This window comes from Lolium rigidum, chromosome 6 (genome assembly GCF_022539505.1).
Source record: "Lolium rigidum isolate FL_2022 chromosome 6, APGP_CSIRO_Lrig_0.1, whole genome shotgun sequence".
Lineage (NCBI taxonomy): Eukaryota > Viridiplantae > Streptophyta > Magnoliopsida > Poales > Poaceae > Lolium > Lolium rigidum.
In genome coordinates, this window is record NC_061513.1 from 73756104 (window position 1) to 73898374 (window position 142271).

The 142271-nt window shown below is 46.3% G+C and overlaps 8 protein-coding genes, 1 long non-coding RNA gene and 1 pseudogene across 18 annotated transcripts; 6 read left to right on the forward strand and 4 right to left on the reverse strand.

Moving 5' to 3' along the window:
- The first annotated feature begins 5455 nt into the window (after positions 1-5455).
- On the forward strand, positions 5456-11591 carry LOC124659714 (fructokinase-like 1, chloroplastic). The gene is made up of 3 exons (XM_047197536.1): positions 5456-6394; positions 7541-8370; positions 11291-11591. Exons 1-2 carry the CDS (start codon positions 5495-5497, stop codon positions 8231-8233), a joined length of 1593 nt encoding a protein of 530 aa, XP_047053492.1. The 5' UTR covers positions 5456-5494; the 3' UTR covers positions 8234-8370; positions 11291-11591.
- On the reverse strand, positions 8775-11101 carry LOC124659715 (O-fucosyltransferase 19-like). Of its 2 annotated transcripts, none has more exons than XM_047197537.1 (7): positions 10985-11099; positions 10785-10855; positions 10608-10696; positions 10400-10532; positions 10052-10281; positions 9478-9954; positions 8775-9403 (listed from the first exon to the last, which is right to left on the reverse strand). In XM_047197537.1, exons 1-7 carry the CDS (start codon positions 11055-11057, stop codon positions 9199-9201), a joined length of 1278 nt encoding a protein of 425 aa, XP_047053493.1. In that variant the 5' UTR covers positions 11058-11099; the 3' UTR covers positions 8775-9198. The 2 variants fall into 2 exon arrangements, with proteins under 2 accessions (XP_047053493.1, XP_047053494.1); XM_047197538.1 differs by having other exon boundaries at positions 9163-9399; positions 10985-11101.
- Positions 11592-33245: 21654 nt separating the features above from the next.
- LOC124667885 (putative ataxin-3 homolog) lies at positions 33246-40318 on the reverse strand. Its single transcript, XM_047205120.1, has 2 exons — positions 39905-40318; positions 33246-34239 (listed from the first exon to the last, which is right to left on the reverse strand). The coding sequence occupies exons 1-2, from the start codon at positions 40172-40174 to the stop codon at positions 33514-33516; spliced, it is 996 nt and encodes a 331-aa protein (XP_047061076.1). The 5' UTR covers positions 40175-40318; the 3' UTR covers positions 33246-33513.
- A 9767-nt stretch (positions 40319-50085) lies between these two features.
- Positions 50086-50991, forward strand: LOC124659263 (steroid 5-alpha-reductase DET2-like). Its single transcript, XM_047197186.1, has one exon. It carries the CDS (start codon positions 50086-50088, stop codon positions 50893-50895), a length of 810 nt encoding a protein of 269 aa, XP_047053142.1. The 3' UTR covers positions 50896-50991.
- A 925-nt stretch (positions 50992-51916) lies between these two features.
- On the reverse strand, positions 51917-57519 carry LOC124658806 (alpha-glucan phosphorylase, H isozyme). Its single transcript, XM_047196825.1, has 15 exons — positions 57328-57519; positions 57054-57233; positions 56273-56449; positions 56103-56188; positions 55824-56013; positions 55631-55723; positions 55063-55247; positions 54818-54935; positions 54609-54737; positions 53773-53991; positions 53490-53693; positions 53224-53382; positions 52775-53038; positions 52428-52618; positions 51917-52328 (listed from the first exon to the last, which is right to left on the reverse strand). Exons 1-15 carry the CDS (start codon positions 57502-57504, stop codon positions 52202-52204), a joined length of 2499 nt encoding a protein of 832 aa, XP_047052781.1. The 5' UTR covers positions 57505-57519; the 3' UTR covers positions 51917-52201.
- A 14887-nt stretch (positions 57520-72406) lies between these two features.
- On the reverse strand, positions 72407-75648 carry LOC124665319 (calmodulin-binding receptor-like cytoplasmic kinase 2). Its single transcript, XM_047202736.1, has 6 exons — positions 75285-75648; positions 74544-74743; positions 74268-74436; positions 73899-73988; positions 73165-73463; positions 72407-73084 (listed from the first exon to the last, which is right to left on the reverse strand). Exons 1-6 carry the CDS (start codon positions 75541-75543, stop codon positions 72770-72772), a joined length of 1332 nt encoding a protein of 443 aa, XP_047058692.1. The 5' UTR covers positions 75544-75648; the 3' UTR covers positions 72407-72769.
- On the forward strand, positions 73010-76027 carry LOC124665320. The gene is made up of 2 exons (XR_006990544.1): positions 73010-73097; positions 75238-76027. It is a non-coding gene; the product is annotated as an uncharacterized LOC124665320 (long non-coding RNA).
- An 11238-nt stretch (positions 76028-87265) lies between these two features.
- LOC124658915 lies at positions 87266-90470 on the forward strand (annotated as a pseudogene).
- A 22386-nt stretch (positions 90471-112856) lies between these two features.
- On the forward strand, positions 112857-116705 carry LOC124666540. 8 transcript variants are annotated; one of them, XR_006990923.1, is made up of 7 exons: positions 112857-113033; positions 113210-113373; positions 113475-113745; positions 115160-115206; positions 115340-115448; positions 115539-115933; positions 116052-116705. XR_006990923.1 is itself a non-coding variant. In XM_047203882.1 (4 exons), the coding sequence occupies exons 1-4, from the start codon at positions 113240-113242 to the stop codon at positions 115764-115766; spliced, it is 489 nt and encodes a 162-aa protein (XP_047059838.1). In that variant the 5' UTR covers positions 113044-113239; the 3' UTR covers positions 115767-116705. The 8 variants fall into 8 exon arrangements, 1 of the variants encoding a protein (XP_047059838.1); XR_006990921.1 differs by having other exon boundaries at positions 112858-113033; positions 113239-113373; XR_006990925.1 differs by lacking the exon at positions 112857-113033 and adding an exon at positions 113070-113105.
- A 1680-nt stretch (positions 116706-118385) lies between these two features.
- LOC124666771 lies at positions 118386-122487 on the forward strand. Of its 2 annotated transcripts, XM_047204098.1 has the most exons (5): positions 118386-118906; positions 118998-119129; positions 119376-119777; positions 120248-120375; positions 122192-122303. In XM_047204098.1, exons 1-4 carry the CDS (start codon positions 118515-118517, stop codon positions 120363-120365), a joined length of 1044 nt encoding a protein of 347 aa, XP_047060054.1. In that variant the 5' UTR covers positions 118386-118514; the 3' UTR covers positions 120366-120375; positions 122192-122303. The 2 variants fall into 2 exon arrangements, with proteins under 2 accessions (XP_047060054.1, XP_047060053.1); XM_047204097.1 differs by lacking the exon at positions 120248-120375 and having other exon boundaries at positions 118388-118906; positions 122192-122487.
- Positions 122488-142271: the final 19784 nt, after the last annotated feature.

The window sequence follows — 142271 nt, forward strand, 5'->3', positions numbered from 1 at the left end:
GCAGTGATGGCCCGTAGATTAGGATCTACTAGCATAGGCCTTGTAGTAGTAGATTGGTCAATAGACCCTTCTTTTGTTCTTCCTTCCTTGAGCAATCGGCTCTCCATTGTAAAAAATCCCAATATTAATGAAGAATTTCCCTTAACTTGATTTTCGCCGATTCCTTTCATGCTGAGTTTGTCGACTGCTGGCCTAATCCATGCTTAGTGACCGATGGTAATGCATCAGTTTTACGATAATCTGCGAGACAGGCCAATTTAGCCATCCCCCCAAACTAGCCCGTTCTGCCGATGACGATGGCACAGCCGATCTCAGTAAGCTGACGACTTGATCTTGAGCAGGCGCCTTTTAAAAGAACCCTGGAACTGTCTTGGATGCTAAAGCTGATGACTCCGTAACAGAACACCATTCTCCAGACCAGTTGTGCCGTAGGGATAGCCGATTCCAACCAAATCGGCTCCTCAGAGCAAAGACCTTCAGAGCGAGTTGCCCCCCGAGCCTTAATCAAGGCGAATCAGCCACGTGTGCCATCATTAGCCTCAAATCCTGACGTAGCCCCAAAGCAGAGAACCTTCAGGGTGAGCTGCCCCCCGAGCTTCTTCAATCTACTCCTTGCGCCTTGCACGTCCAGGTTGTTCTTTGGCATTGTTCTTGAAGAGAGGATCCGAGCCCTTAAACTACTCTACTGAGGAGTTCTTCCATTAAAATCTTCCTTCGTGCTCCATTGACCCTCTGATCGAAACAGTTATTCCCCTTGAGTCGATGGCCATGCGTCGGCTTTCATATCCTTAAGTCGATGTCTGCTGCATCGGCTGTGCTCAAATTTTTTCGATTTTTTGGATTTTTTACGGCCGATTTATACATCGGCCCCCATGCTTCAATACTCATCACCAAAGGATGAGACACTGCTATTGCATATCCTCGTGTTTTATCCACCTGGGTGCCCCCCCGAGCCGATTCTGTCAAGAGAATTGATGGTATCGGCTCTGTTGGATAACATGTTGAACCCAGGCAGAACGGATGGTGAGGATAATTTTGGCCGATTGCTGGAATCGGCCTCCACATTGCTTGCTCGGTGAAGGTTTCGTAATGTCCCTTCATAGATCCTTTGGGGCCGATCAACAGCCTCGCCGCGTTCGTTTATTGATTCGCTCCAACTACCTGGTTGGGTCGGTGGATAAAACCAGCCCAATCTCTGACTTTATCATGTTGGAACGCTTGCTGTCGTCCACCTTGAGTGCATCGTGTAAACGTGGAGCGCTAAGCTTCGTCGGAAGGACGAGTACCATGTTTGTGCCAGCCGATGTTTCATCATCGGCTTTCCTTTGCTTGGGGCGCCACTCCTTTCTCTGTGGACGACCCTATTCATCCAGGGTTCGCTGAACCTTCGCAACCAGATCAGGCCTTGCCTTCCTCAATGTATGCAAGTATAACCTCTCGGCTTCCTCCAGGCCGCGCAATCGCTGAACCCTGCGTTTACGGGAACGGCTGAGTCCGTCGGGGCACCACCTTGGCCGGTGGTACCTGTCTTCTTCTTCTTCTTGTCCCTCGTTTTCTGAATCCTCGAGATCTTCCCATCGAGGGGACTCAGCGCGTTTGCTTTGTGGTGGGAGAGCCCCTAAGCGCTCGAACACGGACTCATTGGCTGCCCCCTTCTTCTTCCGGTTGCATTCTGGGCAATTGCCGATTGTTGGCAATCGGCTCATTCCTGAATCCCAGCAGTGTCTGAAGAAGGGACAATCCCAGTGCCTGTCCTCGTCGTCTCGCTCCTTTGCTTTTCCGTTGGCACAACGTTCGTGCTCCTCCTCATCGCGATTATGCCGACGATGTCTCCTGGCTTCTCTAGCCAGACGATCTCTTTCATCATCATTGCTGGTCCGTCGGCGTTGGTCATACTGACTCACATACTTGTTGAGGAGGTGATCGGAGAGAGGTCGCCGATATCTTATGTTCTTCACTTCTCCCTCCGTCACGTAGCGCTTGCCATCTTGGCGGAGCCGATCGCACGGAGCGGCTTCCTTCGTATCTTTGCTATGAGAGCAGCTGCCCTCATCTCCATCCTTGCCGGCGTGGTGTCCAGATCCTACCATGTTGATGCCGAACGAAGACCACTGGTCGGCAACCTTCGTGGTAAGTATACTCCACCATGTTAACGGCGGGGAAAGGGTGTGTGTCGACCTTCATGGCGTGCTGGTTAAAAATCAACCGCCCATTTTCTATCGCCATCCGGATCTGCTGCCGCCACACCCTGCGATCGTTGGTGTTGTGGGAGAACGTGTTATGCCATTTGCGGTATGGCTTTCCATTCAGCTCCTGCACCGTGGGGATCTTGTGGCCTTCGGGTACCTTTATATGCTTCTCCGTGAGCAAGAGATCGAAAATCCGCTCGGTTTTGGTCACGTCGAAGTCGAACCCTTTTGGAGGCACTTGTGGCTTTACCCACTTACGGGACACGGGGTTTGTCACCCGAGTCCATTCAGCTTCACTGCTACCTCCTGATCTCCCATAGCGCCTTCATCTTCGTCTGCCTCAACCAGGACCACCGCACGCTTGAATTTGTCCTGGTAAACATCTGGGTGGCGCTGTTCATATGCTGACAGCTTCCGCACCATGTGCGCCAACGAAGGGTAGTCTGCTTGGGAGGCCACGTCCTTAATAGATGATAAGAGACCCACCACCGCCAACTCGACTGCTTCTTTTTCGCTTACGTGAACCGAAAAGCATCGGTTCCTAATGGTCCTGAAGCGCTGGATGTATTCTGCCACGGTTTCCCCGCGCTTCTGTCGTACTTGTGCAAGATCGGCAATACCAGCCTCGGAAGCTTCTGAGTGATACTGAAGGTGGAATTGCTCTTCCAACTGCTTCCAAGTCCGGGCTGAGTTCGGTGGTAGCGATGTGTACCACCCGAAAGCCGATCCTGTGAGGGACTGTGAGAAGAACCTCACACGCAGCTCGTCTGACACTGAGATAGTGCCCAGCTGTGCCAGATATCGGCTCACATGCTCGATGGAGCTGGAACCATCTGATCCACTAAACTTTGTGAAGTCCGGGAGCCGATATTTGGGTGGTAGCGGGATCAGTTCGTAGTCGTTGGGGTACGGCTTGGTGTAGCCGAACGTCTTCCTTTTCGGCATCATGCCAAACCGATCTTTCGGGATTGCACAAATCTGATCCGCTGTGATGGCCGAAGGTGTCGAACCCTGAAGATTCGCCGGGGTGGCATACTTAACCAGCCATGCTTGCTTTTCCGGTTCTGAGCCAACTGCAGGAGCTGGGCTCTGGAGGTTTGTCGGAGTGGCGTACTTAGCTAGCCACGATTGTTTCTCAGGATCGGCTCCTGACGTTCCTCCTGTTGTTCCAGAGGCCCCTGCTGTCGCAGCCTGGTTCGAGAGTGCCCAGGTGCTGCCGTCTGGTATGTATGCGCACGCGTATCCGTGCGGGATCTCCTTGGGTGCCTCGGGTAGGAATTGGTAGTCACTAGGATCACCACCAATCTTGTAGACGACGTATGCCGAGGAGTTCGGCAGTTCCGGCGCTGCCCATGCGAACGGCTGGGGCTGGAGTGGCATCTCTCCTTTGAAAGTCCCCAGAGCCGGTCCCGACGGAGAATACCGGTGGCTCATGATCTCCTGGACGACGCGCAGAGCGACACGCTCCAAAGTGTTCACCGAGGCTCTCGGAGTGGCGGTGCGGCGAATGAGCCACCATGTAGTTGATCTCCTGCCGCGGTGACTGGTGCGTTCTTCTGACGGTGCGGACAGGTCCACTCCATCGAGTGCGCCTTCAGGTGTGAAACCCTTTCACCTGACGCCATGGGAGCGGGTTCGGTGGAAGGAGCCGATGAGTTCGGCTTCGAGGACTGTCTTGATTTCGTCATGCTTCTTCTTGAGCTCATCAGGCAGATCCTCGTACTTGACCGGAGCGTCTTCCGCCATCTCGGATGTAGACGGCGATGTGATGGATGTCGAAGATTGTCCCACCGGGCGTGGCAGAATGTGTTGACGTCAGAAACCCCCTGGCGGGCAGAGACGGTCAGCACAGTAGAGCCGGGAACAACTAGGGCTGCGGCTGGCCCCGGTCCTCCGAGCGACGGCCCGCAAAGCCTCCGGTCGCACGTCCGATGTTTATCACAAGGGCGTGCCACCCGACCTATACCCGGTCGGGGAAGGTGTGGATGATGCCTCGCTTAGTTTCTCGCAGGGCACACACGTAAACGTTAAATGCGAGCCTCGATCGGCTCTCAGGTTATCCTGTGAATCGGCTCAAAGAGCCGTTCCACCCATGATTCGGACGGGGTGTCCGAATATATGGTGGTCTCGCTGATCAAGATAAAGCTAATGAGATCTACGACGATTTAGGGTTTTCACCGCATAATCGGATCATCCTACTCACGATTGGGCCTCGCGCTCGCGCACGGTGACCGTAAGCCGATCCTAGACAGGGCCTAAAAACCAACACGAGGTTGATCCTCGGAACATCCTTTCTAGGGCTAGCAAACGCCACCCTACACGCCGCCGGATCCTCCAACCCTTTGTAAGGCCTAACTATTGCGGATGTTAAACTAATCCTTGATGAAACAAGGAGCAATCGTAACGGATCAGATCTACTAAACTATGATCAAGCGGGGTGCCGCCCCTACACCTAAAATAGGTGTAAGGGCGGCTAGACATGCAAGGGTTGCACTACGAAAGCATGTAATTCGAAGAACAATGCTAACCCTAACATGCCTAAGATAACTACGTTGCTCGCCATCAAAAAGGCTTCAGTACGAGCAACGCATGAACAACGTGGGCAGGCTTGTCTTGTCTAGATCGCAAGATGCGATCTAGGCAGCATGGTGCTTACCGGTAGAAACCCTCGAGACGAAGGAGTTGGCGATGCGCCGAGATTTGTTTGTGGTTGAACGTTGGTTGTTGTTTATTACATAAACCCTAGGTACATATTTATAGTCCAGGGGACTTTCTAATGTGGGTGTGCACTAAACCGTGCACGGGTAAAACTCTAACTTCTAAACTAAGATGCGATCTAATATGTTACAGATACACGGGCGGTTTAACCCAACTTGGTATAAAAGGCCGATTCACGTATTCCTTCTATGTATATTCTTCAAGTCCATCTTGGTCGCGGCCCACCTCTGACTCGGTCAAATTCTGGTGATAACAGGACCTCAGAGAAGAAGCAACAGAGTACTGTATTATTTTTGTCTACTCTGCTTCTTTTGTTTGAACAAACAGAATACGCTGCTGGGCTGAACCAGGTCTAGATCGAAATATCCAATCAATTGAGGAGGGTTTTGAGCAGAAGGCGGCGTAAAGGCCCGACCTGTTGGCTCTTTTCAGCCCAGCCCGCGAAATGCTCAGATCCACTTCGCCCGTTAAGGGACGTTGTTAACGGTCGCTAAACCCTTACCGGGTCTCACCGGATAGAGTCCCCCGAGCACTCACTTCTCCCCCGCCCCTCCTGCTACCGCTCGCCACCGGCGAGTTCCCGGGCAATGGCCATGGCCGCCGCCTCCCCGTTCCTCCTCCTCCAACCGCTAGCCCCCAAGCCCTATCTCCCATTCGGGCCTCTACACCCCAGCCTCTTCCGGACCCGCCATCTCCGTTGCTCCCCCAACGGCGCCGCCGCGCCGGAGCCCCCTCCCAAACCCACCCCACGCCGCGGCCGGAAGAAGGCCTCGGAGTCAGCCTCTTCGCCGCCAAAGGCGAAGGTTACGCGCCGTAAAACCAAGAAGGCGGGCCAGGCGTCGGACTCGGACAGCGACGGTGAGCCAGCTAAGCCGAAAAGCCACCGGACCAAGAAGTCCCCGAAGCAGGAAGCCAAGCAGCAGCAGGAGGAGGCGGTCCAGGCGGAGGAGCCCAAGAAAGATGCCAGCAGCAAGGAGGACGACTCGGGGAGCGACTCCGACTCCGACGCAGCGCCGGCGGCGGACCTCCCGCACGAGTGGCCGCCGCTGGTGTGCTGCTTCGGGGCGCCGCGGTGGGAGTTCGTGCCGACGGTGCGGGTGTCGGACCACCAGATGCACCCCGACCAGTACTCCACCTGGATCCACCTGCAGTGGGAGCCGCCCGAGTTCGCGCGCGCGCCCGGGAGCGCCGCCAGCAACGTGGCCATCGCGCTCGCCCGGCTCGGCGGCCGCGCCGCGGCGCTCGGCAAGGTCGGCGACGACGAGTTCGGCCACGAGCTCGTGTACCGCATGAACCGCGAGCGGGTGCAGACGCGCGCCGTCAGGTTCGACGGCGCCGCGTCCACGGCCACCGCCCGGATGAAGGTGGGGTTCCGGAGCGGGGAGGACGGACAGGGCGGGACGACAAGTCTTGTGGCCGAGACGGTGAAGAGCTCTGCTGAGGACTCGCTCGGTGAGGACGAGATCAATGCCGATGTGTTGCAAGAGGTGAGTCCGTGCTCTTGTTTACTAGATTTGATGCAGGCTCCATGAGCAAGCTGGCATTTCTCGGCAACCTAGGCTTCTATATGGATAACTACCAACGTGCATTGTTGTGTTGCATTGAACCAACTCTTGATTAAACACAACACTATAATAATCCATTATCTGACCGTGAAGCCTGGATTACTAATTGCCGTTTTGGTGATATCTTAGATTGATTCCAGTCGAATATCCAACTGGCATTCCATTTGATGTTACAGTGCAGCTTAACTGAGATAAGTGAGAGAACATCCGGATAAGACTGAAACCCCATTAAATACCCTATCTCGTGTGTATTTGGCTTGCTGCTACTAATTTAAATCTATTTTGGAAGATTTGTTTATAACTCCTGAATCAAAGGTAGGTTGTGGGAAATTTTCGCTTAGTCATTGTTTGTGTGAACAATTATTCCTTTCGAACTAAGCAAGCAAATAAATGTCTGAAGTCTATAAGCACTCTAGACATCTTGACCCATGGACTACAATTTTTAGGGAATATAGTCTTCATTGGGTAGCAATCAAATGGCAAGGAAAAAATGAAATGAAGTGGTGCTTTTTTTTCCCTATTGCCCTCAGCTTTTGGAAAGAAAAAATTAGTCATTCTGAATCCTCTCTTCTGATTTGTATCAGATAAGTTAACAATAAATGACGATGTGATAGATTTCAGGGATTGCCTATTTTCGAGTTACAGTTGAATAAATGTTAGAGCAGTCCATGAAAGTCAAGTTACATTGCATAACTGAACTGTTTGTACTGTATATATGCTTTTCCTTAAGGTCTTTTTGCTCCGACCACTATTTTCTTTTCTTGATATATAGTTATTATCATCTTAACAGAAACATCTTCCATGACTAATATAACTATTAAACTGAACATACACTAGTGCCTTTATGTTAAAAAATAGCAACTGTGCAACGTTGAATCACAGGAGCTTTACGTAGAAGTACATTGCTCAGATTCACATGGATAAAATGTAAAAAACAGTGTGTAATCTCTTGTTGTTAACTTCTCTCCTTAAAATTGACTTTTATGTGCGGTCCAGAAAGTTCACCGTAAGCCATATTTCTTATAAACACAAACTGGTGTTCAGATCTAATCGGTGGTAATTGCACAGGCCAGAATGTTGCATTTCAATTCAGAAGTCCTGTTGACTCCGTCAATGCACAACACACTCTTCAGAACCATTGAGCTGTCCAAGAAATTTGGGAGCAAGATATTCTTTGATCTCAATTTGCCCTTGCCTTTGTGGAAGTCAAGGGACGAGACAAAACAGTTCATAAACAGGGCATGGAACGAGGCTGATATCATAGAGGTGTCAAGAGATGAGCTAGAATTCCTCCTCGATCACGAGTATTACGAACATAAGCGAGCCACCCCACCTCAGTATTATTTGGAAGGGTTCCATCTAACAAGGAACTGGCCAGAGTACTACCACTATACCCCTGAAGAAATTGCTCCAATTTGGCATGATGGGATAAAACTCTTGCTAGTGACCTATGGAACACTTCGTATCCACTACTACACGTCCAAGTTTCATGGCTGTGTGGTTGGAACAGAGGACGCACTGATAACTCCAACCACAACTGACCGGACTGGTTCTGGGGATGCTGTTGTTGCTGCTGTTATTAGGAAGTTGACAACTTGTCCTGAGATGTACGAGGACCAGGATACATTGGAGAGGGAGCTAAGATTTTCTGTTGCTGCTGGAATCATTTCACAATGGACTATTGGGGCTGTGCGAGGATTCCCCACTGAGAGTGCTGTCCAGAACTTGAAGGAACAAGTATACGTGCCTTCTATGTGGTGATTGCTGAACTAGTTAAGTCAATTCTGATAATTGGAATTTATGGTCCAAGTGTGATTCTTGAGTGGTACAAAAAAAGTGAACAAGGATACTATTTTACCACGAGAGTTGACAGGTGCCCGTGCCTACCATTTTATCAGGTATTTTTATCATCCAATTCCTATCGTAACAAATTTAAACTTCATTTGAAATTTTTATCTGCCGCTGAAGGGCTTATTTGGCTTGACAAATGATTAAAATTGATTACTCTTGACTTTAACCTGTGTATAGATTCCATATTTGATTTATACAAGTGATGCCATATTTGATATGCTAGTGTTAGTCACCTCTTGATTCTTTTTTAAGTGTGATGCATATCCTAATCATAACCGATATGCCACCAGAGGAAATGGTATCGAATGCACAGTAGCTGAGGAAAAATGCTACAAAAAGTCAATCATTTTAATAGCAGCTAAGGCATATTAAATCAAATGAACTAGGCTAAAAAAGAAAACTCATTCAGCACATGCCGGTACACATCCAGAGCAAAGTTGGACTTCTTGAAAAAATCAAAATTTCCAAAGAGGAAAGGCTGTACATTCATAGTATAAATGAAGTACAAACATGTATCGGAAGTTTTCTGTCTCGCTAATCATATCCTCTATTGTACATTTGTCCTCTAATACTACTTGAAATCTCTGTGACTTTCCCATGGGTCTCTCGACTTGATTAAACAATTCATTGTAAATGTACATCTTTGGAAGACAATGAGTGAACCTCCCTATCCCACCTCTATATGTAAGAACGAGTATTACATACATTGTCAGACTAGGAAAATAATCTGTGGTATGTTGGTGTCAGTTTACTAGGACTTGCACTATTTGGTGTACCTCAATCATTCTAATGGATGTCTACCTATTTCACTGTCACATGTAGTTAAGAGGGCAGTTATCTTTGAAGTATTCCCACCTCTTAAGAGTACATCCATGTCACTTAATCATTTTTGTTCTTTTGCACAAGCACCCCGGGAGAGGATTTGCATAAAAATACTCCTCTTGCCTTGGACTTTGACCAGGCAACCTCTGATATGGACCTCCAAGTCTGTTTTCATGATGCATCTTCACTTTGCTTTGGAAGTCGTTCCAAGTTATTGTACCTTCGTCAAGCTTGTCAATGAGCTCCACAAGCTTCTGTCTATAAACAATGAAATAATTAGCACTTAGAATTGAGATGTACTAATACTTAAACCGGCATTCCCAGAAATGTACCTGTCCGGGTTAAGGGTTGTCCGGAATCCTTCAAATTTTCTGTGACCTTGTACTGCTTTGGCCATATTTCCATCATATGTATATACAAAAACATCACTCTGAAGGGCTACATTGTAATCCACTGCAGCTAACCTGTTTTGGTACAGCTTGAGGGGCTCTAATTCATCTGCTGTTGCCAGACTATAATGTGTGTAGATATTTGGATATTCATCCTTCAATTCATCCATACTATGTCCACCATATATTTCACCTGCTACAATGTAGATATTGGTTCTGGAAGGATAACCCATAGCTTTGAGAAAAAGTGCTGCTTCACGAGGAGTCATAGGACAGCCTCCTTGAAGTCGCCTCTCCTTGCTATTAATTTCCTTTTCTTTCCAGTGCCGCACGTTTAGTCTCATTTCTCTTAGCTCCTCTGCCTCCTGGTGTGTTAGATTATGGCTACAGCCAGTAAATGAGAGCATGTCCTTCTCATATCTGTCAATTGATAAGGAAAACACGTATTTTACTGATCTACAAATTCCTCTGCTGCAAAAAGCTATCAGCTGTATTGAACATTTGTAGTTGCAGTTACCTTAAGTGAAGTGCGATATAATGGTTGGACCCATTCCTCAGTCTATCAACTAGAGTATTACCTAGATCTTCAATCTCTTTCTTGTATTTGAGTGCCTCGTAATTTGTCCGGCAACGGAGTCGTTGGATATGAGGAGCGAGACCATTGTTGACGATTCGTGAATCTGTATGTGTAAATTTAACAACTTTGGCCTTCTTTAGTGTTCGTGCGAAAGCTCTATAGTAGGAAGCCTGCAAAAAGGAACTAGAAACCCATCATCGTTCAGCCGTACTGAGAATTGTTCTGAATTCTAAGCAACTGTGGTGACTGATGTCTATTTGAGTAGTTCTTGGAGTAGTTTGTTCATACCCTGGACCAGGAAGATGGTGCCCTACTATAGGGTTTCAATTTTTTGTAAGCTGGCGGTAAGGAATCCACAATCAAGATATCATCCTCTAAAGTTTTCTTGAAGTGCTCCACATCAAATATATCTTTGAAATCACTACACGCCAAGAACAAAACATTAGTCACCCGAATAGTTTGAAAGGATCCTCATTATTGTCATGAAGAGAAGAACCTTGGATCAGTCCAGAATGATCGGTGATCCAGTGTAGGGATTACCAGTATTGCATTCATGAGCTTAGCAACTGCAACCATATCACTTATCTGCAAGGATGATTTCAAAAGAAAGTAAGTGAACAGAAAGGAATCTTCAGATTCTAATGCTAAAAGGAAACAATAAATGTACACGCACTCCCATTCTCATCTGGTTCAATCCACCATTGGCATCAACCATTATATAGCCAGCTGTTGCATTGCTTGTTCCTGGAAAGAAATGTAGTAGCAATTTGGGTCAAGTTTACGCACTCAATTCAGGCTAATATTAACTTGAGTGGTGGAAGGGTCTTAGTTCAAACTAGTGTTTACTCAAGAGATGGGGAAGTGGGGGCTTACTGTAGTGGTTTTTCGGGCGGTCGATGCATTTGCTGTGACCCTCACTGTCCGGCATCATCCATATCTGGGGCATATAGTTGTGTCGTAACTTGTAAGTGAACTTCAGTAGTACAAAGCTAACTGTGAACCAGTATTTGCATTCGTGTATGAATAAAAGCTAACTGAACAAAGTTAGAAGAATCTAGATTGTGATTAGGAATATCGGTATCTTCTTTTCTACAGAATGAACATCGGTGCAACAGCAAAGCCTTTCTAGAGAATGAACATCAGTATCTGACCGAATTCATTGTGCTACATCGTTTGCAGGTTTGTGGATGCTTTCATCTGCGTGTAACACAGACAAGGAGCCACGCTTCATACTGTCCAATCAACAGGGAACTCTTTTTTGGCAGTGATTCGAGTCATAGAAGCACTATTGTAGCACTACGTGGGGGGTAGGATTGATTGATGTGAAACTCTCCCTTTTTTTCTCTCCTTTTCTTTTCTTTTTGTAGGCCAGAGAATGCAGCACTTGAATTCTCTTTCCTAGAGGCTTATGTAGAAATTTTGTAGACTAAGCAACACTAGGAACCTCCAGTAAGATGTTCATTTGCGCAATTCGATCAGCGTCTCTGCTGGTAATTTCTATCTTGAATTGATCTCCGTGGCAATTATATTGTCTGCGCTGGTTTTCTTTTTAACTGTTTGTGCCAAGGGAGGGAGTGTTTATGGTAGATTCTGGCCCATGCTTATTTGACTAGAGCTTCCACAGTTGTACTATAGTTCTGGTGGCCGTGGACATGACCATGGGTTTCTACAGTTTTTATTGCGAATCCAGGCTCTGTCAAACCTCAACTTCAGAATCAACATCATCCATTGTCTTAACCACGGGAGCCACTGTCCCGACTTGAATTTTCCACAAATCATAATAACTACAGGAAAAAGAAGAAACAGCGACGTGCCGGAGAATACCGGCATACGGCGACACCACGGACGAAAAGAACGGGCACTTGTTATTCACCGACAGAGACGCGGACGGGAATGCTGCCTCTGCAACTTCTGATAAGTAGGAGTATTATTTTTCAAGGGGATTTTGAAAAGTATTCTGTGCTTTTTTTAAAACAAGTATTCTGTACTTGGTTTGATTCCACGGCAAGAATACAAACTGGGCAACTACGACCTGAAACCTGTCAACGCCCGCCAAGAAACTTCTCAAATACTCCTGCGTACACACAGACAGATACGGAGACGCGATGTTCCAGCACGTCTCTGCATCTGCAGCGATTTCGTGCCCATATTTGGTCCCATGCATGCATTGACATTTGACAAGTTCAAAAGGAAACTGTCTCTAAGAGTTTTCCCGTTTAAACAGTCGAGATTAGTGCATGTTCAGACATGCAGGTTTTAGCTTTGCACGGACTAAAATAACTTGGCAAGTACCGGCAGTTTGGTTGGTGTATGCATGATCGGAGGAATAAACCGCGCGAGCAGTCAGCGGCGAGGCGCACTTACCGGCGAGTCGGGAGACGAGCGGCGAGCGAGGGCCGTGAGATTCTCCTCCCTCCATCCCAGCGCGTCCTGCTCGTCGCGGACGTCCACCCTCCGCAGGAGCCTCCCGCCGCTGCCGCCGCCGGCCCGGTGCGAGCTCACGAGCCCGACGACGACGGCGAGGCCGAGCAGGGACGCCACCACGTTGCGCACCCACGCCTGGTCGACCACCGACGACGCCCTCTTGCTGCTGTAGCTCCTCCTGGCCGAGAACAGCGCCCTGACCCCGCGGTGCCTCCCGCCGCCGGCGGCGTCGAGGTCGTCGTCGCGCTCGACGTCCGCGAGGCGCCGGCGGTGCGCCACGGACGACAGGTCGTGGCAGCAGGAGGACGTCGACGGCGCCGCCGCCGCCGCTGCCATGGCCGGTTGGTTCTGTCGGCCCAAGAATATATAGAACCTGATTGATCGACGCGCGATCGGCCACGAGGAGGAAAGCGCGCCAAGGAATCAAACGGGGGACCGGCGGGCCGGCGCTTTGCCCGGTTGCCCTCGCCGCAAGCTTCTGGCCGTCAGACGAGACGATGCGAGGTGGCCGGCGTGCAACTGCGCTGGCGCGCGCGTGGGTGGGGTTTGCGCGAGCGAGAGAGCGAGGAGTCGTGCGTTTCGTGGCGATCGATCGATCGAGTTCGTGCTGGTGGCAGGGAAGAAGGCTGGGAAATTAAAAAAAAGTTGGGCGCTGGCTTAGAGTTCGAGCCTCGCACGTTCGTTGGCGTCCCGGCCGTCGCTTATATGGGTCGCTTTTGCCGGTGCGACGCGTGGGCAGATGCTAGCTGTAGCTGGATCGTCCACGGAGGAAGGAAAACATAATCCTGGTCGCTAGTTAGGTTCGTTCCAAGATTGAGTGACCCAACCCGAAACGTGAGTGCGGCAGCTAATTTTCAAAAAAATACTGCACTCCTCAACAACAAATTTATAACCTATCACTTAAAAAATGAATTGCTAGTTGTTAGACGATGCTTAGTAGACTCTGATTCGCGTTGCGTGTGATTCGTGCACTTGAGTTGTAAATTTAGGTGCAACTGATTTTTTTCAATTACAAGTGGAAATGCAGCTGGCTTTCTTTTAGTTGCAACTCTACGAAAAATGATTCCAAACTTTCAGATTTGCTTCATGAAAGGTTGTAACTGAAATTCGATGATATTATTCCACTCAGAGCAAACCCTAGAGAGACCATTAAGAAAAGGAGTTTTACGACACAATAGGTGATCACTATTTGTCGATCAATGGTTACCAAGACACACAAAGTTATTACAAAGAGCTAGTATATGGCACTATACTTAAACGACTGTAGGTCCAACCAATAAGGATAGGAAGCCTGAATGATTATGATTTCATGTCTACTTGAATCATATAGGAAGACCAATTTTTATTATTGTGAAAGAATTTTTCACGAGATCGGATCTTTTTTTCCAATAAAATTACACTAAACGAATTTTATGAGATTGTTTCTTATGAGATATGATCTTTTGAATCAAATGGGTTTTATTGGAAACTTTCGCAGGATCTTAATTCTACACAAACCTTCTAAGAATCCCAAGGAGCCGTGAGAACTAGACCATGAACGCCATTAAAAGAAAGAACATAAGGCCGGAACGAATGCACAATGTATAAACCAACCGCACTGAGATGCACTGTGCGTTCAATTATATCCATTAGGATGCATCAAATTGTTGTCACAACCATCTACGCCACACAAACAACTTAGGAACACCACACGAACGCGCACACACATCGGACATTACCAAAGAGGAAGGGCGAGGTTCGCCGAAACACCTTGTCTAGAGTGCGCCCAACGAAGATCATACATGCATCAACCTTAAAGACAACACGTTCGACAAGGACGACATACGCACCTCATCATTTTTGAAAGAAACTAGTGAATCACTGATTGTTCACCATGGAACCCCGTGTCAGTATTTAAAAATAAAATTGATGTCAACTCCAACCGATTAATATTAGGTTGGACTACCCATACATCATCCTAAACCACCATGAAATACCCTTGGGCTAGTCATCTGACGGTCCAAGAGTGTCATGGCAGTTCCACCTCGGCGGTTATACCTCTGCTTGATGCGGTTGTACAACCCACTGCGTCACTAGTAGAAGCATCACTCTCATCGATAACAAATCGACCGAGTAGAAGCATATATGTCATCGATAACAAATCAGGGATGGCCATTGATGGCAGGAGAAACCCTAGGTTGATGGCCATTGGGAAGAGGAAGAACGTCTAAGACCCTGCCCAAAGCGACCGAGTAGAAGCATCACTGTCATCGATAACAAATCAGGGATGGCCATTGATGGCAGGAGAAACCCTAGGTTGCTTCGATCACACACGATTTAAGATTACCAAATCCTAATAGAGACTAACTCGGATAAAAGGTTGAAGGAGAAAATTTCATATATCTAGGTGTGGTACTTGTCTACATGCTACATGCCTTTCCTTGGCTGTACTTATAAGGGCATGTACAATGAGGTGACATCAGCCTTCTATTAAAGTTGTTACGTTAGATTTTTACTGAGTTAGAGCAGAGAGAATGAAGAAAGAGAATGTTGGTTTCTCTTTTTTTAAATAAAAGGTGATTTATTATTAAAAGGTTTAAACATTACACCCGGCTTCTGCATAACTAAGATGCACACATCTGTCTAAAACTAGTCGATCCAAATAAAAAATAAAAATATACCTATTGACAGTAATCATCATAGATACTACGAATGTGTCTATGGTGATGGAAGTCCAATCGGAGATTACGATGTCATCCATGTAGGATATAAATATTCCTCGCCGCGTTTTCCAACCGTGTAGACACCTCCATAAACATGTCACGATTCACCACACGTTGTATATACGACCATGAACGGAGCAAGGATGTGCACGGGTAGATAACCTGCATTAGAGAAGAATTTTATCATTAAATTTTTTGTCATTTCTAAATATACAAATAATGACAAGCGCTCTCATCCTAATAAGTATTTTAAACCTATGATCCGCCCCATTAAGCCAATTTCCAAAAACATATTAGCAACACTACATGGGGTATATGAGCGAATTTACACTGGAATAACAAGTGTTTGATTGTCTCATCATGATGACAGAATACACACTTTGTATTTCCGTGCCAATCGTATTTCACAAGGTTGTCTTTGGTTAGGATCACTCTTTTACGAAGGTACCATGCAAAAACCTTGGTCTTTCATAGGATCTTCATTTTCCAAATCTTTTAATTATTATCAGCTAGCACCTCTTGCTGGATTAGTCCTCTATACATGTAATCCACCGAGAATCTACCACTCTCATGTAGGCTCCATCGAAATTCATCAGCCTCTTGCGTTAACTGAACTGAATCCAGACGCAGCAGCAAAGCATTCCATGCATGATGCAGGCCTAGGACCAACTAGATCACTTATGAACGACACATTTGGTGGTGAAGTCTCCAACACCTTAGTGATTGTATCGCTTTTGTGTCATACAATATTGTATAGAGTTGGATATTGTTCTCAGAGTGTAGCATTACCCAGCCACTTATTCTCTTAGAACCTATTTTCTGAGCCATCCTTAATTGTGAAGAACGATATGGGAAGAAGTATTTTTTTTGTCACCATTATGCAGAGCCCAAAAAATGCGAGTCTCCAAAATTTCAATACACATAAGAGAGTGCAGATGAGCCAATGTACTTCCTTTTTAGAAGAGTTTGCCATACCTCATATTTGATATGAATCTTAAAAAGCTATTTACTTAGGAGAGCACTATTCTTGATGTCAAGGTCATGAATTCCAAATCCCCCTTGCTCTTTAGAGCGGCATTCCATTTGGTTAGTCGTTACTTCTTATTCTCATTATCTACTTCCCAAAAGAATTTTGATTAGAAGTAATCAAATCTTGTAAAACTTCTTTGGGTATCTGGAAGAAAGAAATTATATATAACATAGTATTGCTTAGTATGGAGTTTGCTTAATTTTGTTTGTAGTATTTTCCCAACGTGGCCTTCTAGCTAAGAGACGATCTCTTAAAAAATAAAAGATCATTTTCTTCATTGTACTATATGTCTTCAGGTATTAACACAATTTTCTACTGTATATTAATTGATTCTCATTATAATAAGTGGCAATAACGGGTGATGCATTGTACAACTTTTAATATCTTTTGCTTTCTCTACATAATATGAAGGTCTAAGAAAAAATGTGCCTTCTCTACCATTGTGGATGTGCTGATGGCATCGATCTCTCTTAGTTTCGCCGGTCCGAGGAGTGGACAAAAGAAACGCCGTGGAGGCCGGGGGAGTCTGAGAACGACGGGCTAAGCCGGCTATCATCTCATATAGTTGCAGGCTTGCGGCGTCCTATAGTCATATTTCCCAACAGGATTGGCTGATCGGCTGTCGTTGCTAAAGACGATTGCGCCGATCTGATCATCAATTACCTACAAAGTACTGAAGCTGTAGTACGTACACGTCCGACCCGTCCGACGGGCGCATGCACACGCCAAAAGCCTGGGTGATCGATATCAAGTGCGAATCGGCCAAACGAACGGGGATGATGGCCGCCGGTAGACGTCGCTCTCGCCATCCGTCTCCGGCCGGTTCATTAATCGTGGCAGATTGAATATACTTAGCTCGACGACGGGGTCGAGCCCACACATGCGCCATCTCGTCTCCCACTACGTACGAGCTGACTAGGCATCGAGTTTCTTAGTCATTGTGGCGCTGAATTTCTTAGTTCTTACACTCGCATGAGTGAGCACTAGTGCACTACCCATTTCCCTCCTTTCTCCGAGTGGAATAGCAATGTTCTACCACGAGCCACGACACAACGGATCGAGGATGCCGTGTTTACGGAATTTCATGGAGATGATACTGCTTTCAAGAGAGATATGATGAATCTCCTGCTCATAATAAGAAGAAAAAGAAAAAAAACGCGATGGGAGGTCTGTCGACTTACGACAGTGATTTGGTGAAGAAGAAATGTTCTAGTCACTCTACAACGTACCCAATAAGAGCTCAACCACACCTTGAGGATTTGCGATACGGTTGGATGCTGGCCAGTAGTAGACTAGCAGTAGTGCGATTTATTTTCTATCTAATCCATGCAGAAGAAGTCGCACCGCACAATTAGGCAGTCACATGAACGAAGTGGATACGGCCGGACCATGTTGTAGCCACGGAATGGAGAAAGGGATCACACGTATAATGGTGGATTCCTTTTCTCCGCGTCAACGTTGCCCTCGATTGAGTCCATTTTGTGCGACAAGGACGGAACACGATCGTATATTGTGACCGTGAGTAAAGCAAGCACCACATGGGCGCATGTTAATGCTCCGTCTGCCGACTTGTCAATGAAACAATCTCTCATCTCGAAAAAAAATGAAACAATATGTACTCCATCGCGAACATGAGAAATGAGCTTATCCCATGCATGGGACATGTGGTGCATTCATCGACCCTTGATTTTCTCTTTTCAGTTTTGAGTTTTGGAGAGAGGGGAGAGGGATCTTCTGCATGCATATTCTCACACCTCACACTCTCTCCCCCATATATCCATTAGCCAACTCTTTTTTTTTATTACCAAGCTTAATAAATTTAAATAGTTCATATACGTTGGAATAATTGTTAAGATAATAATCCATCTGAATCTGTATTTTTATTTTGATCATATCTTTTAAACAAGCCCAAAATTAATGATTTAAAAAAACTAAATTCCAAAACACAATGAAAATTCATGATTCGCAACAAAACAAACTGTTTCAGAATAAAATTTTAACTGCTCATGGGACAATCGCTGCTCTCACCCCCAACATGGATTTCTTTGATCCAAATGGTTCTTTGGCAAACTTTTAACTGCAGGGAAAGTTTTAAACTCCTATAGCTCTTTGTAGTCACGTCATGTTGGATGGGTTGTTTGAGTCACTAGCTAGACTTGGCCCATTTTTAGTCCTGTATAGGCAAAAATACACCCGTTCGTTTGGCTACTTCAGTCATCCAAGATGGCTGAACTCAACGATGGCAGATCACTCGAAAATAAATCTCGAACCGTCTAAGCCGAGAAGAAAACAGCTAGGTCACACCGTCTTAGATGGCCAGACTTAAGTAAACTTGCCAAACCAACTGGCCAGACTCAAAGAAACCAGGGAAGCCATCGCAACATGGCGTGAGTGCGTGACTAAGAGGGGCCATGAATTTTTCAAAGCTTTTTTAAAAGATCGAAAATGGTTAAAAGTCTTCATATCAAAGAAGTCCCTAACATGCCATATTCTTCCCAGGCCCTACCCCCTCAGCTACGCTCCAATCCGAGCGACGGCGCTGTTAAACTACCGTGTATACGTGTATAGGTGGTAGAGGTATATGTGTTTGTATACGTGTTGTAACCGGTATGTACTCTCTACCCTATATATATAAGGATACTAGCCGCCCATGAGAGGCACGGCTCTACCCTACCAAATACTCTACCCTAGTTTCTTTCATGGTATCAGAGCGCGGCGGCTAAGACCTAGATTGATCTTCTCGTCGCCGTTTCTTCCGCTGCATCGCCATGTCGATCACCTCGCCGTCCTCCGTAACCTCCGTGGGCTCCAAGTCCTCCAACGACTCTGCGCCAAAGCTCTCCGATCCGCTGCTGAACTTTGGCGGCGGAGGAGGATCATCATCGGGCAGCTCTTCCGGCCCGTTCAACTTCGCCCCCTACATCACCAACCGCCTCAATGGCGGGAACTACCTCTACTGGCGCGCGCAGGTCCTTAATGTCCTCCGCAGCCATCTCCTCACCGGATTTGTCGACGGCACGTTCCCCTGTCCGTCGGAATCAGTGGAGAACCCCGCCCTGGCCACTGACGCCAAGGCTCCTCCGGTGATACACAACCCGGCGTTTACCGCCTGGCACCAGCAGGATGCTGCCATACTCTCTGCGATCATGTCTACATCGCATGAGGATGTTCAAGGGATTATCTTGTTCTCCACCTCCGCAGCCGATGCATGGGGAATACTTGAATCTAGCTTCACGGCGCAGACAATATCTCGCTCTATGCAGATCCGTGGAGCCCTTCAGAAGTGCAAAAAGGAGGACAAGAAAATCTCTGTCTACTATAATGAGGTCAAGGCTCTCGCAGATTCACTGATGTCCATTGGGCAGCCTCTCAGCACTGCGGAGTTTACCGGCTATCTCATGCACGGACTTGATCAGGACTACGATTCGCTAGTGCAACTCGTGTCAGCCCGTGCACTCACCAATCCTATGCCTCTTCGTGACGTCTATGCTCAGATGCTCGCTACTGAACAGCGCATGGATGAACGGAAGTCTGATCTTCAGGCCGATCTGCAGATGTCGGCAAATTTTGCTGGTCCCAAGACGTCTTCTGGCGGAAAAGGCAACCAGCAGCAGTACCATCCTCCCTCCAAGGGAAATTACTCCTCACCTCCGCCAAATCCTATGTCTAATCAGTACCGTGGAGCTTCTAGTGGCGGTGCAAGCAACCGCCCAACATGCCAAATCTGTTCAAAGGCGGGACACGTCGCATCGTGCTGCTTCAAGAGATTTGATAAAAAAATTCTTGGCGCGGGTAATGATGGCCGATACATGGAGAAGCAGATTTCAGCATTCTCCGTCTCCAAGCAGGATCATCATCATGGGTCTACCTCGTCCTTCCCTGTGGATCCAAGCTGGTATGCTGATACTGGTGCGACTGATCATCTCACCAATGAACTTGACAAGCTCCATGTGAAGGAACAATATCATGGCAAGGATCATGTTCACACGGCCAATGGGCAAGGTATGCGCATTACTCACATTGGTCACTCTACTCTCCGTACATCATCACATCCCTTACACTTAAAAAATATCCTCCACGTTCCATCTGTCACTCGCAATCTTTTATCTGTCAAAAAATTCTCCCTTGATAATAATGTGTTCTTTGAATTTCACCCTTGGTATTTCTTTGTTAAGGATCGAAGAACGAGGGAGGTTCTTCTTAGAGGGGGATGCCGTGGAGGACTCTATAATCTAGATATTTCTGCGGTCAAGCATGTCTTCAGCAGTGTCAAGGTGTCCCGTTCTCGGTGGCACTCTCGTTTAGGTCATCCAGCTAGTCAGATTGTTCAGCATGTCTTACATCATAGTGAACTTCCTTCAGAGTCGAATAATAAAGATGTAATAATATGTGATGCTTGCCAACAAGGCAAAAGTCACCAGCTACCGTTTTCTCTTTCTACTCGTGTTTTCACATCACCACTTGAGTTTATATTTTCTGATGTTTGGGGTCCTGCCCAGAAATCTGCTAGTGGTCATGAGTATTATGTTAGTTTTGTGGATGGTTATAGTCGCTTCACATGGCTTTATCTCCTCAAACGAAAATCTGATGTGTTTCAAATATTTCTTCAGTTTCAACAACATGTTGAACGTCTCTTGGGTAGAAAGATTATTCATGTTCAATCTGACTGGGGGGGTGAATATCATCGCCTTGATAAATTTTTCCATGATATTGGCATCTCTCATCGTGTTTCATGCCCACACACACATCAACAAAATGGTACTGCTGAACGCAAACATAGGCACATTGTTGAAACAGGGCTAACCTTACTTGCACATGCCTCCGTTCCTTTCCGCTTTTGGAGTGATGCCTTCTCCACGGCGTGTTTTCTCATTAATCGTTTGCCTAGCAGGGTGATTGATATGCAGACTCCTCTCCACCGATTATTAGGAGAAACACCTGATTATACATTTCTTAAGGTTTTTGGCTGTGCATGTTGGCCCCATCTCCGTCCATACAATAAACACAAACTTGAGTTTCGGTCTAAAAAATGTGTCTTCCTCGGTTATAGTTCCATACACAAAGGTTACAAGTGTCTCCATGTTCCTACAAACCGCATGTATATTTCTCGTGATGTTATCTTTGACGAGAATGTTTTCCCTTTTTCTCAACTACCATCCATCTCCACCTCGCCTACTTCATCTCCACAAATTTCTACACGTGACCAATTTGATGATGTCGCATATACTCCTCTGTTGGCTAACCATGATGCAGGCAAACACCGTGGCGCTCGACTTGAACTTCTCGATGAAACTGTCGAAGACGTACCTGCAGCGGACGTCGCTCCGTCGACGCCTCACGTCGATCTGCCTGGGATGCTACACCCCCATGCAGACGCATCAGCCGCTGCAGCGCGTGATGACTTTGTTACTGTAGGATAACGTAGCATAGAAAACAAAAATTTTCCTACCGCGAACACGCAATCCAAGCCAAGATGCAATCTAGAAGACGGTAGCAACGAGGGGGTATCGAGTCTCACCCTTGAAGAGATTCCAAAGCCTACAAGATGAGGCTCTTGTTGCTGCGGTAGACGTTCACTTGCCGCTTGCAAAAGCGCGTAGAAGATCTTGATCACGATCGGTTCCGGCGCCACGAACGGGCAGCACCTCCGTACTCGGTCACACGTTCGGTTGTTGATGAAGACGACGTCCACCTCCCCGTTCCGGCGGGCAGCGGAAGTAGTAGCTCCTCTTGAATCCGACGAGCACGACGGCGTGGTGTCGGTGGTGGTGGAGAAGTCCGGCGGAGCTTCGCTAAGCGTGCGGGAAGTGGAGGAGCGAGGCGGCTAGGGTTTGGGGAGAGGGGGCGCCGGCCACTATAGGGGTGCGGCCACCTTGGTGGTGTTTGAGGTGGCCGGCCCCTCCCCCTTGTCCCTCATTATATAGGTGGAACCCCAAGAGGTGGTGTCCAAGTCTTCGAATAAGACCCGAACCAAATCCTTCCATAGGAGGGGGCAATCCTAGCCCAACTAGGACTCCCACCCAAAGGTGGGATTCCCACCTCCCATGTGGGGGGTGGCCGGCCCCTAAGGGGAGTCCACTTGGGACTCCTCCCCCACTAGGGTTGGCCGGCCATGGGGGTGGAGTCCCTTGTGGACTCCACCTTCCTTGGTGGTTTCTTCCGGACTTTTCTAGAACCTTCTAGAACCTTCCATAGAACCTTCCGCGACATTTTATTCACATAAAATGACATCCTATATATGAATCTTATTCTCCGGACCATTCCGGGACTTCTCGTGATGTCCGGGATCACATCCGGGACTCCGAACAAATATTCCAACTTCATTCCATATTCAAGAACTACCATTTCAACATCCAACTTTAAGTGTGTCACCCTACGGTTCGAGAACTATGCGGACATGGTTGAGTACTCACTCCGACCAATAACCAATAGCGGGATCCGGAGATCCATAATGGCTCCCACATATTCAACGATGACTTTAGTGATCGAATGAACCATTCACATACATTACCAATTCCCTTTGTCTCGCGATATTTTACTTGTCCGAGGTTTGATCTTCGGTATCACTCTATACCTTGTTCAACCTCGTCTCTCGACAAGTACTCTTTTACTCGTACCGTGGTATGTGGTCTCTTATGAACTCATTCATATGCTTGCAAGACATTAGACGACATTCCACCGAGAGGGCCCAGAGTATATCTATCCGTCATCGGGATGGACAAATCCCACTATTGATCCATATGCCTCAACTCATACTTTCCGGATACTTAATCCCACCTTTATAGCCACCCATTTACGCAGTGGTGTTTGGTGTAATCAAAGTACCTTTCCGGTATAAGTGATTTACATGATCTCATGGTCATAAGGACTAGGTAACTATGTATCGAAAGCTTATAGCAAATAACTTAATGACGAGATCTTATGCTACGCTTAATTGGGTGTGTCCATTACATCATTCATATAATGATATAACCTTGTTATTAATAACATCCAATGTTCATGATTATGAAACTAATCATCCATTAATCAACAAGCTAGTTTAAGAGGCATACTAGGGACTTCTTGTTGTCTACATATCACACATGTACTAATGTTTCGGTTAATACAATTCTAGCATGATATATAAACATTTATCATAAACATAAAGATATAAATAATAACCACTTTATTATTGCCTCTAGGGCATATCTCCTTCGATCTCCCACTTGCACTAGAGTCAATAATCTAGATTACATAGTAATATACCTAACACCCATGGCATTACGGTGTTGGTCATGCTTTGCCCTAGGGAGAGCTTTAGTCAACGGATCCGCTACATTCGGATCGGTGTGTACTTTGCAAATCTTTACTTCTCCATCTTCGATGTACTCGCGAATCGAGTGGTAACGCAGCTTGATATGCTTCAGCCTCTTGTGTGACCTTGGTTCTTGTGCATTGGCGATGGCACCCATGTTATCACGATAAATGATTAATGGGTCCAATGCACTAGGAACCACACCGAGCTCTACAATGAACCTCTTCATCCATACCGCTTCGATGAAGCCTCCGAAGCCGCTATGTACTCGATTCCGTTGAAGACTTCGCCACCGTGCACTCGCTTCGAGCTTGCCCGACTTCTATCGCAGCACCATTCAATATAAACACGTACCCAGATTGTGACTTAGAGTCATCAGGATCAGTGTTCCAACTTGCATCGGTGTAACCGTTTACAACGAGCTCTTGGTCACCTCCATAACAAAGAAACATATCCTTAGTTCTTTTCAAGTACTTCAGGATATTCTTGACCGCTGTCCAGTGTTCCATTCCTGGATCACTTTGATATCTCGCTAGTCAAACTAACAGACATGTGCTATATCTCGGTCTAGTACATAGCATGGCATACATGATAGATCCTATCGCCGAGGCATAGGGGATATTATTCATCCTTTCTCTTTCTTCCGCCGTAGCCGGTCCTTGAGTCTTACTCAATACCTTGCCCGGTAACATAGGTAAGAACCCTTTCTTACTTTCGTCCATTCTAAATTTCTTTAGAATCTTGTCCGGATATGTACTCTGTGATAGCCCTATTAGGCGTCTTGATCTATCTCTATAAATCTTGATGCCTAATATATATGATGCTTCACCAAGGTCTTTCATTGAAAAACTATTATTCAAATAACCCTTAACATCGCTTAATAGTTCTATATCATTCCCGATCAATAATATGTCATCTACATATAATATCGGGAATGCTACGAGCTCCCACTCACTTTCTTGTAAATACGAGGCCTCTCCATGACACTCGTATAAACCCGAAGTCTTTGATCACCTTATCAAAGCGTCGGTTCCAACTTCTTGATGCTTGCTTCAGTCCATAGATTGAACGCCGAAGTTTGCATACTTTGTCAGCATTTTTAGGATCGACAAAACCTTTGGGTTGTACCATATACAACTCTTCCTCAATGTCTCCATTAAGGAACGCCGTTTTGACATCCATCCGCCAAATCTCATAATCGAAAAATGCAGCTATTGCTAACAAAATCCTCACAGATTTTAGCTTCGCTACCGGTGAGAAAGTCTCATCGTAGTCAACTCCTTGAATTTGTCGGAAACCCTTTGCGACAAGTCGAGCTTTATAGACAAGTAATATTACCATCAGCATCCGTTTTTCTCTTGAAGATCCATTTATTCTCGACAGCCTTTCGGCTCTCGTGTAAGTCTACCAAAGTCCATACTTTGTTATCATACATGGATCCCATTTCGGATTTCATGGCTTCTTGCCATTTGTTGGAATCTGGGCTCATCATCGCTTCTTCATACGTCGCAGGGTCCTCATCATTGTTATCCACAATCATGACATTTAGACAAGGATCAAACCAATCGGGAGTGGTACGTTCCCTTGTCGATCTGCGAGGTTCGATAGTTTCCTCGTTCGAAGTTTCATGATCATTATCATTTGCTTCCTCTCGTTGCCGGTGTAGGCGGTACAGGTACAACTTCCGGTATCTGCGCTACTCCGATCAACGAGTATAGATTCATCAATCTCATCGAGTTCTACTTTTCTTCCAGATCACTTCTTTAGTGAGAAATTCTTTCTCAAGAAAGGTTCCGTTCTTAGCAACAAAGATTTTGCCTTCGGATCCGTGATAGAAAGTGTACCCTATAGTTTCCTTAGGGTATCCTATGAAGACGCATTTCTCCGCTTTGGGTTCTAGCTTGTCCGGTTGTAACCTTTTACATAGGCTTCGCAACCCCAAACTTTCGAGAACGACAGACTTAGGTTTCTTATTAAACCATAATTCATACGGTGTCGTTTCTACGGATTTTGATGGTGCTCTATTTAAAGTGAATGCGGCTGTCTCTAATGCATAACTCCAAAAAGATAACGGCAAATCAGTAAGAGACATCATAGAACGAACCATATCTAAGAGAGTTCGATTACGACGTTCGGACACACCGTTTCGTTGTGGTGTTCCCGGCGGTGTCAATTGTGAAAGTATTCCGCATTTCTTTAAATGCATGCCAAACTCATAACTCAGATATTCACCTCCACGATCAGATCGTAGAAATTTAATCTTCTTGTTACGTTGATTTTCTACTTCACTTTGGAACTCCTTAAACTTCTCGAAAGTTTCGGATTTATGTTTCATGAAATAGATATACCCATATCTACTCGGATCATCTGTGAAGGTTAGAACATAACGATAACCACCGCGCGATGCTACGCTCATTGGTCCGCACACATCGGTATGTATGATTTCCAATAAGTCAGTAGCTCGCTCCATCATACCTGAAAATGGAGTCTTAGTCATTTTTCCCATCAGACATGCTTCGCATCTATCAAGTGACTCAAAGTCAAGTGATTCTAGTAATCCATCAGTATGGAGTTTCTTCATGCGTTTCACTCCAATATGACCAAGACGACGGTGCCACATATAAGTAGAATTATCATTCAATTTAATTCGCTTAGCATCAATGTTATGTATATGCGTATCACTACTATCGAGATCTAACGAAATAAGCCATTCTTTTGTGGTGCTCGACCATAAAAGATATTATTCATAAAAATAGAACAACCATTATTCTCAGACTTGAATGAATAACCGTCTTGCATTAAACAAGATCCAGATATAATGTTCATGCTCAACGCAGGTACATAATAACAATTATTTAGGCTTAAAACTAATCCCGAAGGTAGATGTAGAGGAAGTGTGCCGATCGCGATCACATTGACCTTGGATCCGTTTCCAACGCGCATCGTCACTTCATCCTTCAGCAGTTGTCGTTTATTCTTTAGTTCCTGTTTCGAGTTACAAATATGAGCAACCGAACCGAGTATCAAATACCCAGGTACTAGAACGAGAACCGATGAAATGAACATCTATAACATGTATATCATATATACCTTCTTTCTTCTTCTTGACAAGGCCGCTCTTCGGATCAGCCGGATACTTGGAGCAATTACGCTTCCAGTGTCCCTTCTCCTTGCGATAATAGCACTCAAGCATCGGGCTTAGGGCCGTTCTTAGGTTTCACGGGAGGCGTGGCAGCTTTCTTGCCACCCTTCTTGAATTTTCCCTTAGACTTGCCCTGTTTCTTGAAACCGGTGGTCTTGTTGACCATCAACACTTGGTGCTCTTTCTTGATCTCAATCTCGAGCAGCTTTTAGCATGCCAAAGAGTTCAGGTAACTCCTTGTTCATGTTCCGCATATTGTAGTTCATCACAAAGTTCTTGTAACTTGGTGGCAGTGATTGAAGGACACGATTAATCCCCGATCTGTTAGGAATCACTATTCCCAAGTCACCGAGTTTCTTCGCATGCCCGGTCATGGCGAGCATGTGCTCACTAACGGAGCTGCCTTCTTCCATCATACAGCTGAAAAATTGTTTCGATGCTTCATAGCATTCCACGGCCGCATGAGTCTCAAAAATAGTCTTCAACTCTTTCATCAACTCATGAGGATCGTGGTGCTCAAAACGTTTTTGAAGATCGGATTCCGGATCGCATAAGATGGCACACCGAACTTGAGAGTACCGAGTTTTCCGAGTCGCGTAAACAGCTTTTACTTCATCGGTTTCAGTTTCGCAGGAGGGTCACCTAGCGGTGCATCAAGCACATATTGCAGATTTCCGCCAGAGAGGAAGATCCTCACATGACGGAACCGATCGGTGAAGTTGCTACCGTTGCTCTTAAGCTTTTCTTTCTCTAGGAACTGGTTAAAATTGATTGGGGACGCCATCTCTACAACATATATTTGCAATAGTTTAGACTAAGTTTATGACAAATTGAGTTCAAATTTTAATTCTACATAATTAAAAATCTAGATGAACTCCCACTCAAAACAATATCCCTCGCATTGTCTTAGTGATCACACGAACCAAATCCACCGCACCAAAACCCGATCATCACGAGAAAAGGTGTGATTTCTTTGGCGAACACTCAAAGTGTTCATCATATCAACCATATGATTCATGCTCTACCTTTCGGTATCATGTGTTCCGAGACCATGTCCGTACATGCTAGGCTCGTCAAGGCCACCTTAGTATCTCGCATGTGCAAAACTGTCTTGCACCCGTTTGTATGTACTTATTGAATCTATCACACCCGATCATCACGAGATGCTTCGAAACGACAAGACTTGATAACGGTGCTACTAAGGATGAACACTTTATTATCTTGAGATTTTAGTGAGGGATCATCTTATAATGCTACCGTCGCGATCTAAGCAAAATAAGATGCATAAAAGGATTAACATCACATGCAGTTCATATGTGATATGATATGGCCCTTTTGTCTTTGCGCCTTTGATCTTCATCTCCAAAGCACGGACATGATCTCCATCATCTTCGGGCATGATCTCCATCATCGTCGGCGAAGCACCAAGGTCAATGGCGCCGTCTTCATGATTGTCCTCCATGTAGCAACTATTACAACTACTTTGAAATACTACTCAACATGAAATTTAAAGACAACCATAAGGCTCCTGCCGGTTGCCACAATACAATAATGATCATCTCATACATATTCATCATCACATTATGGCCATATCACATCACCAAACCCTGCAAAAACAAGTTAGACGCTCTCTAATTTGGTTTGCATATTTTACGTGGTTTAGGGTTTTTCGATATAGATCTAATCTACCTACGAACATGAACCACAACGTTGATACTAATGTTGTCAATAGAAGAGTAAATTGAATCTTTACTATAGTAGGAGAGACAGACACCCGCAAAGCCTCTTATGCAATACAAGTTGCATGTCGAACGAGGAACAAGTCTCATGAACGCGGTCATGTAAAGTTAGTCCGAGCCGCTTCATCCCACTATGCCATAAAGATGCAAAGTACTCAACTAAAGATAACAAGAGCATCAACGCCCACAAACCATTGTGTTCTACTCGTGCAACCATCTATGCATAGACACGGCTCGATACCACCGTAGGATAACGTAGCATAGAAAACAAAAATTTTCCTACCGCGAACACGCAATCCAAGCCAAGATGCAATCTAGAAGACGGTAGCAACGAGGGGTATCGAGTCTCACCCTTGAAGAGATTCCAAAGCCTACAAGATGAGGCTCTTGTTGCTGCGGTAGACGTTCACTTGCCGCTTGCAAAAGCGCGTAGAAGATCTTGATCACGATCGGTTCCGGCGCCACGAACGGGCAGCACCTCCGTACTCGGTCACACGTTCGGTTGTTGATGAAGACGACGTCCACCTCCCCGTTCCAGCGGGCAGCGGAAGTAGTAGCTCCTCTTGAATCCGACAGCACGACGGCGTGGTGTCGGTGGTGGTGGAGAAGTCCGGCGGAGCTTCGCTAAGCGTGCGGGAAGTGGAGGAGCGAGGCGGCTAGGGTTTGGGGAGAGGGGCGCCGGCCACTATAGGGGTGCGGCCACCTTGGTGGTGTTTGAGGTGGCCGGCCCCCTCCCCTTGTCCCTCATTATATAGGTGGAACCCCAAGAGGTGGTGTCCAAGTCTTCGAATAAGACCCGAACCAAATCCTTCCATAGGAGGGGCAATCCTAGCCCAACTAGGACTCCCACCCAAAGGTGGGATTCCCACCTCCCATGTGGGGGGTGGCCGGCCCCTAAGGGGAGTCCACTTGGGACTCCTCCCCCACTAGGGTTGGCCGGCCATGGGGGTGGAGTCCCTTGTGGACTCCACCTTCCTTGGTGGTTTCTTCCGGACTTTTCTAGAACCTTCTAGAACCTTCCATAGAACCTTCCGCGACATTTTATTCACATAAAATGACATCCTATATATGAATCTTATTCTCCGGACCATTCCGGGACTCCTCGTGATGTCCGGGATCACATCCGGGACTCCGAAAAAATATTCCAACTTCATTCCATATTCAAGAACTACCATTTCAACATCCAACTTTAAGTGTGTCACCCTACGGTTCGAGAACTATGCGGACATGGTTGAGTACTCACTCCGACCAATAACCAATAGCGGGATCTGGAGATCCATAATGGCTCCCACATATTCAACGATGACTTTAGTGATCGAATGAACCATTCACATACATTACCAATTCCCTTTGTCTCGCGATATTTTACTTGTCCGAGGTTTGATCTTCGGTATCACTCTATACCTTGTTCAACCTCGTCTCTCGACAAGTACTCTTTTACTCGTACCGTGGTATGTGGTCTCTTATGAACTCATTCATATGCTTGCAAGACATTAGACGACATTCCACCGAGAGGGCCCAGAGTATATCTATCCGTCATCGGGATGGACAAATCCCACTATTGATCCATATGCCTCAACTCATACTTTCCGGATACTTAATCCCACCTTTATAGCCACCCATTTACGCAGTGGTGTTTGGTGTAATCAAAGTACCTTTCCGGTATAAGTGATTTACATGATCTCATGGTCATAAGGACTAGGTAACTATGTATCGAAAGCTTATAGCAAATAACTTAATGACGAGATCTTATGCTACGCTTAATTGGGTGTGTCCATTACATCATTCATATAATGATATAACCTTGTTATTAATAACATCCAATGTTCATGATTATGAAACTAATCATCCATTAATCAACAAGCTAGTTTAAGAGGCATACTAGGGACTTCTTGTTGTCTACATATCACACATGTACTAATGTTTCGGTTAATACAATTCTAGCATGATATATAAACATTTATCATAAACATAAAGATATAAATAATAACCACTTTATTATTGCCTCTAGGGCATATCTCCTTCAGTTACGCCTCCCCGGCCACGCATTCGTGGACCATCACCTGGCGGCCCAGAATCTGGTGGCTCGATGTCGTTGCTTGACTCGCCTGCAATGCATTCATCTACACCTCACGTCGATCAAGTGCCATCTACCTCGCTGAACAAAGCTGACTTGCCGATCGTTTCTGTTCCTGCACCTGGAGTTACTACTCGTTTGCAGCGAGGTATTCGTCAACCAAAACAAAGAACAGATGGAACTATTGCCTGGTCTGCTGTTCGGTTAGCTCACGCAGTTGATCTTACTCTTCATGAACCCCGTGATCATCGGGAGGCTATGTCATGTCCTCACCGGCGTGCTTGCAATGGAATTGGAATTCTCTGCTCTTCAAGAAAATAAAACATGGCGCCTTGTTCCTCCGGTTCCAGGGGTCAATATTATTGACTCTAAGTGGGTTTTCAAAGTAAAGCAGAAATCCGATGGGTCCATAGAGCGGTATAAAGCTCGGTTGGTGGCTAAGGGGTTCAAACAGCGATATGGTCTTGACTACGAAGATACCTTCAGTCCAGTTGTCAAGCCCACTACTATTCGCTTATTGTTGTCTATGGCACTTACACATGGTTGGTATCTCGAGCAGTTGGATATTCAAAATGCATTCTTACATGGGATCCTTGAAGAGGAAGTTTATATGCGTCAACCACCCGGCTTTGAAGACACTAGTCAGCCTATGCATTTGTGTCGACTTGACAAGGCCCTATATGGTCTTAAGCAAGCGCCCAGTGGCATGGCACGCACGTCTTTGCTCTGTTCTTGGTGGTCTTGGTTTTCGATCCTCTACAGCTGATACTTCACTATTTATTCTACGTCGACCCGATATTACCCTATATTTACTGGTTTATGTGGACGACATTATTGTGGTCAGCTCATCTACCGGAGCTATTGATCGGCTTATTCAGCAATTGCGTGGTTCCTTTGCACTTAAGGATCTTGGACAGCTCAGTTACTTCCTTGGCATTGAGGTTCAGTTTTTACATGGTGGTCTTCTTCTGAGTCAGCGCAAGTATGCCTCAGAGTTACTTCGGCGCGCTGGTCTTCTGAAGTGTGGCCCTTCCTCTACGCCAATGGTGTCCTCTGAAAAGTTGTCTTCCTTGGATGGTGTACCACTTTCAGCTGATGAGTCTACACGCTACCGCAGCATTGTTGGTGGCTTGCAGTATCTTACCATGACTCGTCCTGATCTCTCTTTCTCGGTAAACAAGGTTTGTCAGTATCTACATGCCCCTCGGAGTTCACACTGGTCAGCAGTGAAACGTATTTTGCGATATGTTCAGTCTACTTTATCTGATGGTTTGTTGTTGAGACGACCTACTCGTTCTCCTGATCTCCTGTCAGCCTTTTCCGATGCGGACTGGGCAGGAAATGCTGATGATCGTCGATCAACCGGGGGTTATGCTGTATTTTATGGAGGCAATCTTGTTGCTTGGAGTGCTAGGAAACAAGCTACTGTTTCACGCTCCAGTACCGAGTCAGAGTATAAGGCTGTTGCCAATGCAACAGCTGAAATCATCTGGATCCAGGCGTTACTTGGAGAGCTTGGTGTTTCCCAGAGTCAGCCGCCTATTCTTTGGTGTGATAATATTGGAGCAACCTATCTTTCGACGAACCCTGTGTTTCATGCTCGAACTAAACATATAGAGGTGGACTTTCATTTTGTTCGAGAAAGAGTGGCCCAAAAGTTGCTCCGTATCAGGTTCATATCCTCCAAAGACCAGTTAGCTGACATATTCACAAAACCTCTACCATTACCGCTGTTTCAGCGTTGTAGACGCAATCTCAACCTTCATAGTGGCTGAGATTGTGGGAGGGTGTTAAACTACCGTGTATACGTGTATAGGTGGTAGAGGTATATGTGTTTGTATACATGTTGTAACCGGTATGTACTCTCTACCCTATATATATATAAGGATACTAGCCGCCCATGAGAGGCACGGCTCTACCCTACCAAATACTCTACCCTAGTTTCTTTCAGGCGCGTCATTGCAAAGCACCCAACACCACGTCGTCATCCCGTGAGGCATCACTGGATTCGCACGCGCCGCTGTCTCTTCCTTCCCTGCCCAACACTCCAAGCCCCAGCTGCTGCTGCCTAGCTCCTGACCGGCTAGGGAAAGCATCCGATCGAGCAAGCGGCACGCCTGGCTCCCGTGACCGGCCGACCTGGGTACGTCGTACCTGACTCCTGACGGACGGTTAGGAGGCCACATCACACTGCTGCTCAGCGGCACGGGCGCGTGCACTGCAGCCTGGCGTGCGTATGCCGACTCCATAGGTGGCGTTCGTCGTTCACAGCTATGCACGCACGCCCAAGCTGGTGGTGCCAGCTGATGTGCCCTACAGGTTGGAATATCGTCACGCGGCCAAACGTCGGCTGTGCTGTGTCCTGGCCATACTGGTAGCTTTGTCAAGACGGTGTTCTCCAAGCTCTGACCGGATGTATCACCCTGCAGCCTTCTCCAAGCTACTGCACGTCCCCCTTGCCTCACCATCTTTGCCACCGTGATGTTGGATTGAGACGTCCCTTTCACTGGAGGGAAAACGAACCTGTTCCTGGTGTACACATAAGAACATATTTCCACTATATTTGGCGAGGAAAAAGAATCAAAACTATGAACCAACCTGGTCGGAGATCAGCATTTTCGCTTACCTCTAGCCCAAAAATGTGACCCTTAATCAACCCTTAATCATACAATCATCATCGTACATTCAAATGAGAAGCTGCCAGATATGTAAAAGAAGAAAACATATATGAAAACGAAGCAAAATCTCCATTTCTAGTTCTCTATGCAGGGTTCCACATAAACGACACACACATGTCATCAAGGTTTTAACATCCAGACAAGGTTCAGACACTGTTGTATACGGTGCTCCCAGACCAGGAGTTCGGAACAGCATCGCCCCCCTCATGGCGAGGGCACAAGTTTAAACCGCTTTTCACTTTCTGTCTCTATAGTTTCGACAACACAAGTTCCAGCCCCAAGGGAACATGTCATCCTAAGCATCTTTTTATCATCATTATTGTTGCCTTCTCTCTGAAGGGGGAGACCTCTCCCTTGGATAGCTGACTGGAGCAGGCTCCTCAATGCTACCGCTGCCGCTTGCTTCCGCTTGGTTAGCTCCTTGCTCCTCCAGATTGCTATCTTTGCTCGCGACGTCAGATGCAGCTTCACTTGGGAGAAGAGCCTCAGACCTGCTTTCTTCTTCAGCTGCGCTGCGGCTGGCAAATGCACCCACGCTGTCCATCAGGCTAGCGGCTATAGCTGCATTCAGGTCAGCTTCTTCCTGCTGGGCTGCAAACAGCTCCATTTCGTTCATGCCTTCTGATTGACCACGAAGAGGAGACACCACTTGCTGCCGAGTGGGCGTTTGCACCTGGTTACAAGAGGCTGTAATCCTCTGGGCATCGTCGGGAGTCAGCCACTGCCCGAAACCATTGGAGCCTTCTGTTGACATCGGGCACTCTTTAGGGAAATTGCCCCTGACCGCAAAGATGCTCCAGCCTGACCCCTTCAGGGTGTCAATGTAAGCTGAGAGGTAAAACTTTGACAGATGCTCCGGAGCAGGGTACAGACTGTTGAAGTTATACCACTCTCCATTCACCTTCCTAATGCAGAACCAGTGGTCCTGGAGGTGGCAAATGAAAGCAATTTCTAGCTCCGGGTCAAATAGGGATGACCCAGCTGCTGGGGAATCAAGGGGGACAACTTGGAGGTCCCAGACTTCCAGTGCCTTCTGCAGCACCTGTTGATTAAATTATTCAGGTCAGAAATATCAACATGGGAGTGCAATTGCAGCAAATAATAATAGATTTAAAATCCACATTACATACGACTCTGGTGCTAGAAAACCTAATTTCCTTACTACTCCAAGCACCAAAACCATTTCATCTTAGATCTAACTTGTTATAAAGCTAAACTATAGTCAATGAAGCACATAAGCCGTACACATGGGAATACATATAGATGATTTTCACCATGTAATATTTTTCCTGAATAGGCGCCCATACGGGAAATCTAAATTCAACACAAAGGTAGAGGAGGACTAGTACACGAGGGAAAACTTATTCAGATTAAACATGATCACAAAGCCATAGAGAAAAATCAATACGAAGAAATAGAAAACCTAACTTAGGTTACAAGACAATGCTAGTTCAATACGATATACTTATGGAAACAAACATGTAAATAATTCACAAAAAAAGATGCAAATCTATCGACTGTAGATGGCATAATGGCATATGAGGTTCTTAAGATTCAATCAGTACACCACAAGTGCAAGATAACATGTAACTTAGGCCTATCGTAGACAATAACAAAGAAATTGATCACTAGAATGGGAACCAAATATCCATGTAGGATGAACTAATGCATAATGGTAAATCTTTAAAAAAGGGTATATACTTCTTGCAAAACTTTAACTGTGCCAACCACTGAGAATGCAAGTCCCACATGTATGCAAGTGAAAAAAAAAACTGTGCAAAATCAAACAATGTCCATGAATTGTTCAGCATTTTGTGCTATTCTTTCATTCCTTCATAGAAAGACAGAATATTCGTCTAAGATAAATATTATGTCAGCCAGATGAGGAAACAAAAGGATTTAAAACTTAGCGCGGTTAACATAGTCGTACATTTTCAAACCATAACAACTTCAATGAAATGCATGGAGGATAAATAAGAGCTGATAAAAAAAAACAGTATCATGTTGAGTCACTAAATCCTTGGTGCTGTGTAATGTAAAAAAAAATGTTCCTTCAATAAAACAAGTGGTAAAAACATTCACCACTATTTGTACATGCATTTGAGATCATATCATGTTCCAGTAACAGGATATAAAGATATATAGGGCAGCATTTCTCTTCCTTCCATGCTTTTATCTTTACTTTTTGCATAAAATGGTGTGGTTCCTAGTAATGGGCACTTAGTCAAAACAGTCATCTGCTTCTGTTCTTGACTATAAAATTCCTTCCCACTTGGTATGATTCATATCACGCTAGCTACATGATATAACTGGCAAGGCTTAATCAAAAAATATAGATTAATTGACTTGGCAAATTACTAGCCTTTTTTCTTGTGTCATCGCATAATTGTCATTGTATATTCTTTAGCTGAATTATAAAAAATCGTGGTTATTGATAGAATTTGATATATAACAGAATACAAATGTAATCGCATCGCATGTCACATATGTGATGCCTGCATACTTTTATGATATATTAACAACCCTTAGAAATTCATATGATAAGTTTTTCCTTTCAGAATTGATTCTAGACAAGTTACATTTAGAAAACCTTAATGTTACCTCAAGCTTGCTCATTATTTTTCTTGTACCAACTCAATTTTCCATGGAGAAAATCATTAGACTAACAGTTAAAGAACTGGTCATCGAAGGTCAAACCATTTACCAACTTCAATACTAACCAACACACTTGATTTGAGGACTCTTTACGGATAAAGTGAAACCTAGACAGCTATAAGCTTGAATTTCTTAACGTAAGCAATTCAGTACACAACAGAACTCAAATAGCAAGTACATAAATGTGGACAAGTGTAATCATAGCAGAATTAATAACTAGAAATCTGCTTGAGTTTATTCTCAACATAAGAAATTCAGTACACGACAAAATTCAAATAATAAAAATGGCTAAAAGCGCGGTGTACGGAAAGTACATAAATGTGGAAAGTGCAATCACAGCAGATAAATAGAAATCTGCTTGAGCTTATTCTGAACGTAAGCAATTCGTTACACGGCAAAATCTAAGATAACACAAACGACTAAAAGCGTGGCGTACGGAAAGCACATAAATGCAGAAAGTGCAATCACGGCAGAATCAGTATAATGCAGACACATGCATTCACGTATGCCAAGTACGTAAGTACAAACCATTATGAAATCTCTTGCCATCGCTAATAGAAATACCTAAAAAACAACTATAGAAAGCCTTCTCTAGCAATGCTGAAAAGAGCAAGCCTATAGGCTATAGGAGATATCTTGCTCACAAATACAGGGTACTCCAAGCCTAACATCTGCATGTAAATTGGCCAAGTAGCCGATCTGTGCCATAAAAGGGATATCATGCAAATGCCTATGGCTAGGATGGCTATATGTTTGGGCTTCGCTAAGTATGGTATGGGTTCGCTTACATTCATGGACAAAGGTTCCAACTATAGTGCATCTACCATCTATGTGTGCAAGCTTTAAAAAAAAAAACTCACTTATCCTTTTCCTAGAATTCTAACTGGTATTACATATGAATAAATACCTCTTCACCATGGCTAGGATCAAGCCTGTCAAGATTTCCCATCATTAAGAAGAATACACATTTTAGATTCAAAACTATATGCTGCCCACTTTTCTAGACTCAAAAAACATCAGGTGTCTATCTACAATGATATATTACTGAGCACTTAACAATTTGTATGACCATAAAGATTTTGCTATCAGAATTGATTCTAGACAAGTTTAATTTGCAAAACCTTAATGTTGCCTCAAGCTTTCTCATATATATTTTTCTTGAGAAAATCATCAGACAAAGAGCTACAGAACTGATCATCGTAAGGTCAAACCATTTACCAACTTCAATACTAGCCCTCTTTATTGGTAAGGTGAAACCTAGACAGCTATAAGCTTGAAGTTCCCAGCGTAAAAAATTCAGTACAAGACAGAGCTCAAATAACAAGGCATATTTATAGTAAATAAATGTAGACAAAGTGTAGTCAGCACAGAATTAATAACTTGAAATCTGCTTGAATTTATTCTTAACGTAAGCAACACGACAAAACTCAAATAACAGAAATGACTAAAAGCGGGCTTACGGAAAGTGCATAAATGCGGAAAAGTACAATCGCAGCAGAATCAATAACTACAAATTAATAATTGCATGCAAACACATGCATTTACGTACGCCAAGTACGTAACACCACACCGTTACGAGACCTCTTGCCATCGCTAATACAAATACCTAAAAAGAACTATATGCAGCCTTGTCTAGTAATGCTAGAAGGATAGCAAGGCTACAGGAAATATCTTGCTCGCAAAAAAACAGGGTGCTCCAAGCCTAAGATCTGCACGCAACTTCACCAAGTTGCCGATCTGTGCCATAAAGAGAATCATGAAAATGTGAATGGCTAGAATGGCTATGAATCCATATGGTGTATTGTTGGGGCTTCCGTGAGGATGATATGGCTTCGCTTACGTTCATGGACAAAGGGTTCCAACTATATTGCATCTATGTGCGCAAGCTTGCAGTAGAAACTCAGGGATCCTTTTCCTAGAATTCAAAAACTAGTATTACATGTGAATAAACATCTCGTCACAATGGATAGGATCGTGCATATGAAAACGCCTGATGAAAAAGAAAATACACATTCCTAATTCGAAACTATAGGTTGCCCCCTTTTCCAGACTCAAAGCAATCTTCCACATCAGGCAGGTGTCTATCTCCAACGAAATATCTTGCTGACAAATACAGGGTACTCCTAACATCTGCACATAACTGGCCAAGTAGCCAATCTGTACCATAAAAGGGATATCATGCAAATGCCAATGACTAAGATGTCTACATGTTTGGGCTTGGCTAAGGATTCCAACTACAGTGCATCTACCATCTATGTGTGCAAGCTTTCAAAAAAAAAAAAAAACTCGCTGAACCTTTTCCTAGAATTCTAACTGGTATTACATATGAATAAATAGCTCTTCTCCATGGCTAGGATAACCATGTCAAGATTTCCGATCAAAAAGAAGAATACACATTTTAGATTCAAAACTATATGCTGCCCCCTTTTTCTAGACTCAAAAAAAATCAGGCGTCTATCTCCAATGATGTACTACTGAGGGTTTTTGCTATCAGAATTGATCCTAGACAAGTTTAATTTGCAAAACCTTAGTGTTGCCTCAAGCTTGCTCATAGGTACTTTACAAATTCAATTTTCCACATAGAAAATCATCAGATAAAGAGCTACAAAACAGATCATCGTAAGGTTTACCAACTTCAATACTAGCCAACACAGAGACCGGAAGCTCCTTATGGGTAAGGTGAAACCTAGACAGCTATAAGCTTAAAGTTCCTAGCGTAAAAAATTCAGTACACGACAGAGCTCAAACAACAAGGCATACATATGGTACATAAATGTAGACAAAGTGTATCAGCACAGAATTAATAACTAAAAATCTGCTTGAATTTATTGTTAACGTAAGCAACACGACAAAACTCAAATAACAGAAACGACTAAAAGCGTGCGTACGGAAAGTGCATAAATGCGGAGAAGTGCAATCGCAGCAGAATCAATAAAACTAGGAATTAATAATTGCATGCAGAGACATGCATTTACGTACGCCAGGTACGTAAGTAACACACAGAAGTGCAAACCGTTACAAGACCTCTTGCCACCGCTAGTACAAATACCTAAAAATCAACTATAGGCAGCCTTCTCTACTAATGCTACAAGGATAGCAAGGCTACAGGAAATATCTTACTCACAAAAAAACAGGGTGCTCCAAGCCTAAGATCTGCACGCAACTTCACCAAGTTGCCGATCTGTGCCATAAGGGGAATCATGAAAATGCCAATGGCTAAAATGGCTATGCATCCATATGGTGCCCTAAGTATTGTTGGGGCTTCCGTGAGCTCATGGACAAAGGTTCCAACTGTAGTGCATCTATGTATATGTGTGCAAGTTTGCAGCATAAACTCAAGGATCCTTTCCCTAGAATTCAAAAACTAGTACAACATCTGAATAAACATCTCTTCACAATGGATAGGATGATGCATATGAAGACGCCCCATGAAAAGAAAATACAACATTCCAGATTCAAAACTATAGGTTGCCCCCTTTTCCAGACTCAAAGCAACCTTCCACACATCAGGCAGGCGTCTATCTCCAATGAAATATCTTGCTCACAAATACACAGGGTAACTCCAAGCCTAACATCTGGACATAACTGGCCAAGTAGCCGATCTGTGTCATGAAGGGGATATCATGCAAATGCCAATGGCTGGGATGGCTATATGTTTGGGCTTCGCTAAGGATTCCATCCAACTATAGCGCATCTACCATTAGTGTGTGCAAGCTTTCAGAAAAAACTCAGTGGTCCTTTTCCTAGAATTCTAACTGGTATTACATATGAATAAATAGCTCTTCACCATGGCTAGGATGAACCATGTCAAGATTTCCGATCGAAAAGAAGAATACACATTTTAGATTCAAACCTATATGCTGCCCCCTTTTTTAGACTCAAAGCAGCGCTCCACATCAGGCAGGCATCTGAAAAACATGAGGCAGGCGTCCATCTCCAACGGAATCCCTAAGTAGGAGTGTGGAGCCATCTGGGGCCTGGGCAGGGAATCTAACCTAGTAGTATGAGAAACGGGCGCGGAGGGAGGGAGGGGGGCCGGGAAATCTAGGTACCTGGATGCTGAAGTCTCCGCCGAGGGACACGTTGTGGGAGCCCTCGCCCTCGGCGAGGAAGTCCCCTGCGGCGGTGGCGGCGGCGGCGGCGGCCTCGACGCCGTGGAGCATGACCTGGCGCTCGCGGCGGTCGAGGTCGGCGGCGAGCGCGGCGAGGTCGAACTCGGAGAAGAAGGGCCCCTGCAGGGCGGTGTTGACGCAGTGCACGGCGCAGAGCTTGCCCTCCTGCACCTCGTGGTACAGCAGGCCGCCGTTGCTCGCCGCGTCCATCCCTCCCCTCCGGCGGTTCCTCCTCGCCTCGTCGGTCTCTCCTCCCGACAGATTCGAGCGATTCTTGTGAGGGAAGGAGAAAGGGAAACCGAACCGGAGCGGTGGGGGAAAGGGGCGGAGAGCGAGTTTTGAGTGGCGATGCAGATCGATTTCCGCCGCGGACAGACGCACAAAAAGGCCGACGACAAGGCTGCAGCCCGGCTACCGGCTAGGCTACCACGTGGATTTTCTCCCAAAGTTTTGCGTCACGCGGCTTTCGGTTTCGGTCTACAGCTACAGCACCACCGTAGCTGTACCTGTACTGCTCTGCTGTGTTTGTTTCAGCGAAATTAATACAGTACCTAAAACAAGCGAAGTTAATACGTTTTGATCCTGAAAAGATCGTATTCATAATTGAAGGACTACCCACGTAAAACGGTGCTCTGATCAAGTTAACAGATGGTGCGCCTTCTTCATCAGTCATCACCTGTCGAAAAAAAAAATGGTGTACTGCTCCTTCAAGTTGTTTTGTCGGGTCTGGCCCATGTATTCTTCTCTAACCAATGGGCTTTTCAGTTAGGTATTTCTTCAGAGTGGCCATCTTACACTTCTTTTGCTTGCAAAAAATGGGATTGCAAATTCTCAACAAAAAAGAAGGTCAGCATATAGGTGAAGTAAGAAACAGTCGGCATTCGCATATTACCATCATAGAACCGCAACAAAGCATAAACTTACATAAACTTTACCAAATACTCATAGATACTATATAGAAATCACGACCAATTCATCGGATGCCACTAGGAACATGGGTAACTACTAACAACTGAGAGAAATTACAAATATCAGTAGCTTGAGGGAGATGTTGATGGAGAGGTGCAACTTGGTGAAGAGGTGGCGATGATGGAGATGGCCATGATGGCATCCCGCCACGGGTAGTGGTGCGCCCCTTGAGAGGGCGGCGGCCTCTTAGCCCACCTTATTCCTTGGAATTGGTGCTAGTGTGGAGGAGCTTCTCCCCCTCCTTAGTGTCTTTCAAGAAGAGGAATTTTAGCCACAATGGCTTGGAGCTTCCAAAAGTAGGGTTTCCTCTCAATATATAGAGGTGGGCCTGCAATCTATAGGCCATGGGATGAATGCCCCTTTGATCCAAATTTCTAGAAGCTTCCTAGGACTTTCTTATGTCCCAAGGAGTCCAATAAGCCTGCCATGGGTCGAATTCATCGAGTATGGTAAGGGTTATGGTCAAACCCGTTACAAACTTCCGGAATCTCAAAATTGCTTCAGTACCCTCCGGAAAAATCGAATTATATAGAGCATCCGAACTTGGAATTTCATGTGCAGAACTATGCTGAGAAAATTTTCTGCAGCTTTGTCAATTGTTTCATTTCCATTTGATTTCATCTTCAAGAGTCCACGTCATGATTTTTAAAAACTGTTCTCCGGAGACAGATTTTAGGAAACCATAATGAGAGATGTTATTTCATATTTGTGCAATTTGTACACGACAAAGTGTAAAACAAGAATTTGTGCACTTTCTCAAATATTAGTAAATAGTCCAAATAAATATAATAAATTTTATAATTATTAAAAGTTTAGCACAATAAACTACAAACAACATGTATGCATTTTACATGCACCACCATGGCCTACGGCGATGGCGTGGTCGTACATGGCGGGTATCGTAGACGAGTATATCATAAAGGGTACCTCATGGAGTAGAGGGAGACGGGGCATGCAACCTAGTGTACAGGTAATCGCAACAACTCTATGTGTACTAACTTGTTGGCACTCCAAGTGCGGAATATTGTATCAAACGTCATTTTCAGACAGGGTGACTCGAGGGTTTATATCGAACTCTCTGGGCATTGGATTAGAGTTACCTTTTGGTTCTCCTCTTCAAGCAACTTACAAAACAAAGCAATTGCCTTGTGTTGTCCCCATCTCCACCATGCAGTTGCCAAACACAAAGTTTTTCGTATTAGTAAAACTGAAATAACTTGTAAATAAATAAAGTAAAACAATCTATGACTAACTAGGAAGGTCTTTTTGGGTTTTGGTTTGTGTTTGCTAATAGTAGAAGTATTTTTTGTATTTTCAGATTTAATTAATATAGTTAATATTAATGGTAGCAATGGTGTTGGAAAAGTGTTTCTTATGATTGGTTCATATATTACTACTGCCTTTGAGTTCTATGTTTTCCTCTCCATATCATGTGCATTCACATATAATTGGGCCATGTCCTAAGTTGTTGCCTCATATTTTGATAAAACCTGTGATTCAAAGGAATGGATTCTAGGAGTTCTTCCTAGAATTTTTCCTAGCTTAAAACATCAAATTGCCTCACCATTTGCAAAGGTAAACATTTAAACCCTAGCACACGTATCCTTTCTTGTTTGTGTGGTTTTGCAAGGCACGAGATGATGAAGAAGAAGATCAAGATGTAGATAGGGCATTTCCTTTCTTCTTCTTCTTCTTCTTCTTCTTCTTCTTTTTCTTCTTCTTCTTATTTATCTAGTAATTGTAATTTTATTTTTATTTGTGTCTTTTAAAAGAATAATGTAATATTGTGATATAATCAATAAAGAAATAATTTCCTTTATTGCACTTTGTCTTTTATTTTTAATATATGCCTTGTCTTGTATTTCAAATTCCAAATTCAAATATAGTTTGAATTTCATGAGTTCTATTCGAAATTTGAATTCAAATTCACCCCCCCCCCCCCCCCAAAGAATATCAACAAAGTTCATGTCGAAACTTATCGCACTCATTGGATGGTTAAACCTTAACTCATCAATATAAGAGAAGTCTTGATCTCTTTGTATTTTAGTTGTAAGCGTAGAAATTCCCCATATTTTCAAATACAAATGCAAAATTATAAATCCACCCCATGTTTGGTCTTAAACGTTGGGATGTTACATCCTCTATCATCATTGCAAGGCTCAAAGCTCTCCACGATTCTTGTGTTGTTGGGATCTGAAACAAGAAATGGGCTGATATGTTCAGGTCCTTGAGTGCACATGGGGCACTAGCCACTCAAGCCTATATGTTGGCTCACCGAGATGAATTTTAGAGGTATTATTCCATCTAGGGAATGACAAATTATTTTTAAACCATGCTTGAAATTTTTAGATGCCACAAACTCTTCTACACCGGGAGATATAACTCACCAACTGTTAGTCCAAACTTGTGCTTCCATTGCAGGTAGTAACCTGACCTATCTCCCATGCTTAGTAAAATTCCAAGCAACAAAAATCATCAAACCCCTGAGTGTTTTGTGTGGTCTCAAGGATCTAATTGACATCTATAGTAAAGAAGAGAGAATAGAGTAGCACCTCATCCCACTGGTAGGATTAATCAATGCTGCTATTTTTGTGTAAACTACCACTACAAGGAAATAGCATACTACGGGCGCATCTATTTTAGCTACCGCCGGCGCACATGGATACACCATCGCTAACAGATCGGTGATACCAGTATACCGCTGGTGCTCCATACCGTTCGCCGGTGATATATGTACCCAGCACCGCCGCACTAGCTAGGTTCGTCGGCGGTAGGTTGTTTAGGAGACAAAAAATATCCACGCAGCGCCACACGCACTGCATCCCAGCTCCACACACACGGTTCTTATGTGCCCATCCCCACAAGCAGCGCGCCGCCTTGGCCACCTCTCGCCACAGATCTCGGCCTCGGGCTCACATCGCAGGGCAGCCTCACCACCGCGCCTCCTCTGGCGGGCCACCAGCGACGAGGATGACGATGGTGGGGATCGACTGGTCGACTAAGAGGCGCAGTGGAATAGAGCCATGCAGCCGCTCCCCTTCGACCTCGGCGCCCCCGACCGCAGCTCCCCCTTCGACCTCGGATCCGCCCGCGACCTCAGCGTCGTCCGCGACGCGGCTCTCCCTCCGATATCAGCTCCGATGCGGGGAACTTGAGCTTGATACGGTCGAACTCGAGATGGAGCCACGTCCTCCTTGGCCTGGGGGGCCTCCGCTTCCAGATCAAGTCGTGAGGTTGGCGAGGGCGCGAGGCCGGTGGCGGTAGGTGCGGCAGTGAGAGGAGGAGAGGAAGAACTTCCTGTGGCTGTGAGAGAAGGAGAGGGTTAGGTGCGGCTGTTAGAGAAGGAGAGGGTTAGACTAGTCACAATGGAAAGTATCATAGACTAGTATCATATATATATGATACTAGTTTATGATACAACACCTACAATGCATAGTATCATGAATTAGTATCATAGTTCCATACTATTTAATGTTTTGTAGAATCTCAATGCAAATATGTGTACATGATGTGTTTGCCACTAAAATTTCTAGTTTCACGTGCTATAATACGGTATCTACATATGATACTACTCTCACCTCTCTCCTCGTTAATTGATGTGCCACATAAGATTTTTGCTTACATGGCATGCATGATACTACCTATGATACTTCCATTGTGGCTAGTCTTCGGTGCGGTGGGTGGGTGGGTGGTGTGTGTGGGTTGTGCCATGCGGAGGACTGGGTCGACAGGAGACTTGGTCCAGGGAGGTCCATGTCGCTGGCGCACGTTTTCTTTAGTCGCCAGCAGTAAATACCACGCTTATCGCTGGCCTCAAATATAGCTGGCGCACATGTTTTTTAGGCCGCCAGCACTGCAACATGGCGTATCAACCTGGGCAGTCACGGGCAGAACCTCCAATATCATTGTCGCATGAAATTGTATGCCCGTCGGCGGTGTTAGGATACCACCAACGCGCCACTTATTTCGTGCGCTGGCGGTAAATACCAGCAACGTACAAAATATTTCGTGCGCTGGCGGTAACCCTACCAGCTATAGATCTTTTCCTAGTAGTGTACTTCTCCTATTGTTACTTGAAGGAATCCAAGGATAGCCATATATATTAATACTTTCTCCATTACCTACTCTCCATATGTATCCCCTCTTGAAAGTTGGTAGATCAGCTAGGATATGTGAGAAGCAATCACTCCCATCAGCTCCAACATTTGTCGGGAGGCCCAAGTTATTATGTGAGAATGCTTCTATATCAATATGAAGTGTCTCACAAACCTCCCCTCTTAAGAGAGCATTTGTATTAGGAGAGAAATAAATACTTGATCTCGCCAAACTCACCAACTGGCTAGAATTAGCACAATAGGTATCCATTGTAAGGAAGTTGTATTATTCATACTAGCCTTCATGAGTGTTAAGCTTCATGCACTAGCCAACGCAACCAAAAGTCCGAACTGATGGAAAGGGCTAGGCAATTCACATATATATCTCAACACCCCTCCTCACGTGTGACCGGAAGAAGAGAAGAGGAGGTCAACACGTGGAAAGCAGAATAACACACGTATGAATGATCGTATACGCGGCGGACATAGGGGTGGGTAAATATTGCGAGAACCAGGACTCGAACTCGAGACCCTGGCTCTGATACCATGTTAAGCTTCATGCACTAGCCAACGCAACCAAAAGTCCGAACTGATGGAAAGGGCTAGGCAATTCACATATATATCTCAACAATATATATCTCAACACCCCTCCTCACGTGTGACCGGAAGAAGAGAAGAGGAGGTCAACACGTGGAAAGCAGAATAACACACGTATGAATGATCGTATACGCGGCGGACATAGGGGTGGGTAAATATTGCGAGAACCAGGACTCGAACCGAGACCCTGGCTCTGATACCATGTTAAGCTTCATGCACTAGCCAACGCAACCAAAAGTCCGAACTGATGGAAAGGGCTAGGCAATTCACATATATATCTCAACAATATATATCTCAACACCCCTCCTCACGTGTGACCGGAAGAAGAGAAGAGGAGGTCAACACGTGGAAAGCGGAATAACACACGTATGAATGATCGTATACGCGGCGGACATAGGGGTGGGTAAATATTGCGAGAACCGGGACTCGAACCGAGACCCCGGCTCCGATACCATGTTAAGCTTCATGCACTAGCCAACGCAACCAAAAGTCCGAACCGATGGAAAGGGCTAGGCAATTCACATATATATCTCAACAATATATATCTCAACACCCCTCCTCACGTGTGACCGGAAGAAGAGAAGAGGAGGTCAACACGTGGAAAGCGAGAATAACACACGTATGAATGATCGTATACGCGGTGGACATAGGGGTGGGTAAATATTGCGAGAACCGGGACTCGAACTCGAGACCCCGGCTACGATACCATGTTAAGCTTCATGCACTAGCCAACGCAACCAAAAGTCCGAACCGATGGAAAGGGCTAGGCAATTCACATATATATCTCAACAATATATATCTCAACACCCCTCCTCACGTGTGACCGGAAGAAGAGAAGAGGAGGTCAACACGTGGAAAGCGAGAATAACACACGTATGAATGATCGTATACGCGGCGGACATAGGGGTGGGTAAATATTGCGAGAACCAGGACTCGAACTCGAGACCCTGGCTCTGATACCATGTTAAGCTTCATGCACTAGCCAACGCAACCAAAAGTCCGAACTGATGGAAAGGGCTAGGCAATTCACATATATATCTCAACAATATATATCTCAACACCCCTCCTCACGTGTGACCGGAAGAAGAGAAGAGGAGGTCAACACGTGGAAAGCAGAATAACACACGTATGAATGATCGTATACGCGGTGGACATAGGGGTGGGTAAATATTGCGAGAACCAGGACTCGAACTCGAGACCCTGGCTCTGATACCATGTTAAGCTTCATGCACTAGCCAACGCAACCAAAAGTCCGAACTGATGGAAAGGGCTAGGCAATTCACATATATATCTCAACAATATATATCTCAACACCCCTCCTCACGTGTGACCGGAAGAAGAGAAGAGGAGGTCAACACGTGGAAAGCAGAATAACACACGTATGAATGATCGTATACGCGACGGACATAGGGGTGGGTAAATATTGCGAGAACCGGGACTCGAACTCGAGACCCCGGCTCGATACCATGTTAAGCTTCATGCACTAGCCAACGCAACCAAAAGTCCGAACCGATGGAAAGGGCTAGGCAATTCACATATATATCTCAACAATATATATCTCAACACCCCTCCTCACGTGTGACCGGAAGAAGAGAAGAGGAGGTCAACACGTGGAAAGCGGAATAACACACGTATGAATGATCGTATACGCGGCGGACATAGGGGTGGGTAAATATTGCGAGAACCGGGACTCGAACTCGAGACCCCGGCTCGATACCATGTTAAGCTTCATGCACTAGCCAACGCAACCAAAAGTCCGAACCGATGGAAAGGGCTAGGCAATTCACATATATATCTCAACAATATATATCTCAACACCCCTCCTCACGTGTGACCGGAAGAAGAGAAGAGGAGGTCAACACGTGGAAAGCGAGAATAACACACGTATGAATGATCGTATACGCGGCGGACATAGGGGTGGGTAAATATTGCGAGAACCAGGACTCGAACTTGAGACCCTGGCTCTGATACCATGTTAAGCTTCATGCACTAGCCAACGCAACCAAAAGTCCGAACTGATGGAAAGGGCTAGGCAATTCACATATATGTCTCAACAATATATATCTCAACACCCCTCCTCACGTGTGACCGGAAGAAGAGAAGAGGAGGTCAACACGTGGAAAGCAGAATAACACACGTATGAATGATCGTATACGCGGCGGACATAGGGGTGGGTAAATATTGCGAGAACCAGGACTCGAACTCGAGACCCTGGCTCTGATACCATGTTAAGCTTCATGCACTAGCCAACGCAACCAAAAGTCCGAACTGATGGAAAGGGCTAGGCAATTCACATATATGTCTCAACAATATATATCTCAACACCCCTCCTCACGTGTGACCGGAAGAAGAGAAGAGGAGGTCAACACGTGGAAAGCAGAATAACACACGTATGAATGATCGTATACGCGGCGGACATAGGGGTGGGTAAATATTGCGAGAACCAGGACTCGAACTCGAGACCCTGGCTCTGATACCATGTTAAGCTTCATGCACTAGCCAACGCAACCAAAAGTCCGAACCGATGGAAAGGGCTAGGCAATTCACATATATGTCTCAACAATATATATCTCAACACCCCTCCTCACGTGTGACCGGAAGAAGAGAAGAGGAGGTCAACACGTGGAAAGCAGAATAACACACGTATGAATGATCGTATACGCGGCGGACATAGGGGTGGGTAAATATTGCGAGAACCAGGACTCGAACTCGAGACCCTGGCTCTGATACCATGTTAAGCTTCATGCACTAGCCAACGCAACCAAAAGTCCGAACCGATGGAAAGGGCTAGGCAATTCACATATATGTCTCAACAATATATATCTCAACACCTCTCCTCACGTGTGACCGGAAGAAGAGAAGAGGAGGTCAACACGTGGAAAGCGGAATAACACACGTATGAATGATCGTATACGCGGCGGACATAGGGGTGGGTAAATATTGCGAGAACCAGGACTCGAACTTGAGACCCCGGCTCGATACCATGTTAAGCTTCATGCACTAGCCAACGCAACCAAAAGTCCGAACCGATGGAAAGGGCTAGGCAATTCACATATATGTCTCAACAATATATATCTCAACACCCTCCTCACGTGTGACCGGAAGAAGAGAAGAGGAGGTCAACACGTGGAAAGCAGAATAACACACGTATGAATGATCGTATACGCGGCGGACATAGGGGTGGGTAAATATTGCGAGAACCAGGACTCGAACTTGAGACCCTGGCTCTGATACCATGTTAAGCTTCATGCACTAGCCAACGCAACCAAAAGTCCGAACTGATGGAAAGGGCTAGGCAATTCACATATATGTCTCAACAATATATATCTCAACAATGAGAATCAATGAATCATCAGTGGAAAAAAGATGTGAAACTGACTTCCCATTGATGCCACTAACTTCTTCCACGGCAAAAGATCGGATAAACCCTACACGCATAAGAGGAACAAATAAGTGGGGAGGGATCCTCCTGTCGTAGACCTCGTGTTGGAATGAGCACATTGGTCTCCTCCGAATCAAACCTCGCTTGGTATCTAACTGAGCTAACACAAGCATCACCAAAGAGATCCATCTTTGAGTGAATCCCAGTCTCGTCATCGTATTTTCCAAGCACACCCGCTCAACTTTGTCGTATCCCTTGTGCATAGTTTCACCACAGAAGCTCCAGTTGAACGAGGTCTCTTATTTTTAATGGTATATGCACACATTCGCATGCCACCAAGACATTATTTGTGACCAATCGTCGTGAAACAAATCCACTTTGAATATGAGATATACTAGTAGAATTTCTCTTAATCGAAGAGACAACATCTTCGGTATGATCTTGTCCACATGAACTTGATTCAGCTTGTGGGACTGATTGTGATGCTCCGATTGATTACAACAAAATCGTGTGTGTTACAGCTGCTAAATTGTCGACGCTCACGTACCCGATGAATCGACTGTAAAGGGTGAAAATTCAGATATAAATTTGCTTTCACTGAGTTACAGGTGGAGCAATTGACAAAATCAGCCGGCCGGCCTTGAAAAACCTATAACAAAAGCGGCGGGCGGCGTCGAAAGGTACCGTAACACCACGTTGGTGGATCATGTATTCATGTGCCGCCCCCCTTTCCGCAGTTTTTCCATTGAACGAATCGGATCACAGCGGTACAACCATCTTTTCGGTGCGGGGCCGCCGGGCCGGCGCGCCATCATTGAGCCCACGACCCAAGCCGTCCGTCCTACTATACATCAGCGCCGCCGGTCTCGTACAAACAATCGCGCTACACTACGGCGGTCGCCGATGAGTTCATCGATACCTTCTCGTCCCCTCCGCCGCCCCTTGATGTTAACGCCCCAGCTAACCTCAAATTCCCAATAACCCTGTGCACTTCAGCTTTCCTCCGTCCCCTCGGGCGGCCGCCGCACTCGTCCCAAAATCACCAAACCCGAGAGAAAACACCCTCGACCCAACCAAAAATGTCCGACCAAGCCGCCGCCGCCGCCGCGGGCGACGACGCGATCTTCACCCGGTGCCTGGTGGCGCTCTACATCCTGAGCCCGGTCACGGTCTTCCTGCTCCGCTTCCTCTCCGCGCCCTACGGCAAGCTCTCGCGCCCGGGGTGGGGGCCATCCATGCCGGCGCCCACCGCCTGGTGCCTCATGGAGAGCCCCACCCTCTGGCTCCCGCCCCTCATCACCCCGCTCCCCCTCCTCCTCGCCGCCGCCGCCCCGCTCGCCGCACTACCACCCGCCCTCTTCGCGCTCCACTACCTCCAGCGCACCTTCCTCCACCCTCTCCGCCTCCTCCAGCTCCGCCGCCCCCCGGCGCCCTTCCCCTTCTTCATCGCCCTCTGCGGCTTCGGGTTCAACATCCTCAACGCCTACATCCAGGCCCGCTCCTGGACCCTCCACTCCACCACCCACTCCACCCCGGCCTCCCCGTTCGCGCTCGCCCGCTGCCTCGCCGGCGTCGCCCTCTTCGCGTGGGGCATGCGGGTCAACGTCGCCGCCGACAGGCACCTGCTGCGGCTCAAGGAGGCCGGCGGCGGGTACAGGATCCCCAGGGGTGGATGGTTCGACAAGGTCACCTGCCCCAACTACTTCGGCGAGATCGTCGAGTGGCTCGGATACTGCCTCGTCGCCTGGTCGCCCGCGGCGTGGGGCTTCTTCCTCTACACCTGCGCCAACCTCATGCCCAGGGCCAGGGATCACCGCCAGTGGTATCTGAACAAGTTCGGCGAAGAGTACCCGGCGGAGCGCAAGGCCGTCATCCCCTACATCTACTAGACGAGCCCTCTGTAAACTTCTCTTGGCCCTGGCCCGTGGGGAAAAATGTTGTGGCTGAGGAGAGCTGTCATCCTTTTCTTCATGATGATAACTAGTGCCTGCTTGTAATGATGGTCTGGAGCAGGCTGCCTGATTCCTTTCCTTTCCAGAATTTGAATATGATGATTTGGAGCACAAACACAAGTGTCAACAAGATTCCAGGTGCATGTGCAACAGCCGTTCCCTTTTCTATTCACGACTCTTCTGATTTTATTTTATTCTTAAAACCTGACACATTCTAGGAGTAGTCTTTAGTTAACATCCAACAATTCTCCTCATTCCGAGTCACCTCCACCAGTCCATCAGCATTTTCACTAAATTCGCACAAGTTGATCTTAGCAATGTGTAAGTTTGGGCGACCAGGCTGTTCCATATGCTGTATATGAAATGAGCTCGGAATAAGGATGGCTGATTTTTAATCTAAAGGCTTAAATACACGAATCAGATTCAAGACAATTTTAAGCAAAGACAATTCCAGATACTACTTTGGAAAGCAAATCTTATAATTTCTTTTCAGAACAAGTATTAGGATGTTCATCAAACAAACAGAACTTGAGAAAGCTAACCAAAAGTGTGACAGGTTATGCTTATCCTTGCGAAGTTGGACCTGATGAGTTCTGGAAGACAGAATAAATGATAACATGATAGCAAACATGATGCTGTATATGAAATGAGGTTGGAATCAGGATGGCTGATTGTTAATCTGAAGGCTTAAATACACGAATCAGATTCAAAGACAATTTTAAGCAAAGACAATTCCAGATACTACTTTGGAATGCAAATCTTCTAATTTCTTTTCAGAACAAATCAGAGTATGAGAGTAGTAACAAGACAAGTACTTATTATGATGTTCATCTAACAAAATGAACTTGAGAAAGCTAACCAAAAGTGTGACGGGTTTATGTGCATCCTTGAGAAGTTGGACCTGATGAGTTCTGGGAAGACAGAAAGTATGACAACAAACTACATTTGACACCCAAGATGACCAAAACTCGAATTGTTTTATTGATAACCAGAAGATCCCGGTACAGATCATAAGATAGTATTGTTACAGACCAAAAACATAACAGAACAAAACAACAGTTGCATCCTCTGTGCACTTCAAAAGTGTAGGGATACGCAACACAACAAGCTTCGTACGTTGCTTCTCTCTTCTCAGCTACAACGGAAGCAGGGGGAGGTTATTCGGGCACTGTGGATCGTAATAAATCCTTATTATTGCCGAGCATTAGCATCCAGCGAACTCCATCGCCATTGCATCTTCTCTTCATGGAACAGGGCTAGCAGTGATGCCCCAGATCTCCTTTGCGTACTGGGCAATGGTACGGTCGCTGCTGAACTTGCCACTTCCAGCTGTGTTCAGGATAGACATCTTGATCCATCTCTTCTTGTCCCTGTCAATTGCCATGGAAACATGAGTTAACAATCAACACGATGCATCTCAAATTCAAAGTATCGACTCAAACGTAAAGATATTTTGTTGGTATCCTTACTTGTAGGCTTCATCGACACGGGCCTGTGCATCAATGTAGCTTGGGAAGTCATAGCCAACAAGGAAGTAATCACCACGCCCAAATCCAGAGTTCCCTTCGAGGGAATCCAAGAGAGGAGTATAGTCATAGGTACCAAAAGCACCACTCCTGACGAACTGCTTGGCTTCTTCAAAGCGTGGGTCTGGTTTGAACTGTTTATAGTGTTGACAAAGAAGTTAATAATAGGCCATCTGACAGTGAGAATAATATCAATGAAACAACAATGCTACAAATTTGATTTAGCTTTTTACAGGCCAGCCAACTCAATATTGTCTGCATGACTCATTATCTATGGGAGAAGATCTTACCAGGCCATTTTCTCTTTCCTTCCTCAGACCAGCAACCTGATCTGCTTTGGCACCGAAAAGGAAGAAGTTGTCTTGTCCAACTTCTTCTCTGATTTCAACATTGGCTCCATCAAGAGTTCCAATGATAACGCAGCCATTCAGTGAGAACTTCATGTTACTTGTTCCACTTGCTTCCATGCCTGCAGTACTAATATGCTGCGACAGTTCACTGCCAGGAATGAGCACTTCAGCCACCGAGACATTGTAATTTGGAATGAACACCACCTGGAAGGAACAAGAACCTCGTTTTAAATTTACAAAAATTACAAGTGCATGTATATTTAGTATTTTGCTAATGTGTACTACACAAGAATTATATATATTTTTTACGAATGACAACATAGAATGGTGTCTGAGAATGAATTGCCAAATAAGCTGTGGATGTGATAGCATGCTGAAAAAATTGATACCTTCAGATATTTGTTAACGTCAGGATCATTGTTCACCACAGCGCCAACATCGGTTACCAATTTCACTATTCTTTTAGCGTTGGTGTATGTTGCAAATGCCTTCCCTCCTACCATGACAGTGCGTGGTGTAACCTTCTGCTTCTCTTCTGCGCTCATTTCCTAACATGATAGATAGGCCTATTTCAGATCCGTAATACAGAGTATTTTCCATGTAATGAAAATAGCGAAGCTGTAAGAATAGGGGCAGTCCGAGAAAGAAGTCAAACCTTTAATTTCTTGTATCTGTACACAGCTCCCAAGATGTTCATCAGCTGTCTTTTGTATTCATGGATGCGCTTAATTTGTATATCGAAAAGGCTGTTTGGGTCAATTGTAACACCTGTCACATCCAACACATGCTTGGCTAGGCGCTTCTTGCTGGCCAACTTGGCTGCTGCCCACTCAGCGTGAAGTTTTTCATCATCTGCGAACTGTTAAAAATTCTCAGTTATATTGTGATTGTGTGATTGGTAATAACATAAATGCAAGATTAGAAGCATGCACACATACTTTCCGAAGTCCGGTAAGAAGATCAAGGTTGCTAGTCCACTGGTCTGTTTTTAGCCATTTCGTGACTATTTCACTCAACTCAGGGTTGCAGAAACGGAGCCATCTACGGGGTGTAATTCCGTTGGTTTTGTTCTGGAATTTGTTGGGCCAAATAGACAGATAATCTGCGAACAGCTCTTCCTTCAAAATGTTGCTGTGTAACTCGGCCACTCCATTCACCTGTCAGAATAATTTAGTGCACTGCATTACGGTCTACCTCATATGATATGGGAAGACAAATAGAAGCTGTGACTCACAGAAGGTACAGAGTAGAGAACTAAAGCACACATAAATACATTTCAATGAAAATTCTTAGCAAGTTATCATAGAGAAACAAGTCCAAAAATGGGATTCAAAATGATTAAGATATCGTGATTTGCAGAATAGATAAATATACGCAATCATGGTCCAGTAGGAGGATACTCTGTTAAATAGATAACAATACTGTTTATGTGCTTACTGTGTCTTTATTATCTTTAATGAGGCAATGGAAATCAACAATAGAACATAATAACCAAAGACGGTGTGAATATCAACTTAAAAAGTTTATGCCATTGATAAATATGAATTTGCACAAACTTAAAAGCTATCTTATGTACTCCCTCCGATAAAAAATAAGCGTCAGGCCTTTACTTCAATGTTCCGACAATTATTATGGATCGTAGGGAGTAGTAAAGATGATCAAGCTAGTACTCGTTAAGCTTGTGAAGCTGTGAGGTAACAGGTTGTAGAACATGATAATGAAATAACAAGCTGTAGAACATGACAAAGAACAAAGGTAAATAAATTGCATGTACCGTGTGTGCAGCCACTACACACAAATTCGCCATCCGCACCACTGGCTTCTGGGGAGAGTTATCTAACACACTCATCGAATCGAGCTTTCCCTCCATATCCTTCCGGGTGGAGATCACCAGTTCTCTGAACTGAAAGCCAATGCCACAACTTTGTCATTTTGTGCCCTAACTGTGGTGTCCCCAAATAGTAAGTGTGGCATGACACTTACCCGCTTGTCAATTTCCTCAATAATTTCCATTTGTCGTGGAAGCAATTTCCTCATTACAGCTTGTGACCATTTCTCAAGAGCTTCAGGAAGAACTGTATGATTGGTGTAAGCAACCGTTCTGGACCGTGAGAAAGATTTGTTAATAAGTACACTTGTAAAAGTAATAAAGGAAAGCTAAATACTGATGGAAAATATCAGGAAAGATATCAAACTAATATGAATCACTTGTACAAAATGAATCTCACTTGTTTGTGACATCCCAAGCTTCATCCCAACCAAGTCCCTCCTCATCCATAAGAATCCTCATTAGCTCAGGGATGGCTAGAGTTGGGTGAGTGTCATTCATTTGAACAGCAACTTTGGAGGGGAACTCACTCCACTTCCCTGAAGCTCTGTCAGGTTTCCTTTCTTTAAATCTGAAAATAATATCCTGGGAAAAAATCGTAGTCAGTATTGCCTGTCAACATTCATCGCGGAGATTAATCAAGATACTGAGAAAAGACGAAATAAAACCACGTTGTAACTGCATGAAAGATGGAAATGGTAATTAAATGTGCAGTGACTGAAATATTGGTCATGATTATGATAGTAACCATAATACATCCCTTAATAAAACTCAATCGAGCACTTTTGTTATGCAAGATGGTGAAATTTCATACAGCACGCAACAATACAAGAGAATGCAACATACTGTTTTGGAAGTATCTCAAACATCATTTCTCAAACAAACAAAAGCACAAGCTGGCGAGAGAAGCAGCTTCCTTTTGCAATAACCATTCCTCCAAGTGAAACCAACTACTACTAATTAAGTACCTGAAGTGATGCGCTGCACAGGAAAAACTGCTGCTTTAATCTCAGAAGCTTTCCCTCTTCTGTAGCATCACCAGGATAGAGAACAGCACAGATCTACAAGATGTACAATATATTTTTAAGTCAAATTAGCTAGTTCATGAAGGACGGAATTGAAAAGAAAGATATAATAACTCAGTTTAGGATTTCATATAACCTGTTGTGCCCTCGAATGAAGTTGAGCAGCTGACTCATACTGGCCATCATTGAATTGAAATAAGTTGAAGTCCTCAGCACTAGCTTTTGCATCCCAAAGACGAAGACTGATGGCATTTTTAGTCTTGTACCCAGGAATTGGCACATCATAGGCTAAAGCATTCAGAACTTCTCCTCCAACCGCTTTCCGCCTATCGGATGATAAAGAAAACAAATATAGTGATTAAAGAGATACAACCAATATTTTCTCTACAATAGAACTTGATCTTTATATGCTTACTTTCCATCTGGTGAAATCTCAACGTGGCCAAAGAATCTGACTGGGTATACAATGTCATGCCTGACAATCTCCCATGGGCTGAACTTCTGAAAATATTAAGGAGCAAAGCTATTATCGAGATCTAAATAAAAAAGATCATGGCGAATGTTGTGCACATTTAGAAATGGTACCTCAAGCCAATCTTCAGCGACTTCTTCCTGGCCTTCCTTGGTAATGCGCTGCTTGAACAGGCCATAGCGGTAACGGAGGCCATAGCCCCAAGCAGGCAAATTCAATGTTGCCATTGAATCCAAAAAGCAGGCTGCAAGCCTACCCAAGCCACCATTTCCGAGAGCCATATCTCTCTCCTGAGATCAACAATAATTCACACCATCAATTTCTGGTAAAAAAAAATTACTGTAAAACATTCTGGTAAAAGAGGCTCCAGACATTTCAACCAAAGGTCTATTCAGGTGCCATGAACCCCTAATTCAGCTTCTTGGTGACAGATCTAGGTTCCTATAGAGTGGAGGTGTCTAAAGGAGGAGAAAATATGCCCAACATTGTAGATCCTGAAGATCTGCTCGTGATAGTATAGTAAACGACTGATTTCAGTTCTTGTTTACCAACGCCTCTAGATTATGGGGTATAGTACAGCATTAAACAAGATGAAGTTAAGGTTTCAGATCTAATATAGTGCAGTGGCTTCGTGGTGGTATAGTGCACCTTCTAATCATTTTTTGTTCCATTTAATAGTGGATCAAATCAAGGCCACCCAACCAGATACCTGAACCGGTTCTACAGACGCCAAACAAACTTACTTCGATTAGACAATATTATAAAAAATGTCCCAGTCAAACAAAGCACTAATTAAATAATGTCACTACCAAGAGTAGGAAGTACTCCTGCGTATAATTAAACAAAGGACACTCCAATTTAGGATGAGAGGCACTTGGGTAGGAGGAGGCTCACCTGTCCGGCGAGCGCCTCGAGCTCGTAGCCGAACTTCTTGACGGCCTCGGCGTATGCGCCGGTGATGTTGAGGTTGCCGACGGCGTTGGTGAGCGCGCGGCCCTGCAGGTACTCCATGGACAGGTAGTAGGTCTGCTTGGGATCCGTCTTGTGGAAATGCAGGTACGTGTCGTTCCATCTCTGCAACGCGCCAAGGAAATAAATTAGAGCATAGATCACACCACGGCAGGAGACGCGAGAAGCAGGTGATCTTATGGGTCGGCTCGAGACGGACCTGGAGGAGGTGGTCGCGGACGCTCTCGGCGGTGGCGAAGTATGCCGGCTCCGGGCCGAAGGTGAGCGGCGAGAAGTGGGGGCTGTACTGCGCGTGGAAGGAGATGTTGCCGGCGATGGCGGCGGGGTCCTCCGCCGCGGGGCTGGCCGCCGGCTTGACCTTGTCCGCCGCGCTCATGGCGGTGTGGTGGGGAATTCGCTGGGCGAGAGCGTGTGGGGGAGGTGGTGATAAGGCTTCTTCGGAGTTCGCGCACCGAATGAGGACGGTGAGAACTCTGGGAACCGCGGGCGCCTTTTGTAATGGACGCGAGCGGACAGCGAGGGATCCGATAAATTGGGTGAGACCAACGATTTTTGGAAAAACTCGGAGAAGTTTAGTGGTAGAGGACCAAAAGCAGGAGAAAATGAAAGGCGCGTCCGTTATTTTCTGAGCTCCCCTCTGATTGTTTCTTCTCCTCCTTGTTTTACAAAATTGTTTTTTGTCGAATGATCTTTTTTTTTACAACTCATACCTAAAGATACATAAGTTGTCTACAATGATTATTATGAAATAAAGTCTAAAAACACAGAAACTTTTCGAGATTAAAGTTATTTTTTCTTCTAAAACGTAATCTTATATTTTTCTGAAAGTAACTGTAAAAATATGACAAAGATGTTAACTATAAATGCTGTAATTTATAAATGCTACTATAATTTTCTGAAATACAGCTAGCTTCTTCTATTCCTAGTTTTATTTCCATTAAAAGCTTAATATACCAACCACTTTGGTCTAGCGTTTCACTCGGGTTATATGTAGCCCCTTTTTTGAAAAAAAAATGGAAAATGAAATTTCAAAGTTAAAAAATAGAAAAATCTTTACCAACATACAAAGTATCAGACTGAAATTTCTTATGTTTTAGGCTATAACAAATGACAAAAGTATGGATCTGAAGTTGTGAAGAGTGAAAAATTTGAGACATTCAAAATCTGTGAGATTTTGTCATTTTCGTGTGTACAAGGTGTTTCGGCTTGAGATTTAACACATCGATAGAATAAATCATTATGAACATCTAGAATTTTTGTCAGAATTTTTTGAAACTTTAAGCTACATTTGTTCCGCTAGGTCAACAGAAAACTGAAGTCCACACTATGCGGCGGTACGTGCATGATGTGGAGCTGGTACATCGGGTCGGAGGAGGGAGCCGGAGACGGGAGGAAGCAGGGCCTGGAGGGTACACGTGTCACGTGGGCCTTTTCTGCCACCGTCACTGGGTGCTACCCTGGTAAATCAGGAAAGATGGATCGGTCCAGCCATTTCCAGATTGGGCAGGAGTGCCACTGGCTCTTTCTTGTCAGCTTTTCTGTTAAAGTATGATATCCTGTGCTATCCTCCACCGTGCCGAACTCAGGCGGCTGTCTCCTGTAGCAATGCCGCCAGATCTGATGAGCATCCATCTCCCGTTTTCGTTAATTACCTGCGGCGGCCGCTTGGCACATCATGTTCTCGTCGTGTGAATGAGACGATGCACGAAGTAATTCTGTGGACGTGGCTTTGGTAGATCCGAAGCAAAGATCCCGTGAAATATCCCGTGAACTTTTTGGGAGAGAGTTCGACCGAGACCGAGAGAGCGCGACGTTACTGGCCTGGCTCGTTTCGTTAAGCTCGTGCGGGTCTGCGGGAGGAGGTGGGGAAGACGACGGGGACCTGAAAATGCGTGCCTTGCGGGGTGTCACGTCTCGTTTTGTAGCGAGCTACGTGCTGGTCGTTCACTGAGCTGTCACGGACACAGGAGGCGGTACGAGTTTGGTGACGCACGCACGACAAAAGTGGCTTAGGATCATGTGCGTTCCGTTCATTCACCCTGCCATCACCAAAATGAATGGCCATGCGTCTCTCATGGAGTGTCTAGTTCTTGTGTTCATCGAGAGAGATGGTACAAAGATTTCTCATCTAGTTTTTCTCTCAGTAGCCGTTAACACCGCCGCCGCCGGCCACGTTGGTGGCGCCCATCTCGGCGACGGCAGAGGGCAAAGGAGGCGTGCAACTGCTATGCGTCGGTGCAGAGATGCACGGCAACGGGTGCGCGCCACTGGCGGAGCTTAGTTGGGGCCGAACCGGGCCACGGCCCGCCCAGGTTTTTTGCCAAAAAACATTTTACTAGTACCATCACAGGCCCAGCCCACCAGAAATCTCTCATGTACTATGTACGTTATGTTACCAGGTCGCAGGGAACCTGCTGGAGGTCCCATCAGCCGTGGCCGTGGTATCTAAAAAAATTGATCCCGCATCTAATTTTCCTATCTAGGTTCTTCTCTCTCTTTCCCCAAAATTTCTGGTTAGCAATTTATCAATTTTGTACTGGCATGGATCGCATATTGAATTGTTCGAAAAAAACGTGTTTTCAGTTTCGCAAATTGCAACAGTCATGGAAAAGTCACTCAGAGAAAAATAAATTTTGTCTTCAAAAGAAAAAGAAACGAAAGAAGTGAAACTGTAACCACAAAATGATCATTATCCTTGCCTGAAGTAGAACAGTAGTAACATGTAATTCTATCTCGACATTTCTAAAGGGGCGACGCAAATGAACGTTTTGGTCCGTTTGCGTTTCCGTGGACAAAAAACCATCTCCAGCGGCTTGACTAAAATGATTACACCGTCCTTTCGGACACAAACGCGGCCCAAATTTGCTCCATGTCTTCGTGTCCGTTTTAACCTGCTTAGCCCCTCTCTCTTATTTAGTGAATGTAGGCACATATGATGGCCACTCCTGGACACACACAAAATATCTTTTCTCTCTACTACCTAATTAATGCATGGCAGGGCCATTACGGAGTAAAAAATATGTCTCACAACATGTGACCAATTTTCGTGTCTGTGCCCGACGTAAATAGATACAAATCATGTCCAAAATACGTCGAGCCGCTAAAGATGCACTTAGCAATTTGATAGCACGAAGGATTTTGTTTTGTTAGCCCGCTCTCCTGTTTTGCAAATTTCAACAGCCATGGGTACAACTATATTTTTAGTAATAGTTAATGTCTGAGGTATGGTTTGGAACCCAAAAAAAATCTCTTTTAGCCTGGCCCGCCCATAAATTTCTTTCAAGCTCCGCCACTGGTGCGCGCATGGTGGTTTGTGGAGGTGAAGAACACAGGTGGCGGCTTCGGGCGATGGCAGAGAGGACAGAGTGATGCCCTCGGCGATGCAAGAGCGTTGTTGCCGTGGGCGGCGGGCGGGGGCGACAACAGACCCATCCTAGGACCGATCTACGCTAGCTGGTCGCGAACATTGCGTGCACTGTTGGCTCAGCCTGAATAAAGGTGGTTTGGCCCTGCTGGTCTTCTTAGACTAAGTTGATGATATGCTAGATGTCAACCTCCCCGATTTGCCCACTGATGAGTCCGGGCTTCATGTATTGCACATGGTACCACTGGATATTAAAATTGGAATCGATCCGGTCGTGCGTGATGTGTGTGCCCTTATCTTTAGCCAATGAGGATTTTTGAGGGCGTGGCATGAAGCTTCACTTTATTGTTGGTACCATGGGACATGTTTAAGTATAGATTCACGTGATATCAACTGGGATGGAGAAAGTTATAGTTGCTATGATTGGAGGATTTGAAGTTATGGTCGAGAGGTGTATTGGTTGCGATGATGACTATGCTACACCATCTCTTCCTGAGTGTCGGGTGTTTCGTTACTTGCAGCATCGGCCTTTTGGAAAGAGGGGGTGGCAACACAGGAGGATTACATTCTTGGTGGTGCTCCTCGAGTACCGTACCGGATCAATATTTCAAGGGAATATCGAGTCACGATTTTCAGGGTGAAAATCCAAGGTCTGGCCTTCATTGTTAATGGCGCCGTCGAAGGCATTGTTTTGTGAACTCGAACTATCTCCCATGTGAAAACCCAAAAGGTCTTCGATCGGACGACGACAAAGGAGGGAGGCCGAGGAAAGAAGGGCGGCGGCCGAGGAGAAGAAGGCCAAGATTGAGGAGAGGAGGATGGCGTCCAAGGAGATGGCCAAGAGTATTGAGAAAGAGCAAAGGATCTGTTGCGGTCAGAAACCCACCGGCGAGCAGCGACGGGCAACACAGCAGAGCCGGGAGGCTCCCAGGACTGCGGCTGGCCCTGGTCCCTCGAGCGACGGCCCGCAAAGCCTCGGCACGCACGTCCGATGCTGGTGCAAGGGCGTGCCACCCGACCTATACCCGGTCGGGAAGGTGATGGATTTGCTTCGCTTAGTTTCCTCGCATGGCATACACATAAACATTAAATACGAGCCTCGATCGGCTCTCGAGTTGTCTCCGTGAATCGGCTCAAGGAGCCGATCCACCCATGATTCGTATGAGGTATACGATCACATGGTGGTCCTGCTTGATCAATATAAAGCTAAAACGACCTACGATGATTTAGGGTTTTCACCACATAATCGGAACATCCTACGCGTGATTGAGCCTCGGCGGCCACGCACGGTGATAATAAACCGACCCTAGACAAGGCCTAAAAACCAACATGAAGTTGATCCCGGAACATCTCATCTAGGGCTAGCAAACTACACCCTACGTGCTACCTGGATCCTTCAACCCGTTTGCAAGGCCTAACTATGCAGATATTAAACTAATCCTTGAAGAACAAGGAGCAATCATAACGGATCGGATCTACTAAATAATGATCAAGCGAGGTGCCGCCCTTACACCTAAGATAGGTGTAAGGGCGGCTAGACGTCTAAGGGTTGCATGGGCGAAAGCATGTGATACGATAAAACAATGCTAACCCTAACACATCTATGATAACTACGTTGCTCGCCATCAACAAGGCTTCAGCACGAGCAACGCATGAACAACGAAAAAACGTGTACTGCCTAGATCGCAAGATGCGATCTAGGCAGCATGATGCTTACCCGGAAGAAACCCTCGAAACAAGGGGTTGGCGATGCGCCTAGATTGGTTTGTGATGAACGTGATTGTTGTTTTTCTCAATAACCCTAGATACATATTTATAGTCCGTAGACTTTCCAACGTGGGAATAATCCCAACCGTGCACGAGCCAAATTCTAACTAACCGACACGTATCCTACTATATTTACAGATACACGGGCAAACTAGCCCAAACTTTGTATACAAGGCCGATTCATGTATTTCTTCCGCGTATATCCTTCAAGCCCATCTTAATCGCGGCCCACCTCTGATCCGGTCAAATTCTGGTGATAACACATGCCCCCCCTGGTTTTGGAAATGATAATTCCAAAATCACTCTGTTTTTTCTTCGTAGGGTCACGTCGTGGCAGAGTAGAACTGCTGCAGTATCCCTCATCATGATGCCTTGCCTTCTCAACTTCTCCGCGTGACCTGGCAAATTTTTTTTTTCTTTGGGCACCACTTCCTCAGAAACTGCTGTGGCATTGAATCTCCACCATATCCCTTTTATTTAACCGCATCGAGCAGTTTGCTTCTTCATCCCCTCCTCATCCTCTGTTCCTCTGTAGTACTCGAAAAACCCTTCTTCCACCATGGACTCCTCCTCCTCTTCCTCCTCCGGTCTTTCCTACCGGTCTTCTTCCTCCCGCGAGCCGACGCCGGAGGACATACGCGCCCCGGAGCGATGGGACGAGGCGGACTGGGACTTCTCCGTCTGGTCAGAGGATGACGAATCCCTGACCGATGGGGAGGACAACCTTCATTTCCTCATTGATGGGGATTCGGAGGAGGAGGACGACGACAATGTTCTCTGGGGCGAAGACATCTCTTCCGATGAGGAGGATGAGGAAGTGGAGGAGGACACCTCCTCCGACGAGTACCCGCTGATGAAACGCTTCCGCGCCGGGTCGGATGATGATGACGACGATGATGATGATGAGGAGGAGTACGGGGCCCCTGCCGAAGGTTACGGCAGCAGTGACGAGGAGCCCGCCGGCAGCAGCGCCGACGGCAGCCACGACAGCACCGACGAGGGCAACAACGGCCCTTAGACCAGGACTAGTAGCACAGGACTAGTATGATCGTAGTAGTAGTGCATTAGGCATCGGATGATCCTTTTGAGAGCCATCGGCTCTTTCTTGTAAAGCCGTTCCTTTGAATCAATAAGAACTGTTCTTCCAATTTGACTCTCCATTTATCCAATTTCAAGTCTTCCATTTGCCGCACCAAGAACCGATAGCAACGTATCGGACTTTTCGCCTCAAACGCCCATGAAGCCAGACTCAAATACCAATTTAGACAGATCATCCAAGCACTCCTCAAATTCGGACCGTAATATCTCGACCATAATACTTTGCAACCCTAAAGCCGATGGTCGTTCATCGGCTGTTTTGAAAATCCGGTCTCCTTCATCTCCTTGCAGACAACGGGACGGTCCGGACCACCGTAGATGATGACGGCTCCCCTTTCGATTCCTCCCAACAGCTCCGGTGGTCCTCTTTTGCAAAATCCCACCACCTTTGAAGAAGGTTGTGATGCAGAGCCAGCCGATGACACCTAAATCGGCTTCAAAAAGCAGAGTGTCTACTAGGTCAGCTGCCCCCCGAGCCTCAGTCAAGGCGAGAACAGTGGTGAGGAAAGTAGCTGCCAAGAAGACTCTGAAGCGCCAAAGCCCTACTCCATCTCAAGAAGGCTCGCACGTAAGCTTCACCCATGCTTTGACTGATTTCATCCATCCTTCTAGACTTTTGCAACATACTTGTATTTCTTCTACAGACCCCCCTTAAGGAAACTCTAGTGAAGACACACAGTCCAGTTGAAGGGACTCGAGCTCGGGCAATTCTGAGACAACCACCACGCAGAGCCAGCCAGACTTGCCACCGTCGGCTTCCAAGAAAAGGTCAGCCCCCGAACATGCCGTTTCCCAAACTCTCATCAAAGCGGGGCAGGGCAGCCTACGCACGGAGAGCCGATGTATCAAGAGAGCTCGCAAGGAACCGCAAGCCTCTCCATTAAACCAGGAGATATCAAATGTAACTCCGTCCTCTCCTCGGCTCATTTTGCATGTTGACCCCTTGTCGTTCTCATCGGCTAACCTCTCCCTTTGCAGACTGATGACACCTCCAATGGGGAAGTCGAGAAGGTACCCATGCCATCCGCCACTCTGGCCCTAGCAACTTCTACGAGTGTAGTTGAGAAGGTGGCCAACTTGGCCAAACCAACAGCAGAAACACCAGAGCCGATCACCTCTTTTTCCGTTGAAAGCCGATATTGCAGACAAAATGCCAACGACTTAATGAGCAAAAGGCTGCCTTGTACGCCAAAACTGACACATCTGACAGCACTGCTGAACTGGCGACCTTGCGCAAAGGGTTGGAGGTCCTCGCGAGAGAAAGTTCGGGCACCAAAACAGTTCATTGAAGCTAAGGAAGCTCTCATCGTTCACTCCCTCGAGGAAGCGAAGGCCTCAAAGCTGAACCGAAGACCGACTTGGCCGAAATCCGCGCCTTGAACACGCAGCTGGTAGATCCCGTAATTTGTACTAGAGTCGATGGTCGTGCATCGGCTTTACTTGTATGTTGTTGTCTTCGCATATTTTCTCAAGTCGATGTCTGTGCATCGGCTGTGACTTGCGTGTACATTTTTTTTACTGGCCGATTTTTCTATCGGCCCCCAATATTTCACTGCACATGTATCGCACATGTTCATCTGATTAGGTGCCCCCCGAGCCGAATCTGTCAGGTAACTGCAGATATCGGCTCTGTAGTTAGCCAAGGCACTGTACTTGAACGTCGGCTCCGTCAGGACCAATGTTGACTTCTTCCAGCTCATTAGCCGACGTAAACCCGTTGCCCGTTAGATCGACGTTGAACACAGGTGAACGTATGGTGAGGATAATTTTGGCCGATTGCTCGGAATCGGCCTCCATGTTGATTGAATCGCTCAATGAAGGTTTACATCTTGGTCTTGCTTTACTATAACCACGTGACATGCTTGAGACAAGATTATCCCTTTCTATTTTTTGGGGCCGATCACAAGGATCGGCCTTGCCACGTACGTCCATAGATTTTGCTCTTGTTACTCGGTCAGGCCGGTGGATAAGACCAGCCTCACCCCGTCCTTCGTCACATCGATGCGCTCGCAGTCGTCCAAAGTGATGCCTGAGAGTGGCTCTTGGCCTGTCGTCTCCCAAACGTTCATGCCAGCCGTTGAAATCTCGGCTGAGTCATCTGCTTGGACGACCTCTACTTCATCTCCATCCCACTGTATTAAACATTGGTGCATCGTGGATGGAATGCAACGGCTTGGCGTGGATCCAATCTCTCCCTAGCGAGGACGAGCATAGGTGCTCTTGCTATCGACAATAAAGAACGTCATAGGGATGGTTTTTCTTCCTATGGTCGGATCCACGTTCGGAACACCTTGTGCTTCGGATGCTTGGCCGTTGAAATCGCTCGGTGTAACGTTGGTCTTGATCGGATCCGAGCTAGAGCGTCCCAACCGACGTAGCATGGAGTATGGCATAATGTTGATCTGCCGCTCCGGTATCCACCGGCATCTTGTTGACAGGCTGCCCATTGATATAACCTCGCAAGTACGGGGCCTTCGAGTGTCCGTAGCTTCTTTCTCGTGGCTTCTCAAAGATAATCGGCCGCGGGCCGCAGTCAAGTTGTGCCACAGGTGCTTCGTCTAATCCTGGAGCACTAAACTCCGCCGGCAGGATGAACACCATGTTTGTGCCAGCCGATGTCTCATCATCGGCTTTCCTTTGTCTGGGGCGCCACTCTTTCTTTTGTGGCCGACCTTCTTCGTCCAGAGTTCGCTGAATTTTCGCGGCCAGATCAGGCCGCGCCTTCCTTAACGTGTGCAGGTATAACCTTTCGGCTTCCTCCAAACCACGTAGTCGCTGAATCCTACGCTTTTGGGAACGGTTGAGTCCATCAGGGCACCACCTTGGCCGGTGGTACTTATCTTCTTCTTCTTCATCATCGTCTTCTAACTCCTCGAGATCTTCCACCCGAGAGGACTCAGCGTGCTTGTTCCGAGGCGGGAGAGGCCCTAGACGTTTGAACACGGACACGTCACTCGCATCCTTCTTCTTCCGTCTACATTCACGGCGGTTGCCGATTGTAGGCAATCGGCTCATTCCTGAATCCCAGCAGTGTCTGAAGAAGGGACAGTCCCAGTGCTTATCCACGTCGTCTTGCTCTCTTGACTTTTCCTTGGCGTGGCGCTCATATCTCTCCTCGTCGCGATCATGCCGACGATGTCTCCTGGCGTCCTCGCTAGCCGGACGATCTCTTTCATCATCGTTGTCGTATCGTCGGCGTTTGTCGTATTGACTCACGTATTTGTTGAGGAGGTGATCAGAGAGAGGTCGCTGATATCTCACATTCTTCACTTCTCCCTCCGTGATGTAGCGCTTGCCATCGTGCCGGAGCCGATCGCGTGGAACGGCTTCCTCTTTGTCCTTGTTATGAGAGCAGCTGCCCTCGTCTCTGTCCTTACCAGGGTGGTGCACCGGTCCTACCATGTTGATGTTGAACGAGAAACCCGGTCGGCACCTCCCGGGGTAAGTGCACTCCACCATGTGAACGGCGGGGAAAGGGTGTGTGTCGACTTTCATGGCGTGCTCGGCTGAAAATTAGACGCCCTTGTTCTATCGCCATTTGGATCTGCCGACGCCACACCCTGCAGTCGTTGGTGATATGGGTGAACGTGTTATGCCACTTGCAGTATGGCTTTCCGTTCAGCTCCTGCGCCGTGGGGATTTTGTGGCCTTCGGGTACCTTTAGCTGCTTCTCCTTAAGTAGGAGGTCGAAAATTTGCTCAGCCTTGGTCACGTCGAAGTCAAACCCTCTTGGAGGACCTTGTGGCTTAACCCATTTGCAGGACACGGGGCTTGCCCTTCGAGTCCATTCAGCCACTGCTACCACTTGATCTCCCGCAGAGCCTTCATCTTCATCTGCCTCAACCAGGACCACCGCACGCTTGAATTTATCCTGGTACACCTCTGGGTGGCGCTGTTCGTATAACGACAGCTTCTGCACCATATGCGCCAGTGAAGGGTAGTCTGCTTGGGAGGCCACATCCTTGATCGGTGATGCGAGACCCACCACCGCCAACTCGACTGCTTCTTTTTCAGTCACACGATCCGAATAGCATCGGTTCCTAACGGTCTCGAAGCGCTAGATGTATTCGACACCTGTTTCTCCGCGCTTCGTCGTACTTGTGCTAGATCGGCAATGCCAGCCTCGGAAGCCTCCGAGTGATACTCGCATGTGGAACCGTTCTTCCAACTGCTTCCAAGTCCGGATTGAGTCCGGTGGCAGCGATGTGTACCACCCGAAAGCCGATCCGGTGAGGGATCGTGCGAAGAACCTCACACGTAGCTCATCCGATGCCGAGATCGTGCCCAGCTGTGCCAAATATCGGCTCACATGCTCGATTGAGCTGGAGCCATATGATCCACTAAACTTGGAGAATTCAGGGAGCCGATATTTGGGTGGTAGTGGGATCAAATCGTACTCGTTGGGGTACGGCTTGGAATAGCCGATTGCCCTCCTTTTCGGCACCATGCCGAACTGGTCTCCAAGATTGTACTCGATCCGATCCGCGGTGCTGGCTGCAGGAGTCGAACTACGAAGATTCGGCCGGAGTGGCATACTTAGCCAGCCACGCTTGCTTCTCAAGCTCGAGCCAACTGCAGGAGTTGAGCTCGGAGGTTCGTCGGAGTGGCATACTTAGCTAGCCACGTACGCTTCTCAAGATCCGTTCCCGAAGTTCCTCCTCGCTGTTCCGGAAGTCCCTGCTGTTGCGGTCCGGTTCGTGAGTGCCCGATTCATTGCGGTCCGGCACGTATGTGCACGTGTACCCGTGAGGGATCTCCTTAGGCGCCTCATACAAGAACTGGTAATCACTAGGGTCACCACCGATCTTGTAGACGACGAATGCCGGTGAACTCGGCACTTCTGGTGCTGCCAACGCGAACGGCAGCGGTGGTCGGGACTGGAGTGGTATCTCACCTTGGTGAGTCCCTAGAGCAGGTCCTGACGGAGAGTGCTGATGCCTCATGATTTCTTGGATCACCCGAAGGGCGACACGCTCCAAAGTGTTCACCAGGCTCTCGGAATGGCGGTGCAGCGAATGAGCCACCATGAAATTAATCTCCCGACGCGGAGACTCGGTGCGTTCTTCTTAAGGGGCGGACAGGTCCACTCCATCGAGCGCGCCTTCAGGTGAGAACCCTTTCCACCTGATGCCGTGTGAGCGGGTTCTCTGGAAAGAGCCGATGAGGTCGGCTTCGAGGATAGCTTTGACCTCGTCATACTTCTTCTTGAGCTCCTCAGTCAGGTCTTCGTACGTGAATGGAGTACCTTCCGCCATCTCAGATGTAGATGGCGATGCAGTTGATGTCGAAGACTGTCCCACCGGGCGTGCCAGAATGTGTTGCGGTCAGAAACCCACCGGCGAGCAGCGACGGGCAACACGATAGAGCCGGGAGGCTCCCAGGACTGCGGCTGGCCCTGGTCCCTCGAGCGACGGCCCGCAAAGCCTCGGCACGCACGTCCGATGCTCGGTGCAAGGGCGTGCCACCTGACCTATACCGGTCGGGAAGGTGATGGATTTGCTTCGCTTAGTTTCCTGCATGGCATACACGTAAACATTAAATACGAGCCTCGATCGGCTCTCGGAGTTGTCTCGTGAATCGGCTCAAGGAGCCGATCCACCCATGATTCGTATGAGGTATACGATCACATGGTGGTCCTGCTTGATCAATATAAAGCTAAAACAACCTACGACGATTTAGGGTTTTCACCACATAATCGGAACATCCTACGCGTGATTGAGCCTGGCAGCCACGCACGGTGATAATAAACCGACCCTAGACAAGGCCTAAAAACCAACATGAAGTTGATCCTCGGAACATCTCATCTAGGGCTAGCAAACTACACCCTACGTGCTACTGGATCTTTCAACCCGTTTGCAAGGCCTAACTATGCAGATATTAAACTAATCCTTGAAGAACAAGGAGCAATCATAACGGATCGGATCTACTAAATAATGATCAAGCGAGGTGCCGCCCTTACACCTAAGATAGGTGTAAGGGCGGCTAGACGTCTAAGGGTTGCATGGGCGAAAGCATGTGATACGATAAAACAATGCTAACCCTAACACATCTATGATAACTACGTTGCTCGCTATCAACAAGGCTTCAGCACGAGCAACGCATGAACAGCGAATAAACGTGTACTGCCTAGATCGCAAGATGCGATCTAGGCAGCATGATGCTTACCCGGAAGAAACCCTCGAAACAAGGGGTTGGCGATGCGCCTAGATTGGTTTGTGATGAACGTGATTGTTGTTTTTCTCAATAACCCTAGATACATATTTATAGTCCGTAGACTTTCCAACGTGGGAATAATCCCAACCGTGCACGAGCCAAATTCTAACTAACCGACACGTATCCTACTATATTTACAGATACACGGGAAAACTAGCCCAAACTTTGTATACAAGGCCGATTCATGTATTTCTTCCGCGTATATCCTTCAAGCCCATCTTAATCGCGGCCCACCTCTGATCCGGTCAAATTCTGGTGATAACAGGATCATGTTCATAGATCCAAGTGTTCTAGATGAGAAGGGTCGAGCTTATCTAGAGCTTTGGCGTGATCAAATCTTGGCGTCGAGAGGCTACATCCCAAACAATGGTGGCAATGGTGGCATTTGCGAGATAACATTGATGCTCTTTTGATTCTGGTGGTGTTCTAGTGTTCATGCACCGATGGTGAACGTGTACTTTGTCCTTACACTAAAGCTCAACTTGGTTTGGATTGCTAAATCTTTTCTCTCCACTTGGTATAGCCAGTTTTTAGCAATCCATTATACGAAGACTATTGGAGATGCTCTTAGAGGCATCTCTTTTGGAAAACCTCTTTTGTACTTTTGGTGTTGTCTTCGGTGGTGGTTTGAGTGTTGTTGTTGCGAGTGTTTCATCATCCCGACGGGGTCTTTGTTTTTTCTTCTCTTTTTTAGTGTTGCTTCCCACATGTGCGTTCTTAATGTCTTTGAACATCTTGTTGGTGCATAAGCAAGATGTAGTTGGTATCTTTGCGATATTAATATACTCCTTTTTATCGGAAAATGTCACATAATGCATAATGCATGTAAATTTTTAAATAGAAATAATTTTACACTTATACTGGACAGTTTGTATCCAAACAAGTCATCATGCCACCAGTCTCTTTCCTACTGAATGTAGAAATAATTTCACAAACTAACTACACTTGGCGAACAAAGAAATTAGCCAAAGACCCACACAACACCACCAAAGCTTTACCTCTTACTCTAGTTCCACCTCCACCAGCTCCTACATTCTAGGTGCCAAACTCATCTACGACAGGCCTAGCTAGTGGAAAATTTGGGCAATGTGGACATGGGTGGAATTGATACCTTTTTTTTTGGAGGAAGAAGTGCGAAATGAAATAAACCTAATTCCATTCGACAAAGCCCCAACCCGATGGATTCACCGAGATGTTCTTTAAGAAACGTTTGGAGACCATAATAGTTGACGTCATGAGTGCCATCCAAAAAATCAACAATCTTCAAGTGGGTCACCTTCAATGGATAAAATCCGCCAACATTGTTCTTTTCTTAAAAATGGAGGGGCTAAAGATATTTGTGACTATAGACCTATTAGCTTGATTCATGCCTTCACCAAAATCATATCCAAGGCGATCACCCATAGTCTTGCTCCCCCATGAACGAGCTTGTCTCCAATTCTCAAAGTGCATTCATCAAGAGCAAAATTCCCACCCTTCTATTCAAACTCGATATCCGCAAATCTTTTGACTTAGTGAGATGGAAATTTATCTTCGATCTCCTCAAGCAGCATGGGTTCCTGCCATTGTTTTCGTGATTTTTTTTTGAAGCTGTACAGTGAGTTTCCTCACTGCATATATTTTTATTGATTTTTGGTATAAAGAAAGAATACAAAGTGCTGGAGAGTAGCACTAAAAAAATTGTTTTCGTGATTGGATCGCCGCTTTTCATATTACTTATTCCTTAAGAGTGTTGTTGAATGGCCAGGTGCCAATTAAGCATTGACGGGGGCTAAGACAAGGAGCCCCCTTTCCGCTTCCGTGTGTCCTTGCTCTCATCCCTTAAAGCAAATCCTCGAATAAGCAACTCAACACGAGCTATTCCACAAGATTATAGGGTGCGAAACGGTGATGAGAACATCCCTTTATGATGACGATGCGACTATTTTTGTTCACCCAACTGAAGAAGACATTCAAAACCTATCATCAATTCTTACTATGTTTGGTGAAGTTACCGGTCTTGCAATAAATTTTCAAAAGAGCATGGTGGTTCCCATTAGATGTCATGACATTGATCTTAACGAGGTTCTCAATGGTTTGCTGGTGATACATGGAACCTTCCCCATCAAATATTTAGGCCTTCTGCTTTCGGTGTGGAAACTAAAGAGGGTGGACTTTCAACCGCTTGAAGATAAATTTGTTGGAAAGCTTGTCACTTGGGATGGAAAAAAACATTATCATGGCCGCCCCGCCGGGGGGGGGGGTTATTTAGTCCGTCCTCACAACACAACCAATCTTTTATCTCATTCCCATCGCCATCCCCCGGGTTGCTTTGCAAGCATGAAGAAAATCGAGTGTGCTTTCTTGTGGGAGGGCACACGAGGAATCGGTGGCGAAAAATGCAAGATCAATTGGGAGGTGGTATATAGGCCTAAACAAAGGCTTATGGATCCTTCATCTTTAAAATTTGCTTGTGCTCTCCGTCTTCGGTGGTGATGGTTATAATGACGTGACACCGAGAGGCTTTGGGTGGGGATGGGTAACCCTTGTGATGCGGTGGACATGGAGATCTTGATACAGCCCGCCCTACGGACGATGCTCCATCAAGACCACCAAGTCCCCCAAGTGGACCCTTGACACGAGCCCGCGCCAAGGCCATACAACCCGAGATGAATTCACTCCTATCCACATATGATCTTGACACACCTTTGGATGGAATGCTACTCAAAGCGTGGGTATGATTGTGTGGGAAAAATCATGACCCCCCGAAAGGTTTACCCCGACTCTAGAAATTTATCGAGGTCCACATAAGTATAAAAGACAAATATCACCTGAATATGAAATTCAAATAGTTTGGTTTGTTGGGATGTTATGTTCTATTCGGAATCTGAATTTCAAAATCAAGGATTTCAAATGTTGTTGAATTGTGTACATATTGAGTTCTCACATGCCCAACAAAGAAGATAATGGAAGAGAATGAAATACACGTGCTGAAAGCAATGCATCATAGCAACACAAAAAAGATTCAAAATTTGTTTCTGGGAAATTTGCAAGAATTGCTCTCGTCCGTTTTCTTTTTCTGTTTTAAATCCTCCAAATCAAAGACACCCTAACTTGGACAATACTTCCATGATCGGTACTATCACGGTTGTCAAAATCACTTAATCACACGTCGAGCGGTAATGCGGAGTACAAGTAATGCAAGCATGGACCTCTCCAACTACTTCAAACTCCCAACTGACCGAACTGCTGACGACCCGTACGTGGCGGCACCGGTGGAGCCATGGCGCCGCAACTTTCCCGCGCCAGCGGCAGCGGCAGCAGCGGCTCGCTGCTGCTCGTGCTGGAAGTCGCGCCTGACAGACCAGAGCACCTCGGCGCATCGCCGCATGGCCGGCCGCGCCGCACGGTCCGGAGCCGTGCACTCGGCCGCCAGCGCCATCACCCTCTCCACGGCCGCGACCGCCGCGCTGGTCCTGCGCATCCGGGAGTCCATCGCCACCACCACCTCGCCCTCCCTGCACTTGCGCAGCGCCTGCGCCCACACGGTAATTCCGTCGAACACCTTACTTGCGATACATACTTTTCAACTGCTGGTTATGGGTGGAGATTTACCCATTCGGTCGTGAGGCGCTGTTGGCGGCCGCGCTTGCGCTCTATCGGGCGTCGGCCGGTGATGAGCTCGACGAGGAGGACGCCGAAGGAGTAGACGTCGCTGCGGTCGGTGAGGTGGTTCGTGTGCAGGTACGCAGGGTCCACGTATCCTGCCGTGCCCTTCACCATTGTCGAGACGTGGGTGGCTTCAGCGTCGTCCGGGGCTAGGCGCGAAAAGCCGAAGTCGGACACCTTTGCTCTCAGCTGGCCAGTTAGCAGAATGTTGGATGATTTGATGTCACGGTGGATGATTGGGTGGTCTGCATGCCCATCATAGATAAACGTTTGTTAGACATTAGGATGTTGATAATTTGGATGTAGATACACTCTTTAGAGGTTCAATATGTCAAAATATTTACATCATGTTGAAATAATTATGATAAACATGTGCTGAATTCGTGACCTGTGATGATTCGTCTAGACATTCAGGGTTTCGGTCATGTATGCATTTGAGACCTCAAATATTAAGTAGGAATACCAACATATGCATTCTATATGCGAAGTCTATCTGTAAGTTTGTTTCTATAACAAAGCATATTTTCCCCTTTGTAGGTCCAACAGACATTTTTAAATAAAACAAAACATGTATTTGAAAATGAGATAGAATTTGAAAATTGTATGCTCAGTGGGATAGCAAATGCACTGATTGAGTTTGAGTGGTTTTGGTCTTGTCATGCAGACATAGAGCGTAGTACCTGTGTATCCGTGTAAGTAGGCAACAGCATGAACTATGTCGATGGCAATGTTGAGACGTTGAGAAAATTCCAATGGTTCCCCTCGTGATCCTGGACAGTGACAAAGGTTTTGATCTAATTTTTTTATACATCTAACAGAAAGTATTGACAGATAAATAGCATTACATCCTGCAAGACACATGCTGAGCCCAAAGAAGACCGAGTAGAGCAAGTATAGTTACGAAAAAAGAGTACTAACCTGTACTTAGCGAGTTGTATACAGAAAATATTTACTAGAATATGTTTGATTTCATCGAGTCCCACAGCCTAAGTGGGTTTTCTATTTGTACATGTTTTTAACAATATTGATTTCAAGCAAATTTGACCTACCATCCAAGTGTTCACGGAGTGTTCCATTGCTGACATACTCAAGCAGAATTAAGCGTTCTTCCTCATGCTCCAGATGCCCGAGAAACTTCACCAAGGTTAAATGTTCGACCTTCGATAGTGTCTGGATTTCACTTCTGAATTCTGCAGATAGGTGCCTGTCATACATATTCTACCAATTCCAGATGTTACGTGAAAGGATTTCATTCATTTGGTTGCTAGAAGTAACTGTTAATAAGATCCATGCTCTTCAGTGTGTTCAGAAATTCACCCACAAACCTTCTTAGCTCGCTTTATAGCTATGATGGATCCATCCCTGAGCTTCCCCTTGTACACAGTGCCAAAATTTCCTTGCCCAATTTTGTTTTGTTCACTGAAGTTTGAAGTAGCCAGGCAGATTTCCTGAAATGAAAACTGGTCTGGCCATGACTTGTGCTGGCTAGTGCTTGTGCTGCTTACTGATGAAATTCTTGAGACTGCTAGAAACCATTGGAAACCTTGATTAAGCACACTTAGCTTTGCTTGTTCAATGGAACAGCTAATCTTAGAAATACATGATGCACACTGATGAATTAGAATACCAGAATAATTATTAACAAAACTACGTGGATTGGAAATATTAATTGAACTACAATGCTATCTTGACGGACTCAGAATTATATGCTTATGTCTGCCCAGGATTAGTGGAAACAGGACGGAGGCAAATTGGAATTATCTAAAAGCTGTTAACATGCTGGTTTGGTGAAAGATGAAACACCATGCCGTATTACTCCTTGTTGCTCCGGAGTATATATGGTACTTAACCCAGAAGTTATGGCCTTGATCAGGATTGACTTCTTATTGTTGTTTTATGCTACAGTTTTGCATTTTTACATGGATCAAATTTTGATGGCCTTCCGCATCTTATTTGACTAAGTGTCAAGTTAAACATACATGCCTTCTTTTCTGATGCAATTACAATTTGATGCTGTAGGATCACATGTACACGATAGATGAACAGAGGAAGAAAACTGAACTTACTAGAACTAGTGGACACATCATGAGCATCCTCTGAAGGTTTAACATGACCCTCCCTAATTTTTGATCGGTGAGGAGCAAAGCAGTTTGCGCATGCCCCTGCAATCATCGTAGCAGCTGCTTCCCAGAATAAACTTGTTCCTCTGGCCTTCTTGTCAGACATATTGGAACGAGCTGTATAGGTGGGTGTCCTGGAGATGCCAGGTTTTATCTGAAACTCAAGATTGGACGCAGAGAGATCTCCATGGCGTGCTCCCTGCATAGCACAGTCAAATGGGGTTAGAAGATGGCGTTGAAAACTTGCTCCCACATAACAAGGTAGCACGTCCGTCTGGTTCTTTTCATTATAACTTTTGTGGACCTAAACGCAATAGACTGATTCAAGCTTGACCCGGCCCGTACCTCTCAATAACTATGAAAGGAATGCTTATTTGGGTTTTATAAGGTCAAGCCAGTGAAGTCAGGGGTATACGCATGCACGAAAACTACAGCTCACAGACCAGTAATTTAATGTGGATGAAGGATTCAGTGTGTTGGTAACTGAACCATATGGGAAGCGCCTTGAGAACCTGAAACACGAAGCTGCTCCTCTTTTGTAGTTTGAGTTCATCAGTGCTATCTGTACTCATCCATAAGGCTTCCTTTTTCTAACAGATTCCTGAACCGTTTGTGTACAATGTTATTTCATATTGCAGTGGAACCGTTGGTGGCCCCTTTTCTCTAATAAACTGAACCAGGTTTCGTCTTTTTTTTCTTCTTCTTTTTGTTGGCAATGTCAGGGTTCGTCCTGTGTCAATGAAGCACCAAGCGTTCTATTCTCTTCTGCTATAGCGTTTTTAGTTGATCATCTGAACATTTCAGACGCTGGATAGTTGGTGCTTTTATATTCAGAAAAGTTTGACAACCTATAAGACCCTGTTTAGGTCTTAACGGGCGGAAGACGGGCGTTTTACAACAAGTGAAGTTAACATCCGGATTTTATAAGCATCAATCTGAAATCTATATATTTGTCTGACCTCTCCATTTGGAGAGACCAAAGGGGCACATAATATATTAGGAGTATCTGAGGGAACTGGATCCAAATGAGAACTTAAAAACTGGTAGCAGTATATTAATATCGGTGATTGAGAACTTAAAAACTGCAGCTACTCGTCCTGGCTACGCGTTGTCAAACGCTGCTCCCAGTAGTAACCGGAGCCGTCTCGTAAACTCTCAATGGCTCACTGGTCTCGACGTAGGCGAACGTCCGGTGGATGTAGCCGTCGACGTTGCATACCGCCGGTTCCTTGCTCTGCAGCACATTGAACGACCTCCTCTCGCCCAGCTCATGCCCGTACAAGATTGACACCTTGCGCCATGGCTCCCTCGGCTTCCGCTCCTCCCTCGTCGTCGCCGTAAGGACGTACTTGCCGTAGGCGAACTGCGGGCTCACGAGCCGCTGCGATCCGCCCAGCCGAAGGTTGTACCGGCGTCTCCATCTCCCTTCCTCGAGAACCCATACCACCGTCCTGCCATCCCTGTCGAGGGCAACGCCGAGCCTCCCGCGCACCACCGTCAGCGTCACGCCCGATTTCGCCTTCACCGGAAGCGGCGTCGCGTAGAGGCGCTCGTCCCCGAGGTCGAACGACACGGCCTTCCCGTCGACCCCGCCCATCCCGAGCCAGTAGGTCGTTCCGTCCACGCTCACGACGCCGCCGCTCCCCAGGCAGCCGATCGCGCGGACGGCGGCCGGCAGCGGCACGCTCCGCCAAGACGCCTCCCCCAGCGTGAACACCTGCACCTCGTCGATCGAGTCCGAGGCTGCTGCAGGGTCCAGGTAGCCCGGGACGTGCACGATCTTGTACCGCCCCGTCAACGGGTGGTACCCGAAGCTGTACGCCTCGTGCCAGCTTTCCCGTCTGGACGAGCGGTGGCGCGGCAGCGGCGGCACGACCAGCCCCTCGCCGGTCACCGGGTTGACCAGAGTGACGGCGCCGCCGGGCTTCGCGTCGTCGCACAGGCAGATGAGGCCGTTGCATGTGCCGACCACGTGCACGCCGCCGCTACCAGCCCACCTGTTTCTCAGGCGCCATCCCGACAGGTCGTCCACGACGTACCCGGACGCCGTCAGCCCGGTCTTGACAGAGATGAGAGTCCTCACGGCGCGGCTCCGCATCTCCGACGTGCGGTCGTCGACGGTGCCGCGCCAGTGTCGGCAGACAAGCCGTGCGCGCCGCCGACAGCTCGGCGGGAGCCGCAGCAGGATATCCACCAGGACGTCCGTGGCGAAGTCATGCGTCTTTTCACCTGCCATTGTCGCCGTCAGCTGCTATGCACCTCCTTGCTTTTGTTTCGGTTTTGATCGCAACATGTTTGGATTTGCATCGTCTGTTGGGTTGTTTCTTTTTCTTTTAGGGATGGCTACTACTCCGTACTAGGTAGTTCGCGTCTGGTAGCGATCTGTTTCCTACTAACGTGGGATTCACCATTAACTATGGATTTGTTTTCTGGTATAACTAACACAAATTAAGTGTGATTCGGTTTTAACTACTACGATTTGATTTTTCTATGATATTTTCGGATGTTAATCTTCGATTTTATTATGAAGCAGATCTTGTTTCTTGTTATTTGGGTTTCCTTTAATATACACTAATGCAATGCAACAACATTATGCTTCCATAGTTCCATGGTGGGTGCATTTATCTATGATTTGGTAGAAATAGTAGTATTTGTTTTGTGAAAAAAAAGTTTCTGAACCACCATAGGACCGCTTCCGTCGACCATAAGACTTTCCTTTTCTACCAGAGTTCTCAAACCTGTTGTGAACAATGTTGTTTCATTTTCTTTCACAACTTAAACTCACTTTAGGGCATGAACAATGGTTGATAAGACCGTCTTATCTTAACTTCGCCACGTAGTCTAGATATAACAACAAAACATGATATACAATAGACCATTCTTTTAGTCTTATCTCTAGTAATGAGACATCCCTAAATATGTGGTGAGAGAGATTGTTGCTAAGAGATGATCTCTTAGCTAAGAGAAGACAAACCTCTTTTTTTCTATTTCTCTCTCCTCCATGTTATCAATTATCCTACATGTCATCCCTAAGATATAACCATTGTACATGCCCTTATTCATTTGAAATAGAGGTTACATCATCCATCAAAAGTGGAATGAAAAAATTTGGGAGTTACCGAGCCAAACTTGCTACATCCACCCCTAGCTACCCTAGCTAACCCGTAAGCTACACAACTCGTGTTCATAGTAAAAAAAATGTTCAAAAATAATTTTTGGAAATTCAATAGCTAGATAGCAGTAATATTTTATAACCTCTGCAACAATGCTAAGAGAGTTGCCTCTCTCCCTCACAATATTAGTCGCTTCAAGGTTGTCCGACTTGAGTATGATCTGATTGCATCCAATGGATTGTGCAAGGATCATCCTTGCTTCATCCCGTGCGCCTTCGCTGACATTGCGTCATGGACATGCTCAAGTTTAGAATTCTCGTTGCTACAAAATTATTATAATCGTCACGGATTACCCGCTCGTGTTGTGGCTCGTAGAAGATCAACGTCATATGAAGTATCCACAATGATTTTAACATAGTCCTTTAACGGCTTCACCCATACGCCCATCTTCATTTTAGCTATTGGAGAATTGGTAGCCATTAAATCAAAGCACATGGCATCAATCGATCTTGTTGCCGAGCAACATTACCATTCACTCAGCTCGCCACAACAACAAGCTCGGGTACCTGAACACATCCCCACTCCGTGTGATTTGTTGTGCCTAAATAATTTATTCCAGACCCAAAAGATTGCAGACCATCCTTGCTATAGGACATACAAATAACATATGATTCACATCTTCAGTCTCCAATTAACATAAAGAGCACTATGCTCTAACCTTCACATGTCGGTTTGCTAGTACCACCCTCCATGCTAAAGTCTCTTGAATAATTCTCCATATGTAGATCATAAGTTTACTTCGAACTCTGAGTTTCCAAATCCTTCCCCACATGGGGAAATCATTCGTCCTTCGTTGATCTCCATGATTAACCCTATTCCCAAATTTATTTTCCCATTCCACAAAATAAGCAGGCCTACTGAAAAGTACATGTCTTTGTTAATTTCCAGGAAGCAAAATCATCCATACCATGATTGGGCAATGGTATTTTCATAACTCTTCTTGCATCTATTGTCCAAAAAAATTGATAGACCAATTGCTCATCCCAAGAATTGTTTTGGGGGTTAATAAGCTCACTAACTCTTGTCAACACGTTATGTCCCTTGGTGTTAATACTCATATGCATGGCTACTTGGGATCCACTCACGTTCCCCAAAATACTGATAGATGTACTTTGTCTCACTCTCCATATTGGCCCTTCTTAAAAGTCTACAAGATTTCCCATATACTTTGCCACGTAAATTAGCTTCCACTTTTAATCTTCGAATTTAGAAGATCTCTTGATGGAAAGTACTTAGCTCGAAAAACTGTACAACATAATGAATTCGGCTCCGCTATCAATCTCAAGCCTCTTTTGCTAACAAGGCTAAGTTGAAACAATGGATATCCTGAAAATTCATTTCTCCTTGCTTTTTTGCCACACAAGTTTTCCACCAAGCTAATCAATGCATCATTTTCTGATTAGCACCATCTCCGCAATAATACTTTGACATCGTTGATATGGTTCCTCTAGAAATTTCATGAGAAATTTTAATTACCAACATCACATATGATGTTATAGTTTGTGCTATTGCTTTGAGGCCATGTACTATGTGTGTTCGGTTCAAAGAAAATTGCTTTGAGTAACACCTCCTTACCTCCCAAATTGCTCCACCTATGTACTTGGACCGAAGAAGAGAAGATCCTCGATTTAGCAACATTCACCAATTGTCCGCACACAAGACATTACTCATCTAGAATATGCTTCAGAACCAGCGTTTGCCCCATCAGCTTGCATGAGTTGAGAGTGTTGTTCGCAAATGATAATTTAGAGATTTTCGGGCATCACAACAAACTTTGACGGTGACAAGCTCCTCTTGCGTCTCCGCTTTAGCTAACAATCCAGATACCCTACTACACACAAAAGAAAGAGATCTGGTGATAAAGGGTCCCTTGACAGAGTCTCCTAGATGGTGTAATGATCTCAGTTTCTTCCAAATTGATTCTTACTCGGTACCGAACCGTAGTAACACATGCCACGATTAGTTTTGACCCACTGCTGGTCAATCCCATCTTTAGCATGATCTTCTCCACAAAAAAAACCCACTCCACGCGGCTTTGTGCATGTCGAGTTTAATTGAACAAAAAGTTTCATTAATGCAATGGATTAGGACACCAACGACGAATGGTTCTACTCTCTTCTGTTGTCGAGTTTGATCATCTGAACAGTTCAAATCCTCTGCTGCTTTTATATTCAGGAAAGCTTGGCATCCTAAGCCCTCATTGGTATTAACGGGCTGAAAGCGGCACTTTACAACACCAGTGAAGTTAACATCCGAATTTTATATATTTCACAGGAGTACATCAATCTGAAATCACAATACATGTCTAACCTTTCAGTTTGCAGTGACCAAAGATGCACACAATTTAAGCAATATATCTGAGGCAACTAAATTGTGCTTACCCAACACAAAACGACAGTTCCAATCACGAACGAGAACTTCAAAAACTGCAGCTACTCTTGTTTCAGAATAATAATAAAAAATCAGCTACTCGTCTTGGGATATATGCATTGTGAAATGCTATTCCCAGCCGCTCAACGGCTCCATGGTAGGCACATAGGCGAACGCCCGGTCGATGGATCCCTGGACGCCGCGTACCGCCGGCTCCTTGCTCCGCGACACATTGCACAGCATCAACGACCTCTTCTCGGTCAGCCTATGCCCGTAGATGACTGAGCCCTGGCGCCACCGCTCCGTCACCTCCTTCTCCGTCAGGACGTACTTGCCGTGGGCGAAGCGCGGGCTCGTGAGCCGCTGCTGTCCGTCCAGCTGAACCTCGTACCGCCGGCTCCATCGCCTTCCCTCGAGCACCCACACGTCCGTCTTGCCGTTCCGGTCGAGGGCGACGCCGAGCCTCCCGTGCACCACCGTCAGCCACACGCCCGGTTTCGTGGTCACCGGAAGCGGCGACGCGTGGAGGCGCTCGTCCCCAAGGTCCAGCGACACCACCTTCCCGGCGTCCCCGTCCTTCGCGAGCCAGTAGGTCGTGCCGTCCACGCTGACGAGGCCGCCGCTCCCCAGGTTGCCGATCGCGCCGACGGCGGCTGGCAGAGGCACGTCCCGCCACGACGCCTCCCCCAGCGTGAACACCTGCACTGCGATCGGCTCCGACGCCAGATCCACGTGCACGATCTTGTACCGCCCCGTGATCGGGTGGTAACCAAAGCTGTACGCCTCGTGCCAGCGGCGCACCCACGGCGCGGGTTGCCACTGTCCCGATCCGGACGAGTGATGATAGCACGGCGGCAGCGGCGGGACGACCAGCTGCTCCTCGGTCATCGGGTTGAGCAGGGAGACGCCGCCGCCGGGCTTCCCGTCGTTGCAGAAGCAGATGAGGCCGTTGCATGTGCCCACCACGTGCACATCCTCGTCACTCGTCCACAGCTTTATGCCGCGCCATCCCGAGCTGTCATCGTCGACGACGTACCCGGACGCCGTGGTCTTCCCCGTCCCCGTGTTCTCCACGGCCGAGACGAGCGTCGTGACGTGGCGGAGCTGCATCTCCGTCGTGCGGCTGTCCACGGCGCCACGCCAGTGCCGGCAGACCAGCCGGACCCGCCGACGGGAGCTCGGCGGGAGCCGCAGGAGGATATCCACCAGGACGTCCGTGCCGAAGTCATAGGTCTTGTTACCAGCCATCGGCGCCGTCATCGCCTCATCTGCTGCTCCTTTTTTTCTTTCCCTTTATATCGCAGGACGTACGTGTCTATTTGGATTTGGATCGTCTGTTGTTTTGTTTCCATTTTATTAGCCACAATCGTCTTGTAGTACATGGAATTATTCTAGTAATTAAACACCGAAGATCACGGAATGGCACAACAATCTGCCCCGAAATATCTGCCTGGACCTAGAAAAATCAGTTGGGTTTGAGGAATTGAGATTAGGCGTTAGTGTTTCGGTAACAGAATCACATGCGATCAGCACATGCACGCGCGTCCGTGATTAGAGCAGGTCTAACAGACCCCGTAAAAGGGGCAAACCCGTATAATAACCGTCATTATACGGGTTTCGGCTCTACCCGGCCGTCTAGCAGACCTCGTAAAAACGGCCCCCGCTCCGATTTTTGCTGTTTTCGATTACGGGGCGGGCTTTCGCCCCTTACTTGTGCGGGGTGGGAGGCTGAATACAGGGCCAACCCCCCACTCGTGGCGCGCTGAAATTTCAGGAAATCGCAACTGCTTTCGCCTTGTTGACTCTCCTGCACGCAGTCAATCGCGCCAGATCGAGATCCTGCGAGCCCGCAAGGCGGAGGCACGGGAGCTGCAGCTCGATGACCCGGCCGGCTGCGCCGGTGGGTGAGCAGGCGACGCTGCGCCGGGAGCAGGGCGCGGAGCAGGAGGCGGCGACCCAGCCGGACATGGCGGCGTAGGGGTCGCTGAGCGCGGCGCGGAAGGCGTCGTTGAACACGCCGATCTGCCGATTCCGCTAGCTCTCGATTCAGCTAGCCCGCGATTCAGCTGCTCTCCGCTATCTCTCGATTCAGCTAGCTCTCCACAATCCACATGCGCGTGTGGCTTCCGCTACCTCTCCAATTGCTCTCAATTCAGCTCGTCTCTGGGAGCAAACAAATCTCTGGGAGTCAGAGCAACACGTACCCAGCCCTCATTTGTTCTACTGTTAATTTCGGTCAATTGCTCTCTGTTCAATTTGATGCTACATCATAGTTTGGGAGTGGCTGGAGGAGGAAGAAGGAGAGGAGGAAGAAGAGGAAAAAAAGAAAAGAAAATTAATTTGGTATATTCCTAGAATATTCTCTTTTACAGTTTAGGGATACGGGGTCTGTTAGCTCGGACAAATTTTCGGCCGATCGAAATTGAATACAGGGCCCTCTACTCGTGTTATACGGGGCAGAAATTTAAGGGGTCTGTTAGACATGCTCTTACACAGCAGCTCGTTTTCGTCACCCTGGCATGTACAACGGCAGCGATATCAGCGGGAGCTAGGCTAGATTTCAAGGTAAAAAAATGAGTAAAGACGATTAAGTAAGAGTAAAGTCTGAAATAAACCTTGAAGTTACAAAGGGTGTTAGGATTGAACCTTGAACTCTAAATCCCAGGAATTGGCACCCTAAACTTATAATTCCTAGTCTATTCTTGCGTACCCATCTTTTTTGGACAGTTTTGCTACGTGCCTTTGGTCAGCGCGCTGGGAACGTTGACTCTTTCTTCTACGGAGTATTTTTTTTTGGATGAACTTTGCATACAGGTCGACGCCTGGTAGCCATGCGCCGGCTGGAGTGCATTGCTCTGAGCCATATAGTGCATGGCCTCGTCGGCATGATGCACTGATGGCCGACATCAGCTTACTGTACCACCGAATCAGGAGCTGGATGACAGCACGCGCCTCCCAGGGTGCCTCTTCCTCGCCCTTCGGCCACAACTGGGCGTAGCCGCGTAGGTACCTGGCGACCTCCGCCTCCGGACATCATGAGCTCGATGAGCTCCTCCGGTGTGCTAGATGGGATTTGATGGATGCTCCTCTCCCAAAATGTCTATCCACATTTGATGGATCTGACTCCTACCAATTCGGTAGCACAACGATGCAATCTGTGATCTCCCTTTAGTTGAAGATGAAGGAATTAGGAATTAATCGATGCAGAAATTCATCGATCACTCTGAGTCTCTTATGCAAAGCACATCGAGCTCATTAGTTCGATCAGAGATTGTACATTCGTCCAATTTTATGATGCATGGGAAGTACAGACTGTTCATCCATCTAAGCGTTTGTGAATTTAGAGTTGATCTTAGCCGGTGATGGCTACAGTCGGTCCACTCTTTGAGATGTTCATAGCCATGCCAAGCTCTAGCAGCTCCCGTCGGCACGGCATGTGCCATGGCATCTACCGCGAGGAGATCCCTCGCCGCCATGAACTGCACGGCGGGATCGCGCACCGCGCTGCGCGCGGTCATATTTAGCGTGAGCCAGAGCAGTCTGGGTACGACTCAAGGCCGCACCTCCAGCAACAGCAGCAGAACGTATTCGACGACGGCGCGATGCTCTGCTTTGCACCACCTCGAGCATCAATGGCGATGGAGCTGGTAACTGCGGCATGCGTTGCGGCACCTTCTTCGCCGGGCGTCGGCTTAGAGAGAGAGAGGACAAAGGAAAGATTGAAGCGACAGACTGTGCTTGCATGTAGTACCTGACAGGCTGACACACCGTATTTCACTCGCACATTTGGGCTGTCTCCGTCTTAAACATTCAGCATGCGAGCCGCCGCACGGAGGACGTTTTGTGCGGCGCCGCTATGTAGCAGGGTCCTACAATGATTGAGTGTACAGAGTAGCTTCTTGAGGTGGAAATATCGTTTAGCGTAAAGAATATAATGAACATGTTTTGGTACAGGCACATACATAACAGAATCCAGTTGTCGGTGCCAACAAAGGATCTTAGCTGTCAGCTTTCTATCAAGGATCTATATGACATCCCAGAACTGCAAGTATGAGTGTTCTCTTTGACTTGAACAGACCAAGAAAAATACTTACTTAATGTAATGTGTTTATCCTCTCAGGCCACTGAAAGGACAACATAAACCAAAATTCTACAAGGACAAGGGGAAAACATCATGCACTACATACCAGCTGCTATTTACGTAAGAGGACAAGATAGAGAAACAACTAATAAATGATCAGTCATCAAACTGGATCTTATGGCTAAGAGAGTTAGGTCCATTCGATACCTGCAAGCTGGACCCTTCCCCTGTTTCTGGAGAGATGTTTATCACAGCTGAAGCTCTCTGACGTTTGTTCCCTGTGTTATTAGAAATGTCTGCTGGATTATCATCATGAAGAAATACTTCCGATTGAATCAATAATGAGGCAGATAAGGAGGCTTAAATGAAAAGGGAATTTTGTTCAAAAAAAAAAAATGAAAAGGGAATATATAGTCAGACAATATATTGACAAACGGTTTTACATCTTCCCTTTGTGATTTCCAGAATCAGCATCAATATATATGAATCAGCTTATAACAAGAAATTATTATAAGGAAACTAGGAAAATCAGGTTCACATGTACAATTTCAGCATAGCTTATACATCTGCTGCCACTAGAGAGTCAGTCATCTTAGCAGCATGATATAGGTAAATTCCAAAAACTATGTGTGTTGTTTACAAATTGGTTAGTTCACCTCCGTTTGAATATACTAAGGCAGATCATAATAGACTGATGAAGAAATTACCAACCAATTTCTTTAAGCCAAAACAATTATACGGAATGCAGTGTTCCGGATGAATATGCTAAGGCAGATCATAATAGACTGATGAAATAATTACCAACCAATTTCTGTAAGCCAAAAAAGATTCTACGGAATGCAGTGTGTGTAGTAAGAAACTAACCTTCACGGGTAGCATGTACCTCTAGATCAACTACTGTCACGGGCTGTCTCCTAATTTTCGGATTCCTCCTCTGCAACATGCAAGTTGATTCAATATAAGTGCCAGGAATGTTGCATATTATTCGGTGTTATGACTAGGTTATAATACTCCTTGTTAATAAGAACAGTTGCGTGCCTCAGAAGCACAGGTAGCAGAAACTTTCAAAAAAGTGCACATATAATATCATGCTTCTGAAAAATCTATATGAACCTAAAATGTCATGAGATCAATTACACACAATAACAATCTTCCTGGAAACTCAAGCACTAGCTTCTTCAGTTCAAGATAACAGCACGCAACGTACCCGAGGAGGCACTTGTGAAGCCGATACATCCAGAGCTTCCACATCGATGGGCGAGGTGCGTGCTCCAGAGTGAGAGGTGGATACTCCACGCCTGCTGGCCACCCCTGGTGCTGGGGAGACCAAGTTCACAATGACCTTATCAGCAGACTCATCTTGTGAATGCCTTCTGCAGACACATCGTGCGCCGCTGGCAGTACTCATGCTCTCTTCAGCTCCCGGATCAACCTCAGACTGAAAGAGATATGATTTGACAGTTACCGACTTTTAAGACAACTATATGTCATCAACTATCAGCAAGCACCAACTTGTGACCATCCTAGCAGCATAAATAAGTAGTGAATGTATAACAGATCAAGGACATCAACACCTGGATTAAACTTCTGAAACATCTCGGCAAAACCACCAAGGGCTAAACATGCAAAATCTAACTACTTGTTCGTGATGGAAGTTGAACCAAAAAAGAAGGCATTCGGGGCTGTGAACCGAAATCACAAATTGTAACAAAATTGACCCGACGACTTGCTCAATCCCACAGCCGGGATGGACCACCACGGGACGATCAAGCAAGACCCACATAGTGACTGTAGGAACGGATCAAGCTGGATAACCGTAGGCAAGCTAGAGCACGGGACGAACAGCACGCCCGCAGATGCCCCTAATTCCCAATTCTTATGGTCGCCGCGCCGAATCCAGTGGAGCTCCGCCTAGTAACGAACGGATTCGAGCTAAGGACCACACGACGACCAAATCGAGGATCGGCTCGCCATCCGCGAGAGCTTTCGCTGGATCAACGCCTAGTACCGCGATGGCAAATCCCGCAGAGATCGACACGGGCGGAGCGGGTACGCATCCAGAGGGGCGAAGGTACCGCGCTTACCCCGGGGAACGAAGCTCGATCGAAGGATCAGAAGACGCAGCCGCCACCGTCCGCCGCGCGCTCAATTTCTTTTCACTCGAGGCCTCCTGCCCTCTGGCTGTTGGAAGCGAAGGGGAAGAAAGAAGACGAGAATAAAAAGAAACACGTCTCTTCCTATCTTGGGCCCCACCTGTCAGGGCCCTTTTCCAGTGTGACGGGCCGAGTAATTCGGGCCGAGTAATGGCGGCCACGCCACGCGACCGGCGGCGAAGGGGCCGCGCTCCGGGGGCTGCCTTCGCGGCGGCCGCCGAGGACGACGGGGAGGAGCACCAGCTCAACCCCTTCCTCTCCGACGAGGCGCCCTCGTCCTCGAGAATCCAGTTCAGGTGCGTGCTCTCGTCTCGCGGTTGGTCTGTTCGTCCTGCTGCTGGTGCGCTTGTGGATAGTTTCATCGGGTTCTGCATGGCGTGGGCGCAGGAACGTGGCGTCGCGGGCGCGGTGGGTGGAGGAGGCCGGCGAGGCGAAGGTGCTCGACAGCAAGGGGAAGCTCTGGCTGACCACCGGTGTCACCAGGGCCGGCAAGCTCTACTACAACGTCGAGGAGATTGGGTACGCCACCTGTTCGATCAAATGCCCTAGGAATGTAGCATGGTTATTTGCTCTGTAATGTGCTCTTTGTGGCCCATTCGGGCTTTGTCCATAAACCTGGGCATAATGCCTGAGACAATGCACCATGTCCAGGTGTTGGAGAATGCAGCATTTCCCGGATTACTCATATTTGAACAACTTGATTATTCCTTCCTATGCATACGGCGATACCGATGACTTCCCGATTAAAATAGGGCTACACCAGGGGTCAGCTTTGAGTCCTTATCTATTTGATTTTGTGATGGATAAGGTCACAAGGGATATACAAGGAGATATCCCATGGTGTACGCTCTTTGCGGATGATGTGGTCCTAGTCGATGATAGTCGAACGGGGGTCAATAGGAAGTTAGAACTATGGAGACAAACCTTGGAATCGAAAGGTTTTAGACTTAGTAGAACTAAGACTGAGTACATGATGTGCGGTTTTAGTACTACTAGGAACGAGGAGGAGCAGGTTAGCCTGGATGGGCAAGTGGCGCCTCAGAAGGACACCTTTCGATACTTGGGGTCAATCCTGCACAAGGATGAGGATATTGATGAAGATGTGAACCACCGGATCAAAGCCCGATGGATAAAGTGGTGCCAAGCTTCTCGCATTCTTTGTGATAAGAGAGTGCCACAAAAGCTAAAAGGCAAGTTCTATAGGACGGCGGTTCGACCCGCAATGTTGTATGGCGCTAAGTGTTGGCCGACTAAAAGGCGGCATGTTCAACAGTTAGGTGTGGCGGAGATGCGCATGTTGAGATGGATGTGTGGCCACACGAGGAAGGACCGAGTCCGGAATGAAGATATACGAGATAGAGTTGGGGTAGCACCGATTGCAGAGAAGCCCAACATTGTCTAAGATGGTTTGGGCATATTCAGCGCAGGCCGCCGCGGGCCTCCAGAAGCTCCAATGCATAGTGGACGGCTAAAGCGTGCTGATGTCAAGAGAGGACGGGGTAGACCAAACTTGACATGGGAGGAGTCCGTAAAGAGAGATCTGAAGGACTGGAGTATCACCAAAGAACTGCCATGGAAAGAGCCGCGTGGAAGCTTGCTATCCATGTGCCGAGAACCATGAGTTGGTTACGAGATCTTATGGGTTTGAACTCTAGCCTACCCCAACTTGTTTGAGAATAAAGGCTCTAGTTACATGATGGGCACTAAAACACTTGAGAATTCATAGCTTGGTGATTATGCATGAATTGTGTGGCATGGCTTATGTTTTCTAATACTTTGCCTTGCAATTTGAGGCTTGCTGGCTGATCAAACTATGCAGCTTCTTGGCAGAAAGAGGGGCACTGGTTCTTCTCGACAATATTCCTTCCTATAACCTCCACTATGTACTAGTTACATGATGGCGCACTAAAACACTTGAGAACTCATAGCTTGGTGATTATGCATGAATTGTGTGGCATGGTTTATGTTTTCAAATACTTTGGCTTGCAATTTGAGGCTTGCTGGCTGATCGAACTATGCAGCTTCTTGGCAGAAAGAGGGGCACTGGTTCTTCTCGACGATGAGGATGAAACGATACGATCGGAGGAAATCTATAAAAAGATTGCTGGGGGAAATTACGGGTGCTCCTGGAATGCCTATCAAGCTTACAAGCACTTGAAGGTGCTTGGTTACATCGTTGGACGGTATGGTGTTCCCTGGACAATGAAGCATAGCGGCGCTTGTGAAGTCACCGATTCTCCCAAGAGTATGTCCGACACTCGAACGTTGCTCCGATAGAGCAAATGATGCCTGCAAAGACATCACCAAATTTCTCAAAGAAATGCATATATCCATCCTTTGAAGTTCATCTACCAAACAGCAAATTTAAAAAGTCATGCCCAGGAGTTCCTACTTTCCTCCTATGTCTGCTAAGGTAATCTTACTTCTCTCATCACTTACAAACCTGTGCATTTACTCTTATAACTTGTGCATTTTTACAGTAGTTCATGACATTTGAACTGTTTAGTACCAGTGTACACTAGGGCCACATGGTTTAACTTCGTTTAGGATGTAGTAGTTGAATCACTAAATTAATTATCATTTGACACAAGTGCATAAATTGTTTGTTGGGTGTTTGATTTGATTTTAGTTATCTCTTGTTTGAAATGTCTGCTGTCACCCCCTTTCACAAATATATTCTGAAACATTTGTATATTTAGGCTTCGTGGATTTATCTATGTGGTGTTATAGGTTGTCTTTCTGTGCACATGGATGTTTGTTTTGTGTTAATTATTTTTCTGTGCACATGGATTTATTTTTGCTCCATTATATGAGTGGTTATGATGTTCAAACTGTATGAAGAAGTAATTTAAGGTTGGTAACAAAGCTGATGGTGTTTCTTAGCAGATTTACAGTTAGTTGAGCCCTGTCCTGCAATCAAAATGTACTACTATCATTATTTCACGTGTTTGCTTATCATGTGTTCATTAGTCACACCCTGTCATACGTTCTCATTTTATTGACAAACATTTTCCCAAAGGAATTGTTGATTCTGATCATACAGTAGGTAATGAGATACATCAAGCCACAAAATGCGGAACAAAACTATCATAGAAGTTATATAAGTACCTAAGGAGATTCGCACAAGGCTACATTTTATGAATAAACTTGGCATCACATAGGGCTTAGCTTCAGCAATTTTATGGTTTAATTAATGTGCAGAGACAAGCCACCCTCAAGGGATGAACTGGAAACCGTGGAGAACAAGTTTGAGGGCATTCCTCTTAAATTCTGTCAAGTTGATAATGGGCGTATCAGCTTTCTCACCTTCGACAATGTTACACTTCCTAGTTTGCCCTGATAGGTAGCAGTAGGAATCATTAGTTTTCGCCCGTTCTGATACTGTAAGCTATCAGTTCAGTCTACCTCTATTTGTAGTGAGCGAATCCTTAATATGGCTTGTTTGCTTCTTGTCCTGATCCACTACCATAGTGATTGGTGAACTGTCAACTATCTGGATGGTGTTAACAATTTTATGGTTTTTTACATATGGTGCCACAAATATCACTGGGTCCTACATGACTAGCCAGAAACCACGCTCAGTTTTGATTCTCACTATAGTGGCTACCGGAGACGACAAGAAAGAAAGGAAGAAGGTGTGGAGGAATACTTCACCACACAATTTATATGGCATAGAAAATGCAGATTAAATCGTGCGATGATCATGTTAATACCCAAGAGACCGGATGCCATAGAAGTTGGAGATTACAGACCAATATGCTTGTTGCGCAGTTTGTCCTAGCTATTCTGAAAAAATCTCACGAACAGTCTGCGCAATCAAATGGGTAAACTATTCATCTCTAACCAGTTGGTTTATCAAGTTTCTTGCTAACACAGGTAGGTGGCGAGGCAGATCAACTCCAGAAGGTGCAAAGGTGTGTGTGAGAATTGATATCTCCCGCACCTTTGATTCGCTGTCTTGGCCTTATCTTTTTGAAATTCTTTGTCAGCTGGGTTTCTCGGAGATGGCTAAGAGCATCTCTAGCCGCGTCTAAAAGCGTCCCCCAAACCGCGCCGGATTGAGCGTTTGGGGGACGTGTTTTGTTCGTGCCGCGTTTGGGGGACGTCGCTCCCCAGCCACCTCCCCCAAACATTTAAAATACTTTTTTTTGGCATTTTTATTTCAATTTCCACAAACTAATACATAATTAGGAACGTGGTTTACACGAAGACATAGTTAGGAACATGGTTTTCACAAACTAATACATAGTGGAACCGTGGTGGACACAAATATATAATATTGCAAAAAAACTAAACCTAACTAGGCCGGTCATCGGAGGTTTTGTGTGTTCGCTGCCAAGAAAGAACACTCGAGGGCACACACAGTCACCGAAACTGGAAAATCCAGGCTGGTGACGGTGCCCCTGTTGGTTCTTGCGAGGAAGAACAGCCGAAACCTCCGTGCACGTATTCGCCGCGAAGAAACAACACTCGGTCGTCCTCCTCGTCGGTCCCGTCGCCGTGGTAGTCCCTATCGTTGTGGTAGTCCCGGCGGCAGCGCGTCTCGTTGAAGACCTTGACGCTCATGTCCCCGTCGCCGAAGTAGGAGAACAGGAGGATGAAGCCGGTTTCGAGGCTGTGGTGGCGCGCGAACTTCTCCCAGCCGATGTTGAGGTACATCTTGCCGCGCGCGTCGTAGATCGCGTCGACGATCCACCGGTAGTAGCCGCACGAAGCCTCCCGCAGATGCATCGTGCGCGGGCGGTCGTCGCCGGCGACGTACTCGGGGAAGGAGTCCGGCAGCCTCTGGATGCCGCGCGGGTCGCCCTTGAGGACGAGGACGAACTCGAACTGCACGTCCGGCTCGACGTCCATCTCCGACGATGAAGACGACGGCGTGGGAGGCGACGGCGAGCGTTCAGCTCTGCCGCGGCCACGACCACGGCCGCGAGGTCGGCCTCCGCCTCTACCAGACATAGCGGCGAGTCTTGTTGAGATGGTGGCGGCTAGGGTTTGGGAGAGAGGCGCTAGGGTTTGTGTGTGAGAGGGACGATGAGAGGCAGCCCTTTTATAGGCCGGAGGGAGGCGGAGGAGCGGTGGCGCTCATTAACGCCGGCACGCAGAGCTAGGTGCGACGGGACGCATCGCTGCGCCTCTGCGGGAGCTGCACCGTCGCTGCGGGAACTTCACCGTCGCTGCGCGCCAATAACTTGCGTCGCGAGGTAGGCGACGGTTAGGTTAAAATTTATTGTGCCGCTGACGGGTCGGCCCCGCCACTCCCCGCCTCGCTTTTCATTGTGTCCGGCGTCCCCGGAGCGTCCCTTGTGGGACGGGGACGGGCTCGGGGTGCCGAACACCGTATCGGGCCGCGCCGGACAAAAATGGGCTTTGGGGGACGCGGCTGGAACGGATTTTTTGTCCGGCGCGCCCCAAATTGCTTTGGGGGACGTTTTGGGGGACGCGGCTGGAGATGCTCTAAGTATGATTGCTGCTCTGCTCAATACGGCCAGCACTAAGAGCATCTCCAGTCGCGTCCCCCAAACCATCCCCAAAGAGATTTGAGGCGCGCCGGACCAAAAAACATTCCCAGGTGCGTCCCCTAAAGCCGATTTTTTCCCGGCTTTGCCCGATACGGTGTCCAGCGCCCCGTCCCCGCCCCACAGGGGACGCTCCGGGCACGCCGGACACAACGAAAAGCGACGCGAAGAGACGCGGGCCTTACGCGTCAGCGGCTCGGAAGCCTAAAACTCCATCGCCTACCTTTGGTCACGCGACGTTAATGGCATCCCAGTTTTCCCAGGCGACGCAGGGACGCATCTCGTCGTGCATGGCCGCGTGGCTGTCCGCGCCGGCGTTATTGCGTGCAACCACCCGTTGTCACCGCTGTACATTAAGAGGCCCTGCGGTTCGTCCCAATCTCTCGCCGCTCCCAAATCTTCTCCTCGCCGGCCCCAGATCTTCTCCTCGCCGTTCCAAGCAATGTCGTCCTCGTCCTCCCGCAAGATCGTCGCGGCGAATGGCTTCGGCCGCGGCAGCCTCACCGTGAAGGAGGCGTGGGCGCTGTACCACGCGGGATATCCCGTCCCGACGGACATGCGCCTGCCAAGCAGCGGCGGCTGGAAGATGGCCGTGAACGGCATTGGCATCCCGTCGCCGCCGACGCCGGGCACGGAGCGCTGGAAGGACACCATCAGGGCCCGGCGGGCTGAACTCGACGCCGAGGAGCGGGCCGACCTGACCTGGGCGGCCAAAAACAACGACGCCTGGTGGGGCACCTACTTCCAGGCCAAGTACGACATGGAGATGCGCAGCACCACCGGCCTCGTCGGCGGGCCGAACAGCTGGAACAGGGACGGGCGCGCCCAGTTCTGGGGCGTTCCGGGGCGCACCCTGCAGAGCGTCATCCACGGCAACCGCAACGGCGCTCCAAGGTTGGAGGCGCCGTCCTCACCGCCACCGTCTCCCGCAGCGCAATGGCAGCCGAGGAGGACGTACTCGTCCTCCTCCAACTCTTCCTCCTCAGGACCGGCACGATCGACGGCGTCCTCGTTGTACCGCTCGGCGCCCTACACCGTCCCCAATCGCGTGGTGAACGAGGAGCCGGCGACGCCCGTCAATCCGAGGCGCGGCGGCAGCGGCAGCCGGCGGCAACAAGAGAGGCATGGCTGCGCCCTCCTCATCCCGAAGCCGGAGGTGAAGGAGCCGGAGGAAGCGTCGAAGGCGGCGCTGCTGGCGGAGTACTAGCGGCAGCAGCGGCTCATCGCCAGCAGCGACGACCCTGAGGACTGCCTAGGGCTCCGAGCGGCGTACTTGGTGTCACTGAACGACAAGGACGCCTGGAGGGGCGACCTCGACACGGCGATCGCCATGTCCATCCGCGACTCCGGCAAGCCGCTCGTGGACCTCCCCGACGACGGCGAGGCAAGACCAAGCGGACTGGTCAAGGACGAGCCCATCGACGAGCCCGACGAGCGCATCAAGCAGGAGGTCGTCACCGACGACATGTACAACTTCCACCAGTACTGAGACGCCTCCGGCCGCCGCAAGTACTTCTAGATTAGGTTTAGTTTAAATTTAGTCGAATCTCGTTTGAATCTATGTAAAATATGCCAAGTTTGGATGAATTTAATCGAATCTCGCTCAAGTTTAAAATTTTCGAATTATTTTTTGGGGACGCGACTGGGGAGCGATATCCCCCAAACGCGACACGAACAAAACACGTCCCCTAAACACTCAATCCGGCGCCGTTTGGGGGACGGTTTGGGGGACGCGACTGGAGATGCTCTAAGATTCTTGTCGGGTGCCTTTGGTAGCCTGCATTTGACTTGGCTCGCATCGGGCTAGCAATTTTCGGCCCGTTTGGTTGCCTAAGCCGAGCCGCGTTGTTGCAGTAACCGGTTCTCAAAGCAGCGTCGGGCCAGGCCTTGGAGGAACGCTCGGTTCGGCAATTTCCAGCGGCGCAGGCAAATCTCCACGGCGCCTTATGCAAAAGGGAATCTTCGACGCACGCGCAGAGACGAGAATGGAGATGGCGGGAGCTGCGGCGCCCATCGGCGAAAAGCGAAAAGGGGGGCGGGAAGGATTTTGTCACCTCCCGCCGCGCCCCATGGCCTATTTCTACCCCCTTCTCCACTCTCCCCCCAATTTTTGAGCTCCTCCTGCCATCGGCAAGCAGGTAAGAGGCGCACGCATCTCCGGTCGGCGACGGTTGCAGCGGCGGTGGGGAGTACATCTGGGCTGCTTCTACTTCCTGGTGCAACGCATCTTCACCTCCGTCGATGACTGTAAGGCTTCCTTTTTTTTCGGTACCTCGGTAATGTTTAGATCTAGGTTACGAGTTGTCAGATCTTGTCTAGGGTTTGGTCTTGTGGCAGGGGTTAGTTCGGATTGTGGTGAGCTATCATGATGTTGCTATGGTTCGACATTTCCGGTTGCTTGTTTGTCCCAAATGTGCTCACCTACCATGATCTTGCAAGGGTTTGTGCTATTCACAGTTGCAATGAACTGCTTGTCTGATTTAGGATGATTATTGGTATAGTTTGTGCTATTCACATATCTTTGCTTCCAAGTAGATTCACTTTATATGTAGTACGATGTGTGTAGGACTTCTTTTGTGATGACTTTAGCCATGCGCTTGTCTGTGTTAGGGACTCTCAGATCCCTTCGCAAGTTCCCGATTCACAGCCCGCCTATGACTCCAAGGTGGCGGTCCCCCCTCTGCATGTGTCTGACCTGGTGGCTAAGGTGGCGGAAGAGGTCGTCGCCCGAAGAACAAGAACCGCATGGAAGCGGAGAGGGCCTTGAAGACTGGGCAGAAAGGGACTGGCACCATGAAATGGCTTCCATTCATGTCCACCTTCGTGTTGGAGGAGATGTGCGGCTTGATCCAGAACGGAGTGAGAACTAACAAAGGATTCAAGGAAGTCCATCTGAATGCTGTGGCGAAGGGCCTTTTTGACCACTGTGGTGTCACAAGGGATTAACTTATCAATGCCTATGGATTGTAGGCTAGGGTTTAGTTAGAAGTAGAGGGCAAGTAGATCTCGAAGGTTTCAGCCGAAAAGTACTCGACGATTATGAAAACTAGGGTTTGCAGACAATGATTCGATGATCTCCTCGTCCCTCGACTCCCCCTTTATATAAGAGGTGGAGCCGAGGGTTTCGTTTTGTACAAGTTACAGAGTTCGGGACGGTTTCTAACTCATCCCGCCGGATTTACAAACAACACTTCTTATTACAACTCTACTTTCCTTAACATATCTTGGGCTCTCGAACCTTCTTATTCTTCGGGTAATGGGCCTTCGATAAACCCCGGGTACTATCTTTGGCGAGGCCCATTTGGGATGCCTATGTCGGTAGCCCCGAGATTTTGCTTGAATCGTAGAATCGGGAAAATCTCCACTTGCTTATTCTTATTCCACAATGTAAACTTTTCTATATTTCTTTATATAAATTTCTATATTGTACGGGGATATTGGTATTTGGGGCTAGTTCATCCGACGGATCGGGTACTAGTTAAGCTGCTCTAGTGGCAATCCGCAAAAACCTACTTCAAGATCACGTCCCTGGACATGATCTCGGGATACTTGGTGCAAACTTCGACGAGTGCCGCTTAAGGTCTTACCATTCCGTCGAGTCCCGGTCAAATTTATCGAGTACCTAACGCGTCCGTTAGGATTTTTCTTCGTATCCGTTGATACGGATAAAAGTAGCAGAGCGCGAGTCTTCGGTGATGCCACGCCCAGCGAGAATAGATCCGGGGTCTTACCTTCGCAAATTTGCGGCATTCGGAAATTGATCGCAACTTTGGCGTTACGAGAATATATTGTCGAGTGCTTTTCCAGTCTGTTGGAATGGCACATTTTATCGAGTCAAATATGACTTATATTAATCTCCCGATGGGAGTATATGTAGAGTTAATTATAACTCAAAATATACTCTCTTGCTGTTCTATCTTTCTTTCTTTTTCCTTTTTATATTTCATCGGGCACGCGAACAGCGTTCCCGATGGGAGTAGCCCCCGAGGCTACAGCCAAGAACTTGTGCTTGGTTGTAGGCTCAACATTTTAGTCCACCTTGTCGCTATATTGCCATTATCTCCCGATATTCTTTCCCTTCTTTTTTTATCTATCGGGTGCGCGAACAGCGCTCCCGATGGGAGTAGCCCCCGAGGCTACAGCCAAGAACTTGTGCTTGGTTGTAGGCTCCCACAATTTCTATATTTGCCATAGTCGAAACTTTACTTTTTTCGAAGTAGCCCCCGAGCATTTGGGCAAAAACTTGTTTCTGACCGAAGGCTCCCGAAGTATGCAAATAACTTATCCTGTCGCCATTCTCCTTTTATTTTTCTTGTCGACATATTTTCCCTTGTCAAATTTTCTTCAACTCTATTAATGGTCGAGTTTTTTCTGCCTTGTGGGTCCATCGTTCCCACCACGTTGACACATCGTGCAAGTGGGGGACACACGTCCTCCGCTTTTTACGGCGCACGTACGGTAACGCCTATCTCGGTAAAAATACTTTTTTGCCCTTGTATCTAGAAGATCTATTCTCACCACACGATTTCCTCATCCAACGGCACACTTGCTTCACCCAATTCTTATATAAACCTTTCTTCAACATCCGTTCATCCCTCGCTTGCGCCGCTCACCTGTTCCTCTTCGCAAAACTTCCCTGCGCCCAACTCTCTGCGATTTTCCGCACTCGCATACATTGCTCTGCCCATTGCCGTTGATGCCACCGCGCGCGCGCCTAACTCGCCACAGACACTCCGGAATCCAAGATGGCCGCCGAGGATCTTGAGTGGGAGAGATCGAAAATCTCCAACCAAGATACCAACATGCTTGAAGAGGCTCGGCCTTATGAAGAAGGAGGACGCCATCCGCTTTCCTAGCGAAGAAAGCTACCCCAATCCTCCAATGGAGTACCGGGTTAGTTTTGTTGACCATCTAATCCGCGGCCTTTCGCCTCCAATCCACGATTTCCTCCGCGGCCTTCTTTTCGTTTATGGGATTCAGCTGCACCATCTGACCCCCAATTCCATCCTTCATATTTCTATTTTTATCACCCTTTGCGAATGCTTCCTTGGAGTCGCTCCCAATTGGGCTCTTTGGAAGCGCATTTTCTGCATTCGCCGCAATGGCTCCCACAACGTCACTTATAACATAGGTGGCGTTGTTATCCGTGTTCGTACCGATGCCGACTATTTCGATGTCAAGTTCCCCGATTCTGTCCAAGGATGGCGCAAAAAGTGGCTCTACATTCACGAAGAAAGCGCCAACTCCGTTGAGCACAACATAATTCCTTTCGACGGAAATGCCAAAATTCAGCGTCGCCGCTCTCGGGATGCCGAAGCTTCGAGGAAGAGAAAAAGGCGACAGAGGCACTCATGTCTCGCATCCGTCGGCTTCAAAACACTCGAGGCAAAGAGGCATGTCGGTGTTCAAATCATCTGCCTACTTCCTTAGGATTAGAGTGCAGCCTCTGCGGGCTCGCAAAAATCCTCTTTGGACGTACTGCGGTAAAAATGACGCCAACGGAATCTCCGGTGACCTTTCCACCAAGGACTTGGAGAAGTTGGTTCGAAGACTTTCTCGCTCGGGCAAAGATCCAGTTCCTTCCTCTTGTCGCGTGGAACCATACAGCTCCACCAATCCACTCCCCGAGGTATTTTGTCTTTCCGAATTTTTATCTTGTTGCGCACTTTTTCTACATCTCATTGTATTGTCATCTCTTTAATTTTCCTTTGGTTTCTATTTTTTACAGGACCATCCTACTATGACTTCCCTTCCTCCTCTTCACGAGGGTGGAGAAGTCGAAGAACGAGCCATCATTGCCGAAGATATTCAAGGTTCTTCTATTCCTGAAAGTGAAGTCGCGGGTTCTCACAAATCTGCGGCTTCTCATGAAAAAGAAGCTGAGTGCGAGGCCGGTGAATCGGCCGAATCCCTTCCTCCTGCTTGTTTCTCCAAGGAACAAAAGGAAAAGGATCGATGCCGAGAATTCTGGCACTTCTAAGGCTGAAGAAGTTGTTCCTTCTCATCCGAAGGCAGCTTATGATCCTTATGTTGAATCCCTCATCAGTTCGTAAGTCGACTTTATCTCTCCCCTTTTTTGTTGTACTCGAAATATTTATCTTGTCTTGCTTTTTATACTGTCGATTTTTTGTTCAATAGTGATGAGGAAGAAGTACCAGTTACTGACGTGGCTCCTCGGACAAGCACGTCACGTACTGTACTTGTCTCAGACACGCTAGTTGAAGGAGATGAAACGTCGCCTCCTCAACAAAACGTCGTCACCACTACTCCACCATCAAGCCCCCTTGCTCCTTCACCAAAAAGGACAAGGGTTGAAAAGATTGTTGAACCTGCCCCTCAGTTGGGCAGTTCGTCGACTCTCCTCCTAGATGATGTAAGCTTGTCGACATCTATATTTTCCTTAGTTTGTTTTCCTACACCTTCTCTTTTTCATGCCGATGTTTCTCTTGCTATGTTCTCCTTGAACAGCCTATGATCAAGGATCTTCTCCGCATCGGTTCCCAATTTATTGGGTACAGTGAATATGCTAGTAGAGCCGAAGGTAACGACTTTTACACTTGCTGTTTTTCCTTGATTTTTTACTTCTGTTGCTTGTCGCGATTTTTAATCTTTATTCGCTCTCTTTTTCATATCTCGACAGAGAAACTTGCCGAGGCCAACAAACGCGCCGACACTCTTGCTCGAAAACTTGAGCAAAGTGAGGCGGCTCGCAAGAAAGCCGACTTTGCTGCTAGCAAAGCCCAGGCCGAAGCTGACGAAGCTAAGGCAAAAGCCGCTGGTGTCGAGGAATTGCAGAGAAAACTTGAGGATGCTACAACTGCCTTAGATGAGCACAAGGCTGCGCAAGCTTCTCGTGAAGAAGGAATCCTCAAGCGCCTGAAAACTCAGAGTCGCCGCACTTTCAGTAAGTTTGCTGATCTCGTCTTGTTTTTATGGGAATCGTTGTTTTCTTGTCTTTTCACTAATGCTTTGTTTCCTTGACAGCCCAAACAAACCAGGATTTTGATCTGACGAATCCTGTCAATGACCCTGTCCTTGACGCACTTTCTTATCTGGAGCTTCATGGGTCCGAGATTCGCGAAGGTGTGTCGAATGCTAACGCAGTGTTGTCTGCATTGTTCCCCTACTTCTTCCCGAAGAAAGAGGAGCCTGCAACTTTCCTCAACCTTGCCAAGATGTTCAATACACCGGAAGACCTTGGGCTGAAGGTGCGCCACGAAAATATGAAGGTTGCCGTTGAGAACACTCTGTCGCGTTGGTTGCTGATAGTCAACAGACTATTGACTGGATGAAAGTTGGCGACACCGAGCAAATAGAACAAGCAAGGTGGAAGTCGCTGATTAAGGCGGCCAAGCCCAACACGAAGAAGATCTTGGCGTATCTCGGGATCAGGCCATCTTCGACTCCTAGCTCCTCGAGGCCGGAGGTCTAGTTGCATGCCTCCTTGTTTCTTTTTCTGTTTCTTTTGCTCTTGTCGCCATTTTTAGCCTTGGCGACAATTACTCACTTAGTCCTTCTGGAGAACTTTCTTTTGTAATACCCATGTAAATTTTCTAGCAAGTAATGAAATTTCCCTTCGTGCTTTTCATTGATCCTGGGCCTTTCTTTTCCAGTTAATATTTGATAACTACTCGACCCCTCCTTGTTCTGCTGCTGCTTCACCTGCATCTTCCTTCTCGAAGAAAATACTAGTCGACCATAATCTCCTCGAGAGTTCATCAAGCGGACATTTGTCGGAAGATTTGCAAGAACTTCGACAACAACTTCAATCTATGAAGAAACAAACTTTGGCCATGATGGAACAATCTCGGAAAGCCTACGAAGGAGAAAGACTTGCTCTTCATCAAGCCAAAGAAGCTATGGCTGCTAGGGATGCTTGCTGTACTTGGAAGCAAAGGGAGCCACAACCCGAGAAAATAGTATGCTTGAGCTAATGCTTGGAAGCTAGCACGAGATATGCTAGGTACGTTTTTGCTTTCTTTTGATGCCTCTTCTTTATCTTGCTTGTGCCTTTCTTCCAATTTCTTGCCCTGTCGCTTTTAACGAGGCTCGGTTCTTGATTCTGCTGCCGAAGATCGGAGAGTGAATGAGAGGACAAATCTTCTTGTTAATCTCTCCCTTAATCATGGGTGTTTGTTACGGGCCACTCCTGAGCACGAACCCAACAAATTGTTAGGTTCCAAGATCGTGCTTGCCGAGTGCGCGATTTTCTCAGCTTTTGCACGTCGACATTAACCCTTGTCTATAGGAATCTATTTCCGCGAAACGAGGTTCCAAAAACTCTTCCGAATTATTGGAGGTATTCGAGAGATGCTCCTCGCATCCATAACTTTGTGCGGGCTCAACTCATCTGCTGGAGCGAGATTTGCCATGATTATGATAAACATTTGTTATCCAAAGTTGGACTGACGAAGATTGTTGCTTGGTTGCCTGGCCAAGAAAACGCGTCGGAAAAATGATATTGACTCAATCGATGCAATGGTAGCCCCTGTAGCTGAATCGATGATAGATGAACTTCTTCGGATGGACTCGGAGTTTTTACCAAGGGTTCTTATGCTGAACATAAGACAACCGGGGGCTTGTCCGTAGATACTATCTTGGGATTTAAGCGACTTGTATTATATTGAAAACCTTGTATCTCACTCTTTTTTGTTTTCCCTCCTCTTTTTATATTTCCGAAGGAATTTGTTGTATATTGCTGAGGTCCTTTATATTGTTGAAGCCCCCGAGCCTAACTGAGCGACGATTGCACTATTTTCCCTCCTTGAAATCTATCTTTTCTGTTGTAATAAGATATCCTTGTTTGTCCTTTGGATGGATTGCCAATCTTCGAGTATCTTTGATGTCGAAGTTCTATATTTACATGGCGAGGTTTTTAAACCAAGGCGCTTACGATTTTTGATGTGTACACTATATTTATGATTGCTGGCTCTCGATTTTGTTATATTTAGCGAGGTATTAATGTACCAAGGCGAAATATTTCAGTGAATCTACACTGCATGTATTTTGAGACTTGGGCATTGAGCCCCCGAGCGTGTCGAAAAATAAGAAGTATATCTCCACTATTTTTATTATATTGCAGCACCACGAGCCCGCCTCATTAAAAACCTTTCCCGGCCCCACTCGGTGCCCCGAAAAAGGAAAAGAGTGCGTCTGAAAACTCGTGGGCGTTTCGAGTACATTGAAGTTTTTACAAGGACTATATTTTAGCTCTAGGCGTAGAACCGCTCGAGTTGCGCCACGTTCCGGGGGTTTTGCTCCTCCACCCCTGTCTTCTTGTCCTTTATCCTGTATGCTCCTCCTCCAATTACTTCCGTGACGATATAGGGACCAAGCCATGGTGACTCGAGTTTTTCATGACTTTTTTGCGTGAGCCGAAGAACTAAGTCCCCCACTTGAAAAGATCTTGGCCGCAAACGTCGGTCGTGGTAATTCTTCAAGTCCTGTTGATATTTGGTGACCCTTGATAATACTTCGTCTCGAGCTTCGTCGAGTGCATCTACGTCATCTTCCAATGCTTTCCTTGACACTTCTTCATCATATGTTGTGACTCTAGGGGAGTCGTGCTCTATTTCTATTGGAAGTACTGCCTCCGCGCCATGGACCAGAAAAAACGGTGTTTCTTGTGTCGCTGTATTTGGTGTTGTTCGGATGCTCCACAACACACTTGGTAATTCTTCGGAGCCAGGTGTGTCGAGCTTTTTCTAGTGGTCCCAACGAGACGTTTCTTGATGCCATTGCGAGATAATGCCATTGGCTTTCTCGACCTGCCCGTTGGTTTGAGGATGTGCAAGCGACGCAAAGTGCGGCTTGATACCCACTTCCTTGCGGTAATCTTTGAATTCGTTGGATGTAAAGTTACGCCATTGTCCGTGACGATGCTATGAGGCACTCCAAATGCGAAGACGAGGCCTTTTATGAATTTTCTGCGGATGCTCCATACGGCGAATTTATCGGCTTCGCTTCTATCCACTTTGTAAATTTGTCGACAGCTACTAGCATGTATTCCTTTCCTCCTGGCCATGATTTGTGTAACTTGCCTACCATATCGAGTCCCCATTGTGCAAAGGGCCACGACAAAGGTATTGGTGCTAGTTACTGCTGCTCGGAGAGTGAGGTTTTGCGGCGAACCTTTGACACGCATCACAAGTCCTTACTATTTCTTTGGCGTCCTCGATTGCTTGTCAACCGGTAGAAGCCTGCCCGAAAGACCTTGGCCGCGATAGCTCGACTACTTGCGTGGTGGCCGCATATTCCTTCGTGCACGTCCTTCGGAATTACTCTTCCTTCTTCGGGTGTTACACACCTTTGCAGAACACCTGAAATACTTCGCTTGTATAGTTCTCCTTTGACCACCGTGAAGGCTTTAGACCGTCGAATTACTCGCCTTGCTTCAACTGGATCGTCGGGTATTTCTTTCCTGAGGATGTATGATATATATGCTTGCATCCAAGGAACCTGTACCATCATCACAAGCTCTTGTTCATCTTCATCCTCCGTGGTTTCTGCGAGGGGTGTCGAAGTTTTTCCTTTTCTCTGCATCTTTTTTGACTTTGTAGATCTCTCCGATATTTCTTCCCAAAACACTCCTGGCGGGACTGGGAGACACTGTGACCCGATGTTTGCGAGGACGTCGGCTTCATCGTTGCTCAATCTACTGATGTGGTTTACCTCGCATCCATCGAATAACTTCTCAAGTTCATTGTACACCTCCTTGTATGCTACCATACTATCATTGACTGCATCACATTGGTTCATAACTTGCTGGGCCACCAATTGTGAGTCGCCAAAGATTTTTAGTCGAGTTGCGCCGCATGCTTTTGCCATCTTCATCCCGTGTATAAGGGCTTCATATTCCGCTTCATTGTTAGATGCGTTAGGGAACGTCATCCGAAGGATATACTTCAATTTGTCGCCTTCAGGTGATATAAGTATGACTCCTGCTCCAGCTCCTTCTATTCTTTTGGACCCGTCAAAATTCATGGTCCAAGTTCTCGACAGGTGCAGGGGTCCTGTGTTTCGCAGCTCCATCCACTCTGCGATGAAGTCCGGCAAAACTTGCGACTTGATTGCTTTTCTTTTTCGTACGTGATGTCCCGAGGGGAAAGCTCTATTCCCCAAAGGGAGACACGACCCGTAGCTCTGGATTGTTCGGTATATTTGACAAAGGAGCCTCATTGACCACTATGATCGGGTGTGCCGAAAAATAATGGCGCAATTTTCGTCGCTGTTGTGAACACTCCATATGCTAACTTCGATGCGAGGATACCTTTGTTTTGACGGCGATAAAACTTCGGCGACGAAGTAGACCGGCCTCTGTACTCCGTGGAGTTTTCCTTCTTCTTCTCTTTCGACAACCGGTCGCCGTGCTCACCACTTGGGGCGTGGCTGCGATATATAACGGGAGAGGTTCCTTTTCCTTCGGTGCCACCAAGATTGGTGGTGTCGAGATTTTGCGCTTCAAATCTTCGAAAGCTCTGTCGGCTTCTTCGTTCCACTGGAACTTATCTCCTTGTTTTATCAAAGCGTAAAATGGTAACGCTTTTTCTCCTAACCTGGCGACGAACCTGCTTAAAGCTGCGACTCGCCCAGTTAACTGTTGTATCTCTTTCAACTTTGTTGGCTTTCTCATTGTTACAATAGCTTGTATTTTATCGGGATTTGCTTCAATCCCTCTTGCTGAGACTAGAAACCCCAAGAGTTCTCCTGCTGGGACACCAAAGGAACACTTCGTCGGGTTCAACTTCAGGCAGAACTTGTTGAGGTTGTCGAACGTTTCCTTGAGGTCCTCTATCAGCGTTGATCCTTCTTTTGATGTGATGACGACGTCGTCGATGTATACTTGCACGTTTTTCCCAATCTGTGTTGCCAAGCACTTTTGCATCATCCTCTGATATGTTGCTCCCGCATTTTTTAGACCAAAGGGCATTGTTCTATAACAAAACACGCCATAAGGTGTAATGAACGCGGTCTTTACTTCATCTTCTTCTTTTAACCTGATCTGGTTGTAACCAGAATACGCATCTAGGAAGGAAAGACGTTCGCATCCAGCCGTGGAGTCGATAATTTGATCGATCCTCGGGAGGGGAAAGTGATCCTTTGGACAATGTTTGTTGAGACACGTAAAGTCGACGCACATGCGAAGGACCTTAGTGTTTTTCTTTGGCACCATCACGGGATTTGCTACCCATGTGGCTTCGTGAATATCTCTTTGATGAAACCAGCTTCTTGTAGTCGATTTATTTCGACGGCATAGCTTTGCGGTTTGGTTCGAAAACGCCGCAAAGGTTGTTTGATTGGTCTCGCTGTTGGATCCAAATTTAGGTGGTGCTCGGCAAGTTCCTTGGGTACTCTGGCATGTCGGCTGGACACCATGCGAAGATTTCCCAATTCTCACGGAGGAACTCGACGAGCGCGCTTTCCTATGCGATATCCATGTTGTTTGCAATGGATGTCGTCTTTTTTGGATCCGTCGGGTGAATCCGCACCTCCTTAGAATTTTTCTCTCGTGTTGAAAGTTGATTCTTTGTTTGGCCTTCCAACGTACGGCAGTACGTCGTAATCAGTCATGCTTTTCGACGCCAAGTATTCAGCTTGCATCCCGAAGGTTTCTGATAACCGATGGAAATCTTTGTCGCACTTATCAGCTAAGGCGAAACTCCCTTTGACCGTGATTGGTCCCTTGGGTCCAGGCAATCTCCATAACAGGTATGTATAGTGTGGTACTGCCATAAATCTAGCATATGCTGAGTCGTCCCAACAAAGCGTGGTACTTGCGATGGAAAATCCACGACTTCAAACTCCAGTTTCTCGATTCTATAATTTTCTCGGGTTCCAAAGCCGAACGTCGAGGTTGATCTTCCCCAATGGGTAACTTGGTTTCTCCGGTGTGATGCCGTGGAACCTTGTGTCCGTTGGCTTCAGGTTTGCTAAGGATATGTTCATCTTCCTCAATGTATCTGCATACATAAGGTTTAAGCTGCTGCCACCATCTATGAATACTCGAGAAACATCAAAGCCCGCAATAACTGCTGGCAGAATAAGTGCTGACTGCCCTGGTCGAGGAACTTGCTGCGGGTGGTCCGCTATGGTGAAGCCGATGTCTTGCCCTGACCAATTGAGGTACTCAACTGTTGGTGGAGGCATTTTCTCTGCCATGAACACTTGTCTCGAGATTACTTTTTGAGTTCTGTTGGACGGCCTTCCCTTACGAATCATCGATCATCGCTCCGTTTGAGTTAGGATCAACGTAAGGTGGTGGTGGAGGTACTGCCGCTATTCCGAGCTGATGCCGATTGTCGTCCGTAATCGCGGGAGGTGGCGGTAGGTGAACTTCGCTCCCGGGCTCCCGAGGGTTTCTCTCGTGCTGCTCGAGCGTGAGCATTTTCTGCGTATCCGAACATTGCTCGAAAATTTCGACGGTCTTTCTGCAGGTGCCCCGACCTGTCTTTTCCCGTTGCTTCGTCGAGGAAGAAGTGCATCCGGCACGGTCCGTTCAACATTTCTTCGGGGGACACAAAAGGTCTTGGAAACCTCGGCCCACTATTTTGTACGTTGCGGGAGTCGTCCCTATTATCGCTTCGCTGTTCATTGCTTCTCCGATAATCATCTCTGTTGTTTCCTCCTGCCTGGCTCGAATCCAGCCGAAATTTGCCACTGGAGCGTCGTAGTTACAGTGCTGCCGAGGAAATCGTCGCCTCGATTGATAATTTCGACCACGGTCCTCCTCCGGCGACCTGTGTCGTTTATTGTGGACAGCGTCTTCTCCGTCTGCCCATCTATTTGCTATCTCCATCAACGCGGATACTTGTTTTTGGATTGGTCCTTCCCAAGTCCTCGACAAAATCTCCACGCCTAATTCCTGCGACAAACGCATCTATTGCTCTCTCGTCAGATATGTTTTCTGCCGAGTTTTTTATGATGTTCCACCTTTGGATATATTTTCTCATTGACTCATCTGGCTTTTGTCGACATGCCCTCGGCTCTTCTAACGACGCAGGTTTTTTGCACGTGGACCTGAAGTTCTTGACGAATACGTCCTCGAAACTTTCCCAGCTGTCGATGGATCCTGGCGGAAGTTTTTTGATCCAAGATCGTGCGGCTCCACTTAAGTGCACCTGAATACTTTGCATGGCTGTTGCCCTAGTTCCTCCGAGTTAGCTTCACCGTCTCGAGGTAATCAATTAGCCAATCTTCTGGATCTTGCAAACCGTCGAATTTTTTGAAGTGATCGGGTAACTTGAATTCTGAGGGGACTCGAGTTTTTCGGACTCTTCTCGTGAAGCACGGTAGACCGCACATATCCTCGTCATTAAGCTCCGGGGACTGCCGATGATCTCTTCGCTTTGCCTCGCTCTATCGACCCTTGCTTGTGCTCCTGTATCTCTTGCTCCACTTGGTCCTTCCAGAGCTGCCGCCGTTGCTGCCGCAGGTCGTGGACTATTTTGCCTTGCCGCTCCTTCGGGAGGCGTTGCTACGAACGCTGTCCCCATAGCTCCAACCCCTGCTAACGCCATGTTGTATAATGTTTCCCTTGGATCTCCTGGGGGTGGCCTGGATGCAAGGATGTAAGCTTGTGTCGCCATATACCCAGCTTCTGGTGTTTTAGGGATAATATTTCCTCTTGTATCTATCGACATAAAAGACATGTCGAGGTTTTGAACCAAGTGCTCTCTTTACGCTTCGGGTATGTGTTGTAACCTTGATCTTCCTCTCGTTCCGAGCCTCCCTGTGGCTATCACCGAAACTCTAGATTGTCCACTTAGATCTGCCCTTCTCTGCCGGATGCGAAGCTGCCTCCTTTCTCTGTTCAACTCAGTCTGTCTGTTTTCTATTTCTCGGGCGGTTCGTGCGAGCCTATATTGATAAGCTTGCGGTTCTTGAGCTGTGGCTGTCGTCGTCATTGGCTCCGAACCATCTAGGGCTTTTGCCGCTCTATCCCAAGCTGCCTGTGGAAGTTGAACTCTGACGCGTGGTGTGGGCCCGACATATTTAGTGCCCATACCTCTCCTTAGATCTAAGGGATCGACAAAAGGATTTCCCAACTCGTCGAAAGCCTCCGATGTTTCCTCTTGATTTTCGATAGCATAAATCTGATGATATTTGGTACTCAGATCTATGTTGGGTTTGGTGACATCATTGTTGAGATTGATGAAGACCTTGCCCACTGTGATGGATTTGTCGATGAAGTCGTAGCTGTCGACATCGCTTGAGCCATCGCTTATATATGAGTCCGCGAGATGACTCAAACGATGTGTCACTGAAGATCTTGGCGAGTTTCTCTCTTGTTACGATGCTCGACGTAACGTGTTGCCGAAGTTTCTTCTTCGACTCGGTTGACGATGCATAGCTTGAAAAATCGAGAATCGACCGCCGACGATCCCGACGAAATCGGAATTTCGACACGATACGATCCTTCCTTCTCGACGCGAAAGTGGAACCTTCCGAACGTCATCTCCAAGGGCTCCGCCGGATACGCATATGCATCCAAACGGGAGGGTGGGTGAGGAACAAAATCAACAAGACCGAGCAGCGATCCGTTTACCTCGATCCATAGTGTTGCTTCCGGTTGACGATGTCGAAGATCTTGAACGTGCCATCGAGATCGGATCCTTACGCCTCTAATTCCCACGGACGGCGCCAATTGACAAGGGATTAACTTATCAATGCCTATGGATTGTAGGCTAGGGTTTAGTTAGAAGTAGAGGGCAAGTAGATCTCGAAGGTTTCAGCCGAAAAGTACTCGACGATTATGAAAACTAGGGTTTGCAGACAATGATTCGATGATCTCCTCGTCCCTCGACTCCCCTTTATATAAGAGGTGGAGCCGAGGGTTTCGTTTTGTACAAGTTACAGAGTTCGGGACGGTTTCTAACTCATCCCGCCAGATTTACAAACAACACTTCTTATTACAACTCTACTTTCCTTAACATATCTTGGGCTCTCGAACCTTCTTATTCTTCGGGTAATGGGCCTTCGATAAACCCCGGGTACTATCTTTGGCAGGCCCATTTGGGATGCCTATGTCACCGTGTGCTCCACTCAGGTGTACAAGCACCTGAGGAAGTGGAGGCAGAGGTGGCTCACCATTAGCAGGCTCCACGATCTAGGCCGGGGCTCAGTGGTGCGAGGATACCAAATGCATCATCCTTGAGGGCGAGCACTACTGCAGGCACGTCGCGGTGAGCACCTCACTAACTTAGTCCACCTCACTAACTCGTTTGATCAGCCACTAGGAGAACTAACATCATTGTCTCTTCGTATCGTAGGATCACTCAAAGGACGCGGAGTTCCTGAATGTGCCCATTGCCAACTACGACGAGATGCACACCATCTTCTCTTTCGGCCTCGCCACCGGCAAGTACGCCATGGGATCCAGTGAGCCCCTAGGCTCGGCTGCAGCAACTCCTGCACCTGAGGATGCTGAAACCAAGGAGTCCGACACAGTCAACCTTGATGGGGCACCTGAGAAGACTGGCGATGCGCCTGAGAAGGTGACCGCCGGCAAGAGAAAGAGAGGCGCCTTCGCCGACGACGAGCCGGTGGCCTTCACCAACATGACTGTTGCTGTGAAAGACGTTGCATAGGCCATCAGGACAACAAGCCCACAGACATGCACCCTGACATGTACAATGAGGTCATGTAGATGCTTGGCTTCACGGAGGATGATCTCATGGCCGCCCTGAGCCACCTCGCCGACCACAAGGCCCAGGTTTTCAGCTTCGTCGACATGATCGAGCCACACAGCATCCTCTGGCTGAGGAACTACCTTGGCAAGTACCAATCAAAGGTGTAGTGGTGCCCCTGAGGCGGTGGTTCAGGGATGCATGCATGGAGCTGGTGATGATGATGATGATGATGATGGTGGTGATGATGATGATGATGATGATGATGCTTAGCTAGGGATGAAAAAATTTGATGGCCCCCTTTTGTAACTATGATGAGGTGGTATATACTAACCCCTTAGATGATGGTGAACTTTGCGGTGTTAGGATGGCACTCACTTTTGTTGTGGTGGTAGGATGACACCATGGTAGTGTAGGATGAACTTGTGATTCATTTTTGGAATGATCATGCATGCCCCTGTTAGTTTATAATTTGTTGTCAACACTTGTGTTATTCTATTGCTTTTTTCTGAATTGCTTCATGGTTGTGATCGATTACTTCTTCTTATGCCGTGGTAGTGGTATGTGGTGTTTCGCGGACGGGTTCGAGGAATCTACAGCTCATGGAGGGTGTGTCAAGACCAGGACAGTGGCTACTCGGACAACAGCTACCGAAGGTATGAAACATTGGAGGAAGCACAACAAGAGTACCTCATCTTCCTGGAAGAGGAGTTTCTGAAAGATCAGGCAATCGATCAGGCAGTGCCACTAGCACAGCTGCCACCGGAGGAAGTACATGCTCTACAAGGAGCACCGCCGGAGGTACGTCCCAGCCGGGTCAAAGATTACATCATCGCCTTCCTCACCGTGGTGATCGTTAGGATCTTGTTCTTCTGAGTGGTGTCTGATCGTATGTAACATGCTATGGCATGGTAATCTCACCCTATTTAAATTGTGGTAAGGATATAGAACAGTGATTTGAGCAAACCGAACAGCTGATTCATATTTTCTTGCGAGCAAGATGGGCTGGAAACGGGCAACCAAACGATGAGGCCTGGCTTCCTTCTCCGACGCGCAAAAGACCGCACAGGCTACCAAACGACCTGATTTTCATGGCCCATGGCCCGTTCGCGACGCGCAGGTGAGCCCATCTCAGTGGCTGAGCCACGAATTGGATGCATCAATGGTGTGCCAGCCTGCCAGGCACCATGATTCACCATGTTAGAAGTGCTGACTACGTTTATAAAGATGCGGATGTGGCTATTTCCCTGCCCTGCCAGACCGTATGTTTAGGATCTTGTTTCAGTCAAGGATTTGGTTTGCGCAGTTCATATTTGGAGTCGGAGCTAGCTTCTCCCAATTCGAGTCCAACTCTACATGTCAAGCCGGCTAGCTGCTGCGCAGGTACTATAATTACACAACTACGGCAATAATTGGGATCTTTGCGGTAATCGTGAAAACAAGACGCTCTGCAATGGCGTCGGTCGTTCAGACCGAGAGGCTTCAGACAACCGGGGGCGACAGCAGCAGCGCTCCTATCGTCGCTGCGGCCTCCGACGACGGCCTTCTCCCCACGGACGTGCTGCGCGACATCCTGCTGCGCCTCCCCGCCAAGCCGCTCTGCCGGCTCCGCGCCGTCTGCCAGTCGTGGCGGTCCCTCCTCTCCGACTCGTGGCTCGTCACCGCTCACGAGGTCCGTCAGCAACCGCTCATCGCTGTGTGCAAATTGGAGCCTTGGGATCTATTCGAGAGCTATGGGGTCAAGCCACTGGACATCCGAATTCTCGACACGTCCGGCCAACTCGTGAGACAAATGCGCGTCGAGAATTGTATACTAGGCTATCGTTCGAATACGTTCTGTATGAATCTCGACCTACTCTGTGTGGAAGGGGGCGACAAGCCCCTCCGCATGCTGGACCCAGCCACCGGCATTGTTTCCCTCTTGCCCGATGTCATCATCGTCAACCGTGGCCCATACACATACACGCGCTACTCCACCACGTATGTGGCAGGCCGGGACGGCTCGACGGGAGAGACCAAGGTGTTGGCCATCGCCCAAGAGATGGCTTACCGCGAGGGCACTTTCTGCTGTGTACTTACCCTCGGCGATGCCGGTGGGTGGAGGGAGACTGGTTACCCCCCGACCAGCGCCGTTCCCTCAAGCTCTCGGATTATGGCCCTCGTCAAAGGGGTCCTCTACTTCCTGGTCTTCCAAGAAAGCGAAGTGTACGACTTTGACAAGGAGAAATGGCGGCCGGATCTCCTGCACCTCCCTCTGCCAAACGAGAGGCCACATTTCTTGACTGAGCTAAGTGACACCTTGGTTGCATCCTACCAGCGTAGCAATACCTCCATGGATTTGTGGTTCCTCACAGACTCTGACAAGGCTATCTGGTCCACTACACCACGGTAGTGTTTTAGGGGCACATTCTTAAGGGCACATTTTTTATATGCTCTCAAAAGTTAAAAAAAGGGCATATATTTTAAGTGCCTTTATAGGACATACCAATTATGGCATATTTTGGATGTGCCCTCAAAGGTATACCTTTTAAGGCATACTTCAATGTGCCCTAAATGATATGACCTATGAGGGCACAAATCCATGTGCCCTAAATAGTTTTTGGGACATATATCCAATGTGCCCTCACAGGTATATCTACGAGGGCACATATCCAATGTGCCCTAATAGGTATATCTATGAAGGCACAAATCCATGTGCCCCTAAATGATATGGGTGCACATTTGTGATGTGCACATATTCAATATGTCTAATAGCTATATATATATATAAGAACATAGAAACTACTTAGTAGCATAAATGCATTTTATTAGATTGGGCAAAAGTCACACAGTACAATTTCTATTGACTACGTGGTCGCCGAAGCGGGCGGTGCGCGTAGGAGAGGGGCGAGGCGGCGGCAGTGCAGCACTGCAGTATTCGTTCCTGCAGTCTTAATAAGATACTACTCCTCTGAGATAGGTGATAGATCGACATTTCCTCGTGAAATCTACACTACTTAAAAAGAAGGAACATATTCCTTATTCTGCCTACCTCTCAATACGTTTTGGTCGTCACCTCTTTTCCACGGATGGCCAACATGGGCCCATCCTCGATTAGTCTCTCCCGCAAACCTCGCCTCCTTCCGAAAAACAGCGTCATCGAAACCGTCTCCTCAGTCAATCCACCTAGCACGCCTACACAGCGCCCGCCGCCCTTCCCATCGGCACACCGCCCCGGCTCCCTTGTCAACGCTCCGCAGGATTGCGGCTGAGGCGGGCGAGGATCTGGCTCCGGAGTAGGATGACGGACTCTGGTGTACACCTTCGTCCTTTGCCGCCACCGCCTCCGCGGCCCGCCGCCGCCTGGTCCACCCACCCCCGCACGCTCACCACCAACGCCGCCCGCTGCCCACCAGCGCTTCGCCCTGCCAAAGCCCGCACAACCTCGCCCCACCGCTTCCGCCCATCTACGCCTGGCCCAGATCGCGTACCGCACCGCGCGCTCCGTCCGCCGCCCGCACAAGATCGTCACCATCGCGCGCGGACGGCCGGTCCGGGGACCCGAGAGCGGATTCGAAGGTTGACCCGCTCTCTCCCCCTTGCACCACTCGACATGGCGGCGCTCGAGCCCGAGACTCCCGCAGCTACCACTGCAAATCGCGCATCCGGCAGCGCGCCGCGTGGCGTCATCCTTGGGCGAACGCTAGCACTCGGGCAGTTCGCATGCCGACGAAGAGGCCGCCTGGAGCGAGCCCAATGAGGGCTCTGGGTTCCTATCAATGTCTTCATCGTTCCCAGGTACAGATAAATCCCCTATTTTTCAGTTCTTTTTTCTTGTCGTCTGGAGCTGCCTGCTTCTTGATTTGATTCGTGGATTTTCTGGACTTGTGGTGACCGCCATGGCCGCTCGAAAGTTTTCGGATTCTGCTTGAATACAAATCTACGATTTTAATGTGTGTTCGTTGACAAAATAGATATTTGATTGCTGAACTGAACGTAGCAGCATGAGCAAATGGGAGAGGGAGCAGTTCATGTTCGGCGCTACTGTGAGAGGACAAGAAAAATCTTTTATGGGACAATTGCAATCTGTGGAGAGAAGTGCACCATTAACCATCAGCTTTAACCTACACTGTTCTAGGTATTGCCTGGTATAAATTGATATTTTCTATTTATTGTGTCTTCATATAATTGCTGACTTCTGTTTCTGTATTGCTGTGTCTTGGACTCTTGGTCCTGGAGGAAGAACGGTGGCTGCTGTTGAGGAGGCAACGCAGAGGAGGTGGAGTAGGCCGGCCCCTTCTCCTCAATCGAGGATGCGATGGTGCCCTCCCGGGATCAGCAGAATGTGTGATGCACCCCAGTCCCCAGCCCCGCGCGCCCAAACCTCTCGGGATCAGCAGGGATAGAGGCAACAACCAGAACGCCACAACCTCGATCTTCGCGATGGTGGCAGCGACGACCAACGATCCATCTTGGCACAGCGATTGTCGACTCACCTCGGCTTATCAAGGTTTGGCACTTTGGCCTTAGGGCATCTCCAGCGGCGCGACATATTTTAATGTCCGCGAGCGTTCGTTTGCGTCGCGCTGCGGACGCAAAAATGACCGTTTTGACCGTTTTTGTCCGCGCGTCCGTTTGCGTCTGGGGTCTGCTCTAGTGGGGCGACGCATTTTTTTTCTTCCTTTTTTCCCTCTTCTCTATAACATTTTGAAACATGATTTTACACAAACTAACACATAGTTTGAAACATGGTTTACACAAACTAACACATAGTTTGAACCATGGTGGACACAAATATAATTTTTTTAAAAAAAGAAGCCAGTTGTGTTGATTTTCGTATGTTCGCTGCCAAGAAAGAACATTCGAGGGCACACCCAATCACCCAAGCTGGATAAAATCCAGCAGGAGGAGACGGTGTCCTTGTTGGTTCTACCGAGGAAGAACAGACAGAGACCTCCACTACTGGCTTCGTCTGGCCCGTAGCCAGATTCGTTGCAAAGAAAGAACACTCGACGTTCTAACTATTGGTGTTGGAGCCGGAGTCGTCGGTGTGGTAGTGCCTGCGGCAGGCTGTGTCGTCGAACACCTTGACGATCATCTCGCCATCCCCCCTCGTAGAGGAAGGTGAGCTGGCAGCCGGGCTCGAGCGCGAGGTCACGGGCGAACTTGTCCCACCCCGTGTTGCCCTGCCCGTCGAACAGGACCTCCACGGTCCAGCGGCAGAAGTTGCAGCTGGCCTCCCGTAGCTGCAAGTGCATCGGCTCGACGCCGTCGACGAACTCAGCGAACTTGTCCGGTAGCCGCTTGATGGCGAGTGGGTCATCGTACTTCCGTTCCGCACGACCGCCTATCTGGGCCGCTTGGGCCTAATCGTCATCACAATACATCGTTCGCTCATCCAACACCCCTCCCGTCGATTCCTCCCGCACACAGCGCCCTGACGCCTCTCCCTTCCCTGTGCCGAACAACAGGAAACCCTCTCGCAGCCGCCGCTCCTCCCTCGCATATCGTGCACCGCCGCTCGAAGACCCCTCCACCCCCAGTGCTTGCCGACGACCCCTCGTGCGCAAACCTCCTTCCGCCGTTCCTCGTCCTCCGCGCGGTGCCACCGCTAGCGCCCCGTGCTCTCCACGATCTGCATCTCGCCGGCGGCCACGCCTTCACGGAGTTCCGCGACTCGGCGCCGTCCTCCGAGAGTACCGATGGCGCCGCCACGGACGAGGCCGGGGAGCTCGACTTCGATGCCCGTTGACGGCCGTGGCGGCGCGCTGGTGCCACATGGACGATGCTCGTGCTGGCTCCGTCCTCCTGCCTCTCGCCTCCCTCCTCGGCCTCATTTCAGTTCTCGTTTTTTAGTTCTTTTGTTGGGGTCAGGAAGATCTGCTGCAGCTTATAACGAAGGACCCCTTCATATTTCTCTACAGGAAGAAGCTACATGCCGGTTTCTAGCTCTATTGTTTCTGAAAGTCAGGTAACTTCTTGAGTAGTTGTAGTGTTACCTTTTTTTGTCGAGATTGTTGTAGCGGCTGACAAGATTTAGTTTCTCTGCCATATTGATATGGCACGATCCATGCATTTCTCCTTATAGAACATTAATACTGTAGGCTGCAAGATGCGAAGTCATGTGAGTGATGCAAGAGATACTGGACCCATTTGAATGGAAAGGTCAATTGTTTTGTCACGTAGCTGGACAGAAAGTCTAGGCATAGCATGGTAAGCAGAATGGATTGCTTGTTCATCTGACTCGATTGCAATGAGAACTGTTTTAACGCTAATTTTTCTAACAAATTAACATTTTTGCAGGTCATACCAGAGAGCTTTTTGAACTATTTTGTATGGAAGTTGTCAAGAACCATCAAACTAGAAGCCCATGATGATAATGTATACGATGTCGGAATCACTGAGCTTAGAAACAAAACAATACTCAGATCTGGATGGGAGGCATTTGTCGATGCCCAATCATATAGCAGAGAAAGACTCGTTGATGTTCCGATACTGTGGAAGTGCTCGCTTCAAGGTCTTGTTCTTTGATTCCAGTGGTTGTGAGAAAGTGGTGTTCTGTGCTCGCATACAGAGCAATAGTGGTGAGCAAGAACCAAGCACATATTCTTAGGACGTGGAGGATCAGATGGATGCCAGAGTGGAAGCTCTATCTATTGAAGAAAACGAGCAAAGAAAGATGCACTTTCTCCATCCAGGTATTTGTCACGTTAACTTTACAACTGATTTGCAAATTTATATCACGTTATGTCGTTATATGGTAGGAGTACTATTTTACTGCAATTGCTCTTACTTCTGAAGCTGTTTGATTTACAGGAGAAGACAGTCCTCATGAGCGTGACTCTGATGAGTCGGATGAACACACAATCCATTAGCTTTTTCTCAAAATAGGAGTGTATAGCCTAATTATCTTAAAAAATACCCCATCATTAGCTTTCTTCTCAAGATACATTTGTTCTAATAGATAATTGAATATTGTTGTTTGTGCATGTTCCATGAAAATAAGCGAACGTAAAATTTTCGAACCTATTATCTGAAGTACTTGCTCACCTAGACCATCCGTAATTTGATAATAAACATTATCTGGTTTCATGCTCCATGATGCATTTCATACTAGAAAGCCTATTTCACTTTGCCTGTAGCTTGCTTCACATACTTGATGTAAGATATCATAGCAGAGTGCATCTTACATTTTGATGTCTTAAAAGGCGTATCATCGCAATGGTAAACTTTGTTGCATCATACTAGAAGAATGACACCATCGAGTTTCAAAAGATCTTAAAGGTCAGTGTTCTTTAACATATGTTTTTCGCTTGACTGCAGCAATCCTAAACCCTTCATTTATTTGTTCACTGATTCTTCTAGAATTGTTGCAACCATTCTTATTAAATCTTACAAACAGAGGTGTTAACTATCACACAACATGTTTGGCGCATGCCATAAACTTATGTGGTACCGGGGAATGCTTCTTACCACCACCACCCCCACTAATATCCCCGAGTTAAGACCAGATATGAGGTTGAATATAAATGTGTGGGAACTCAATGATATGAATCCAAACATTTCAAAAGTTTTGAAAGTAATGTTCCTTTGTCAATAGCAGGCAAGAAGCTTCTGATTATTAGAAACAGTTTGACGGACTTCAACAACAATGTCTACTATCTTCCATCCATTTTGTCATCATGTTTCCTCGACTACTTTAATGTCTAATGAAATAAATAAAAATACTTTTTTATTTGTAAGAAAGAGGGTAGCGCTGGGGCTAAATACCCTTCTCTGTTATTCTTACTGAAACTAAAGGTGCAACCAGCCCTTCTCTGTTATTCTTACTGAAACTAAAATATTTTTGTTGATCAATCATTATTTTTGGCTTGCCTCTGATTTATGCTCTTTCTTGTGCTTTCTTAGTAACAGAGTTTTTTACGGTTTTTCCATCGATGATATTATCAGTACAAACATTTAGAATGTTAAAAACCTCATATGGAACACTATCCTGAACTTGGATCCATTTCTCTTGCAAGTGCGAAGAAAATCCACTGTCTACAGTATTGTCACAATACACAAAACTTGGCAGGCCACACTAGATATCTGGTGTAATGGTGGATTATTGAGCAATAATCTTCAAGGTGAACAATCTAATATTTCATTCACATGTTATTTTGAGAAAATGGTTGTTAAAAATATGATTAGCCCCACCAGGTTCGATGGCCATATGCATTTGCTCTAATCCTAGCTCCGCCACTGGGACCGGGCATGGTTCACCAACACTCTGGACTCGTGGGGCCGGTACTGAGGCACGCGGTGCGGAAGGAAGCTGGGAAGATGGCAGCTCGTCGGACCGACGAGCAGGAGGAGGGCCATCCCAAGCCTCCCGATCTCTCTCCGCCGGCAACCCTCTCGCTCCTCTTCTCTTCCTAGCGGATAACAAATGCCCGAGGAGGGAGGATGCATGTGCTTGAACACACATCCCCGTTAAATCGTGCCTCTCTTTCTTCCATCTGGTATATTCTCTCATATCTATCTCTTTAACTTTTTTGGCTATATAAGAAGCATGTGCAGGAACGGTGGCTAGGACATGAGCACTACCATCAGCGGCAGCATGACCAGCAGTAGCACACGGTGGCGCAACACGAACAACATCAACAACGACATCATAGAGCGCTGAGTTGCATCACCTCGGGGGCCTAGATTCTGAAAATGTCTCGTGGCCTAGAACTTGGAACCATGCAGATACACAACAATGATGTTTTGTTATTGCGTTCAGTATTATCATGTTGTACATTATGATATCCCTGATTTATTTTAGATTTTCATAGTGACTTGTGAATTATATATGTGCACTGAAAAATGAATTTTGAGTACCCGTGACAACGCACGGGCATTTATACTAGTCAAAAGAAAAAGTTCTACAGACGTTTCCTCCGGTCCGTCGTACGTATTCCATTTCAACCCTTAAAGTTTTAGGAATCAACTCGTTGTCCACCGTACCTCTTCTCCTGTCCCCAGTCCAGACGACCTGAGCACCCACAACGCCCCTCACCCCCACCCCATCCTCGCGCGCCGCCGGCAGGAGCTCCGCCCGCCCCCCGTCGACACGCACCGCCGGCTAGGGCCCCGCGCGACCCCATGGAAGCGCGCCGCCGGCTGGGCCCTGCACACCCCCTATCCTCACACGCAGCAGGCCGAGACCGGCGCGAGTCTCCAGCTACCTCGCCCCCCGCGGTCAACTCTAGGGCACCGCCGCCGGTACCCCGTCCCCTCCTTGCAGCCAACACACTCATGGGCCTGCCTCTTACGAGGACGCGCTGCGCCGGCGAACGGTGGCGCTGGACGGGGATCTCCATCGCCTCCCTCGAACCCGCCGACAGCCTCCTCGCACGGGGCCACCGCCTCCATCCCCGTCGCACAACAGACCACGTGCTCCGCGGCGAAGCCCCGTCGCAGGAACGGGGCCGTCGAGGCGGCCGGACCGTCGTCGTGACTCGTGAAAGGTGGAAATTTTTCGGGGAGAGAAAAAGGGGCGTCATGGCGGCCGCGCCGCGCGACCGGCGGCGAAGGGGCCGCACTCCTGGGGCTGCCTCCGCGGCGGCCGCCGAAGACGACGGGGAGGAGCACCACCTCAACCCCTTCCTCTCCGACGAGGCGCCCTCGTCCTCGAGAATCCAGTTCAGGTGCGTGCTCACGTCCCGCGATTTGGTCTGTTCGTGCTGCTGCTGGTGCGCCTGTGGATAGTTTCATCGGGTTCTGTATGGCTGGGCGCAGGAACGTGGCGTCGCGGGCGCGGTGGGTGGAGGACGCCGGCGAGGCGGAGGTGCTTGACAGCAAGGGGAAGCTCTGGCTGACCACCGGTGTCACCAGGGGCGGCAAGCTCTACTACAACGTCGAGGAGATCGGGTACGCCACCTGTTCGATCAAATGCCGTACCAACGTAGAAAATGCAGCATTTCCCGGATTACTCATACTTGAATAATTTGATTGTGCCTTCCTATAACCTCCACTCTGTACTAGTTACATGATGCCCCACTAAAAAAACTTGAGAACTCATTGCTTGGTGGTTATGCATGAATCGCGTGACATGGCTTATGTTTTCAAATACTTCAACTTTCAGTTTGAGGCTTACTGGCTGATCAAACTATGCAGCTTCTTGGCAGAAAGAGGGGCACTGGTTCTTCTTGACGACGAGGATGAAACGATAGGACTGGAGGAAATCTATAAAAAGATTGCTGGCGGAAATTACGGGTGCTCCTGGGATGCCTTTCAAGCTTACAAGCACTTGAAGGTGCTTGGCTACATCGTTGGACGCTATGGTGTTCCCTGGACAGTGAAGCATAGCGGCACTTGTGAAGTCACCGATTCTCCCAAGAGTATGGCTGACACTGAGCGTTGCTCTGATAGAGCCAATGGTGCCTGCAATGACATCACCAAATTTCTCAAACAAATGCATATAGATGGGATATATCCATCCTTTGAAGTTCATCTACCAAACAGCAAATTTAAAAAGTCATGCCCGGGAGTTCCTATTTTCCTCCTATGTCTGCTAAGGTAATGTTACTTTTCTCAACACTTACAAACCTGTGCATTTACTCTTATAAACCTGGGCATTCATACAGTAGTTCATTGTCCTGTGAACTGTTTAGTACTAGTGTACAGTAGGGCCACATGGTTTAACTTTGTTTAGGATGTACTAGTTGAATCACTAAATTAGTTATCTTTTGACACAAGTGCATAAATTGTTTGTTGGGTGTTTGATATGATTTTAGTTATCTCTTGTTTGAAATGTTTGCTGGATTACTCATATACTAGAACATGGTGGCGCGCGTTGCCGCGCCCGATCATATTGAGAAAATATGATTGCGTTTATGACACTACAGACACATGACATTAACTTGATTGGTAATTACAGTGCATTGATAGAGGTGGCAAAGCATATGTCTCAAATTTGTAGATTGTCACAAAGAGTCGAAAACATATGACTAAATCATTCAATTAATACATACTTTAAAAAAACTCAGGTTTATCTCTCGAGCCTACAGAAGGACACCAAATATTTACTTCTTTCAATCAGGAGTAACATCTTATGGCTTCATGGCTTCGGAATATAGCTCTTTATCTCCGAGTCTATCTCAATGAACTGCAGAAGGTAGGATGCCTTTAGTTTTGGCATGCAATTATTCCTTCTGTACATGATATGATGGAATAATGCATGCCAAAATATTTAGCATGTGCTACCTAGTATCTAGTATTACATAACTTCAAAAGATGTGCATAGTACTACTCAATTAATCAACCACAAAACTGAGCACACTTTGGTACCTCCGTACCTGTACAATTACTGGCCACCCAAACAAAATGTTATCTTCTTGTAGCACATAAACATTGCTTTGGGAGTCCATGCATCATTTTGAAGCACTTCTAAAATTTGATAGAAATCGACTTGCTATGATTATAGACATTATGCCTACAAAGATCCTTGAACATAAGAAAACAAATTTGATAAAACATTACCAATTTAATCAGCAATTCTGCATACCTGAGGAAAGCATGAACGTTTGGCAAGCGCACAGTAGCATATTGAGTTCCTGCAAATAGAGTGGGTGTAAGGACAAGGCAGAGGGATGTGGACATGTGGTGGATATACCACAAAACACAGTGTGATTGATTCAACAGCACCTAACCTCGCATCCTTGCACCACTGAACCACAAAGCACCATGTCGTGTGCTGGCCTCCGTGCAGTAGCTAAGTAGGCTGACGTAGATGGTGATATGATGGCCTGTAGCTCGGCGACCATGTAGCAGCCAGTGAAGAGATCGACGTTCTCCAAGTGGAGCAGAACAGGAGGGAAGACGTGCCGATTTGAGCGTCGAGCGTAAGAGGGGCTGAGGCTGAGGTGCTGAGGCAGAGCATGCCCCTGCAGCCGGATTGGTGCTTGCCGGAGAAAGAAGACAATTGGGTGCAGCATATATATACGAGGGAAATCGAAGGCAAACAGACAGTAACGCGGTTGCACTAAAGGGATATTACAGCCTTGCGGAAACGCTCCAGTTTCAACTTTCAATGCAGCGCCGGCGGCGAGATCGGACTGAATAAAACGGCAGGAGGCGAAGGGACAAATACAGACTGGGCTGTATAGCCCGCTGGCCGGCCGAAAGTCCAGAGCTACCAAGGCCCATGCAACGTCGAGAAGGACGGCCAATCAACCTGTTTTAGGCCTGATTAACAACACAACTCCCAGGTCGGTCCCTGGAGTAGCGGCCCAGAGATGTTGCGGCGGCCTTGATGCGTCTGGCGATTGTGACGCTAGCAGGAGGACTGCCTAATCTTGTACGGTCGTAGACATGATCCGACGGCAGACGACCCAAAATGGCTGTGGAGAGGCCTAACAAGACCCATTTTACTGTTAACTAATATTCTGAAACATTTGTACATTTAGGCTTGGTGGATTTATCTATGTGGTGCTATAGGTTGTCTTTCTGTACACATGGATGTCTGTTTTGTGTTGTTAATTGTTTTTCTGTGCACATGGATTTATTTTTGCTTTGTTATATCAGTGGTTATGGTGTTCAAACTATATGAATGGAAGTAATTTAGGGTTGGTAAAGAAGCTGATGGGAAATTGTATTTCTAAGCGGATTTACAGTTAGTTGAGCCCTGTCTTGCAATCAAAATGTACGATCATGATTTCAAATGTTTGCATGCTTATCATGTGTCCATTACTCACATCTTATCGTACGTTCTCATTTTATTAACAACATTTTCCCAAAGGAACTAAGGAAGGAATTGTTGATTCTGATCATACAGTAGGTAATGAGATACACCAAGCCACAAAATGTGGAACAAAACTATCATAGAAGTTATATAAGTACCTAAGGAGATTCACGCAAGGCTACATTTTTTGGATAAACTTGACAGCACATAAGGCTTAGGTTCAGCAATTTATGGTTTAATTAATGTGCAGAGACAAGCCACCCTCAAGGGATGAACTGGAAACCGTGGAGAACAAGTTTGAAGGCATTCCTCTTAAATTCTGTCAAGTTGATAATGGACGTATCAGCTTTCTCTCCTTCGACAATGTTACACTTCCTAGTTTGCCCTGATAGGTAGCAGTAGGAATGATTGTTAGTTTTCGCCTGTTCTGATACTGTAAGCTATCAGTTCGGTCTACTTCTGTTCTGTTTGTAGTGAACTAATCCTTAATAAGGCTTGTTTGTTTCTTGTTCTGAACCACTACTATAGTGATTAGTGAACCGTCAACTATCTGGATGATGTTCATACGGTGCCACAAATATCACTCGCTCCTACATGACTGGCCAGAAACCACACTCAGTTTTGATTCTCACTATAGTGGCTACCGGAGACGACAAGAAAGGAAGAAGGTGTGGAGGAATACTTCACCACACAATTTATATGGCATAGAAAGTGCAGGTTAAATCGTGCGCTGATCATGTTAATACCCAAGAGACTGGATGCCATAGAAGTTGGAGATTACAGACCAATAAGCTTGGTGCGCAGTTTGTCCTAGCTGTTCTAAAAAAAAAACTCGTGAACAGTCTGCGCAATCAAATGTGTGAACTATTCAGCTCTAACCATCCGGCTTTATCAAATTTCTTGCGAGCAAAGGCAGGTGGCGAGGCAGATCAACTCCAGAAGGTGCAACGGTTTGTTTATCAGAATTGATATCTCCACCTTTGATTTGCTGTCTTGCCTTATCTTTTTGAAACTCTTTGTTTGCTGGGTTTCTCGGAGCGATGGCTAAGTATGATTGCTGCCCTAAAATTATTGTCAATGGTGTACCGGGCAGCAGGATTCGCCATGTTAGAGCATCTCCACCGGTAGCCTCCAAATAGGCGCCGGCAGGGGCGCCGGCACCTCCGTTTGGGGGACGCCGGCACAGTGTCCTCCATTTGGGGGAGCTACTCCCACACCGGCGCCCCCAAACATGCGGCCCCGATAGATAATTTGAATTTGAAATCTCAAACACAACCATAGAAATTCGAATAAGTCTACGAATATGAAGTTTGGGCTAACACACGGCCACCAAATACGAATAGGTTTTGGAATAAGAAGTTTGAGCCAACACATGGCCACCAGATCGCCGTTTCCGGCGCAAAAAAGGGCTTCCAAGCCATATGATCGCATGATCAAATGAAGGAGGTCACGGGCGGCGCAACCTCGACGACTTCCTCATCAGCGGCCGGCGGTAGCTCTGTCGCTGCAACAGGATCCACGGATCCACGGTCACCGGGGGAGGCATGAACGTCGACGGTGCCGGGGGAGACATGAACGGGGACGGTGCCTGGGGAGACATGAACGGGGACGGTGACAGTGTAGACATGAACGTGGACGGTGCCGGGGGAGACGCCGACGCAGCTCGCGCCACCATCACCTCTTGGCCGATGCGCTCGCGGTACATCTCGTGCCACGCCCGCGCCAAGGGGTCCATCTTCTCCATGTCGGCCATCAAGATCTTCTATTCTTGAGACATTTTGGCCAACGATAGCCGCGTCGCTTCGTTGGTGGCCTTCATGGCAGCGGCGTGAGCTTCCATCTTCGCCGCCTCCACCCTCTCCCTCTCCAACTCGATCTTGGCGTCTTGCTTGTCGAGGATGGCCTTCCACACGACGGCGGCTCTATCGGCAGCTTCCTTGTTCTCCACCGAGAACGAGGTGATCATCTTCGTGATGGAGGCGTCCATGGCTGCCAATACCGGCGCCGCATTCCTGTCGGCCTTGGCCTTCTTGTTGCCAATGGGGCGCCCGGAGGAGGCGCCGGCTGGATCGACCGGCCCATCTTCCCCGTCCTTCAAGAGAGTGGAGAGGAGGTCGTCCCATTTCTTGCAACCTTGGAGCTTGTTGTAGCAATGCATAAACGGGAAGTCTTTATCCTCGTTTTGGTGCTTGTACATATCGAGGGCTTGGAGCATCTAACAATATATGATGCAAAACAATGAAAAACAAGTTGGATCATCAATTCATATGCAACAACATTGATCATCAATTCATATGCAACAAGTTGGATCATCAATTCATATGCAACAAGTTGGATCATCAATTCATATGCAACAACATTGATCATCAATTCATATGCAACAACATTGATCATCAATTCATATGCAAATAAGATAGGCGTAGATCATACCCAATCCACCATCATCTTGCCGCTCTCCTTCCGTGTCTTGATCTTCTCATAGTAGCCGTGGAACTTGCTACACGCCGCCTTGATCAAGTTCCAACGGTGAGAGAGGGCACCCTCGTTCCGGTTCATCTCTATGGTGGTATAATCACCATAGTTCTTCTTCTCGTTGAAACAATCGAGGATGCGCTTGTAGTACTTGCCCCTGGGTTGGTTTGCGCCGGTGATGGGGCAAAAACTCACTTGCTTCCACGCCTCGATGAGGCACTCATCCTCCAAGGACCTCCACCTCGGACCACGAGTGCTGGCGGAACGCTTGCGCATCCTCCTCACGCTCGCGCCGGTCTCGGCGTCGATCAGCTCCTCCTGGACTTCCTCCTCAGCTTCGTCCTCGTCGGCCTCTTCTTCATAGTCATCGACCGGGGGTTCGTAGGCATGGCCGCGTATGATGCCGTTCAGGATCTCCTCGTCGCCGGCAATCTACGCATAAAGTTACAAACTTTCAGTCGCCGCCGGTGTCTACGATGCACACAACACATAGAAAGAAAGAAAACGCACCTCGTCCTGCCCCATGGACACGCCGGACGTGCTGTCGAACACCTGTTGGGTGCGCCTGCCGTCGTCGGGGAAGAGGTCGCGGGGAAGGCCGGTGTCGTCCGTCACGTGGCCCTGGGTTCGGCGCAGGTCAGGCGAATCGTTCAGGTCGGGGAAGCGGAAGGCGCCGCTGCCCCGAGCCGTTGAATCCGTCGAGAACGGGCCGTTGTTGTCGACGGTCATGTCGCTGTCCCCGAACTCAGGGGAGTAGCGGGCGCGGCCGTCCATCTGCGACAGCCGCATCTGCGAGATCGACGGCGCGTCCGCGGTGTACCCCGCGTAGTAACTCGACGACGACGGGGAGCTCGAGATGCTGTTCAGGCCGCCGCCCAAGCTCAGGCGCACTTCCGCAGAGGCCACCGCTTTCGCTGCTTCGAGGGCGGCGATGCGGCGCCTCCTACGGTCGACCGTGATGAAGGCGCGACGTTCCATCTCCGTCTCCCAGTCCTCCTGCGACATGGTCGCCGGCTTCTCCTTCGGCGCGATGGTGCGCGTCTTTGGTGGCGCCTTCGTCGGTGCCTTCGCTGCCTTCACCGGAGCCTTTCTCTTCGGTGCCATGGCGCGGCGGCGAGGGTTTTTCGGGTTGGAGGCTGGATGGGAGATGGAGCGGCTGGCGGGAGAAATGAGCGGCGGAGGGGACGGGGTTTTGGGGGAGAAGATGTATATTTTATTGGTGTGTGGCTGACAGGCGGCTCCCACGCCCAAAATTTTCAGCCTCGCGAGGCGCCGGCACGCCCGATTCGCGCCCTTGGCGGAGGGGCCGACACGAGGTTGCCGGCGCTTCTATTGGGCTCCAAAAATCGCCGCCGCCGTTTGGGGCGCGCCGGTGCGAGCCCATTTTCCCTCCCGGCCCCCAAAAACCTATCGGGGCCGTTATCGGGGGTGCCACTGGAGATGCTCTTAGAAGTTCTGACTGCGTTTAGGGCATCTCCAACGGGGCGACGTATTTCAGCGTCCGAAAATGTCTGCGCGCGTCCGTTTGGGTTGGCCGAAATGGTCGAAATCGATCGCGCGTCCGTTTGCGTCGGAGGTGGCTCCAGCGGACGACACATTTTTTTCTCGAAATTCCATTTTTTATATCATGAAAACAAAAATTACATAGTTAAAGACATGGAAAAAAACCCTAAACGCCTGCGCCTACTGGTTCTCCTCGTCGCTTTCGATCACGACGAGCTCCGGTACCATGCACGGCCAGTTGGGAACCGGCGGAACGTACGCCGGGCGCACCGACGGTGCTGGAGGTGGAGGAGCCCAAGCCTGTGGTGGAGGTGGATGTGGAGGCGCCCAGGCCTGTGGCGAAGGTGGAGGAGCCCAGGCTTGAGGTGGGGGCCCCCACGGGTTGTACGGCGGAGGTGGAGGCGGCGGTTGAACCGGTGACGTGGCCGAGTCCTGTAGCGCCAGTCGTAGGGCTTCATCCTCCAACAGGCCCGGCGGCATGATGCCGGTGGCTTACCGGGGCAGCGGCGGCTGCACAGGTCGGTCGTTCTCCGAGGCGAGACGCCGAGCCTCGCGATCTCGTCGTCCGTCATGTTGTCCGGGTACTTGTAGCGACCCAGGAAATACCCCTATTAGATTTTGATTGTTCTTTTTTCCTTTTGTGCATCATCATGGCATATGCATCATATCATCCATGTTTTTAGTACATAAAATTATTTTTATAAACCCGAGCTTGTTGCTTTTCCCTCTCATATGTTTTATTTAAAAACCCTTTCTCCCTTATCTTATTTTTCCAAACCCAAAATATTATTATTTTAGATATGTTAAAAATTAATTTCAAACCTATCTTCAAAATAGTTTTAAAATAAAACAGAAAAGGGAAACCTAGCTAATCTAATCTGGACCTCTCTTTCTCTTCTTAGCCTCTTCTTTTCTTTCCCGGAGAAGCCAAGCTAGCCCAGCCCATCTTCTGGCCCGTACCTCTTCGAGCGGAGACGCTCGCTCGGCTGTCCTCCTCCTCCACCTCACGCACGAAGCGTGCCTCTCTTTTCCCCCATGGCCGACGTCACCCTCCACCACCACCTCCTTTTCCCCTCCCTTTAATCCCCATCCGAGCTGGAGAAAACCCTAGCGCCCTCCTCTTCCTCCCAATCGCGCCGCCACCACTCTCTTCTTCATCCCCACATTTTCCTGTGTTCTCTGTGAGGAAACGAAGCAAGAGCACCACCACCTCCCCGCCATGGCGCCGCCGCTACCGGCTACCCCTCGACAAGCCGAAGTCACCCGTAGATGCGCCTCGTCCTCCTCTTCAACCTGCTCCAAGGAATCGAGCCGGGGCTCGCTCAATCGGCGGTGAAGTCGCCGATTCCGCCTCCAACTCCGGCGAGTAATTCGTCAATTCCATCCTCCCTCGTCCTCCTCCGGCCAAACCGAGCACATCTCCGGCTTCCCCGTGTTCAGGCGCACCCTCGACGCCCTCGCGATCGTCCTCTTTCGCTCGCAGACGTCAAGTCCTTCTCCAGCCAGGGATAGATTAATAGGGATCCCTCCCTAGATAATAAGTTGCATACACAGCAGCCAACATATTAACAGGTTCGAGGTTCTTCACAACACCATCATACTAACAACATAACAACAAGGGATCCCTAGCTAACAACAAAATAGAAGCAGCTTTGCAGCAGCAGCACACGTCCAGGACTCCGCCTACCCCATCTGCCTCTGCCTCCACTTGTTGCTCCCCTTGGGATCCTTGGGCTTGAGCGGAGGCATGCGCCCGACGGAGATCTCCACCCGCTGGATGCTGCGGAGGTGCATGCCGAGCGCCACGTGCTTGGAACGGAAGGAGTAGGGGTTCACCGTCGAGCCGACCTTGGGGAAGGTGTTGCCGATGTTCTCGGCATGCGTGATGAGGCAGTTGAAGTCAGTGCCGCCGAGTCTCCTAGTGCAGAAGGGGCACCTGTAGACACCCTTGGCGAAGTAGGAGACGTACTGGCCGACCTGCAGCCTCCGCAGCACCTGGCGAGTCTTGACGTCCTGGTGCTCTTCGTTGCTGCCAACGTCGCTGCCAGACAGCTGATCCATATCAAACGGGAACTATGAGTGAATGAGTTGCAACGATGACTAACGTGCATGATAACAAAGTAAGGAAAAACAGAGCCAGCCTCTGTTAGAGTGGACACGATTATATGTCTACAGGGAAGGTGTTAGCGAACCAAAGCTCATGCACAACAGATTTGTACACATCAATGGTTCACTGAATCCTCCCTGTAAAAATTTGTGCCCAACGATTCATCATAGGCAAAGAAACAGATTCCAGATCTGAATTTGAACAGATTCCAGATTATTTGCAAAATTAAACGGTTGATATCTTTTGATTCGTGCATAAAGTAACTGATCGAGATCCCATGATTACTTGCATAAATTAACTGATTGAGATCTCATTTTTACTTGCATAAATAAACCGAACGACCGAACTCCAAATCATAAACGAAATCAAGAAGGGATCAAAGCAAAATGGAATAAAATCGGCGCAAATATTAACCCAATACTCAACCATCTACAGATCGGCACTGATAGTTACTAGGGAACCAGCAAAAATAGGGTTCAAAAAGGAATGAGGAACAAAAAAGGGAGCAAACCATAGTTACCTCGTTCCATGGGTCGTCCATGCAGGTGTCGTAGGGGTTCGAAGGTGAGATGTACGGCACCGGCTCATAGGGGTCCCATCCCGGCGGGATCCGACCGCCACCGGCGGCGGCGACGGCCTTTGAGGGGACGGCATCGAAGAGGGAGGCGTCGCGCTTCGAGCCGACGGCGTCATGGACGATGGGATTCGCATTCTCCTTGTCCATCTCGCCGGTAGAGAGGGAGAGGGTTTTTTTTGCTTTGGAGAAGATGATGGGACGTGAGAGGCGTTGTTGCATGAGCGAGTGAGAGTTACAGAGATAGTGCGAGGAGGCGTCTATAAAGGCGAGGGGTGGTTAATGCGACCCGCGTCCTACGCGTCTACCATTGAACGTCTGCACGTCTTGGGCTTCTGCAACGCGACACGCGTCCACGATTGCACGTCTTCGACTTCTGCACCGCGACTCGCGTCAGTACGCGTCAACAATTGCACGTCTTCCACTTCTGCACCGCAACACGCGTACTCGAGTCTAACCCTGGAAATTTAGATATACTCTCGAGTCTTATACTAGCATTTTTTTGTGTGCTCAGTTTTCCCCTTGAGTACTAATACTGGCTAGTGCAATATACTCAGTTTTACCTCAAGTGTCAACAAATGGGATTAACTAGTTAAATGAGTCAACAAATGGGATTATTAGGCTTACTTATTCGTTTTCACGTGTTAAACTTGTCTAGACCAAGATTCAAATGGGCAGAAAATTCAAAAATAACAGAAAAATGAAAAACCAAAGCACATAGTCTTCTTATGTCATATAGTAAGCATTAAAGTTGATAAACAAGGTCTAGACATATTCAAACCATACAAATCATGTATCTACCCCCTAACCTCTAAACTCTGTCTTATGAAGTCAAGCATGAAGAGAAGTGGTTTTGGGTTTCAAACATGGAAATTTCAAAAACCTCCCAAAAACTTCATTTTAGAGTGACTAAGAAGGATACATGCTTTCCTTTTCATTTTCATGTTTTAAACTTGTTTAAATCTTGGTCAAACCTAGGATTTGACCAAGATTCAAATGGGCATCAAAATTTAAAAAAATCAGAAAAATGAAAAACCAAAGCACGTAGTTTTCTTATGTCATATATATAGTAAGCATTCAAAAGTTGATAAACAAGGTCTAGACAATTCAAATAAGACAAATCATGTATCTATACCCCTAACCCTTAAACTCTGTCTTATGAAGTCTAGCATGATGAGAAGTCGTTTTGGGTTTCAAACATGGAAATTTCAAGAACATCCCAAAAGCTTCATTTTAGAGTGACTAAGAAGGATCCAGGCTTACCTTTTCATTTTCATGTTTTAAACTTGTTTAAATCTTGGTCAAACCTAGGATTTGACCAATATTCAAATTGGCATAAAATAAAAAAATAAAATAAAATAAAAACCAAAGCACATAGTCTTCTTATGTCATATAGTAACCATTCAAGTTCATAAACAAGGTTTAGACATATTCAAAGTAGACAAATCATGTACCCCCTAACCCTAAACTATGTCTTATATATGAAGTCAACCATGAAGAGAAGTGTGGCTTTGGGTTTCAAACATGGAAATTTCAAAAACCTCCCAAAAGCTTCATTTTAATTAGACTAACTTATTAATTAAGAAGGATCCAGGATTAATTACATTTTCATTGTCATGTTTTAAACTTGTTTAAATCTTGGTCAAACCTGGGATTTAACCAAGATTCGAATGGGCATAAAAATTCAGAAAAAAATCGTAAGAATGAAAAACCAAAGCACATAGCCTTCTTATGTCATATAGTAAGCATTCAAATTGATAAACAAGGTTTAGACATGTTCAAACCAGAAAAATCATGTATCTACCCCTAACCCTAAACTATGTCTTATGAAGTCAAGCATGCATGAAGAGAAGTGGTTTTGGGTTTCAAACATGAAAATTTCAAAAACCTCCCAAAAGCTTCATTTTAGAGCGACTAAGAAGGATCGATGCTTACCTTTTCATTTTCATGTTTTTAACTTATTTGAATCTTGGTCAAATCCTAGGTTTGACCAAGATTTAAACAAGTTTAAAACATGAAAATGAAACGGGAAGTCTGTATCCTTCTTAGTCACTCTAAAATGAAGCTTTTGGGATGTTCTTGAAATTTCCATGTTTGAAACCCAAAACCACTTAAGACGAAGTTTATGGTTAGGTGTAGATACATGATTTTTCTTGTTTGAATATGTCTAGACCTTGTTTATCAACTTGAATGCTTATGACATAAGAAGGCTATATATGTGCTTTGGTTTTTCATTTTTTGATTTGTTTCGAATTTTTTAAGCCCATTTAAATCTTGGTCAAATCCTAGGTTTGACCAAGGTTTAATCAAGTTTAAAACATGACAATGAAAAGGTAAGCATGAATCCTTTCTTAGTCACTCTAAAATGAAGGTACTTGAAATTTTTATGTTTGAAACACAAAACCCCAGTTCTCTTCATATGTTTGACTTCATAAGACAGAGTTTAGGGTTAGGGGTAGATATGATACATGATATTTCTGGTTTGAATATGTCTAGACCTTGTTTATCAACTTGAATGCTTACTATATGACATAAGAAGGCTATATATGTGCTTTGGTTTTTCATTTTTTTAATTTTATTTGAATTTTTACGCCCGTTTGAATCTTGGTCAAATCCTAGGTTTGACCAAGGTTAAAACAAGTTTAAAAATGGCAATGAAAAGGTAAGCATGGATCCTTCTTAGTCACTCTAAAATGAAGCTTTTGGGAGGTTTGTGAAATTTCCATGTTTGAAACCCAAAATCACTTCTCCTCATACTTAACTTCATAAGACAAAGTTTAGGGTTAGGGGGTAGATACATGTTTTGTGTGGTTTGAATATGTCTAGACCTTGTTTATCAACTTGAATGCTTACTATATGACATAAGAATACTATGTCCTTTGGTTTTTCATTTTTCTGATTTTTTTAATTGTTATACCCATTTGAATCTTGGTCAAATCCTAGGTTTGAGCAAGATTTAAACAAGTTTAAAACATGAAAATGGAAAGCTAAGCATGAATCATTCTTAGTCACTCTAAAAATCTTTCGGTCTGCAGAAGAGTCGAATCCGCAATCAGTAGTTACAAAAGCGACCCACCTTAGGGATGGATAATAAGACTTGGGCAATATAAACGTTGATACTTACTTTGTGATACTAAAATATATGTATCTAGACATATTTCAGTTGTAGATACATCCATTTTAACATCAAGTAATATGGATCGGAGGACTAGCTAAAGAACAATGAGAGGCGGTGTTTCTCTCCCCCAGCCTACTTGGCGGAGTGGCCCTCCATCAGGTCATGTGGTGATTCCGCTTCTCTCGTTGGAATTCCTTATCCCCCAGCCTACTCGGCGACGTGCGCTCCTCAGTGACCTGCGCGAGGGCGCCTCGGCGACCTACGCAAAGGTGGCTGGACTCGGAGCGCATCGACTTCCTTCGGCGGTGCCGGGATTGGATCGACCATCCCGCGCGTGTCCTCCACCATATTGTTTTTCTTCAAGATGCTGTCATCCATCATCTTCTTCACCGCATCATGTTGGGTGTTGAGGCTCCCGTTGAGAGCTTGAACGCACCTGTTTGATAGCTCGACGTTTTCTTCGCGAAGAAAGCCGCACTCGATCTTAAGCATCAAATTCTCGCCCTTGAGCTTCTTGATGACAGAGTTCGTTTCCTCACTTGATGGAACGCTCACATCATGCAGCTTGCCCCGGCCGGTGACCTCGTCCTTCAAAGTATCGACATCATCGCGAAAGTTGGAGGCGAGTTCCACGAGAGTTTTAAGCTCATCTCTGAAACACGCCGATGCTTCCTGCATGGCAATATCATCAGTACCGAAACAAAGTGACGAGAGGAAGACGAAAATGTCCAATCGGTGGTAACCTCTAAGCGCAGGAGACAGGGGTTGAAGTCGTCATGAGAAGATGTCAGGGTGCGTCGTGGGGCACTGAGATATGTATAAAAAGGATTAATACGGAATAAAGAGTTGGGACCTCCGGGCCAGGAAGAATCAAGAAACATGGCGATGGAAACCAACCAGGAATCTTCGACCGCACGATGGACGCCGTTCCGAGACGAGCGCGAAGCAGGGCCTTCGTTTTCTGGCGGGCCCTTTCTCGCGGCCAGCATCTGGATAGACCGCCGGCGGGAACTCTCCGCGTCCTTGGTCAACACTAGATGGTGCTTCTTCAAGCGAGATGGTGGCCTTGACTTCGGAGGCATCGCTGGAAGTGGAAGGATACTGGAAGTGAAGCAAGAAGGGGATGGAAGAAGTACTCCCCCCTATTAAAACCAGACAGCCGTCTCCTGCCCTTGCTTCGAGCAACCTGGTCCGCCCATCCTAAATCAACGGCCGAGAGGGGGCTCCCTTGCGAGTTGAGATCCAGTGACTTTACCCAACAGAAGTTACCATGAACTTTACCTATACGAGCCATCAGATTAAGATACAACGCACATGGTTGATCTAAAATTTGAAATTAAATTTATGTTGCTCAGAAAAAACAGAAAAACTTTACATTAAGACGTATTCTCGGAAAGTTCCAGTCCATTTAAAAATTTAGTTTAGTTTAAGTTCGAAATTTGGATCAACAGCGAGCGTTGGATCTTGATCGAATGGCTCACGTGTGTAAAGTCGCATGGTGACTTCTCTTAGTGAAGTCACTGGATCTCAGTCCGCGAAGTGTCAGGACGCGGGAGCAGAAGCAAATGAATTGAGAGCGGTCCGGAGTATCCTATCCGCCCACTGTAAATCAACGGGACAGAGCGGCTACCTTCTCTTCGAAAGCTCTGGCGCGCAACCCGAGGAATGGGCATCTGTCGGCTAGTATAGAATTTTATAGCACGCCATTAATCGAGCTAGCAGTACTGTACTACTGACTACTACTACTCTGATGGACGTCCAAAGCTCTGAATAGTCAGTGGAAACAATGAATGCGTGCCAGGGTAGTACTACTGTAGTAGTGAAGCAATTGGGATTATCTGGAGCAAGTACGGAGTACCGAGTACAGTACTACAAAAGTGCTGTTCGTTGTTTTCGCAGTTCATTTTAGCGTAACGTCCAGGTTGTTGTCGAACCAGCTGTTAGATTTTGGGTAATTATTGTTAAGTTGCTGCTTCTTAATTAAAATTTATCAAAGTCATGTAGACTAGATCGATTTGTGAGAACATCCCAAAAGCTTCATTCATTTTAGAATGACTAAGAAGGATCCATTCTTACCTTTTCTTTTCATGTTTTAAACTTGTTTAAACCTTGGTCAAACCTAGGATTTGACCAAGATTTAAATGGGCATAAAAATTCAGAAAAAATCAAAAAATGAAAAACCGAAGCACATATATAGCCTTCTTATGTCATATAGTAAGCATTCGAGTTGATAAAAACTCTGTCTTATGAAGTCAAACATATGAAGAGAACTGGTTTTGGGTTTCAAACATGGAAATTTCACAAACCTCCCAAAAGCTTCATTTTAAAGTGACTAAGAAGGATCCAGGCTTACCTTTTCATTTTCATTTTTTAAACTTGTTTAAACCTTGGTCAAACCTAGGATTTGACCAAGATTAAAATGGGTATAACAATTCAAAAAAACCGGAAAAAAACCAAAGAACATAGTATTCTAATGTCATATAGTAAGCATTCAAGTTGATAAACAAGGTCTAGACATATTCAAACCAAACAAATCATGTATCTACCCCCTAACCCTAAACTCTGCCTTATGAAGTCAAGCATGAAGAGAAGTGATTTTGGGTTTCAAACATGGAAATTTCAAAAACCTCCCAAAAGCTTCATTCATTTTAGAGTGACTAAGAAGGATCCATGCTTACCTTTTCATTGCCATGTTTTAAACTTGTTTTAACCTTGGTCAAACCTAGGATTTGACCAAGATTCAAATGGGAGTAAAAATTCAGAAAAATTCAAAAAAAATGAAAAACCAAAGCACATATATAGCCTTCTTATGTCATATATATAGTAAGCATTCAAGTTGATAAACAAGGTCTAGACATATTCAAAGCAGAAATATCATGTATCATCCACCCCTAACCCTAAACTCTGTCTTACGAAGTCAAGCTTGAAGAGAAGTGGTTTTGGGTTTCTAACATTAAAAGTATCCTCCCGAAAGCTTCATTTTGGAGTGACTAAGAAGTATCGGTGCTTAATTACCTTTTCATTTTCATGTTTTAAACTTGTTTAAATCTTGTCAAACCTAGGATTTGACCAAGATTCAAATGGGTGAGTATAACAATTCAAAAAAATCAGAAAAATGAAAAACCAAAGCACATAGTCTTCTTATGTCATATAGTAAGCATTCAACAAGTTGATAAACAAGGTCTAGACATATTCAAACCAGTCAAATCATGTATCTAACCCTAACCCTAAACTTTGTCTTATGAAGTCAAGCATGAAGAGAAGTGGTTTTGGGTTGCAAACATGGAAATTTCACAAACCTCCCAAAAGCTTCATTTTACAGTGACTAAGAAGGATCCAGGCTTACCTTTTCATTTTCATTTTTTAAACTTGTTTAAATCTTGGTCAAACCTAGGATTTGACCAAGATTCAAATGGGCATAAAAAATCAGGAAAAAATCAAAAAATGAAAAAACAAAGCACATATATAGCCTTCTTATGTCATATATATAGTAAGCATTCAATTAAGTTGATAAACAAGGTCTATACATATTCAAACCAGAAAAAGCATGTATCTACCCATGCATAACCCTATACTTTGTTTTATGAAGTCAAGAATTAAGAGAAGTGGCTTTGGGTTTCAAACATGGAAATTTCAAAAACCTCCCAAAAGCATGTATCTACCCCTAACCCTAATCTTTGTCGTATGAAGCCAAGCATGAAGAGAAGTGATTTTGGGTTTCAAACATGGAAATTTCAAAAACCTCCCAAAAGCTTCATTTTAGAGTGACTAAGAAGGATCCATGCTTACCTTTTCATTGCCATGTTTTAAACTTGTTTTAAACTTGTTTTAACCTTGGTCAAACCTAGGATTTGACCAAGATTCAAATGGGAGCAAAAATTCAGAAAAATTCAAAAAAATGAAAAACCAAAACACATATATATCCTTCTTATGTCATATAGTAAGCATTCAAGTTGATAAACAAGGTCTAGACAAATTCAAACCAGAAATATCATGTATCATATCTACCCCTAACCCTAAACTCTGTCTTATGAAGTCAAACATATGAAGAGAACTGGGGTTTTGGGTTTCAAACATAAAATTTTCAAGTACCTTCATTTTAGAGTGAGTAAGGAAGGATTCATGCTTACCTTTTCATTTTCATGTTTTAAACTTGTTTAAACCTTGGTCAAACCTAGGATTTGACCAAGATTTAAATAGGCATAAAAAATTCGAAAGAAATCAAAAAATGAAAAACCAAAGCACATATATAGCCTTCTTATATCATATAGTAAGCATTCAAGTTGATAAACAAGGTCTAGACATATTCAAACAAGAAAAATCATGTATCTACACCTAACCATAAACTCTGTCTTAAGTGGTTTTGGGTTTCAAACATGGAAATTTCACAAACCTCCCAAAAGCTTCATTTTACGGTGACTAAGGAGGATCCATGCTTACCTTTTGGCTTAAACGTTTGAAACCAAAAACCACTTCTCTTCATGCATGCTTGACTTCATAAGACAGAGTTTAGCTAGGGTTAGGGGGTAGATACATGATTTTCCTGGTTTGAATATGTCTAGACCTTGTTTATCAACTTAATTGATTGCTTACTATATGACATAAGAAGACTATGTGCCTTGGTTTTTCATTTTTCTGTTTTTTTTGGAATTTTATGCCCATATATTTGAATCTTGGTCAAATCCTAGGTTTGACCAAGATTTAAACAAGTTTAAAACATGAAAATGAAAAGGGAAGCATGTATCCTTCTTAGTCACTCTAAAATGAAGCTTTTGGGATGTTCTTGAAATTTCCATGTTTGAAACCCAAAACGACTTCTCTTCATGCTAGACTTCATAAGATCAACAGGGGTAGATACATGATTTGTCTGGTTTGGATATACCTAGACCTCGTTTATCAACTTGAATGCATACGATATGACATAAGAAGACTATGTGCTTTTGTTTTTCATTATTCTGATTTTTTTGAATTTTGTGCCCACCCATTTGTATCTTGGTCAAATCCTAGGCTTGATAATGATTTAAACAAGTTTAAAATATGAAAATGCAAAGGTAAGCATGGATCCTTCTTAGTCACTCTAAAATGAAGCTTTTGGGAGGAAAACCACTTCTCTTCATATGCATGCTTGACTTCATAAGACGGAGTTTAGGGGTTAGGGGGTATAGATACATGATTTGTCTAGTTTGAATATGTCTAGACCTTGTTTATCAACTTTATTGGCTTACTATATGACATAAGAAAACTATTTGTTTTGGTTTTTCTTTTTTCTATTTTTTTCAATTTTGATGCCCATTTGAATCTTGTCAAATCCTAGGTTTGACCAAGATAATTTAAACAAGCTTAAAACATGAATATGAAAAGGGAAGCATGTATCCTTCTTAGTCACTCTAAAATGAAGTTTTTGGGAGGTTTTTCAAATTTCCATGTTTGAAACCCAAAACCACTTCTCTTCATATGCTTGACTTCATAAGACAGAGTTTAGGGGTTAGGGGGTATAGATACATGATTTGTCTAGTTTGAATATGTCTAGACCTTGTTTATCAACTTTAATGCTTACTATATGACATAAGAAAACTATTTGCTTTGGTTTTCTTTTTTCTGACTTTTTTTCAATTTTGATGCCCATTTGAATCTTGTCAAATCCTAGGTTTGACCAAGATAATTTAAACAAGCTTAAAACATGAATATGAAAAGGGAAGCATGTATCCTTCTTAGTCACTCTAAAATGTAGTTTTTGGGAGGTTTTTGAAATTTCCATGTTTGAAACCCAAAACCACTTCTCTTACATGCTTGACTTCATAAGACAGAGTTTAGGGGTTAGGGGTATAGATACATGATTTGTATGGTTTGATATTTCTAGACCTTGTTTATCAACTTTAATGCTTATATATGACATAAGAAGACTATGTGATTTGGTTTTTCATTTTTCTATTTTTTATTTTTCTGCCCATTTGAATCTTGGTCAAATCCTAGGTTTGACCAAGATTTAGACAAGTTTAACACGTGAAAACGAATAAGTAAGCCTGGATCCTTCTTAGTCACTCCAAAATGTACCAATTGATAGATGTGTTAACTTTGCTTTATGGAAAAAATAATGTCATGTAAATGAGTTAACTTGGATTTCCTACCCTTGAATCCATAGGAAACTTTGTTCTAATGCACTATAATAATAAATCGAGTTTTTACACCAACAGGTCTGTCACTTACGTGTGGTGCCCACACGTGAGGTCCCACACTTCAGTGAGCACAAGTCACGTGCAATAGGTACGCAAACTCCCAGCCATCTTCTTTGTCAAGAGAAGACGCATCACGATGCGTATTGGAAGTCTCTGGGTCCTTCAGGATCCTTCCGTTGTCCCTCTCACAAAAAAAACAAATCTCTCTCATTCTCGGCCTCGCTCGACTCGCTCGCTCGCTCGCACCTCCTGCTCACTGACAAACCCTGCACAACAGTCAACATCATCACCCGAAAAAGGGGAGACACCATAATGCTCTCCCTTCTTCTCTCCTTCCGAGCGATCCCTCTTCCTCCGAGTCTCACTCGACGGGCAAACACACATGTGCTGCATAGTAATAATAAAAAGGTAGAAAAATCGATACACGAATCTATAATTAAATAGGTTAAACTAGGGTTTTGCCCAGTTCTACAGATCAAGGGTTCAAAAAAATCCAACTACGGGGTTCGAACAACACGATTCTAATCCAAGAATTTTTTCGACCTAGGTCATCCAAATGGCCTCAAACTATAGGGTTAGCATCTAGTGCAGTATGTGTGAAAATGTATGCACTATGTGTGCTATAACTTGTATGTCTTTCAAATTTGAACCAAATTTGAATAAGTTTGAAATATTTGAAAAGGGGCTTTTGGCTTAAACGTTTGAAACCAAAAACCACTTCTCTTCATGCATGCTTGACTTCATAAGACAGAGTTTAGCTAGGGTTAGGGGGTAGATGCATGATTTTCCTGGTTTGAATATGTCTACACCTTGTTTATCAACTTAATTGAATGCTTACTATATGACATAAGAATACTATGTGCCTTGGTTTTTCATTTTTTGATTTTTTTTTTAAAATTTTATGCCCATTTGAATCTTGGTCAAATCCTAGGTTTTACCATGGTTTAAACAAGTTTAAATCATGAATATGAAAAATTAAGCATCTATATATCCTTCTTAGTCACTCCAAAATGTAGCTCTTGGGAGGGTTTTTCAAATTTCCATGTTTGAAACCAAAACCACTTCTCTTCATGCATGCTTGACTTCATAAGACAGAGTTTAGGGTTAGGGGTAGATATATACATGATTTTCTGGTTTGAATATGTCTAGACCTTGTTTATCAACTTGAATGCTTACTATATATATGACATAAGAATGCTATGTCCTTTGGTTTTTCATTCTTTTGATTTTTTATGAATTTCTATGCCCATTTGAATCTTTTGGTCAAATCCTAGAGGTTTGACCAAGATTTAAACAAGTTTAAAACATGAAAATGAAAAGGGAAGCTTGTATCCTTCTTAGTCACTCTAAATTAAATGAAATTATTGGGAGGTTTTTGAAATTTCCATGTTTGAAACCCAAAACCACTTCTCTTCATGCTAGACTTCATAAGACAGAGTTTAGGGGCTAGGGGGTAGATACATGATTTGTCTGGTTTGAATATGTCCAAACCTTCTTTATCAACTTGAATGCTTACTATATGACATAAGAATGCTTACCATATGTTTGAATTTTAAAAGCATATAGTCTTCTTATGTCATATAGTAAGCATTCAAGTTGATAAAAAAGGTTTGGACATATTCAAACCAGAAAAATCATGTATCTACCCCTAATTAACCCCTAAACTCAGTCTTATGAAGTCAAACATGAAGAGAAGTGGTTTAGGGTTTCAAACATAAAAATTTCAAGTACGTACCTCCCGAAAGCTTCATTTTTAGAGTGACTAAGAATGATTCATTCTTAGCTTTCCATTTTCATGTTTTAATTAAACTTGTCTAAATCTTGGTCAGACCTAGGATTTGACCAAGATTCAAATGGGTATAACAACTAAAAAAATCACAAAAATGAAAAACCAAAGCACATATGTACCTTCTTATGTCATATATAGTAAGCATTCAATTAGTTGTAATTTTAAACAAGGTCTAGACATATTCAAACGAACATGTATCTACCCATGCATATATATATACCCTATACTTGTCTTATGAAGCGTCAGGATGAAAGTGGATTTCAAACATGGAAACCTCCCAAAACATGTATATATCTCCCTAAACCTATCTTGTCTTATGAAGTTAAGCATATGAAGAGAAGTGATTTTGGGTTTCAAACATGGAAACTTCACAAACCTCCCAAAAGCTTCATTTTAGAGTGACTAAGAAGGATCCATGCTTATCTTTTCATTTTCATGTTTTAAACTTCTTTAAATCTTGGTCAAACCTAGGATTTCACCAAGATTCGAATGGGCATAAAAATTCAGAAAAATTCAAATCAAAAAATGAAAAACCAAAGCACATATATATATAGCCTTGATCTTATGTCATATAGTAAGCATTCAAGTTGATAAACAAGGTCGATCTCTAGACATATTCAAAGCAGAAATATCATGTATATATCATATATATCTACCCCTAACCCTAGCTAAACTCTGTCTTATGAAGTCAAACATATGAAGAGAACTGGGGTTTTGGGTTTCAAACATAAAATTTTCAAGTACCTTCATTTTAGAGTGAGTAAGGAAGGATTCATGCTTACCGTTTCATTTTCATGTTTTAAACTTGTTTAAACCTTGGTCAAACCTAGGATTTGACCAAGATTTAAATGGGCATAAAAAATTCTAAAAAAATCAAAAAATGAAAAACCAAAGCACATATATAGCCTTCTTATGTCATATAGTAAGCATTCAAGTTGATAAACAAGGTCTAGACATATTCAAACAAGAAAAATCATGTATCTACACCTAACCACATAAACTCTGTCTTAAGTGGTTTTGGGTTTCAAACATGGAAATTTCACAAACCTCCCAAAAGCTTCATTTTACAGTGACTAAGGAGGATCCATGCTTACCTTTTGGCTTAAACGTTTGAAACCAAAAACCACTTCTCTTCATGCATGCTTGACTTCATAAGATAGAGTTTAGCTAGGGTTAGGGGGTAGATACATGATTTTTCCTTGTTTGAATATGTCTAGACCTTGTTTATCAACTTAATTGAATGCTTACTATATGACATAAGAAGACTATGTGCCTTGGTTTTTCATTTTTCTGTTGTTTTGAATTTTATGCTCATATATTTGAATCTTGGTCAAATCTTAGGTTTGACCAAGATTTAAACAAGTTTAAAACATGAAAATGAAAAGGGAAGCATGTATCCTTCTTAGTCACTCTAAAATGAAGCTTTTGGGATGTTCTTGAAATTTCCATGTTTGAAACCTAAACGACTTCTCTTCATGCTAGACTTCATAAGATCAACAGGGGTAGATACATGATTTGTCTGGTTTGGATATACCCAGACCTCGTTTATCAACTTGAATGCATACGATATGACATAAGAAGACTATGTGCTTTTGTTTTTCATTTTTCTGATTTTTTTGAATTTTGTGCCCACCCATTTGTATCTTGGTTAAATCCTAGGCTTTATAATGATTTAAACAAGTTTAAAATATGAAAATGCAAAGGTAAGCATGGATCCTTCTTAGTCACTCTAAAATGAAGCTTTTGGGAGGTTTTTGAAATTTCCATGTTTGAAACCCAAAACCACTTCTCTTCACGTACATGCTTGACTTCATAAGACGGAGTTTAGGGGTTAGGGGGTATAGATACATGATTTGTCTAGTTTGAATATGTCTAGACCTTGTTTATCAACTTTAATGCTTACTATGTGACATAAGAAAACTATTTGCTTTGGTTTTTCTTTTTTCTATATTTTTTTCAATTTTGATGCCCATTTGAATCTTGTCAAATCCTAGGTTTGACCAAGATAATTTAAACAAGCTTAAAACATGAATATGAAAAGGGAAGCATGTATCCTTCTTAGTCACTCTAAAATGAAGTTTTTGGGAGGTTTTTCAAATTTCCATGTTTGAAACCCAAAACCACTTCTCTTCATATGCTTGACTTCATAAGACAGAGTTTAGGGGTTAGGGGGTATAGATACATGATTTGTCTAGTTTGAATATGTCTAGACCTTGTTTATCAACTTTAATGCTTACTATATGACATAAGAAAACTATTTGCTTTGGTTTTCTTTTTTCTGACTTTTTTTTCAATTTTGATGCCCATTTGAATCTTGTCAAATCCTAGGTTTAACCAAGATAATTTAAACAAGCTTAAAACATGAATATGAAAAGGGAAGCATGCATCCTTCTTAGCCAATCTAAAATGAAGTTTTTGGGAGGTTTTTGAAATTTCCATGTTTGAAACCCAAAACCACTTCTCTTCACATGCTTGACTTCATAAGACAGAGTTTAGGGGTTAGGGGTATAGATACATGATTTGTATGGTTTGATATGTCTAGACCTTGTTTATCAACTTTAATGCTTACTATATGACATAAGAAGACTATG

What these genes read in the sequence shown, in the direction of transcription:
- LOC124659714 (XM_047197536.1), top strand. Translation starts at nt 5,495, where the DNA reads ATGGCCATGGCCGCCGCCTCCCCGTTCCTCCTCCTCCAACCGCTAGCC. An exon ending in ATGCCGATGTGTTGCAAGAG is followed by an intron (nt 6,395 to 7,540) that starts GTGAGTCCGTGC and finishes GTAATTGCACAG; the next exon opens with GCCAGAATGTTGCATTTCAA.
- LOC124659715 (XM_047197537.1), bottom strand. Translation starts at nt 11,057, where the DNA reads ATGCCCCAGATATGGATGATGCCGGACAGTGAGGGTCACAGCAAATGC. An exon ending in TCATTCTGGACTGATCCAAG is followed by an intron (nt 10,533 to 10,607) that starts GTTCTTCTCTTC and finishes CTTGGCGTGTAG; the next exon opens with TGATTTCAAAGATATATTTG. An exon ending in TATATCGCACTTCACTTAAG is followed by an intron (nt 9,955 to 10,051) that starts GTAACTGCAACT and finishes ATCAATTGACAG; the next exon opens with ATATGAGAAGGACATGCTCT.
- LOC124667885 (XM_047205120.1), bottom strand. Translation starts at nt 40,174, where the DNA reads ATGGACGCGGCGAGCAACGGCGGCCTGCTGTACCACGAGGTGCAGGAG. An exon ending in GCGGAGACTTCAGCATCCAG is followed by an intron (nt 34,240 to 39,904) that starts GTACCTAGATTT and finishes TTTAATCAACAG; the next exon opens with GTGCTGCAGAAGGCACTGGA.
- LOC124659263 (XM_047197186.1), top strand. Translation starts at nt 50,086, where the DNA reads ATGTCCGACCAAGCCGCCGCCGCCGCCGCGGGCGACGACGCGATCTTC.
- LOC124658806 (XM_047196825.1), bottom strand. Translation starts at nt 57,504, where the DNA reads ATGAGCGCGGCGGACAAGGTCAAGCCGGCGGCCAGCCCCGCGGCGGAG. An exon ending in TCCGCGACCACCTCCTCCAG is followed by an intron (nt 57,234 to 57,327) that starts GTCCGTCTCGAG and finishes GGCGCGTTGCAG; the next exon opens with AGATGGAACGACACGTACCT. An exon ending in TCGAGGCGCTCGCCGGACAG is followed by an intron (nt 56,450 to 57,053) that starts GTGAGCCTCCTC and finishes TGTTGATCTCAG; the next exon opens with GAGAGAGATATGGCTCTCGG.
- LOC124665319 (XM_047202736.1), bottom strand. Translation starts at nt 75,543, where the DNA reads ATGCAGGGAGCACGCCATGGAGATCTCTCTGCGTCCAATCTTGAGTTT. An exon ending in TGATGTGTCCACTAGTTCTA is followed by an intron (nt 74,744 to 75,284) that starts GTAAGTTCAGTT and finishes AATGGTTTCTAG; the next exon opens with CAGTCTCAAGAATTTCATCA. An exon ending in CTACTTACACGGATACACAG is followed by an intron (nt 73,464 to 73,898) that starts GTACTACGCTCT and finishes ATGGGCATGCAG; the next exon opens with ACCACCCAATCATCCACCGT.
- LOC124666540 (XM_047203882.1), top strand. Translation starts at nt 113,240, where the DNA reads ATGAGCAAATGGGAGAGGGAGCAGTTCATGTTCGGCGCTACTGTGAGA. An exon ending in TTTAACCTACACTGTTCTAG is followed by an intron (nt 113,374 to 113,478) that starts GTATTGCCTGGT and finishes TCCTGGAGGAAG; the next exon opens with AACGGTGGCTGCTGTTGAGG. An exon ending in ACTCACCTCGGCTTATCAAG is followed by an intron (nt 113,746 to 115,538) that starts GTTTGGCACTTT and finishes ACATTTTTGCAG; the next exon opens with GTCATACCAGAGAGCTTTTT.
- LOC124666771 (XM_047204097.1), top strand. Translation starts at nt 118,515, where the DNA reads ATGGGCCTGCCTCTTACGAGGACGCGCTGCGCCGGCGAACGGTGGCGC. An exon ending in TCCTCGAGAATCCAGTTCAG is followed by an intron (nt 118,907 to 118,997) that starts GTGCGTGCTCAC and finishes GGCTGGGCGCAG; the next exon opens with GAACGTGGCGTCGCGGGCGC. An exon ending in TTCCTCCTATGTCTGCTAAG is followed by an intron (nt 119,778 to 122,191) that starts GTAATGTTACTT and finishes ATTAATGTGCAG; the next exon opens with AGACAAGCCACCCTCAAGGG.